Source organism: Orbicella faveolata, unplaced genomic scaffold, assembly GCF_042242905.1.
Source record: "Orbicella faveolata isolate gen_17 unplaced genomic scaffold, um_ofav_v1 contig_24, whole genome shotgun sequence".
Taxonomy (NCBI): Eukaryota; Metazoa; Cnidaria; class Anthozoa; order Scleractinia; family Merulinidae; genus Orbicella; species Orbicella faveolata.
Window position 1 is genome coordinate 9,698,551 of NW_028301552.1, and position 143,354 is coordinate 9,841,904.

The 143,354-nt window shown below is 38.4% G+C and overlaps 6 protein-coding genes, 10 long non-coding RNA genes and 1 pseudogene across 18 annotated transcripts in view; 8 read left to right on the plus strand and 9 right to left on the minus strand.

Annotated features, from left to right (window-relative positions):
* LOC110061001 (ubiquitin carboxyl-terminal hydrolase 34-like) overlaps positions 1-12,279 on the minus strand; it is a 48,711-nt gene extending 36,432 nt beyond the window's left edge. The window contains exons 1-16 of the mRNA XM_089291658.1: positions 12,115-12,279; positions 11,911-11,986; positions 11,528-11,810; positions 11,076-11,117; positions 9,254-9,403; positions 8,619-8,686; positions 7,103-7,216; positions 6,284-6,362; positions 5,712-5,776; positions 4,872-4,950; positions 4,278-4,370; positions 3,354-3,600; positions 2,533-2,701; positions 1,999-2,365; positions 1,376-1,503; positions 306-580 (exon numbers count right to left, since the gene is read on the minus strand). Of these exons, the coding sequence (XP_089147784.1) occupies positions 306-580; positions 1,376-1,503; positions 1,999-2,365; positions 2,533-2,701; positions 3,354-3,600; positions 4,278-4,370; positions 4,872-4,950; positions 5,712-5,776; positions 6,284-6,362; positions 7,103-7,216; positions 8,619-8,686; positions 9,254-9,403; positions 11,076-11,117; positions 11,528-11,810; positions 11,911-11,986; positions 12,115-12,157 (2,278 nt within the window). The 5' untranslated portion in view covers positions 12,158-12,279. The remainder of the gene's footprint in view (positions 1-305; positions 581-1,375; positions 1,504-1,998; positions 2,366-2,532; positions 2,702-3,353; positions 3,601-4,277; positions 4,371-4,871; positions 4,951-5,711; positions 5,777-6,283; positions 6,363-7,102; positions 7,217-8,618; positions 8,687-9,253; positions 9,404-11,075; positions 11,118-11,527; positions 11,811-11,910; positions 11,987-12,114) is intronic.
* Positions 12,280-14,951: 2,672 nt separating this feature from the next.
* Positions 14,952-16,154, minus strand: LOC110061095 (bublin coiled-coil protein-like). Its single transcript, XM_020767925.2, has 2 exons — positions 16,017-16,154; positions 14,952-15,565 (listed from the first exon to the last, which is right to left on the minus strand). Exons 1-2 carry the CDS (start codon positions 16,108-16,110, stop codon positions 15,372-15,374), a joined length of 288 nt encoding a protein of 95 aa, XP_020623584.1. The 5' UTR covers positions 16,111-16,154; the 3' UTR covers positions 14,952-15,371.
* A 35-nt stretch (positions 16,155-16,189) lies between these two features.
* On the plus strand, positions 16,190-25,222 carry LOC110061101 (activator of 90 kDa heat shock protein ATPase homolog 1-like). The gene is made up of 11 exons (XM_020767930.2): positions 16,190-16,394; positions 16,560-16,639; positions 17,491-17,542; positions 18,968-19,026; positions 19,644-19,729; positions 19,853-19,973; positions 21,270-21,395; positions 22,087-22,193; positions 22,583-22,684; positions 22,992-23,043; positions 24,334-25,222. The coding sequence occupies exons 1-11, from the start codon at positions 16,315-16,317 to the stop codon at positions 24,504-24,506; spliced, it is 1,038 nt and encodes a 345-aa protein (XP_020623589.1). The 5' UTR covers positions 16,190-16,314; the 3' UTR covers positions 24,507-25,222.
* Positions 25,223-26,408: 1,186 nt separating this feature from the next.
* On the minus strand, positions 26,409-28,550 carry LOC110061102 (tetratricopeptide repeat protein 9C-like). The gene is made up of 4 exons (XM_020767931.2): positions 28,230-28,550; positions 27,997-28,049; positions 27,132-27,255; positions 26,409-26,673 (listed from the first exon to the last, which is right to left on the minus strand). Exons 1-4 carry the CDS (start codon positions 28,519-28,521, stop codon positions 26,561-26,563), a joined length of 582 nt encoding a protein of 193 aa, XP_020623590.1. The 5' UTR covers positions 28,522-28,550; the 3' UTR covers positions 26,409-26,560.
* Positions 28,551-34,124: 5,574 nt separating this feature from the next.
* LOC110061128 (uncharacterized) lies at positions 34,125-36,478 on the plus strand. The gene is made up of 3 exons (XR_002297930.2): positions 34,125-34,220; positions 34,296-34,436; positions 36,146-36,478. It is a non-coding gene; the product is annotated as an uncharacterized LOC110061128 (long non-coding RNA).
* Positions 36,479-40,996: 4,518 nt separating this feature from the next.
* Positions 40,997-43,319, plus strand: LOC149110311 (uncharacterized). Its single transcript, XR_016207887.1, has 2 exons — positions 40,997-41,448; positions 42,787-43,319. It is a non-coding gene; the product is annotated as an uncharacterized LOC149110311 (long non-coding RNA).
* A 12,836-nt stretch (positions 43,320-56,155) lies between these two features.
* On the plus strand, positions 56,156-58,915 carry LOC149110312 (uncharacterized). The gene is made up of 2 exons (XR_016207873.1): positions 56,156-56,441; positions 58,610-58,915. It is a non-coding gene; the product is annotated as an uncharacterized LOC149110312 (long non-coding RNA).
* Positions 58,916-61,326: 2,411 nt separating this feature from the next.
* On the plus strand, positions 61,327-63,380 carry LOC149110313 (uncharacterized). Its single transcript, XR_016207874.1, has 2 exons — positions 61,327-61,613; positions 63,144-63,380. It is a non-coding gene; the product is annotated as an uncharacterized LOC149110313 (long non-coding RNA).
* Positions 63,381-68,325: 4,945 nt separating this feature from the next.
* LOC149110314 (uncharacterized) lies at positions 68,326-69,858 on the minus strand. Its single transcript, XR_016207875.1, has 2 exons — positions 69,565-69,858; positions 68,326-68,548 (listed from the first exon to the last, which is right to left on the minus strand). It is a non-coding gene; the product is annotated as an uncharacterized LOC149110314 (long non-coding RNA).
* A 10,319-nt stretch (positions 69,859-80,177) lies between these two features.
* Positions 80,178-81,221, plus strand: LOC149110315 (uncharacterized; annotated as a pseudogene).
* A 3,938-nt stretch (positions 81,222-85,159) lies between these two features.
* Positions 85,160-97,049, plus strand: LOC110060923 (uncharacterized). Its single transcript, XR_002297920.2, has 2 exons — positions 85,160-85,419; positions 96,858-97,049. It is a non-coding gene; the product is annotated as an uncharacterized LOC110060923 (long non-coding RNA).
* Positions 91,182-94,718, minus strand: LOC149110316 (uncharacterized). The gene is made up of 2 exons (XM_089291706.1): positions 93,179-94,718; positions 91,182-91,827 (listed from the first exon to the last, which is right to left on the minus strand). Exons 1-2 carry the CDS (start codon positions 94,674-94,676, stop codon positions 91,685-91,687), a joined length of 1,641 nt encoding a protein of 546 aa, XP_089147832.1. The 5' UTR covers positions 94,677-94,718; the 3' UTR covers positions 91,182-91,684.
* Positions 97,050-97,809: 760 nt separating the features above from the next.
* On the minus strand, positions 97,810-106,476 carry LOC110060921 (uncharacterized). 2 transcript variants are annotated; one of them, XR_016207876.1, is made up of 3 exons: positions 106,167-106,476; positions 104,754-105,930; positions 97,810-98,161 (listed from the first exon to the last, which is right to left on the minus strand). It is a non-coding gene; the product is annotated as an uncharacterized LOC110060921 (long non-coding RNA). The 2 variants fall into 2 exon arrangements; XR_002297918.2 differs by lacking the exon at positions 97,810-98,161 and having other exon boundaries at positions 105,750-105,930; positions 106,167-106,408.
* A 2,492-nt stretch (positions 106,477-108,968) lies between these two features.
* On the minus strand, positions 108,969-111,114 carry LOC110060936 (uncharacterized). Its single transcript, XR_002297923.2, has 2 exons — positions 109,755-111,114; positions 108,969-109,243 (listed from the first exon to the last, which is right to left on the minus strand). It is a non-coding gene; the product is annotated as an uncharacterized LOC110060936 (long non-coding RNA).
* A 4,245-nt stretch (positions 111,115-115,359) lies between these two features.
* LOC110061093 (uncharacterized) lies at positions 115,360-127,117 on the minus strand. Of its 2 annotated transcripts, XM_089291687.1 has the most exons (7): positions 125,444-127,117; positions 122,636-124,179; positions 121,729-121,931; positions 120,141-120,302; positions 119,287-119,497; positions 118,022-118,217; positions 115,360-117,204 (listed from the first exon to the last, which is right to left on the minus strand). In XM_089291687.1, the coding sequence occupies exons 2-7, from the start codon at positions 122,640-122,642 to the stop codon at positions 116,994-116,996; spliced, it is 990 nt and encodes a 329-aa protein (XP_089147813.1). In that variant the 5' UTR covers positions 122,643-124,179; positions 125,444-127,117; the 3' UTR covers positions 115,360-116,993. The 2 variants fall into 2 exon arrangements, with proteins under 2 accessions (XP_089147813.1, XP_020623580.1); XM_020767921.2 differs by lacking the exon at positions 122,636-124,179 and having other exon boundaries at positions 125,444-127,115.
* A 171-nt stretch (positions 127,118-127,288) lies between these two features.
* Positions 127,289-131,231, plus strand: LOC149110317 (uncharacterized). The gene is made up of 2 exons (XR_016207888.1): positions 127,289-127,631; positions 130,416-131,231. It is a non-coding gene; the product is annotated as an uncharacterized LOC149110317 (long non-coding RNA).
* Positions 128,348-129,032, minus strand: LOC110043292 (uncharacterized). The gene is made up of 2 exons (XR_002295987.2): positions 128,811-129,032; positions 128,348-128,534 (listed from the first exon to the last, which is right to left on the minus strand). It is a non-coding gene; the product is annotated as an uncharacterized LOC110043292 (long non-coding RNA).
* Positions 131,232-143,354: the final 12,123 nt, after the last annotated feature.

Here is a 143,354-nt window from a genome sequence, read left to right on the forward strand (position 1 = left end):
AAGACACGTACATGTAATCTCACTGTGTTATACAGTATACATGACTCGACAAAAACGTGAATTCCAGATTGCCTTTCAGACAAGCAACTCTCAAATTTTGCTGGCCCTAGGCAAGCCTCAGTATACTAATGTTTTTGGATTTAGGTGGCAAACGACTTGCATTCAAGCCCTTGTCATCAAGCGAGTGAAAATGAAAACTAACTTGCCCGGTAGGACAATTTCCTTGTCCAGGACAACTGGATGGCATTTTTTTCCAAGCAAGGCATACACAGCATCACATTAAGTGTATAATACAATGTACTTACTGAAATCTTGTTGTGAGAGCTCACATGAAAACACAGAGGACAGAAACTGCAGTCTAGCCTGCACTTCTTCTATAGGGCTGTACAGGGAACTGCCAGTAACATCCCCCTGAGCCACAGTTTCCACACAGTGGGTAATGTTGTTAAAGAACAGCTCCATCATGTTCAACTCTCGACTGGCCCATGCTGTCACCCAGTGAGGGCCCTGATCACCAGAAACAAACTGCTGGAATGAGCTGAACAGTTTGGGCAGCAGCTGAATTGACATCACCACAGACCTAAAGAACCCAAAAAATCACAGTTGTTTTCCCCAAGCAGATACACACACTGTTCCTCTCTTGAACAACAACTACATTTGTGTTGTGGAGTCTCTCTGTTTTTGTAAACAATAAGTGTTAGAACTTTATATAACAAGAAATCTAGAGAGGAGGCCCCCGTTGTTTGAAAGGTGGATAACGCTATCCACCGAATAAGTCATTATCCATCGGGTAGCGTGGTTTGTTTTGTGAACACTTATCCACTGGATAGCGATTTATCTGGTGGATAGTGTTATCCAGCCTTCTCAAACTCATTATTAATTCATAAAATTTATACAAAGGAAACCATGACCATGGCAGTGTTTGGATATCTGATCTTAATCAGCATAGATTTTTATGTTTTTATTTCTCCGTTTTCTCCTTAGTTTCAGTTTCGATTGAGAACAGCTATCAAACACTCAAGATCGTGCTTGACCACATTTCCAATCACCACAAAGTTCATCAAAAATACTCTGCTGTGCGTTGTATTTTCAACTCTCCTCTCGGTCTTTGGAAATGTGGTCAAACATGGTCTTTCATGTTTCATATAGCCTTCAAACAACTGGAGCCTGGAATGAGGATAAAGGTTTAAAAAAAATAATACAATATCATTACTTAAGAAACTGACAGAAGAAAACAAACAGTCTGACCTCCTAAAACACCCATGTTTTTTTTACATCTTGCACAATACATCCTACAATAACAGCAGCCAAGCTGGCTGAGTTCTGCAAGAAGCTAACTTATAGGTCCAACTAATTATTTACATAATGTTTGTACCTGTTGGCAGCCAAGTTAGCTACACATCCCTCAATGAACTTCATTCTGATCTTCTTCTCTCCAGTGTAACAAATCAACTGACAAAGTAGCTTTTCCGCTTCTTGAACCAGGCCATCAGCAAGGTGGATCTTGAGAAAAGAAACATCAAATAAAACATCATAACAAAAATCTTATTCAATGATATGTCGTCTTAGGAAACCTTAAAAACAACTGAAAACACCATCTTCCTCCTTTGCAATTCTTTACTATGAAAATCACCGAACCATGAAATGGACTCAAATGTTTGTATCGACCACTCCCACTTTCTTTGCTGGCCTGCCCACATTCCTTCATGTTGTTGTACTTGACTGCAAGCAAAACTTAAAGTAAAGGCTGGCAAAGGGAAAGAAGCAAATGTGTAAAAATAATATTCTCATTTACTTTTTAACACACTTATCCACTTCTTTCCTTTCCCCCACCTATAATAGTTTAAACCTCACTTACAATCAACTCGCAACAACACAAAGGAACCTGGGCAGGTCAGCAATAGAAAATAGGAGTAGTCGCTGTACAAAAATTGAGTCCATTCCATGGTTTGGTGATTTTCATAATGCTGACAATGAAAGAATCTGACAAGGACTTACAGCTTTATCATCTTGAATCAGATCCCAGAGTAGAGTCTTTCCTTCCTCGCACACTGTGTTCAAATCAAACCCCAGGCTTCTCTCTCGTTCATCTCCTTCATCCTGCATGACACGCAGTGCTGCCACTGTCTTGAGCTGTGTCAGCTCATCTTGCACACCCTCAGCATCAAACTCATCCAGGTCATGCCTGTCAGACAGAGAGCTGCCACGACTGTTGGTGCAGCTGGTGCTGTCAATGTCTGCATCTTCTCCACCTGTTTTTTCTTGGCTGGAGTAATCTTCTGCTTGGCCAGGGTAGGGCTGTCTGAGGTCAGGGGGGTGAGGGATCTCCTCTGTGTCCATGTCAGCACTCCCCTGTGAGGAAAGACTGTACAAGAACATTTTGGGGTGTGATTAATCTTTTCAACCATGACCTCATCCTAAAAATTTATCCTTACTACGACTGTAAAGTGCTATTAAATGCAGTATTACTTCTCAGTGGCAACTTTTCTGTAAATTGAACCAAGCAAACTATACATGAAGCTATACACATACTGAGTATATTTTTGCTGACGATGTGTTGGTGATTCATCCATATCAAGCTGTTCACCGTCGCAACTGATGTCACTCACACTTCCACTCCTGCTGCTGCTTTGGCTGAGACTTGCAGTGCGACTGAATTTCCGCTGCATAGCCGAGGCTACCATTGCGGCATTTGCAGTACCTGGAGATTTTCCCATAAAGGACAAGATGATTGAAATTTATAAACATAGCATGGACGTGCATGTATCTAGGGCAACCCTTAAAGTAGCAATGTATCAAGCACCAGCACAATATGGGAATCAGAGGAAATGTAGCCCAAACACTGTAAAGGGTAGGGGGGCAAGAGGGCGGGGGCGAAGAAGGGGGATGTTTTAAAGTAGGCATTGCGCAGACCATAATCAATTGTATGCATGCACATGCAGCACACAATAATCACCTGTCTGTACACAGCTGGTCCAAAATAAAACGTAGTACAAAGACCCTAAAAGACCATTTTAGGCATACCCACTCTGCATTTCCAATGCAGAGCCACTGGCCAGGACTGGTTTGAGTTTGACTTAGTTAAATTCCAATTAAAAAAACTTTGTGAACAATAATATTACACTAACAAATGTTAGTACTAATTATAATTTTACAATTGTTGTCAGTAACATGTCTTACATTTATTTAACAAACTGGCTTTTAGGAATTACAACAAGTGGCATTCAGCACCAATGTTTTTGAGGCAGAATATTTTTATCAATATTATCTATCTAACTAATAATAATAATATTGTAATACACTTATTAATTTTCTACCATGGTTAGAGAAAGTGTAACTTGTTTATCACTTACCAGAAGTCATTGGTCCATGAACAGGGCTGTTTGTATGCGCAGACGGACCAGACTCAACAGCAGCAGAGGATAATCCTGCCCTCCAGACAATTCTGATCAGAACAGAGGCAAGGTAAAGAGTCTGTCGTGTGTGCGCCATTGGAGGCAGCTTGGAAACCAGGTCCAACAGGTACAGAATAGAGGGCATGTCCATGTGCTTTGTGAGCACTGTCAGCAGGTCATGAACATAACGGCTTACATGTTTGAGCTAGAAATGAAACAGAGGACAAGTTTGAATATTTAACACAGCAAAAAGCAAAAAGGGTGCTTCATTCTAATTTTACAATGGGGTGATAAACTCAGAGAAATGTTGGTGGGTTTGACATCCACGAAAGCAGATTCTAAAGCTCTTAACTACAATCATAATCAGTTCTTCTAACCAATGTGATTTTCAGTGTCAGGTCTCTACCATCTATCTAAAGCTGGTCAGGAGCAGTCTCGTGCCACCTCTCAGATTACACTGTACTCAGGGCATGTTCACTGATATACTTAGCTCTTTCTTCTTCTGCTGGCCTCACTGTCTTTTACCCTTTGGTGTCCAGAAAAAACTTAACATTCCAACAAAAAATCCTTCATCTTATCCCAAATTTGAACTAATCGCCCTGGGTGCTAATTCAATGATTTTCAGTATAATTATTATAATTCACAAAATTACTGTAAGTTCCACCCTGAAAATATTTGACAACGTGAGAATTAGGTCGTCCTTAGTGCCAGAGCTACATTTGATTCCTAACTCATCTTTTATTATCTGCGCAAATGTTTAGGTGATGGGAATGAATAACCTGATCGTCTCATTAAAACCCAGATTTAGAACCAGATTCTCTCAAGAGACATCAAAGTAATATATGGAGAAGAGTAATTAGATTTCCAAGTTGTGAGTAATACCTGTGCTGCAAGCCAGATGCAGTCCAAGTGAGAGGTCGTGAGGCAAGTTTCCCGCGCCAGATAGTTCAATATGATCTGAGACTGTTTAAGAAGCTACAAATATGCGAAAGAATCGTCAGGGTCAAAAGACACAAATAAAAGTACCAGAGACCATCCACATGTCTAGGTTACATCAATAACAGTCTCTTAAAATGCATTTAGCTGTGTTGTTTAAATTGTCATGAACATAGTAAGGAGCTACATCAAATGTGAGATACCCTACAACATGCTTTCTAGTTTGTCAATAATTTCTAAACAAAATTATTTAATAAAACTATTAACTTGTTAATACTTTACTTGTTAATAAATTTGTTTCAGTCCCAACTAGACGCAACCATACTTGTTCCAATTTAGTTTATTATCACTTTGATGTTTTCTACAGGTCTGGACAAATTTAATTAAATGTATTATTTTGAGATTTCTTTCAATTTTTTACATCGCAAAAATGTAATAATTTATAATTACTGTGACCTGGCAATCCAAAGGTTTCATGGTAACAAATAATTAATATCAGTAATTTAGTTAATCAATAACAATACTTAAGTAAAGAGTCACCTCAACGTGCAGATTTGGACCAAACAAATGCTCCACAAGTTTGTTCTCTATCAACCATTGAGAAAGTTCTGTACACAAGCTGTAGTACAAACAAAATCAAGATTAGTATTACTTTTACTACTAATAATTATCATTAAACTCATCACAAATAGATGAGCTTGGGAACTGGTGCCTTACAGGTTAGCGGGGTGCCAAAGCCATAAGCCGCTAGGAGGTATCCATGGCAACCCTGGAAAGCAGGAACCACCCAATGAGCATCCGCTAACCAGCACCGTCACACTGAAGGAAATTTAGTGGAAACTACTTACCTGAAGAATACTTACCCTGACCAAGAACAAAACGGGAGGGAGGAGAGGGTGCAAGAATCCACAATGATTAGCGAGCAAAGCAGTGCAACTGATCCACAATAATCAGCAGAATACACTACAACAATTATGCAATGAACCATAAACCCCTGCAAAACCCCTGAAGGCCACCCCACAGGTCACGTACTCCCAAACGGGGAAACCGCTGGCTGCATAAGCTCATATTTAACTTGCCCAAATGATCTTAGCTGGATGGGCATGCTAGCTGGCTGCATTAGCTCGAGTTTAACCTTGCCTAAATGATATTTAGCCACATTTAAAATTATTCTATTATTACCACAAGCTATAGAACCTTACAAATTATGTATTAATTTAACAACACAGTAATTATAATGACATCAATGTTTGCCATAGGTGCATCTTTGTAGTCATGTACACTGTAGGTCTGGGACAAAAACCTTTAGTAAGTTTAATTTTTTTTCCAGGATGTGATAAATACAGGATTTACATGAACAAAACAGAACACATTTTATACCATTGCCTGTCTATTTCAGCAGCTGGGTCTGTCTGGAAGAGGTCCATAAACATGTGAACCTGGTTCTGAGGAAAACAAGTTGTAAGCAAGTCAGTCTATACCCGAGATTCATCACCAAGACAATTCTTAAGGGTGATAACAATATTACAGGAGCACTCTGTTTGAGGAACTGTTGTATATTTATCAGATTGACATCAGTTTTTCATGTGTTTGTCTTCTTATTGATCATGAATTTTGTCATAACATTGCCAAAGTAGCTGTGAATCCACGAGGCGATAGCCGAGTGGATCTGCAGACTACTTTGACAATGTCATGGCAAAATTCATTGTTGATAACAGGACAGATGCATGAAAAACTAACGTCAGTTTGTTTTTTACGATAAAAAATTGTCAAATTGTCTGCTCTTGCTCATTGAGGCATCGCATAAATTATAAATTCATGTGTCTGCCTGCTTATTGACAATGAAAATTAGCCAATCAGTGAACCCGAATTTTCTGCAGTTATCGTAAAATAACAAACCTACTGCTAAAGTTTGCATGTAGCACTACAGCGACAAAAGAAGAATAACTTACTGTTATTTGATTCAAGCCAGCAAGTCTCACTGTCAAAGTGGATGACGTGAAATATTTAAAGGCCAGATCCAAGCTATCCCTGCAGAGAAAATTGACTATCACAAAAATACAATGTAATGGTCTCTGATTTTAATGAGAACTTGGAATGCTTCTTTTAAACTACTGATATTGCACGTAGATAGCAAAATTTTGTTGCTTGGGACAACAACATATACAACTTGTTCATACTGAAAAATATCATAGGATTTTCAAACATGCTTTAAATTCCTATGACAGTCATAGCATTATCTAGACAATGTATATGATGAAAGTTGCCTATGATTTGTCAAGACAGAAGCCTTACAAACTATAAAAGTTACAAACAACAATATTGTCTCGTCTAATTACAAATCAGTCTTTGTATACATTCAGGCCCCATCCAAACTACGCTGTAAGAATTTGAAAGGGGAGGTTTCACTTTTAAATCGCATCAAATGTTTTCCCTCCACATTATGCCAGACGAATTTAAAATCTCAACAATCACCAGACATGTTGGATTTGTGTCTGGAAAAAACTCAAGCAGGGAAATCACACGATTATTGTGAGACCATCCTATCAAAAAGTTCTGTTAACTTTTCAAAATGTTTCCTGTCCACACGAAAACAAAAAGCTACTGTTTTCAAAGAGCGTTTTCAAAAAGCTCCGTTTTCTCAATGGATTAGTGTGGATGGAAGGCCTCAACGTAGAAATAAGGCTGCCTTTTAAAATTCCTCCAGCAAAGTGAGGATGGGGCCTCACTTTACATGGGAACCTACAATTACACAGTTGTCATTTTCATACTTATCACAGATGGGCCCAGATTCAACAGGTCCCTTAACAGCACTCCACATGGAGTCCACCATGATACGACCATCTGGCTGCCGCAGATCTTTATCAGTTAGTTTGCAGAGGTATCTGCATACACAAGATATCAATACAAATATACAAATATTTCATATACATTGGGTTTTTAAATTAACATTATTTTTTTTTTAACCCTGGTGTCTCGCCACATGAATAGGCAATTACAATCAAACTCAGAAAACCGTGAACACCTAAAATATGTCTGGAATGTTTATTGTGTTATAACCAATCACGAGCAAGATCTTCAACCACAGAAACCACAGAGAACAGATGAGTATCTATCGGTTACAGACCAAATTGGTTTTGTTTCAAAAGGTCTCAAAATAAATCCACTATTTCGGTTATACAAGAATTTAGATAATTGCTGTTGCAGGCTTTTTAAACTCTAGTGAAGAGGGTTTGGGATAAGGAAAAAAAACTATTTTTCATGAGCCAATGCAATGTGCCAGGCCGATGCAACTGGTTGCTGTTGAATCACTCAAGCACGAACAATCCAAATCATAGCTTTTATTATGTGTATTTAATTTTGTGATTTTGATAACAACGAAAAGCAATGAATAATATTGATGAAAATATAAGTCTTCCACTATGTTTTTGTAATATGCTAATCAAGTGTAAATTTCTTTGGGAATGAACAGTGGAAAATTGAGGTGTTTACTTTTAGCCACAACTAATTCCAAAATTAGCAAACGTTTGAATTTATCGTCGTCAATCTTTCTATTTATAGCCGTGTCAAATTAGTCATGGCTTCGCTTGAGTAACTGTAAGCGATGGCGGGATTCTTGTTTCCCAATTTAATTCCTCAAACTAAGTCTTGCATGTGGCTCTATATAAAAAAACAACTGGATAGCAAATATTTATACTTTCATCTATAAAAACGGAGGGTTTATCTTGGGACAAAGTAAAAACCTAAAACTAAATTTATCATTCTGTGACTGATGGAATACATCCGTTTCCTGTGGTTGAAGATCTCGTTCGCAATAGGTCCTAACACATTCAATAAACATTCCAGGCATATTTTAGGCGTTCAAGGTTTCCTGAATTTGATTGAAAAGCATGAATGCCTGTAAGAATTCAACAGAGACTCTTCCGATCCCCTCTCCCTCCTCCTTTCTATGCCCAAGAATTTCCTCAGGACATCAGAAAAATATTATTTATCAGCATGTATTTACCTGTACAATATTAGCACACCTGTAGAGGGGGGCAGTTATTTTGAGCAAGAGTAAAAGGTCTGGGTCCAAAAACACATATCAAAACAGCATATGCCCAAGCATTAGCTGTATGCTGAACAGACATCTACATGTAGCACTGGAATGCTAAACACTAGACATGTTATGCAGCCTCTCATTAACCGATTGCCTCTCTATGTGGAGGCTGGGTGTCTAAGCCACCCACAAAAGTACAAAAAATATTATTTAATATTTCTCATAGCAGTTCATTATTGATGACTGACCTTATGACTGGTCTTCGAAGTGGAATAATATACTGCATGATTGCTTGGATGCTAAACCATAAACGAAGCTAACAAAAGAAAAGAATCATCTCTAAACTCTACATAAATGCATACTGAACAGCTAGTAGCTGAGACCACACTGATTACCTACAAGTTGTACGAGGAGCAAGACGCAAGACCAAAAACAGGAATGTAGCTAAGAGAATTCAAATTAAGCAAACTGGTTGGCAATCCCAGCATGCTTTTCTGACCTGTACACCTTCATATGTACATGTAAGTATCTGCTGTGTGACATTTGCAGATTGTAGGCTGAAGACTACTGTATTTAGGCCTAAAGAGCACTCTGGTTAGCCTGAATATCACTCAGCTTAGCTTGAATAGCACTCAGGTTAGCCTGTTTGTAATTAGCTCTTGGTAATTGAAATGGGAGTACAATATTAGTCAAAAAGTCTGCTTTCAGTTCTGCAGCTGTCTGCAAATGTCAACCACAGCACATCAAAAAGTATCCCAAGTCTTTGTTTTCTAGTGGCATTTCAGCTAGTGAAAAGCTGATGAAGTTACATTTTTTAGCTACAGCCAGTAGACAAATATAGACTACAGAAGAATCAAGAGCTTTAAAACAAGGGACATTTTACCTGAGTTACAATGTTGATAAGATGATGAGCAAGAGGAAATGGCAAAGACGTAGGATCGGCATCTTGGAAGGCTTCTCTTATGGCAGACAGGCCACCATTGTCACAGAAGTAGGCAACATTGATCAGAAGGGCTTCTGGTACTTCACCATCCTGTGACGGCAAAAGCATAAAACAGTTAAGGTGGCCGAACACAGTTTTTGCACGCACTTTTGCTGATGTGATTCAGCACGGGCACAAGGATTGCAAAAAAACAAACATGCTGTCAATAGGGCGATCACTTTATTTGCCCAATGCCCGCATTATCTGTGCTATTTTTCTCTTTAATTGAATGCAGTGTATTGATCGTTTTAATCTTTTATTGCAAAGATATGTTAGAAAAGGTAACGATGCAAAGAACCAAGCAATTTTCAGCTTTTTCGTCGCTACCGAAAGAACCCAGTTAAATGCAGCGCATGTGTAGTAAGTAAAAAAACTGCGATTGAATGAAAAATTGCTTTCTGGGAAATACACCTTTTTCTCGAGAACAACTCATTAGAATTTCACGAAATTTGGCACAAAAATGCTTTAGGAAATAAGTAACTGGAGTATTGAAAAAAATTGAACTTTAACAAAGGAAATTCTGGATATTCCAGTGAACCTTCAACAAGGGATAATTAAAGATCTCTCTGTTAAATCATTATCAAGATGGTGTTAACTTGTAAGTATCGTTACAAGCTTGCTGCATGCAAATTATAAAGAAATTCTTATGACTAGATTTTCTACAAAATCGACAAAAGCGATTTTAAAGGCCTGTCTATATTTATTCATGTTGCCATGGCAACGGCACATATGTCAGCTAAACTATCAAAAAACCAAAGTTTGTGTTGTTAACTTGCTTGCTGCCAATTTTGGTGACCAAGGGATCAAGGGTTTTAGAGAAAAAGGTGAATGAAACACAGGTATCAAAAACTGTGTTCAGTCACCTTAAAGACATACACCTAGTCAGTAATAGCGGTTCAGCAATCAGGGTTGTCCAAAGTTTTTACGTAGACAGCTTCAGTGTTTTCCACAATGAGAGAACAGCACTTTGGAGTGGCTGGCCAAGATCATGAAGCAGCTGTTGATTTTTTTTCTGGCAGCTAGCCACTTTTGGCAACCCTGAAGAAGTCTAGATGGCTATAGAACGCCACCATTCAATAACTCTCGCTTATTACACGACTAAGCTAGTTCAGTGAGTCAATAACTAAAATCAACCAATCAGACTGCTTCATTACCAGTCCAATATTCTCTCAGTATTGGACCAAGCACTGTCCCAAAGGATTGGTTGTGTTATGGTTTACGTCTCCTAAAGAACTTACTTTAAACATACATGTAAAAGATTCTGAGCAACTGCAGACTACCCTTCCACTATTGTTTTCGAATGTACTTGTGCACATATTTTTAAAAGAATGAGAAATGTGCATGAATGAATTAACTCAGTTGGCAAGGTATTCTGCAGTTAAACAAAGGATTCCTTTTCTTTTTCTTCCAACTGTCTCTTCATTCTGGTTTATTTAACATCAGACATTAGTATTGGCTCTCTATCAGGATTGCATGTTTTTCCCAGCCCATGATGGTGGCATTCTTTCTAAAAATTTTAAGTTGAGTATTAAATAAAACTCTTATTAACCAAGCTTGCTCAGGACCATATTGGAAGAATATTGGCCCTAGCCCCAATTCTTTTTTATCTCGTGAAATAAATGGTGATTTCCCATGGCAGCCAGCTACTTTTCACAACTCTGTTTTATTTGACGTGACTTCAGTTATTTCCCAATAAAGTAACTTCATAATGAAATGTACTTACATTCACATCACAGTACTTTGAACAGTCTTTACTTGTTGTTTCCTAAAAAAAATTACAAAATGAATTTTGTAGATCACCTGGTCAGCTAGCTTTGAGACTTTAGACTTTTTACATGGCATTTGAAAAAAGACAAGTTACATAAGCCTTTGGACTAAGACACAAATATAGGCCACTTAAAAAAATTACTTCCTTGACATCCTCTATGTGAAACTTCCTTCAAGTCTTCGTGTATCCATTCAGCGCTTTACAGCTGAGATATATTGTTATATGAGTGTGTGAAGACAAAAGAAATACGTTGTTGTAACAAAAAAATCTTGAGGTCACCTGGTAAAAGCACATGATCAGCGACCATTCGGACACTAGAAGTACGGAACTGTACACACACTACCCATTTAAAATCGCGCTATAAAAATGATATAAGTTGTATCCAGATATAAACATTCGTTGCATACCTGCCGCAAAAGATGGATCTTTCGCACTTGATAAAAAGGAAAAGGAAGCTGAAAGATTTTTCCCACAGCGAGAAACAGCCTCTCCTTATCTGGTTGCGACCACTCGTTTGGGTCCACGTCGGTTTGATCACCACTGCATGTGGGTTCATTTCCCTTCTTCCCTTCTTCGACAGCAGGAACACGAAGCTCGCAAATGCGATCGACGGCACATTTTAAGAGACGCTGAAGCAGATCTTCAAGACGCGCCAAGTGCAGTTGATCTCTGAATATACACCTACACTGCCTGCAAAGAGAACGAGGACAGACATTTTGATGTTGCTTCGTCGATCGCAAATTAAAAACGGCTTCGTATATTTGATCAGATCTCTCAATAATCCACCTACCGCTGAGGCCAGGACAGGACAAAAGACACAACCTCCACAACATCATCCTTTCCAAATTCTGGATTTTCCGAGTTATCTGAATTGACAATAAATAATTTCACAGTTAGGTGATTTTCAAGATTGCCCGGCATTATCGAGAAGGACACGCACAGCAATAGACAACATTTTCCGTACAGAAAATGTCGCAAAACAGCCTAGTCTTACATTTATCAACGATTAGTAGCAACTCTTTACAGCAGTCTGCCATTTTCCCGTCAGGAGCGAGAAATTTGACGCAAAACACAAGTGTTTTAGCATTTCTTTGAAGTTTCAGTAGGGGAAATTTCGGAAGTGTTTTCACCACGTTCTCGCGCCATTTTGGTTTTTAGCCTCGAGCCCAGTCAAAATATGAAACGCGAGGACTTCTGGGTAATAGCGGAAAAGGTACCTGAAAGGGCACAAACTTTCAGGTCCTCCCTTCAGTGGAAAAAATATGGGACTGTTGACCCGTCACGTGTACGTCACCCGTTCCTGACGCGAAGAAAATGGCCGCGCAAAATCCTGGGGCGAGAAGTGCGGTTTTCTTTCTTGTCAGGCACGACGGACTAAGCAAAAGAGGGACTACTCATGTAGACTTTACTAACTAACTAGGAAGTTAAGAACATCAAGCCAGTAAAGTACTATACTACGTGAGAGTCATTCAAAGGGGAGGAAGAGGGGGTAAACGAGAAGCCAGGGAGGGGAACGTGGTGAAATTCTAAGTACATAATAAAAATAAGTAAAAGTTTAAGAAATTCATGGTGTTGAGATGGAGTGGCGTGAGTGCAGTTTCTGGCGTGATAACTGCTGAAGGTCTAGAATTTTCAAATCTTCAGTTTCAAATAAGAATTAAAAAGAGTGATAGAAAATTAAAGGTTTGTATGATTTGAACGAAATGAGTGTTAAGTAATAGTTGTTATGTATCCAAACGCAGAAACTTGTCCAAGTGGTCTCGATTCACGGGTCTTGTCTACTGTTCAGTCTCTACGTGAGTACGTGCGAAGATGAGGCCATTGCCCCTTAGTGGCTACCCTGTATAACGCAGGACAGCCACATTGTACACCGGACACCAACACAAAATTAGATTTGCGTTCTCCTTCGTTCGAACTTAACTAAATTGGGTTATATTATATGTGTCATTGCAAACATTCGTAGCGCCATGTTTCTGCTGGTAAACTTGAATTGATTTATTTTTTACTCGAAATGTGATAATCAATGAAACTGAACCAATTATATACTGTAAAGAGCAGTTGTTTTCATTGTAACAACTCGCGCCGGTTTTAAAGGTAAATCTCGAGGTATCTCGATCTCACTGAGATTGACTATATGATTTCACACGCAAAGTGGTGACTGACGCAAGCCAGTAACCAAAACAGAAAAGATTGATTTAAAACCCAATTAACTTACCACACACGGGTAATTTTATTGTTCCCCTGCACATTTGACAGCCTCTTCAACCATTCCGTCATCTTACGACTCAAGTTACTCAGACCAGCTCTTAAATTTTCTGTTCACTTCCGCAAGAAAGTGGCGACAAAAAGAAAACGCTTCTCATTTTAATTGGGCCGTGCGATTCACCCATGAAGTACAATGTATAGTCCCGTTCATTCCCGCGGGAGGACCCTGGGGACGAGGTGATTACTGTCACTTGACCGTCACGGGTAACTTACCTTGACGTCACGAGTTTTACCGACGTCCAAAAGCTAGTAATTTCCCATTTCACGGAAAAAAATAAGTCAGTTCATGACGAATACTGACAAAAACACCCTTTACAGTACCCTCTGAGAGTAGTCAATTTTCGCAGTTTCAGTATAAATTAACTGAGAGTAGGAGAAAAAAAAGATGTTGTTTACTTTGTTTCGGTAACGGTCAGATGCGTTTCGTCCGTCAGTAAGTCAATTCATTTGATAGCTTGTTCCTTTTTCTTTTTTTCGTTTCTTTTTTGCCTCTATTCATGGTAACGTCTGCCTCAGTTTCCCGATCATTTTGATCGCTGATTACTTGCCAGCCGGAGATGGTAGCAACAGTTACAAGTGCCGCGGCAAATCTCACAGTTCATTACACGGGATGGCGTCCAAACTGAAAGTCGTCGTAGAGAAGTTGTTTAAGTCGACTAAGTCATTGTTCGGCCGATTTCCGACATCAACTAAGATGACAGTTTGATTTTCTTTTCTCGCTTTTTCCCCCGTGATTCCTGCTTCGTAAAATCAACCAATTCCGTTCTTTTTCATAAGTTCTTTTTCTCGCCCCTCGTCTCCTTCAAAATCCTGAATCCCGGCCTTCAAATAAACCAAATCCCGGATCCCGAGAAACTAATTCACGAGGACTTTCGTATCGCGCTGAGTCACTGACCTGATATATCGCACAGGTACATAAGTACACGTATATAAGTGACAAAGTGATGCATTGATTAAAGATTTGGGGATTTTTTTAGGGTTTAAATTAAACTGATGGATCTTTTTTTGCATAGAAAGATTTCTGTAGGAATTATTTTGGGGTCACTTAAAGAGTACTGTAGGTATGTTAAAGGGCTACCAGATTCTGTCAAAGTTATTAAGGGTTACCTTTTCTGTCAAAAATGGCATATAAAAGGGTAAGAGTATATTTGGACCTCAGAGCAGAGCCTCCCCATATAAAACTATGTTGAGTACCACCCCCCTCCCCCCAGCCCCCCTTTCTCCTCTCCTAGTCACATTCTAGCCGTGATGGTCAGTTGTTCCCCAGGCTACATTCAATAGCTGTTAGGTTGTCAACAAAATCACCATGAAAATAATCCTTTATGGTGGAGAAAGGTGACAAAAGAGTAAAATTTACTTATGTATCTTCCCAAAAAATCACAAGGACTAATTCCCTCAGTTGGACACAGACTGACATTCTATCCAAAATCTGGTACATTGTCGTTGTTTTTTTTCGAACGAGTGACTTAAGGTTTGCTTGTTTTTTACAGTGGAGTAACTTTTCAATAAGACCTTGGTTTGTTGACTGCCTTTAGACATTATTGAAACAGGTGAAGTTAAAAAGAATTTTTCGGACAGAACAAAATTTTATTCTTGATATTCCCACCTATAAAAATCCACAGGTAATTAGGTCCAAATAGACTGAATGATTCATTTACTGGCTATAAAATTCTCAACTAAATTAAAATTATAAGTTCAACTGGCTTAAAAATGTTACATTTTGCATCTGGCAACAAGCAAAGTTCACTTTGTCATGTTCTAAATAGCTCCCAAGTCAGCAATGAACAACATTTTGATCATAGTGCTGAAATAATAAAGTTGTATATTAAATAAAATAATGGAAATATTCTATTTCAAGTGATAACATGTTAAACATTCATACTAGGCTATTTTAATTGAAACCATCTTTTCCAATTTCTAATCTCAAACAGTCAAATTATAATTCTAACAATGATAACAATCCCTTCCTAAAAGTAGTCGATTGAGCTAATTGGTATCTTGAGGTCTCTGTGTGTCTGTATCACTGCTATTCCCGTTAAACTGCAGTTGTCTCTCAACCCTTGTTTTCTGCATATTCTCTAGCATGTCTTTCATTCTAGACTGAAGCGAATCGTTCCAGTTTTCCAGCTTGTCCAGACAAGAATTTAGTTGATCCAACTCCAGATCAAGGGCCTCATACTCTGAAAAAGAAATAATACTAACAATAATCAAGCTTTTTACATTAACATTTTCGCAGGAGGACAACTGCTTTTTACTGGAGGGCAAAACCTTTTTCCCTGAACTTCTTTTAAAGAAAACATTTCTCTAGGTGGTCAAACCAAGCGGGCAAAATCATCCTCGCAGCTGGTCAATTTGCCTGGTGCCTGGCCTAGCTTAATGAAACCCCTGCAATAAGTGCATATAAGTGCATTATTATTGTTATAAACATTTCATGTCGAGCACCCCAAACACGCCAGTCTAACGTCGTTCATAACAAGTAAAGTAAGCTTAATCATGTCATGTAAAAAACATTGGCAGATTTCCAAATGTGAAAGTGATAGATAAGCAGTTTAATTACATTTCACTCATGAAGCTTGTCCTTGTTTCACCGTATCACAAATGAAATAATTCAACATTAGTAATGCAAATTACCTTTCTCATCTTCATCGGTTTCTCCGTTCTCTAAAGCATGTTCTTCCACTTCCGCTTTTCCGTTCACATCATCAAACCCGTTTTCGTCTGCCATGATGGATTCTACTAACAAACCACCACATGACTGTTACACCACGCACTTACCTATGCTTTGTACGAGGACAACTGGGTACGATTGTTCCGTGATGCAATTCGCGCTTCATTCTTGCCTCCTCGTCGCAACTTCGACAAGAACTGAAAACTTTACTCGTCGATCTACCGGCTCTGTGAGTTTAAGTGGTTTTTAACTGTCATCGACATGGCTAAATGGGGCGAAGGTGATCCGAGGTGGATCGTAGAAGAGAGAGCTGATGCTAAAAATGTGAATAATTGGCACTGGTAAGTGATCGACCGTTCCTAAAACTTGCTGCACGTGGCTAGTGAGCTTATAACTCTTGACATATTTGAACCGTATTAAAGTGTAAACTTCCCTGTCTCAAAACGTTGTTTAGGATGTCATGATCACATTTAAACCACAATATTTCCTTGTGTGTTTTATAACAGGACAGAGAAAAATGCAACTCCTTGGTCCAAGGAAAGATTGAAGACACTTTTAAAGGATTTAGAAATCGAAACAGATAAAGGTACATTTGTAGATTTACAAAATAAGCTTCATTATTAGCTTTATTTCAGTTTTGTAGGTAATAATATAACCTCTGGATCTCCCTGACTTTTAACTAGATTCACGTGAAACGAATCGTGGGGTGACTTATATATTAGTACGCATTGTGATGTGATGGTTTCTAACAGAAAATATTATTTGTAAATAGTGCATGTATGCGTGCTTTGATTAACAATGTTATTTATACTCGACTAAATTTAAATAACTATTCTTAATTCTTAGTTTCTCTTACCACTTATCCTTCTCCCTACATGTAAATACGAAAAATTGAAGAATTAATTTTGTAGGTAAATATAGTTAAATAAAGGTAAGAGCACCTTTAACATGCATTTTAATTTATGACTAGTCTGACCTACCAACTGCCAATCCTTATAGGTCGGCACACATGAGGGGACTGGTCCCTGCGACTAATCCCTGCAACTAGTCCCCTGAAGAGTTTATATGATTGGACTGGTCGCAGGAACTTGTCCCAAGAACAGTTCACGCGAAGCGTTTTGAGGAACAAGTTGCAGCGACTTGTCCCAAAAATTCAAACCAGTTTGATTTCATGGGAGAAGTTGCAGGGACCAAAATGTTAGTCCCTGCAACTAGATTTTGAAGGAAAAATGGCTAGTTCACACGATAGGACTTGGTCCCTGCGACTTGTTGCAGGGACTAGTGGCAGGGACTAGTGCCCTCGTGTGTGCTGACCTTAACTAGTTAGCGCGTCCTGTATGTGATCCAAATTTATTTTGATTTATGTACACATACTTGCCTACTCAAGGAAAGAGAGCATTTAAACTGACTACGCTTAATTCTTTTAAAAAATTGTAGGAAAAGTCAAGATAACTGATGTTCGAAAAATTGATGGTGAAGCTTATGCCAAGTAAGTGCAGCCTCCTGTCTCTGACCACCAGTAGTTCCCAGGTCGATCAAAATTGAATGGCTTTTAGAAAAAAAATCACTGTGTACCTTATGATATCGACCAGCTGCTCTGCTGGGCTTTTCTTCACTGAAATAAAAATGAAAAATAGAAAAAGAAAATACAGCTACCTACTTCAAAACTTTGTTGGAACACTGATTTCTGTAAAAAGATGAAATTTATTGCTGTATTTGACAATCTTTGTCGAAGGTCTTTTCAAATTTTCATGATTTAACCTGAAAAAAATAGTGTTATGGATTATTGTAAAGTAGTTTCTAGAAATTTCTAGAAAGCATGTTCCAGACCTTTCTAGAACATTTCTACTGCATTGTGATGATTATGATGTAATGCTATACAAATAGTACTGAACATTGTGCTGTAAGCTGTCAGAACAGTTTTGAATACTTTGTAATAAGGACTCAGGAACATGTAGCTAGTAGTAGTGGTTGTTTTGTCAGCAGTGTTAAGAGAAGTTTGAGAAGAGAAGTTTAAGTCAGTTGTGGGCTAAAGTTAGTTTGATAAGTAACTTAGATGTTTACTTGCGTATTTCATTTAAACGTTGCTCCCTTATAACTAATATATTATAACTTTTTTTAATTTTTTTTATTTTTTTATTTTTTTTTTTTTATTTACCAATGACATACATTACTTACATTAAAGTTACTTACAGAAGAATAAAATATCTACAATTAACTTACAATCAAAAATAAATATATAATTAGCTTACGATAACAACTCTACAATATACAATGATGAGGAACACACTTATATATTAACTAACAGTACCGAGATTATTTACTAATAGATTATTCACATGAAATATACAAACGCGATTACATTGCTCACAAAAATTAATACTGACAATACTACAAAGCTTGAAAATTAAGAGATACAACAGAAGGGAGAATATTTTAATTAGCTTTGTGCTTTTAACAAAGCAAAAAGAAGAAAGAAAAAGAGAGAAAAAAAAAACAGTTGCAGTTGTCACATATTACATATTGGTCAGGAGTGTTTGTTGGTGCATCTTACAGTAAATATTGTATTATAGCGTAACATAACATACATGCGCATGCAAGTGCCAGGAAGTGCGCGACATTCTCGTGGCAACATGGAGCATCAACCCTGAGGACAAATGTGTCATGTGTTGCCTAGAAAATCTATAATTAATTTTAGTTGACTAGTAGAAGCTTAATTCATTCAATTCTAGGTGTTTGGACATTTCCAGATTTATGGTTCCCTAATTAATATACGTACATGTATGTACACTCTAGTTACTTAGGTTGTGATTAATTGGAAACCGTTGTTAGTAACTCCTGTAACTGTACACTATATCATTCTGTAACATTTCTCTTTACATAAACATGTACTCTCTAAATCTTTCTTTTTCAGCAACAGAAAAGCAAAATTGATATTTTTCTATGAATGGGTAATAACATTAGATTGGTCAGGTGAGTATCACTGTTTTTTTATAATTCATAGTTATGTTTCAAGAGTTCTTGTATAAGTCATCAATTCTGGCAAACATTAAATAAATTTATTTTTTGTGAATCTTTTTTACATTCAATTAGTTTGTATTTTAGTCTAGCAGATAATGATTTTAAGTACAGTAAGCCTGTGCAAAAAGTTGACAGTGTTTCAGTGTAAGTGTCTGTATAATTACAATTGTAAGCAGGGTTGACTGTCTATCATATTGGTCCAATTTCTCCCAAAGTGTTTGTACAAGTGCAAATATTATATGTTGCTAGAAACATGTGTTACAAAATGAAACAGTTGTCTTTTTAAGTGAGTGAATTATTTTTGTACTGAAAAGGCTGGACATGATCTTAATAGTCCTTGTACTCATAGTACTCTGTTAGTCAACTCTGCCGAGATTAAACAATCTTCAATTCCCAATTCTCTCTGAGATGTGCCTTCAGGAACCAGTGGTTTTATTCATCATCTTGAACTGGATATTTGTTCTGATGAATGCAACTACCATGATTCCCTGTAGGCAAGTTTCATAGTCATGATGATGGAGAGAATTGGCCATTCCAAGCAAATTGGGTTTCTGTTTAATTTTCAACAGGGACCATAACAGATAGTGACAAAGTATGGAAAGGAAATATTGAGATTCCAAATCTTAGTGAAGAACACGATGTAGGGGAAGTAAATGTGAGTTTCATTTCATTTCATTGTCCCCAATAAGCTTCTATAGATATCTCATGTATATCAACTTTATCTCAGAATGGTTTTGACTTTACAATTGTTGTTGTTTTTCTTATAATGGAATCACAGGTGCTGGTTACAACTGAAAAGAGCTCAGATGAAAGTTATCAGTTGAAAGAAATGGTTAGATCAGTTGGCCCAGAATTGATAAGGGAAAAGCTGTCACAATATATCAAAGAACTCAGGCAAGGTAACAAAGTTGTTTACAATTTACAGTCTGTTGGATAAATACATGTGTGCAACATGATAGACAGCAGATATACTGTATATAGCTTGTTGGTAAAAGAATTGTAAGTTGTTATTTCATCTTGATGTAGTGTCTTGGATCCAGCCACATAGAGACTTAATTACGCAATGAGTACGAGTGTACACCGGTTTTAATTGTGATACACTTGTACCAGGCTAGGGTACTAACTAAAGGTAAGTTTTCTGGGTTGCATGTACATAGCATTTATCCTGCCGTAGCTATGCCAGCCTTACACCTATCACCACTGGTATCTGTTCGAGGATCACTTGCAGGATAGTGTGCTCTTTCCAGCTAAAGACTTCTGCAGTTGTGAGTCAAAGAATCACTCAAGACTTGTTATTAATTAACTATAAAAAAGTTTTTTATTAATTTAATAATATACATGAGAAAATTACTCGATTCTGATTGGCTGAGAGCAGTGCAGTTTAAGTGTAACACCAGTGCAAATTACACATCGTAATTCTGAGCTACGATTGGCTGAGAGACAAAAGGAAATTTTCTAAGCCAATGATATCACATGAAATGAAGATGAAAATTTTTTGCAGAAACTTTGAAAAAAGTTTTCTCGAATGAGAAAAATGGCTTTAAGAAAGATCTTCCAGCATTTCCTCCACGCAAATTTTTTCATGTTTATATTATTAATAAGTAATCATACAGTTTTTCTCATTCAATTTGGAATGAATTTGCACTTGTGAGGTTTTCAAAAAGCTGAAATTGCACTCGCCGAAGCAGCTCGTGCAATTTCAACTTTTTGAAAAACTCACTCGTGCAAATTCATTCCAAATTGAACTCAAAACCGTATGATTACCTATACAAATAATAAATTTAATGTGCACAGTAAAACCCTTTGTTTGTCAATTAGTACAGTAATCATATGAATCCAAGACAAGTGCAGTAAGGATTGACACTATGCGTGATGTCTGTAAATTCTCTCAAAATTGCACAAGCCTCTAGGCAAGTGCAATTTGAAAGAATTTTCAAATATCAAGAGTAGTGTAAATTCTTAATTCCTGGAGCCTTCTTATTATATAACTGTGAAAATCACGAAAGCATGGGTGTTAATTTGCACTGCAGTGCAAATTAAAAATTAACGATAAATTGGCCTGTTCTCAGCCAATCTCAGTGAAGTAATTTTCTCAATTATCTACATGTAATCAAGTTTAAAATTAGGGTTTTGTTGTTTGATAAGCTGGCAACAGATATCTTATGGATTTTGGTTCTTTTTTGTTGATGTTCTAGAATTCAGTCAAGGGATGATTCTCCCATCTAAAGACAGCCCAGTTCTCCAGAGATCCTCTTCTGAGGCACTCAAGGCTGCAGTTGTTAATGCTTCTGCTGACTCAGGAGATGCAAATAAAAACAAAAGTAAGTGGCTGGATATAATTATGGCATGTAGAAATAAACCTCTCAAACAGACATGTACTGAGTAGTAATTGATAAATTTTGACTTGTTTTTATGCACAATAATTTGTAAAACTAATTATTTCAATCGAAACTTTGATTGCTTGTAATAATCTCACATGTCAATATCACCTTGATATCATTTTCAAGACAAAGCGTAGTGAAATTAATAAACAACGTTTCGACATAGCTAATTTTTTTGTTGAAAATATTCCCTCAAGCCTTACTTATTTGAGATCATTTTCAAGGCAAGAAATTAAATATTAATTAAATTAAATGATATCGCAACATGTGATTTTGTTAGTTTTTATTCTTATCTGTTTCTCTAAAACTACATTTGTAAACTGATTATACTAATCTCATCTCACTCACTCACTCATCCTCATCGGGCCCATGAGGACTCTTGAGGCCGGAATCTCATCTATATTGTACTTAACTGTGTTTGAAAATTTTAAATTTATATTTTGTTACTAACAGTTTTGCAATGTTTCACTTTCTGTTTTGTCACTGTACTAAGGGATACTTTACATGGCTGCTGTCAAACTAGTACCGGGCTACGAGTTTCATTGCAGTCACCACCTTGTTTGTGTATATTTTGCTAGTCAGGCAGTCATGTAATCCATGTTAATCAAAGGTGTTTTATTTGCTCATTTAGCTGATACAGCTCAAGTGGGCTGCCCAATCTCCACAAAAAAGCTAACCATGACACAAGAATTTCTTACAACTGCAGAAGAACTTTATGCAGCTTTAACAGAACAACAGGTAAAAGTAATTTAAGCATTCTGAAATTTAGTTACAATTACAGAGCTTGCAATTTTTATGAAACAGAAATAGCAGAGTAAATGCTGAGGGTAAATTATATATCCAATTCAGTAACAGGGCTAAGGATTAAAATGCAAAAAATATTTTTGCCTAATTGAACCAAAATCAGGCTTAACAAAGGCCTGAAAAATTACAGTAAAGGCAAACAAAATGGTACTTTCAAAGCTCAACTTTGGTATATAATGTAAATTTAAAGTAATTAAGGCCTTATTGTATTATAATTACTTAAAGGTGGGTTTTTTTTTGTTAATATACATGTATATGGGTGGAGAGCCACTGACCATCAAACTTTTCATTTCATCTCAAATTCTATTGTCTACTTATTTTAGAGAATCGAAGCTTTCACTCAAAGCTCAGCAAAAGTGGATGCAAGTCGTGGAGGAACATTTGTCCTGTTTAATGGCAATGTTACAGGAAAATTCCAAGAATTGGTAAGGCAAAAAATACAAAAATGATAAACAATTTTTTCCTAAAATATGGGTTCACTATCATGATAGTTGAACTTGGTAACTTCTTATTTTAAACTGAAACCAATTTCCCTTGAATATGCCCTTGATTTCAACGTGGTTTACAATTGGCTAAATCAAACTTGGTTTCTCCAACTCCCGGTTATTTTGAAATGATTTTTGTTTTGTTTCCCCAAAGTCAACCTGTTGTATTGTGACCTCTTCTGGTAGAGTTGTTAAGTGTCAACCTCATGTGTTATTAAAACTAATTCTTGCTTTTTTTCACTTCAAGGTTTCTGAGGAGAAGATTGTTATGCAATGGAGGTACAAAAGTTGGCCTGAAGGTGCAAAATTTACTTAATTTCAGTTAGTGTACAAGACCAGTATATATACAGTATTTCTGCTTTAGTTGTTATAAATTATTAATTGACACTCCTTAAAGGATTGCAATGAACGAATTTAAAGAACTAGCTAAAGTTGCTATGGTTCAGAATAAATTTAAGGCACATTATTTTAAAAAGTCATGAACAGCAATAATAATAACTCATGTTTGGCTAGACTGGATTAAAAATATATATCTTAACCCATTGACTCCCGTGCCGACCGTAAACGCCTGTGACAAGCCTTGGCCTTTGTTCCACTTCTGACGTCATCAACTTTGACCAAAATTGGCATCATCTATACTCAACTTCTGCAGGAGGACCAGACCCAGGACCCAGATCAGAGTGATCGGCTCAATGGAGCCTGAAATATGCATGAAAATGCTCAGAAATTTGAGTGAAAAACTCAGAGCAAAATTTCCTGTAACTACACATGGCTACTCCAGGGTAAAAATTGCCCGTCTTGATGATGCTTTCTCAGACTTTTTTGAACTGGAAGCAAGCCCAGTAGAAGGTTAATCACTGCAGCAAAAAGATAAGAAAAAGAGAAAAAGGAAAGGTAAAAAAAACATTTGCCCAAGCAAACATGTTGTAGAATGCGATGCTAGGGGAAAGAAAAGGATGCTTTCATGTTGCATATGCCTTTTTGAGTAGATTGGAGCTAATTTAACCCATATCCAGCCTGAAAATCTGCAAAATGTCCAAAAAATGCATTTTTGGCAAAAAGTTCTGGGAGTCAATGGGTTAAGCCATTTTGTTCTAAAAATCAGTCTTTAGAGGCTCTGTCCGCCCTACACTGTAGAAATCTGAAAACTCTGAAAATGCATCAAAATTAATGTTTTCTTTCTACCAGAGAAATTTCAAAATTGCAACAATCATCGGTCATTTTGGATTTGTGTTTGGGGAAAACTTGGTAAGGGAACTTGGAAATCACATGATTAGCACCACATCATCCTTTTTGAAAAGCTCCATTTTCAAAAAGTCACTCCATTTTCGGAAAGCTAGCACTTTCAAATTTCTCCAGTTTGAAGAGAAACCCACGAAAAGCACTGAACATTTTCAGGATCGATTAGTGTTGACTGTAGGCTCAAGTGTAGAAATAAAGCTGCGTTTTCTAATTTCCCTGGCGTAGTGTGGAGGAGGCCTAAAAGTTTAAAATATGTTTTCCTTAGACATGCTTACAGAGGCCTTCATCATTCGCATTACGCCTGTTAAGATGTCGTTGTTACATGTACTTTTTATTTCACCATCTAGGTCACCACTCAAAGGTAACGATCTCTTTGGATCAGAAAGATGACCGCACTGAGTTAAAGCTGATACAGACTGGAATTCCCGAAGAAGACTTTGAACGTACAAAGGAGGGATGGAAGCAGTTCTACTGGGGGAACATGAAACAAACATTTTGCTGGGGAATGCGATACTTCTGACTAGAACTTCTGTATGATTTGGCATTGTTTTACTTTGAACATGTTATCGTTACATGAGAATGCTGATAGACAATACATGAAATTATTTTATTCTCATAGTTTGACTTGAATAGCTTGCAAGCTTGGTATGGCATCTTATCATTCAAGTTCTGGCCAGCTTTGAGAATTTTAGTATTGTCCATTCATTTTTTGAAGTATTTCTATGTCTTTTCATGCAGAAAGAATTAATTTTTGTAGGATTCAACAAGTCATGCATTTAATACAGTTACTATAAATATTAATTTGGGATGTTAGCTGTGTGATTTCATTGTATGCTGTTAATCAATATTTTTTTGTGAAAATCTCAGCTAACTCTAACTGTATACTGTAGCTCTAGAAGAAAGGTTCTGATTTTGTGTTTTGAATGGTTTGCAAAAGTAGGAACACCATTGAAAACTTACATTTAGTATAATTATTTTTTCTTCCAAACACTGTCAACTGTATGTTAAACCTTCACAAACCTCTCTTTTAATGCTGCAGTAAAGGGCTTTGACAGAAAATAATTAACATTTTTAATTTCTAAATATTAATGTACTTAGTTGTGCAAGTGTTGTACGAGATAGTTATGTGAAAAAGTGTAGCATTACAAAAATCCCTGCATGCCAGTTTTATCTGCTAAGCTGCATAGCATTGAGTCACAATAAAGCATACATGTAAAAGTGTTCTGTCAACAAAAATGTTGTCTCTTCAGAATGTTTAACTCATTAGTGTGCATTATTCATTCACTGTGCTCACTCATGAGATCTTTACTTGCTTGTGACAGAAGGATTTGTCACAAAATAAACACAAGGTGCTCTAGTTTCAAAGTGTCTCTCTTCATCTATTACCCAGTTCTTCAAAGGGTAGGTAATGCTGTCCACTACACAAATTGCTATCCAGTGGAGTGTTGACAAAACAAACTACACTATTCACTGAATAGTGATTTAGGTGGATATTGTTATCCACACTTCAAACAACAGGGGCCTGGTTTATAAACAAGTACCGACGAATTAGACGTTGGGAGTAACCCTGTGATGGACTGTCATTTGCATCCCATCCAAGGTTGGGCCGTAGCCGGGAAAAAAAAAAAATTAGACTGAGGCAATGTCCATGGTTTAACTCTCTTTCTAGGTGATTAGAATGCTTATTTGTTTGCTAGCAGTGTTTTACTTTACCCTTCAAAAACAAAACAACAAAAACGGGCAGGGGGCTGTAGAAATACTCCTAGTTGCTTCATTCTATGGAAACTGTCATAAGTTCGGCTATATGGACCACTTGGAATGACAAAGACTTTACCTACCTTACATATTAATAAACACTACTGATTTCATCATCATTTACGACTTTAAAAAACCCTGACACTGCTTGTTCGAAGGCTGGATAACGCTATAGACCAGATAAATCGTTATCCATTGGATACTAGTGTTGACAAAACAAACTATGCTATCCAGTGGATAGTGATTTATCCGGTGAATAGTGTCATCCACCTTTCAAACAACCCAAGCCAGAATTCTGGAACCAAAATACTGCAATGAGTTCTTAGGAGCATTCCTGACCCTTTCTCTGCTCTCAGAGTAGTTTTTAGTCCCCATATTCCTCTGCCAAATTATTCTTGAAAGATGGTGACTCTATGATCAAATGTGACGGCACTATGATCTAAGCACAAAACAGAAGTCGAGAACTGTTCATCAAAAAAAAGATAAAACATATTTATGAGGTTGGGTTCAAGAAAAGTTCGGATAGTTTGAATTAAATTTGATGAAGTTTTGCTGACAATTGCAGAAATTTTGTTACCATTTTAAATAATGTTGACATTCTTCAAAATATCTAACCCTGGACAGCTCCAAAGTATTGGAAATAGGAGATTCATCAAAACAATACCAATTTTGACAAACTATTGAAAACATTTTAATGGCATATACTGTATGTGTATAATGTACAAATGAATGTAGGTTGCTTTACAAAATAATGTTTCAAATAATTTATGATGCTCTGAATTGTCTAAAACTTACATGTATTTACAATCATGTAAAATGTTATTCTTTTTTGGCATGCCTATCAAACATTCCAGCATAAATCTTTTTTTCCTTTTCTCGGACTTTCCTCAGCTCTACCTCAAGCAATCCCAACATTTTCTTGATACTTGAATCTGTGAAAATATAGCAAATCAGTAATTAGTTAACTAGAAGTTGTAATCACACCAAGATTATGTGAGACCCCACAATATAATATATAGATTTACCCAGAACTTCTAAAAGCGGAGCTCCTGATTACATCAAGTTGACCTGGCTTGAACCTGCGATCCAATCGAAAACCCGTATCTGGGCAGCAGTTGACTTCAAAACACGTGACCTCAATGAGCTCTAAACCTGAGCTGGTGATATGCAGGCTCACATGATACTGGCCAGCAGATACCGTGTTTTGACTGGTGTCAATTGAGCACAACATGGATGTCCAATATAAAAGATACATGCTGTAAACCAAGGCTGTGTGCCTTGGTCGACCTCTAAGCTGGAGTAGGACCGCCACGTTGGGCGATGTCTATGTGACAAATAGAGTATTCTGTACTATTTTTCTTTGTCATTTCAACAAATTAAACTTGCATACCTTTTGGCTCCAATTCCTCTGCAGCTTTTAAGTCTCTTTCTGCCTTTTCAAAATCCTTCATGTGAAAGTAGGATTGCCCTCTTCTAAATAAGGCTTTGGCATTTTGTGGTTGAAGTTTTAAGGCCTACAAGACAAAAGACAGAATATTGCTGACTTTCTGGTTGACCTCCAACACTTGACAAAGAAGTATAAGGTATTACCTATGGAAATCTCAAGTTGGAAGTTTGGAAGAACGAGAAATGCTACAGGCAAACACAAGCCGTGGGCAACTGCAAGGGTTTCCACAGTTTTTCTGAGTATTCCAAAACTTTTGCGAATTTTTCTATAAATCTAAAGAAACACAGAGACAATGTTCTCTATTTCTTTAAGGAAACACCTCAAAAAAGGAAAGGAAAGTCGCGCGAATATTCTGATTACCAAACTATAGAGGAGAGAGATGTATGTACAAAAGATGGACCCAGGTCAATGGACCACCCCTGCAGACCTGGCTCATACACCAACCCATGTGCTGTGGTCAACCAGTCAGCTGTTACAGTCAAACCAAGTGAAGCGTACCCCTCAAGATTACATTGATGAAATGATTATTTGAATATTGAACCCGCTAATCGTTTCGAGAATGCAATAATGAATTGATCAGATTTGAATATTGAACTCGCTAGTCATTTCAAAAATCAATATTAAATTGAGTTTTTTCAACATTAAACCCATTAGCCGTATTCTTGGAACAACTAGTGGGTTCAATTTCCCAATAATCAATTCATTATTGCATTCTTATAACGATTAGCGGGTTCAATATTCAAATAATCAATCCATTAATGTAATCTTGAGGGGTACGCTTCGCTTGGTTTGACTGTAGGTCTCCTACCTCGTTACAGTAAAACTCCGTCCGATCCCAACGACTGTCTTTCATCAAACAAGCTAGAAATATTGAAATTGAAATTGAAAAGACTAAGTTTAGGTGAAAAGTTTACGTTATGCATGCTTGATATTATTTTCACGTCCTCAAATATTTATAAAATAATGTCACTAGTGCCACCCTTTTACGGCACTTATTACGATATTCCGCGTAAATGAAAAAAAAAAAACCCTTGAGTTTACCAGCCAGATTGTTGTAGCAACTAAACTGAACTTGGTAAATCTCTTCTTTGTCCTCGTCCGAAATCTCCTTTTCGAAAGAGTCCATGCCGGTCATTCCGGTAAATGTCGGCTGGTCAACGAGTCCTCTTACGTGCAGTAATGCTTTATGATAACACTTCATCGCATTCCGATACTCCTTTTTCTTAAAATACTCGTTTCCTTCAGCTTTCAGAGCAGCTCCTTGCTGGATTCTCTCCTTAGCACCAACTTTTGACGGACCAGCCACAGGTTCATCATCCTCTACAGCCGCCATCTTTGTGAAACTACGTAACCGCGCTGTTTCGGTACTCACACGTGATTGGCTACTTCGCGCGAGTAAACTCTGAACGCGCCTTTTTCAGCGCGCGCTGTGCTCGCGAGTTTCCGATTTCACATTTAGACCTAAATAGCGCTTCGGCTGGCCTGAATATTCTACTACGCTAATAGGGATGTGCCGCTGGATGGGGTCGCATTTGACTATGATGGGGTTACATCTTTAATAATACACATGAAAAAATTACTCGATGCTGATTGGCTAAGAGCAGTGCAGTTCAAATGTAACACCAGTGCAAAAAGTGTAACACCAGTGCAAAAAGTGTAACACCAGTGCAAATTACACATCGAAATTCTGGATTATGATTGACTGTAAGAAAATAGCAACTTTTCTAAGAAAATGATATCATGTAAAATGATGATGAAAATTTTGTGCTGAAACTTTGAAAAAAGTTTTCTCGAATGAGAAAAAATGGCTTCGAGAAAGATCTTCCGGCACTTCCTCCGCGCGAATTTTTTCATGTTTATATTATTAATAAGTAATCATACGGTTTTTCTCGTTCAATTTGGAGTTAATTTGCACTTGTGAGTTTTTCAAAAAGCTGAAATTTCAGCTTTTTGAAAAACTCACAAGTGCAAATTAATTCCAAATTGAACTCGAAACTGTATGATTACCTATACGAATAGAGTAACTAGAATGAGGTCGCACATTTTGGCATTTTGGCGGTAAGATCAGTCCTGGCATCATTATGAAAATCCCTGTGTACCAGTTTTATCTGCTAAGCTGCATAGCATCGCACACCGTAGGGTTTGAGATCACCGGAACACCGCAAGTTGAGATTTTATTCACCGCATCACCGCATTAAAAAAAACATTAACACCGCAACCCCGCAAATCCCCATGTCCTCCTCAGTTACTTTATAACAAAGATTGAACCCAAAACCACATTGTGGGAAAAGCTAGGGAACGCTCATCCTTCACCTAGTTTTCTTCCTGAACTCTCCCTTTCCCACCCTATATTAAATCCAGGCGGGAGAAAAGAGAGATAACTTGCCAGCGCATGCTCAGAGCAAACTTAGTAACGAGTTTCCCATCGTTCATTACACGATTTAAACAAGTCAGCTAATTAATGATTACTGTTTTGGCCGGTAGTTCATAGCAAGAGCAACCTTTCCGAAGGTTGTTTTGGTGTTCCTTCTGTAATTAAGACATGCTGATAGGCCCGCGCGCACTTCCACAGGTTTATCCGGCTCCCGATTTGGGGGGAAAAAAAAGCGGCGTTCTGAGCATATGCAAGCAAGTTATCCTGGACTCTTACTTCTCCCGCCTGAGTTCAACCCCTATATGGAGCGCCCTGGATGAGTTCAGGGACTGGACTACTCCACACGCTGAAAGCAGCTGCCGTAGCGTCAATGGCCAATTCCCTCTATGAGACTCGCCCGCAGGGAATCATGGTAGTTGTATTCATCAAAACAAATATCCAGTTCAAGATGATGAATACACTACAATGATTCCCTGCAGGCACATCTCATTGAGGGAAAGAGTTCCGAAATGTAAATATCCCAAAATCCACAATTTAAAATTTTGGTGCTCAAGTCAAGTCCTGACCTAGACCAAGAGAAAATGAGGGACTGACTGACAGATTTGTAAGAGACAACTACGCAAACTCAATTTGCATTGGTAATCATACCCTGGGGATTATGCAAATGACAGTATAAAAGAATTTACACTTGTTCCACCCTATCACTCCACTCGAGGCGGCGAAAGCGAAGAGGCTAGCGACCCATCCTCACACCTAACGAATAAGTCGGGCTTGCCTGGCTGTCCGTTTCTATTTTCGCCTGGTCTTAGGCTTGTGCCAGGCTAGAGCGATTCACTATAACGTATTACATGTACCATGCTATGATTAACAATACCCAGGGTAGAATATTACACTTTGTTATGTAGCTGGCGTTTTTTCCCACTACAGCGCGCCCATTCATTGGCTAGTTCATGGGCACATGACATCTAACAATGAAACTGTTTCCCGCCAAATGCCATGAGCGGCAACATTGCGAAAACTATGACGTCAAACGGGAAACAGTTCACTGTTACCCGCGAAATGTTGACCGCTGTTGCACGTCATTTGTCAATAAAGCGATTGTTTGTTTTCCGCCGGTTTGACCCATTTGTTTTACTATATAACAAATCACTTAATGACTGGTCCCTTGGCGAACAGTGAATTTTGTTTCCCTCGAATCTCAATGTTTCCCTCGTCTTCGTCTCGGGAAACATTGATATTCTCGGGAAACAAAATTCACTGTTCCCCAAGGGACCAGTCATTAAGTGATAAAAACATATCCTAGAAACCTACCCATAATCCCCCTTACGCGGACCCAGTCCTCTGGTCCATGACGTCAAAATGACTATTTCTGCGCGCCCGTTTCGCGATGCTACACTGCCAGAAAATACCAGTAATGAAGTTTACATTCTTTGTGTAATTTTCATGACCGGACGGTGAAAGTACCTCTGACGAGGTTTCAAAATGGGAGCCCAGTCTTATGTCTGTTCTTGATTTGTGTAAACACTCAAAGGCCTACTGACAACTGAATATCGATTTCTTACCGTTCGTGCCCTTTTCAAATTATTCACTTCACTTAATGTCGTTTTGTCTATTCGACTCACTGAATTTCTGAATTGCGATGCGAGCAGTATAAATTGTGTGCGCAAAGATAACCTTTCATTTAGCGTGGAAAAACACTGACCAGTTTTGCGCCTCTAGGATAATTTCAAGTTCACCTTCAAAACTATGAAATTGTGCTTTGTCTATTGTTCATTTCTTTCTTAAGAATTATAGTTTTCTTCCTATCCCGCTAAATTTTCCCTATACAAGTCTTCCCTTTTTGATGTAAATTTCCGTTTTCTATTCCAAGTTTTAGCTCCCCACCTTGCTTACCTACTGCTCCATTTATATGTAGTATTTTAAACCGAGTTATTTACCTTAGCATGGGCGCACAGTGATTTGAGAAGACAACTTCTTTTCTGGCGTGTGTGACTCGAAGAGGCGGCTAACATTCAGGCTATTTCAAGAGATTCTTTGCAGAAAGTGGCTAAAATTGCACGCAAAATTCGAATTCAAATCAGACTCCTTGTGTAAGCAAAAATAAAAATGTTGTGCTATTTCTTATCGCAAAATCCGACTTTTCACGCAAAAAATTTAAGGCTAGGCACACTCAAAAGAACTTGGCCTTCGTTGCTGGAATCGTTTATCCCTCTAATTTCTACAGAAATATCAAATACGCGTTGCTGATAAATGATATTATAATTTGTGATTGACTTTCTGAATCAGCGTAATATATGTATGCTTCGTCGAGAGAGGATGTTGGTCTCGTTTTAACTGAAAACTGTTATCGTTTTTTTCCCCCGTCTGATTCAAGTTTAACCTCCAACTCCTTCAAAAATTAATAATAATGGCACGTTGTATGGGATTTGTTTAGTCTTAGGAAACAAGGCGACGAGGATGCCTTTTTTAAAATGCGTTTATTTCAGTCCTCGTAAGAATACTCTTGGATTTGACCATCAAAGCCAAAAAGACCGCAAAGAAATTTTACCACTCTTCTGAGGTAGATTGCAACACTTCGACTGCTTTTAAAACCTTGTCTTTCCTTCATGTCATATCCAGGCTACAGGTAGTTAGCTTTGTTTACTACTTCCTGGAATCACGAAAAAGTCAGTCAAGAAGTTATTTCTCAGTTTCGCTTTTCTCCGTGCTTCATTTTCGTATCCGCAATCACTATACCTTAAATTGGAAATCGTTAGGGGCAGGTGGAAAATCAACACAAAAGGCAAGAATTGAGTTGTAATTGCGCCAACTCAAGCTCGTTTACAAATATGATGCAAACCGCTTTTAACAGGAAGGATTTTGGCCAAAAATTATTGTCTGACGCCGGTAGTTTTACACTTAGCGGTAATACGTGATCATATTGTATGGTTTTCTTTCTAGATTCATTAAAAGGAAATCTGACGAAGTAAGCACCTGCAACTGCGACACAAGAATCGTAAAGGGAAAAAAAGGAGTTAAAAAGTAAGCCGTTTGAGGTATCCGTTTCTTAATCTGGATAATTCTGTCTTCGAAATATAACGAAAATATGGAAATGTGGACAACACCTCGAACGTGCGCAATTCTTGTGTGACCATATTAAAACCTTGATCTATTTTAGAAAGAGAAAGGTATTTACTTTTTTTTTGCAGTCAATGAATCAGTCAATCGATCATTTGCATTAGAAAAAGTCATCGCATTTAATAAAACTGTGTTAACTATTTACAACGGGAAAACATATTGGGTTGATGCCAGACTAGACTTGAACATCATCTGATGAGAAGAAAATTGTTCAGGTCCTGAGATTCACTTCAGTCGGCGGAACTGAAGTGGTGGTGAAGTTAATCACCTATAGTATTAGAATGCTAATTTTCTCAAAAGCAATTCCAGTTTTATCAAAGAGACTAAGAGGCGTTGAGGCGACTCAATTGAATTCCCTGCGCCCATGTACATGTCCACAAAAAACTCAAAGAACTGAATGGATTGCAGCAAATCCATTGAAAATCCCCTTGATGAATATTCCACTATTTTACCGCTGTTTTGTTGTTGTTTTCCTTGATTTCAATGCGATCTTTATCAGGACAATTGCGACCTTTCAACAATACTTGGTTTATCATGAGTCAACCAAGAAAGCCGCTTGGACAAAAGCTCACTCACAAGAAACTCATTTTAAGTCCTCTAATTACTTCTGAATAAAATGAAACTTGAAACGTTAACTTGGCCAAACGTTTCGCTAAGAAAGTCTAGATTTCGTGGAAGCTGGGTCCCTTGTTGTTATGACTTGTAAAGAGATTTGAAGTTGTTCTCCAGCTGAAAACAAATTACGGGAAAAACGCTTGCTGGTGCGTCGCACTCCCATTATTTTCATTTCCATCACAATTCATTCAAGTTGAAGTTGTTCATTAACAAATTTACGATTGGTTCATTTAAAACGCGAAAATCATCTGCACGAAAGAGAAATCACGTCCTTTACGAGTGCAGAATTCATTTCGATTTGTTGACGGATTGAGCCAGAATAATCTTGAAACTCGGCGTAGTAAAAAACGCCCTGACGTTTCAAAGATGTTTACTTGCAAACCATCATGTCAGGTTGAGCGGGCACGCTTGTTTCAAACAAAAAAGGCTCTCGGCGGGCCTTCTGCTTTCCAACATTGGCCATAGTAGGCCCAACAATTCATTACTCACTTTAGGAGTCCAAAAATTGTGGAATTAAGCATTCTAAATGTTACCGAGTCATATACGCAGTTTTATCGTATTTTAGTTTCAAGTTTTGTCCGCGCTTCTTTGAAAATCGGCGTTGACTAATAAATCTGTTTGACCTCCAAGTTCAGCGTGGAGTAAATGTTGACAGTTTATTTGGCTTTGTTCTTTATTTGCTTTCCTCGTCGTTCAATAACAATTAGTACACGTACGAATGAACATAATGATAATTGGCGGGGATATTTTACTTGGCACTTTCTAAACGCTTTTGAGGGTGACTGATTGACCTATGATTATTCCTCTTTTCTTTGTAGACCAAATATAAATAAGGAAATTCTAACGGCCTGAGACACAAGGTTTCAGGAACGAGCGGTGTTGGCAGGCACAAGTGCACCTTTGTTCTCCTTCGCACAAAAAAAGTTGTAAGTCACAAGTCAGTTATAAAGATTCCCATATGATAGATTGTGATGTTAATGCTTACACGCTTTGTTTTTCAGATCCCCACAGAATCAAAGAAAATGGACCGAAAACTGATTTGTTTCGTTTTTGTGGCGTTGCTTGTTGCCTCAGTGGTTGACGCGGCGGCGTCGGCACAAGCGCAGCAACGGCAACGGCGCTGGGGGAAACGAAATTCTCAGGTTTGTTTATGGAGGTCGCATTTGGGTTAGGCCCCTTCCACACGCCGAATAAAAAACGGAGCTTTCTTTCTGAGAATGCATCAAATGTTTTCCGTCCACACTACGCCGGAGGAATTTAAAAACCCTACAATCACCGGTCAGTATGGATTTGTGTTTGAGGAAGACTCGCTCAGGGAAATCACATGATTATCGTGACGCGGCCATCGTTTTCGAAAAGCTCCGTTTTCAAAATGCTTTCTGCTCACACGTTAAAACGAAAAGCCAGCGTTTTCACATTTTTCCGTTTTCGTGACAGATTAATGTAGACGGTAGTAAGTAGGTATACGAACCAAGTGGCCCACCAGGCCGGAGTTTAACCCAGTTTCCGTAGTATGAAGCGACTAGGAGTATTTCTACTCCCCCATCGCAGGGTTACCCCCAGCATTAAGTTCACCGGTACCCATTTATACACCTGGGTAGAGAGAGGCACTGTGAGAGTAAAGTGTCTTGCCCAAGCAAAGTACACAACACAATGTCCCCGGCCAGGGCTTGAACCCGGACCGCTCGATCCGGAGACGAGCGCCCTAGCCATGAGGCCACCGGGCCTCCCGTGGACGGTAGTACCGTGAAAAAAAAAAGCTCCGTTTTCAAATTTCACTGGCCTTAGTGTGGACGTTGCCATAGTTTCCGTTCGCTTAAGAAATAACGTATTACATGATCGTGCTCTGAGTGTGAATGAAAAACATTCCTATCTCTAATCTGAAGGGAATCAAAGTGGTATAATTTTTGGTCTGGGGTGATCGGGGTTTTTGGGCAAGACAATTTACTCCCCTGAAGTCACCGAACTCTTGGGGAAAAGTGGCACCGTAAATGCTGTCGGGGCGGGGAGGGAAGGGGAGGGGAGTCTAGTTGCACCGGACTACCTTCCCACCCAGGAGGGTAGCGATTGTAGCAGTCACCTCATAGTTGGTTTTGTTTTGGGAATCAGAATTGAGTTGTGTCTCGTTGTTAGCCATCTTCTGGCTTTTGCCTGTTATAACTTAGCACACTGGACCAATTTTAAGTTTAAAAAAGTATTAAGTTCATAACTAATTTTTTGTCTATAATCCTATTTGCATTTTTTATAAAACAATATGTGAACGAGTTTACGTGCCTAAGATTTTCTGCTGTCATTTTCGCAGTATCTAATTCATAAAAGGGAGTTTGGTTAGAAACCACGCCGAGGAGAACATCGATTAAAAATGTTTTTACATTATATTTTGCCTGCGAATCTCGCGGTACTCTTAAATCATTTACTTTGTGAAAACTATCACGAAACTGAATCTGGGACACAGCAATAAATTGCAAATAAAAATTTAAAAAATCAGCCGTCGTGGTTCACGTGCTCCAGACAATGCAGAATTTGGTCATTTCAGGACGGCAAAGAAATGTCCCAAGAATTATAACGCACTTACACTGTCAATGTTCTCAGCTCATTAAAACTTTTGTTTAGCGACGTTCCCGTTCCCGTTGCCGTCGTGCTTTTCTTAAACTCTCTGCATGATTCTCTACGCGTGAAACAGTCACGACAAGCAGTTCGTCATTTGACCGGGAGAAAACGTTCTGGCCGTTGTGGGGAGATCTCCACTATACGGAGAGATTGTTCATTGGTGCGGTTTCAATTGAGTTACACATTGGGGCAAGGTTTCTGTTAAAAGAAATTATCTCTGTGCCCTCTTTCAACATTTCAGATTGGGTTAAAGAAGAGGGAGTATTGTGCACGAGCTGAGATGATCTGCAGTCCTGAAGCAAACGGTTTTTACGGCGAAGCCGACGACATGGACCTCAATGTCGAGGAAAAATGATAAAAAGATAGACTGACCTTAAACATTTCTATACACCAGGAACAAATATCTCATGTTTTATTTTTAACGCAAGATTAATTTAACATGTCTTTCAACAATGCATACTTAAATTAAATTGTTGATGCAAATCGTTTTCATAATTTGCCTTGATGATAAATGAACAAACAAATGAATAGATTTGTAAAGTAAACCCAGTAATAAATATACTTCTTCAAATTATTATTTTTTTGTGTGCTATTTTTCGATTGGCTTGAAAAACCCTTGCCACTTTGTCATCCAATCAGAAGCAAAACCAAAACCAATCATGGCTTGCTCACACGCGTTTTCCCGCGCTTTCTGTTAGCTACATGTATTTGCCAGTAGCTTTGATTGGTTCAACGGATTGAATGTGCGCTTTGTTATTGGCCAGAGTGATTACTTTGGTTTTGGTTTACTATACTCGAAATCCGCGCTAAATCGAGTGTTCGTACGGCGTAAACCAAAATCTTCCTTGATGTTCTATAGCTTTGATGTGCTTACAGCTTTTACGTTTTGGCAAAATACAGGCCAGGGCAGCGATTTTTTGAATGCTCAAAACTCTGTAACGTGTTACATGCACGACGTTCATTTGTAAGTTGTGTTTTAATCGATAAAACAGCCGCTAGCGAAAGTTGTTTCCTGGTTCTGCGTAAACTAACAAGCTGTTGATAATGACTTCTAAAATTCTGTGAAAATACCCCTCTTATTTACCTGCAAGGTTAGATATCTTGCCCAAAGGAAAATAAAAACGGGACAACAAGTAAATTAATTTGACGAGTGAAAATTTCAATTTTGGAAAATTTTTATGTTCTTTAAGCCACCGAAAAGAAACCATTTACGTTGTAAAGGTACTTTCTACATACAGACACTGGATACAATTCAACTTTAACAACTTTATTTTCTTTGCATTTTACATTTGCGTGAGGCGTACTTTGTTACCAACAAATACTTAATTATGGACGAAAACCTTGCTGCAGACTGATCGATTACTCGACTTCGTAAAAGTGTTCGGTACGGTTTACTATACATTGTGACAACACTGTTACAGCCAGTTGTAGATGCTTTGACAATTTAAGTCACCGTTTTTTTCTTGTTTAAGGAACGTCCAAATCTCGGCCACTCATGGTGAATTCCCCCAAGCGTAGCGAAAGGAAGTTTGGAAAAATCTATATTTCCTAAAAAAGAAAGAGAACGGAACATTACTGAATCTGTTCTTTTTAACTTTCGCTTTAGTAAGTGTAATCCTTTCATACTCATGGGGAAAGGTTGCAAAACGAGAGAAAGCTCTATATGAAAACATACAATTTAAGTGGAGCAGCAAAGTTGTGTTATGGCGGTTACAGCCTCGAGTGGAATGCGGGGCTCTGTAAATCGTATAAAATTCGAAAAGTAAAGTTTTTTTTTATGAGTTGTCTGCAAGAATGTTTACACACTTGACGTCGCGTTGCTTTGTTGTTCTTTGCCACTTATTTTGGTTGTAAAATTCAAAGCCAGCCTTTATTGTAAAAAAAATTAGAGCTAATTCGGCATTCGATTCTTTGATTCTTTATACTATGCATTAGTTTCTTTCAGTATTTCTACCGATTTCCAAACCAAACTGAAAAGAAAAGATTTAAATTAAGTATAACATCTTAAATTTGAGAGCTGGCCGTAGATGTTGAAAACTCTAATCGAAGAATTTCACAGGCTTGGAAGATTTCTTCGAGTTACTCTTTGAGAACCTTGCTATTGCTTGTTCTTCCGATACTGTAAATACTAAGTCGAATGAAGAATTTAAGTCGATGTTTCACCAGCCCAGATCACAGCTTCACCACCCTTCCCCCACAAAAAAACAGCGGTCAAAAAAGAAAATCTAATTTTAAATGACGTACACATACGCGGCTCAAAGCATGTAAAGTTGTAAGTTGTATATTGTTATTAAATAAAATCGCCGCCAATTGTTTTATATGTTAACACGAAATGGTCATATTAGTTCCGATGGTTTTAATGCAGTGAATTTTATTTTCGGTCACCTTAAGTCGCGCAAAAGATCGCTAAATTTTTGAACGATACATTGTGTGGAGGCAAACAAATAGTTGACTACGCGATATCGATGTGATGTGTGCATTTTCACACAGCGAAGATATTTCTTCAAGGTAAACCTGTGAGACGTACGTGCGAATGAAGAGCGGCTATACAAAAGAGTTGTGATGTCTTGGCGGAAAGATATCCGATAAAGTTGATGAAGATATATAATTTACTTATGGACCGCGGTGGAGGGCCGGACCGGATATGCGGATATGCGGATATGCTCGAGGTTATGATGCGCAGCCGCGAGGTCCATATAGAATGATAGAAAGTCACTGTGTATTTTGCTTTTTTTGCCGTGGTCGACCAACTCATTCGATAAGATTTTCGTGTCATGGCCTCTTGTTGACTTTTTAGTGACAAGTTCAAAACAAAACGCATGTTGACTATAGCACAAGAGTTTTGAAGTTCTCTTATGCAAGAGCAATATTGACCGCCGTACGAGTGGGTTTCATAACCTCCTAGCATGGCATGAAAGCCGCCATTTTTCTCGTGATAAAATTTGACGGCGGCAAAATATTATGCACCCTCACTGGGTTCTCCGGAACACGCCGACCGAAAATCTTACTGAAACCTGCCGAGTAAGTCATTGCTGCCGTCCTTATCTTATGTAAACGGAAGATTTAATCTGCGGCTCCTGAGGGCGTTATTATTTCTTTGTTGGAAAAAAGAAATATAAAAAAAAAATAAAATAAAATAAAGGAAAAAGAAAACCAACACTATGCTAATTTAGTAGGTTTTCTGAAACTTTCAGAACCTCTCACGCTTACATTTAAAATAAATAAAGTAAATCTTGTTTTTCTGAGGTGAAAATGTTCTTAAAACGTAATGTTTCGGGCAGTTTTACTGCCCTTCCAGTCAGACACCGTAGTCTGCCATATTGAACCACTGTGCCCAGAGAAGAGCTGTAAAACTGCCTGAAACGTCGTGTTTTAAGATCATTTTCGAAAGTCCTGTTTAGAACAAAACTACTTTATCTATTTTACTGATTTAGTAATTTGCAATATTCCCCCTCCTTTACCCCCAAATTCTGGTCTTTCATTGACGATGACGGTGACTGAAAACATTTTCGTATCCATATGGCGGATGCATATTTTGAGACGAACAAAACAAGTCGAATTTCTGTCTCTCAGCACCTCCTTACGAGTATGTCTAAATGTGCGTACTATCAATTTGTCAGAAAGTAGCCTTAAATGTTACATAATCATTAAGCAGAACCAAATGACAGTCTCGAGCTTGTCTTGTAGACTGTTGTAAAGGGTTGTTTCCGATTTCAAATTGAACGAAATTGACCGAATGTTATGGTGGGTAACAGGACTTGGTAACTAACTGACAATCCCTGTCGGAGCTTTTTGTTTCGGAATCGGTTATTGTATTTGGGATTGAGAGGGTCGCAATTCGCTCTCTCATCTTATCCCAGTTTCGCCAGGCCTTCTATAACAATTAATTGTTATCAGCTTCAAAAACACCAATCCCGGCTCAATCAAAAAGCAAATCAAAATAAAGCGAAACGAAACAAAAGGAAGCAAAGACAAAACAAACAAACAAACAAACAAAAAACGAAAAAAGACAAGGAATAAATAGAACAAAACAAAATCAAAAAACACAACGCGAAACATCAGGCGAGAAGTTCAGGAGAAACGTACTTCATGATTATAAAAGCTTCCTCCACGCCAGAGGAAGCCGTATCCCACTCACTTAAAAAAAAGCAAAAAAAAAAAAAAAACTGTTCTTCCTTTATTATTTACTAACTCAACTACTGTATTTATGGAATCAACCTAATTGCCGTTTTTTTCCCGCTAACTTTATATGCAAAAAAAGCATCAGACCGTTTTGGGAGCTTAATTGGTATCAAGGTTGGGTTTTATAAATTAAAATCTCTTGATACTCCAGAGATTTGTAGGATTACGTTCAGGCACGGTGCTGTGAAAGTAACCCTTGAATCAATCAGCTGATTTTAATTAACGGGGTTTTCAGTCCTATTGATTAAATTAATACGTATAATTTTGTGCGAAAAATGTTGCTAATTGTACTAACGAAATGGGATCGTTAGACGGTTTCTTCAGTTGTGGTCTCTCCCCCAAAATTCACACATAATTCTGAAACAATGAGTTCTAATTTTTCAGTAGATAGAGTTTTTGTCAATAGATAGGGAGTATCAAGATGCTTATATGCAATAACCAAGCAGAATGAAATGAAAATCAAAGTAAATTAGCTAGTTTTAAAATGAAAAGTTTTAAGGAATTCTGATTTCGTTAATTTTTAAACCAGCCCTAATTTTACGTACCTCATTTTAAAAGTGTTTTCTGCACAAGGGAGTACAAGAACTTTTTAATTTTCATTTCTTCACAAAAACAAAGAAAACGAGTAAAAAACTATTCGACTTCGCCATTCGTAAGATGTAAACAACCCCCTCTCCTAAAACCCAACGAGCTAAACAAATAAATAACCAAGAAAAGGAACAATTTAATAAACAGAAAGTTCTGCGAGAGTTAATATAAGGGATCAAACATGGACTAGAGCGCACAAATATTCCTTGAAATCATTCCCTATCAAACGAGCGAAACTTTCAATCGTTGCTCATAAAACTTTGCCACACAGTCGGTGCGAACCCTTGAGAATCAACTGGTGAGTAAATCGCATGCAGATAGTTTAGTCTGTAAAGTTTAGCGAAAGAGCTGCAAATTACAAAACCTCAGCGGAATTCAGTGAATGAAAAACTTAAGGTACGCTTGATCAATTTGCTTGCTTATGCTTGACTGAAAATATTAATGAGGCTAGATAGCAAAGCAAGTGGGCGGAGGGCTGGATTCAAGCTGCCAGTTCAATCAATATAATTAAATTAAATATTTCTTATCACACAGCCCCCCGTTTTGAGTCTAAAGCCCGCGGCGAACTAGCAAGAGGTTTAAGAGGGAGTGGGTTTTTCAAACATCGCATACCCGAGCACTTTCGGCGAGTTGGGAAAGGAATCTTGGTACCGACGGTTATTTTAAAACATGGGCACAAAATGTCTAGCCTTGATTTTCCTTCTCCTGCTTTCAACGTCAGCGATGGCCTTTCTGGGATCCTGGGGTCACGGTAAACGTGACTTGGGGCAAAAGGTAGATACATTAGCTTAACTTATAGTGAAAAATCTCATTTTGATATCAAACTAGGGAGCTTAAGCAAACCACGAAGGCAACGGCAACGAAAACGTCACCAAACAGAACAATGGCCATTCACGTGCGTTATAAATAACGTCTCCTGAAAGTCAGGAGCGACGAGGGCTAATTTGTTTGCATATCCTTTTGAAACTGAACACTGTCGTTACACACTTACCTTGAGTAAGTTTCAAGACCGAGAGACATGCTGAACAGATCTAGAAAATTGCGAAGTTCGAAGGCAAAAATAGAAATTCGTTTTTTTACGAGGCGTCGTCTTTGCTGTCGTCACCACTTAAGATCCCTAATATTCTGGTCACTGTTTGTGTACCTTGTACTTTATCATTGTTGATTTTATTTACTAATTTCTACATGTGAAATGTATAAAATACATATGTATTTATTAGGAATCAGTGATATGTTAGGGCTTTTAAACAAAATGTACATCGGGGAATGGCGGTCGGTTGGACATGGTAAATTAAATTATTTATTTTGAGCCTAAAAAAATGCCTTGAAAGGCGCCGAAGTATATGATTACCAAAAATATTCTCGTTTATGCTATTATAATCGACTTTAAATCATTCATTTTTTGATACTCTCTATCGAATTAACTGGAGACATTTTGCTTAACAAAATACGCCCATGCAATGTGCTTTTCGCTGGATGGCGAGGATAAACAATTCTCTAAAAGTTTTTTGTAATCTTATCAGATACGAAAACTAAGCAATCCTACCTGGCGGAAACGCGGAAAAAAATTAATGGGGTTTACTTTGCATTTATTTTATTGATTTTCAAAAAGCTACCAGAAAAAAAATGTTATATTCACGTTACTTGGGATTATGACTTAATCCTATTAATTCTTTCAATGGCGCGCTTACATGATTTTCTTGGATAATGATTTTCATACCATATTAGTTAATGTACTTGATTCCTTCTCTTGAAAATAATTGATTCTGTTTGTCAAACAACTTCTGTGTAAAATTATGGACAACATCGCAATCGAAAGCAAGAAATATGTATACGCGTAAGCTCTGGAGCAATTGGTAGGGCGACTATCACAAACCAGATCTTGTGCTCTATGAAAATATTGAGAAAAGTACAAATCTTGAGGAGTAATTATGAATTGAACATAAATGAGCGTTTATTTAAGAGAAAAAATTCAAATTAGTTTCATACCGTTTAACTGAAGAAAATAACGCTATAAGTAGTTGGGAATTATCATATAACGGTTGAACGCGAACGCGGTGAATGTGTAATCACTAGCCTTCTCTATACTGTCCTTCTTTTTTTCTCTGCCAGAGAATTACAGAAGAATCTTTGAGGCAATTTTGTCAGCTGGCGGAAGAGCGGTGCAAGACAAAGACTGACTATACAGCTTTGGCGAATAAAGAAGACAGGAAAAAAGACCAGCTTGACAGACAATCTAACAGAAAATATATGATATAGATCAACTGCAAGCAACTTCACAAGAACTGCAGGACTTGGCATCAATGACCTCTGCACGGAACCCTACAAAATTTTGACCGCATTATCTACTTAAAAGTACCCTAGTTTAAAGTATTCGTGTTATTCATGTGAAATATTAGAAAAAGAACTTTATTTTCTTGGAAAGGAAAGGAGTTTGAATAAAGCAAGCTTAGTTTGGGATTATCGCGAAGAAAAATAAGCGACTTAGAAGGTGCAATTCTCATAAACTGACTTTGAATCTTATTTGAACTTGCCATTGTATTCCTCCACTACAGTCTGTATGCTGGTGAAGTATCATTACAATACCTCGGCCCACTCATCTACAAAAGTCAAATAAAGCTAAATTCGTTTTTGAATGTTCTTGATTTGATTGCAGTGATTGAAGTAGAAGTTAATTTGACTGTATTTCATGAGAGAGTAAATTTTCCAACTTTCATAGCTTGCAATACAGATTTTGTTTAGTCAACAATTATTCCACGAGTGCGCTTTGGACATGAGATGGTAGATAGTCAACGAGGCGCGTAGCGCCCAGTTAGCTATAAACATCTCATATCCAACAAGCGCGAGTGGAATAATTGCTTTATTAGAAACGCGTCCAAAATATAGAAAACTAACGCGCTCGATTACCATATTTGTAGAGCATGGTTTAACGCCTCATATACAATGATGGTTAATTAAGCCACGTGATAACCACCTCTCCACGTTCGTTGGATGTAATTCTGGCGAAAACATATAATGAAATTAAATTACTATCGGATATTTTTCTTAACAAAAATGAGTGGATTCTCACTGACTTCCTCGACGAATGGAAATAATTCGTTAAATCAAAGTGACATACTCCAAATTTACGCCAATCATTAAAACCGAAACGAAAAAAAAAAAAGTGGCTTGCCAATTGCCCATATTTCAGTATAAAAACCTCGTTTATCCAGATAAAAAAGTGCAATTGGCCTCCAATGACTAACTCTCATTTGAACTTGCCATTGTATTTCTCCAGTAATGACTAACCGACAAAATCATTACTGATTGACCAATCAACGGACTAAATAAATCTCTGATTGACTGACTGACGGACTGACTGACGGCTGACTGACTGACAGACTGACGGAGGACTGGCTGACTGCCTGACCACTGACTGACTGACTGACTGACTGGCTGGCTGACTGACTGACTGAATGGCTGACCCAATGACTGACTGGCTATCTGACGGACTAACGGACTGACTGGCTGAATGATTGACTGACTGACTAACTAACTAGCTAACTAACTGACCAATCGTACCAATAATCAGATCTCACGGGTGTTGATTTCTGGTGGTGTGGATCGGTTCCGTGCAAATCGAGTCGAGTCGTCAGGTACCTCAGACAAACCGACTAAGTTTGCTGTCACGTTTCAAGAACGAGGCAGGCTCGTATTATTATTTTCTCTTGGGTCTTGGTGTCACGTGGTGCGGATCGACTCCGTGCAAATCGAGTCAAGCCGGTCGTCAAGTACTTCAGACGAATCGACTTAAGTTTGTTTTCATGTTTTAAGAACGAGGCAGGTTCTTATTTCATTCAGGTCTTGACTTCCGGTGGTACGGATCGACGTCGTGCGGATTGAGTCGAATCGTCAAATACCTCAGACAAGTGGACTCAGTTTGGGAGTATTGGACATGGATGTCAACTTGACCGAGCAAGCTTGGTCAATAAAGGATTTATGATATGGAAAAACAGCGCTATTTTTTGGGGGGGAAGACCCGGGCGGGTAAGATAACGCCACCTTGCTCGCTCGGCGGCTAGGGGGACCAATCACAACACAGGATTCGGTTCATTTTGCCCGCTCACGGAGCTAGCCATATAATAAATGGGTTTCTTGGTTAAAACTGTCAAAAACGAATCACTGGAGTCTAAAATAAGACCGGAATTCAATGACAATAGGGGAGAAAAAAGAGAAATTGGGTGGGAAAGTGATATATCTAAAGAAAATAAGGGTCACAGAGCAACTCAGAGCGTCCAATATCGAAGTTCAGTCCGTGCAAAGTTATAGCGGCAGCCAAATGCGCACGGGCTGATGCGAGGAGCGGGATGATATCTCACAGCGATTGATTGCACAACGTTAACTGTTTCCACTATGAACATTTGTGTCAATCATACATACATACATGACTTTATTTTGTCTCGAATTTATCTAGTATCCAAGAAGCTTATCTTGTCTCAGGCAGTTTATTTAAAATAAGGAATCTAGAATTCTGTGTAAACTGGCCTAATTGCTCAGATATCACATTTTTATACTTTTAAATATACTTAATTCTTTGTTTTTGTTTTGATCATCTGTGCAATTGAATTTGAGTAAATAACTAAATAAATAAATAAATAAGCTAATATCTTCGAGACAAATAACATTGTAAATATAAAAAGACGAGTACTATGTTTACTACAAAATAAAGAAATCTAACCAGTGTCGGTAGTTAATAGCAATCTCACCTGAAAGGAGAATGTTCACGAGGCGTTTAAAACCAGTTAAAGTAGGTTCAGTTTCCAATGTCCTCAGCTAGAGAGTTCCAAGCTTTGTAAGCAAAATACTTAAAAGAGTGAAGACTATAAGAAGGAAGTAGACCCGAACGCAAAGTTAATAAACCCTAAGATAATTAGGGTAGAAATCAGAATTGGCAGAAGTTAATGTAGTTTCGTTGGGAAGCCTTAAGTGAGTTGGACATCACAGAAGACGAAATATCACGATCAATATCACATGCATAGTTTTGAAAGACTGACAAAATTTGCACATTAGTAAGCTACTTTTTCAATGCAAAGCACGCCTGGACTTGTCCTTTGTCTTCTTCGAGCGGAAGATCATACCACATTATCAAAAAACCGCAACTGATTATTCACGAATCATGAATAAGTAGATATACACTTCTGCTACCAAACTTACGATCAGTAGATGAAGCCCGCGAGATTAACAAATAATTAGTTACGTTTATGCTGATCATCGCAGTTAAATACACAACTTAAGCAGTTGTCCTATTGTAAGAGCATGCATGATAGCAAGCAAATGGATCGGAGTATGGGCTGATCACACGTTTGGTACTCAGGATATGATAATTGATATTGATTGATTTGATACCTTTAAAAATGTATCTCATTGATCGTTCAAGTGCTCCCCGAAGGCTCATTTTGATTTACGCATCAATCTGTTTTCTAAACAAGCAAAACAGGCCATGTGTGCTTTCGATAAGTATTGAATTTGTACATTCCCTGGCTAGTTTATACTGCGGGAACGACTTGAATCAGTAACTGCGCCATGCTTGTGAACCTCCATGTATTGTCAATTTATTATCTCTTTTCAGAGATATACGTCCCTCAAGCCTGAAGAGATCGCACATCATAACAAGTATCACCTCACCAAACCACCCCCCTAATGTTTCATGAAGGCTATATTTGCTTGGTTTATATATTTCTGAACCAAGTTTGGCAGATGAGCTTTCTTTTTTCTCCAGTTTATTTTAATTTGGAAGTTGCGACAAAATGTCAGATTATGACGTCGTAATTGATCACGTCACCAAAACGTGCTATAATTTTTTGTAAAATCTGATAAAAAGATTATGTCATTGAAAAGGCCTTGACTTAAGGAGTAAAATGCCGGAAACCGTTTTTTTGCTATGATGATTATTTTTTTGAGATATGATAAGTTAAATATTTGTTTGTTTCCCCCCCCCCCCCGGAATTTGCTTAACCATACTGTCCTTCTTAAGTCAGTCTCTCTGGTTTATTTTTTTCAGTTTTATTCTAGGAAGGCTAATAATCTAGAAAAATAGAAAGCTTGATGTTGTCAAAAATCGTATGGTTTTAGAAATTTGATTTTTGGCTTTGATAGGATGGTATTAACAGTAGAAAAACGGGTGACGTCACAGGTTATGACGTAACAAAACTAATTTTAGCGCAATAACACTAGAGGGATAATTTTTTATTCCGATTTTCTTCTTTATTTTTGCTTTAGTCATCTGGCACATCACATGTGCAACATAGCTGCATTTGCTGGAACAAAATTACGGCTCCAATTTGGGGATTTTTCTCAAGGGGGGGACCCCATATTTTGCAGAGTTATTTTTCATGTTTAAAAATGCCATATTTCATTTAATTTTTGTGATATGGACACAATTTTTTCAGGTTTCAACTCCCTTTGATGTGCTCTTTCGAACACACTGTAACAAATATGCATATTAAAAACTTCAAAAGTGGCAAAAAACGTGACGTCATCACTGTGACGTCACAACTTTGACATTTACTGACATTTTTCACGTAAATATAATTGGCAATAGTTCTCCTGCTCATCTGCCAAGTTTGGTGTAGACAGAGTCAATACTTTTTAAGTAATGCGAAATAATGTGAAATACCCAAGAACTGACGAAACATTTGGGGGGTGGTTTGGCCCCTACGCGCCTTTGGTAACATCAGATCACTACAAACCCACATCGATTGTTTGGAGATTCAGTACCAGTAACTAAAAACAACTATTTTGATGCAAGCGAAAGTATCTGTTATTCTCTTAGATCTAACAACGACCAAGGAAGACCATAGAACCTAAGTACGTACATGTATTGTCATCTTTGAGCGGAACATGACACCGCATCATCAAACAGCTAGCCGCAAAATTATTCGCTTGAAACACGAAACGTCGATAAAGGGGTGTTGGTAAAACGCGGACTTGGGGCCGGAGCCGGGGCCAGGGCCCTGGCCGGGGCCGGGAATACTAATATATACAGGTGTCAAGGGCTAAAACTCATGAATGTGAGGTTTAATAGAGGAGAGGTGAAATTCGAACGAGGTGCTATCGATTTTTTGTTATAGAAAATACCGTAACAAGGAAAAAATAAATTATTGGACAACAGAGTGGATGCCCAGAGTTCCTCTGGAGGATGGCTATCAGAGTCAGGATTTTGTATTGGACATCACGTAGGACTAGACGCAATTCGATTGGTGTGCAGTCAGACTGTTTTAGCTCTGGTTACCGTGCAGTTAAGGTGGCTGAACACAGTTTTTGATACCTGTGTTTCATTCACCTTTTTCTCTAAAACCCTTGATCTCTCGGTCACCAAAAATGGCAGCAAGCAAGTTAATAACACAAACTTTGGTTTTTTGATGGTTAAGCTGACGTATGTGCCGTCGCCATGGCAACATGAATAAAAAAAATATAAAAGAAAAAGCTTAGAATTGCTGGGTTCTTTGCATCGTTACCTTTTCTAACATATCTTTGCGATAAAAGACTAAAGCCATCAATACACTGCGTTCAATAACAGAGAAAAATAGCACAGATACTACGGGTGTTGAGTAAATAAAATGATCGCTCTATTGACGGCATGTTTGTTTTTTTGCAATCCTTGTGCGCACGCTGAATTGCATCAGCAAAAGGGCGCGCGAAAACTGTGTTCGGCCACCTTAAATTTTGCTGCCGAGTTCGACCGTCATATTATTCCTGGCCGCAGTTTTTTTCACAATGACAGACATAAACCACATAAACTTTTCCTTCTTCTTCTTCTGCTACTGCTGCTGTGGCTGCGGCTGCTGTTATTACTACTACTACCACGACCGCTACCGCTACCCCTACGACTAACGCTACAGCCAAGGCCGCTGCCTTTAACACTACCGCTACCGCCACGACCCCTTCCCTTTCCCCTGCTACCATCTGCCGCTGCTGCTACTGCTACTACTACTAAATCACTCATTATAATTACAGTTCTATTTCTTTTTAAAAATTTTATTATTTTGAGCACTACGCTAATACTACGATACCTTATTTATTCCAAATATATTACTTTTAAACTGAAAATACTCTAATTACATCAAGACTTATAATAATATAATGTATATGTTACATTACATAACTTAGACTAGACTACTTACAGTACACTTCTTTTGACTCACAAAAGTTACAATATTCACAATATATCTATCGATACTTACACGATACTTAAAATACCGATCATACTTACATTATGATTAGCAAATATAAAAAGACTTACAATAATACTGGCAATACTTGCACTTCTTACACACTTACAAAAACATAATCACACATACTAATAATACTTTAAACATATATTTTGGCGAACTCTTTGTTCAAGATCAGAGCTTTTTCCACATTCGTATGGGTGGGAAAAGTGTGATTCTCCTCTTCACTATATAGAGCTCAGTTTGGGACATCAAAAGTTCTCTCCTTGACAAAAAGTATTCTCTTGGGTACACGCATTTAAACAGAAGAGTTTAAGTTTTACTGATCGTTGTACTCTGTCAGTGAACTTTCTATTTGTTAATTAACAAGCTGAATTCACTTTTTTAAATCGACTTCTCGTTGTCACTGACACTGAAAAGGGAGTCTGTAAAACTTATTCGTATTGACAGTAAAAGGTCACAATAAATTATTATAAACATAGATACATGCTGCTTTGACATTGTTGTGACGTACTTAGTGCTAATCTCAAAGAGAACGGACGCATAAATGAATGTTGTCAATATGTTTTGGCGATTACAAAAGACGAAAACCGATGATCAAGAGCTGACGTCACACCTTCTGGTTTGTAATGTGCTTCTTCTTTTCCCACTTCCCCCGTCGCTCCATCTCCCCTTCCTATCCTCAAGCCCGAAATTTCGCATGCTGGTTCTATGTAAAACAGGAAGTTAAGTCAGCCTGTCAACCAGTTTGGTCTGGTATTTTTCCTAGGTAGAGATTACCAAATACTACAAGGCCTTCCTCTTACTATATCGTGTGTTTATACTGGGCACGACAGAACAAGGGTTTCAGTTTTTATTATTTTGAATTTATTCTGCAAACTGAAAGAGTACTTGTTGGCTATATATAAATACAAATGTATTTTCGTGGCTCGCGACAAAAATGTTTCCGTAAAGTTTTTTCCTACCTGTTTGACAAGTGGTTCAATTGAAATTTAAACTTCGCTAAAAGTCCATTAGGGTAGGTCTGCATGTGGCTGTCTTAAAAATAACTTGTTTCTTGTTGCCCTTTACGCCTTGTCCTCCGATTTCTCCAAATTTTCTAAACCTTGCAATCTATTTCAAAGTAAAATTTAGTTGATTGAGTGGCCACTGATTCGTGTTGTATATACGTGTGAGTATTAATTTTAAATCTGATGATTGTCCACGAACTGACAGAACATAATATTTGATTGCTTGGATTTTGAATGAGGTTTTGAATCAATCGGAAAACGTATTTGTGGTGCACATAAATTGAAAACATGAGGGATACGAGTTGTCACAAACCTCTAGTTCTTTGCGGTTCTTTATTGCCGTCGATCGGCCCATTACAAACAACCGGCCACCGCAACAGTTAAACTCGAAAATACTACAAAAATAACTCGAAAAGAGGAAGAGAAAAGAGAGCTTTCTTTTGCGAAAATTATAGTCATTATAGAAGGGGGAAAATGAGAAAATATCAACGTAGCAACAAAACAAATGCCCTCCACTCCCACGAAGATCTCCAAAAGAGGAAATGAATAGAAGGAGTAGGATTGCATTAATTTCCTCAGGTTCTGTTGTATCGAGTCTGGAAAAAAACCTAATAGATCACGCGACCGAAAGAAACAATGAAATACATTAAAATAATTATTCTCGGTGGGAAAGGCAATTTTAAAACTTCCGTCACAAAAAAAAAAAAAAAATGGCTGAACGATTCTAAAGAGGATTTAGTGCGGGTTACTAAATTGAGTGTCAAGTATTGTCAAGAGACTGTTTTCCGGTCGCATTGGGTCTCTTTCTCCTCTTTCTTTGTGTATTGTAATTGTGTCCATTTACACTCATTCACTTGTGTTGAAAATATTAAACAATTTGTTGTTTTTAAAACCGTTGATTTTGAACTGAAGCAGTGACTACGTGATCATTTGTTATTACAGTGTAGTTAAAATAGATCCATTCCATTAAAGACCAAAATAGCCGGCCATATAACAGAAAACCACCAGTCAATCCATTAGCAGTTGAAAATGAAGCTTATATTACACTTGAAAAGTAGACTAGTAAAAAGGACTAAATCTTCCCTATTCTCCAAAAGTTTCAACCTCCATCATCGTTGACTGGTTGTTAATCCGTTAAAGGTTTCGTGAACATCAAGAACACGGAACATTGCGGAACATCTCCGAACTTTTGGGAAAACTGGAAAACTATGAAATAAAATGAATGAATGCGATTAAATCTGAAAGAAATCTTACCCCCATGGAGGATATTATCTATTGAACAACAGGGTGTGTTTATATTAGCTAAGAAGCATTCCAGTTTGCTTCTCAGAGGTCAGTTCTTCTCCGGTTTGCTTGCAGTTAGCTCTACTCTTGTTTGCTTGCGGTTAGGGTGTACTCTAGGTTTCTTGTGGTTAGCTTTTACCTGTGAGAAAGGGAAGTACCTTATGTGTTTATACTTATATTCAATATATGTGGCTAAATATTGCTGAGTGTTCTGTGTTCCTGTTTTTTTTTTTCCGAAATGCGTCGTGACATGGCAAATACAATACCTTCAGAGCAAGGGAAGTCTGCTAAAACAACTCCGTTGCAAGACATGATTGAAGTCTTTTATTTTAAGACGTATGGATACTTTTTAAGTCGGCTATGTTTTGGTAGAAGTGTTCAAATAAAGCATCAACCAAATCTCATTGGGGTAAAAACACAACTTAAAACAGAAATCTACGCGAATTGCGGTGCACTTGCATGCATTACTTTTTTTCCGTGAGGAGTTCAATAATATTGGATACTTGAGCCGTGAGTATAATTTTTTGGTTTTACAAAACTCTCAGCCAATCGTCAAACAACCACGAACTGAGCACGTGCAGTTTGACTATCGGCACGAAGGTACATTGCATGTTCATACAGTGAGGCTTTCTCTATAGAATGTTTTCAGTCGTGCAAATTCATGGGAACAAAACTGGGGAAGGCGTTTACATTCCACAGGATTGGTTTCCGCCACCAATATGGCTGCCGCTGTTCATTGTTTTGGAACACCAATACGGTTGCCATGACGTAATGTGAAAAAAATTCCAAAGCTAACTGAACTGGAACACGAGTTTCTATTTGCAGAATCAACATGTCAGCATGAATCACGTTTGTTTTAACTTCCTCATGCACTGTGTGAATGACACCATTTGGCTCAATCTTCTTACAGTGATACGATATTTTTAAATCGCGCGATTCGTAGTTTGAAAGTTAAATAGAGCGATTAAATACAAGTTTCCTTCAGGCGAACCCGGCTATCGGGTACCAAGGCGCTAAAAAAAGGAGCCATGAATTTATTATTTTATTTTCAATTTAAATTTTATTGACGTATTTTCAATTACATTAAAATTGAAAATAGGTCACCATTTGACCAGAGACGAAAAGGAGAGTCAATTTTACATTCTCCATTTCTCTTTTCCGGTTAATTCTAGCATCAAAAGTTCGTCTCTCCGAGCTAAAGGTATTTTCTTGGGTACACGCATTAGACAGAAGAGTTTAAGTTTCACTGATTGTGATACTTTCTCAGTGAGGTTTTTATTGGTTAACTAACAAGCTGAAGTCACTTTTTTTTACGTCGCCTTCTTATAGACATTGGATTTCGTCATAATATTGTCAATGGAATCTGTAGATCTAATTGGTATTGACAGTAAAGGTCACTATAAATGATTATAAGCGTTGATACCAGCGACTTTGACATTGTTATGAAGTACTTAGTGATAATATCAAAGAGTACAGACGCATAAATAAATGTTGTCAATGTGTTTTTTTGCAGCATCAAAAAGCCGAAACCGACGATTTGTTTGTCGACCTCGCCGCGCCCCTCCCTCTATTCCGCCTCCCCGTCCCCTACCCCGGGCCGCAATTCAGCCTGCTGGTTCTCTTAAAAACAGGAAGTCAGGTCAAGCTGTCAGCGAAATTGGTCTTGTATTTCCTGGGTAGAGACTGCCAAATATTACTAAGTTTTCCTCTTATCATATCGTGTGTTTCTATTAAGCACGACAGAACAAGTGTTTCAGTTGAAATTCTACAACGTACAGTGAATTTACCCTGCAAACGAAAATACTACTTGTTGGCTATGTATAAAGCCAAATGCATTTTCGTCGCTCGCGACCAAACGTTTCCGCCAGGTTTATTCCCACCTGTTTTGCAAGTGGTTCAATTGAAATTTAAACTTCGCAAAAACAAAGTCCATTAGGGTAGGTTTGCTTGTGGCTGTCTTAAAAATAACTTGCTTGGTGTTGTAAATATAAAAATATAGTTGTTATATGAAAAGAGGATTTAACAGCTGGTTACTAAATTGAGCTTCAAGTATTGTCAAGAAACTGCTTTCTAGTTGGGTCTCTTTCTCTTCTTGGTGTGTTGTGGTCACTGCATCAGTTCTAAATCAACAGTTATAAAAAGAAAGAATTGTTTAGAATTTTAGACCCAAGTGAACGAGTGTAAATGGACACAAGTTTGTGTCCATTTACACTCGTTCACTTGGGTCTAAAATTCTAAACAATTCTTTCTTTTTATAACCGTTGATTTAGAACTGATGCAGTGACTCCGTGATTATTTGTTTTTTTTTTGTTTGTTTTTTTTCCCGTGATTATTTGTTACTTCAGTGTAGCTAAAGTGATTCCATTCTTTTGACGACCAAAACAGACGGCCACGTAACAGAAAACCACCATTAAATTCATTAGCAGTTGAAAACTATAGTGTAGTCTAACTTGAGAAGTGTAACAAAATAAAACAAAACTAAATCTTCCCTACACTTCAAAAGTTTCAACCTCTATCATCGTTGACACACGTTAATGCATTAAAGGCTCCTTGAACATCAAGAACACGGAACATTGCGGAACATTCCGAACATCAGAGAATTCAGTGGAAAACAGCGAATTAAGAATATATATATTTTTGCATTTAACAAGGTTAAAACTAAACGTTTTCTTTATCCCATGGCGGATATTATCTATTGAACAACAGTCTGTGTGTATATATACATTATTAGCTAAGAAGCGTTCCAGTTTGCTTGTGGTTAGTTTTTCTCCGGTTTCTCGCAATTAGCTCCACTCCTCTTTGATTGCGGTTAGCTCTACTCTTGTTTGCTTTGAGAGTCTACTTTAGGTTCCTTGCGGTTGGCTTTTATTTGTAAGAAAGGGTAGTACTTTATGGGGCTATACCTCTGCTTAATTTACGTAGCTAAATATTGCTTAGTCTTCCGGAATGTTCTGTGTTCCTGGTGTTGTTTGACGTGTGTCGTGACATGGCAAATATAATACCTCGTTCTCAAAGTAACGGAAGTCTGCCAAAGCAACCGTCCGTTGCAAGATATGATTGAAATCATTTATTGAAGAAAATATGAATCCCTTTTGTATCAGTCATATTTTGGTAGAAGTGTTTAAGTAAAGAATCAGACGAATTGCATTTGGCATAAAACGACCACCAAAACACTGTCCAAACGGGAAATGTTTGGCGATCAAACACACTCAAACATTGTTTTGTGACCAAATATTTTCCCGTTTGGACACCATGTTAGATCGAGTTGAATCGTGTTGAATCATGTTTGATAAAATTCGATCGGCGACAAACATTTTGATCAAACATTGTAAAACATTTTTCCGTTTGGACAGCTTTGTCAAACATGTTTTGTGCGCGCATGCGTTCTGGGCTCACTCATAGATATCCCGCGAGCTTTTCGCGTGAACTTATCGCGTGTCTATGGCGTGTTGATTTTCAACCATCCTTGCTTACGCTTGTCCTATTGCGCAAAAAGAACTTATTTCGTCGTCCTTAAAGCTGCCTGTGAAACCAGCAATTCATGGCGACAATCTCTAAGGAGTTTACGATGGAACAGCGTCCTTTGCTTGCTAAATCATTTCTGGAACACAACACGACGGCGTTCTCGACCCAGTTCCTTATATATGGATAGTTCTTACTGTTGGTCAAACATGTTTGCATGATACAATGTTTGATCATGTTTGATCACCAAACATTTCCCGTTTGGACAGGGCAGAAATGTCCGCGATTTGTGGGACACTTCAAGGAATTAATTACTATATGGAGTACTTGAGTTGAGCGCTTTTCGTTTGGTTTTTTCGAAACTCTAAGCTAGTCAGTCTCAAACGTCTAAAACTTTACTCTTGGCGCGTAGCTACATTGCGTGTTCAAACAGCGAGGCTTTCTCTAGCTAAACATAAGTTTCTATTTGTGTAAAAACAACGTTCCAGCAAATGTCACGAAGCCGCAAACGTCTGTCTTGGGCTGAAGGAATGGCAACATTTGGCCCAATTTTCTAACTGTGATAAACTATCCTCAATTCATGAATTAAACTTGGATAGAAGGTTAAATGTATTTTATAGAGACACAATGCGCGCAAGAGACACGAATTTGATTATTATTTTATTTTTTACTATGTTATTTGATGCATTTTCAATTAAAATTGAAAATACGTCACCATGGATGTGACAGGAAACGAAACCGGAAGTCAGGCCTCGATTTCATATTTTCGATTTTTCTTTTCGTTTTGGTAGTTACAAATTCGTCTTCTTCTGAAAAAAAAAGAAAAAAAGAAAAAAGAAAAAAAAAACACATCTGGTATTTTCTTGGGAAGATGAATTTAAATGGATGAGTTTAAATTTTAGGATTGTGGTAATTTCTTACTATACCGTTGATTGGTTAATTAGCAAGCTGAAGTCACTCTTTTTTACGTCTTCCTTTCATTAACATTGAATTTCCTCATAAAATTGGAAAGGGAGTCTGTAGATCTAATCGGTATTGACTCTGAAGGTCACAATAAGTGATTATAGGCGTAGAAACATGCCACTTTGTCATTGTTATGACTTACTTAGAGTCAATATGAACGAGGACGCATAAATAAATGTTGTCAATATGTTTTTATTTTGCAATAATCGACGAAATTGACGATCAAGAGTCGACTTTTTACGTAAGAAAACACTTGGTAAAATTACTTTAGGAAAAATTATCCCGAAAATGTGGGAAGATAATTTCCGAGTTCACTTTACCCACCGCAGGATCGCTTCAGTACTTTGAACACGGAATAATAAACAGATTACAGCTTTCATCGATTTCCACGTCATACTTTGACAATTACGAATTTTCCGTTTCAGGATTAAGACAGTTAGACGATTTTTAGTGATTTAACGCGAAAACTATGCGAAACTGTAAAGATGTGGTCCGTTATCTTACTAAACTGTTGTACTTCCGGAACTATAAATAACACTTTAATTGAAAAGTTCCGCAACTTATGAATAAGTACTGTTGCATAACGAACACGTTAGAGTTAACAAGCCGGAATAACTATCGAACGAGACAGGAGAACTGAAGGATGGATTCAAAACTCCTCGTTAAATTTTTGTGCCTTTGGTTGGTGTTCAACTGCATTCTGTTTGACCAGGTCCAGTCATTTACTGTCAGGGCAGCAAGAAGACGAAGGAACAGGGGCTTGACTGAAAGAAGGAGAGATGGAAGGAAAAGAGATTCAGTTTTCAAAAGGGAACAAGCAAGGGTGTCCTCGGTCTGGGTAGGTTGCTTTGTCATTTGAAATTAAGGGAGGCTTTTTTTTACAAAAACCATACGCAATGAAATTCTGTAATTCGCTACAAATTGGCTTTTCCAAAATGGTTTTGGTTAGTTTTGTTGCTAACATGCCACGTCGTTGTTAAAACAATAGCTAACGTCAACAGAAATTTGAATGGTATCAATTGTTGTGAAGTGGAAAGAGCTGAAGCACTCCAAGTTGTGGAAATCAGCGTTTGTATCTGTCTTCTTATAAGATAAGGGAAAAAAAAAAAAAAAGAAAAAAAAGAAAACGGACGGATGACAAATTCCTTCGAGGGTATCAAATATCTCTAAATGCGGCACTAGGCGGTAATTTCATGGTCGCTTTAACATTTCTTGCCCGTGGCCATAAAATAGTCGTCCCGCAATTAAGACAAACGCTCGCTAGCTAGTAATTAACAAGCGAATAGCGTTGTAAACATTATAGGCAGTAATTATAAAGATATACTTATAGACGGTGGCGATCTCATTGTGTGCAAAGACTTCAAAGTTATTTGATGTCGTATCCGTCAGCGCCACGACTGTCTCTTATATTCGTGCTGAAAGTGTTAAACACTCGGTCAGTAAACTGCCTTAGGCGATGGTCTTTACTGTTTTACAATGCGCTGAGACGGGAATGATGATCAGGGTTCTAAATAGTGTTCGAGGATTTAAAACAGTTTTCATATTGTATGACATCGTTTTGTTACCTACAGATTACATAGCTAAATATTTTTGTGTGCTATACTCAAAATAACTGTTGACAACGAGTCACAGCAGGACGTGAAACAGACTGACATCATACTCGCATCAAGGAAAATGGAATATTACATTTTTATTACACGTCGACTAGAACAGCTGGGAAGGTCAATAACCAGAATCAGCCAATCAGCTTGCTTGATTTTCTTAGTACTTGGAGTAAATATCGACCTTATTGCCTTTTCTGTAAGGACACTGCTTTGTCAAGACCTAGGACTAATCGTTCTACGTACGGATAAATCTTCGATAACTGGCGAATCCGACAGAAGATGAATTACAGTAAATTTTGTATGAAGTACGAAAATGTGGAAAACTTTTATCATTATCAAACTGTTAAGTACAACTCACAATGAAAGCAATATCTCTGTAGCTACTCGTAATTTTACAAGTTGAACTTTGTTGTTGGCTGAAACTGCCGGCATGGAGTACCTCTGCTCGTTGGGCTATTGTAGTTTTCCCCCGAAAAAGGCGCTTTATATTTAATACCGACGTTGCACTATTACACCCGCATCTGAGAAAATAACAAAGAATAATACTTTTTATTACATCAGAATCAGCCAATCAGCGTGCTTGGTTGGCGGTATAGTATTTTCTTAGGATTGGAAGTAAATATCGACCTTAGGCACGTCAGTTCTTTTCCGTGCGGACCTTGTTTTGTCAAGACCTATCTCTGCTCTTCGCCCAGTAAAAAGGTTGCGGCTAAGTGTAATTCAACCGACCAACAAATCTTCGACAACTGGAGAATGTTCCAGCTAGCTTAATTTACATACGAAATGATAGCCAAAAATTTGCTTTCTCATTACCTTATGGCTACAGAGAAGAGGTGCGGTGGGCTCATAAGTAATGCGCTCGTCTCCGGATCGAGCGGTCCGGGACAATGTTGTGTTCTTAAGAGAGCCACTTTACTCTCACAGTGCTTCTCTCCACCCAGGTGTATAAATGGGTACTTGAGGATAACTGGGAGAACTTTTACCTATGCTTATCTCCACTTGATTTCTAGAAGAATTTCAAATATTCCAAATCTTAGATAATCTTGTATTGTAGTAATTTGTAGGACACATTTTAAATTATTTGTACAATTTCTACACATTTACTTATTTATTTTCACATTTATAATTCCTTTATGTTGTGTCCCCAATTAGCAGCAAAGCTAAATTCCCCCAGACACTTTAACAAAGGTTTTGTTGTTGTTGGCGAATTTAATGCTGGGGGTAACCCTGCGATGGACTAGGATCCCATCCAGGGGGGAGTAGAAATACTACAGGTCGCTTCCTGCTAAAGAAGCCGGGATAAGCTCCGGCCTCATGGGCCACTTAGCTCGTATGCAGACTTTACCTACAGAGATAAAGAGCAGAATCTAACATCATTTGGTTTTGGTATTTCCTTCGTTAGGATGACACTGAATATCCCGACAGTGCCTCGAAGAGGATCAAGTATCACGACTGAAGAGCAGCGAAGATCGAAGAGTGCTTTTGAAATAACGCAAAGAGTTTAAGTGCATGCAAGATAATGATATGAACTTATTTAAACGATGCACGAGGAGCAGCGAAAATTAGAAAAGTTGCAAACACAATTAACTCCAAGCATCCAAGAATATTTGTAATACTAATACAAGCATATTTGACAGAGAAACTTTGGTTTAGTAGCATTTCAGTAATAGAGTGAAAAGAAAAAAATAAACTAAACAAAAAGGTTAAAGAGCCTGTGGATCTATTAGTTGGCTCATACATGATGTTACTTTTACATCAAAATATAAAGAGAAATACATTGACCATTTTGGAATACATTGAAGTGCAAAAATGACATAAGCCGAAAAAATGACTTAAATCGATATAGATCGGTTTCAATTTGTGTGGCTAAAAACAGTAATATTTCCGTGAGACGCCTGGAAGTTTAGCGCACACTTCAGCGCGAGGCATCACCCGATCACCCGAGGGGTCACGAGATTGCGACATAGAGCCACCTTAAGTGTCGTAAAACCAATACCAAAGTTATTCAAAATTCCCTTCCATAAGCTGTGATCACTCCGTCAGTTTGATTCTGTTTCAATTCAAAGAACTTCAGACTGGCATTAATTCTTGTTTGTTGTTAGCGTGAAGCCGGGACTGGAAGTATTGTTGTTCCCACACTTATGATATGCCATGCCATCGCAGTTTAATAGGCCATATTCGTAACTCATGTGGGGGAATATCAATCAATCAACCAATCAATCAATCAATCAATCAATCAATCAATTAATAAGTCAGTCAGTCAGTCAGTCAGTCAGTCAGTTAATCAATCAATCAACTTTATTTAAGTGTCTAAAACTTCTAGTCGGCCCAGAGGCTGACTAATCGGGGACACTCCCAATAAAATTGAACAGAGATTAATGTCATTTGCAATATTAAATAGAGATTTAAATAGTCATTTAAATAGAGATTAATTTCATTTGCATTTGAAAAGACTCCCGGCGTTAGCTTCAGTTGCAAGCTAGTTCCAGTCCAATACCGAGAAGACGAATATGGCCTATTAAATCTCACATGCTATTACGCTAACCCTCTCCCCACTCAGTGAGAGCTGCTTCGAGAAAGCTAGCTTATCCTATAAAAGTGTACGCGATAATGCCAAAAGGTGTTATGGGGAGTGGTCGCTCACCTTAATCGAGGTCCACAGTGTCTAATCACGAAGTAAGGAGACTCGTGACTTTTCCTTCTATCCTACTGAAACGCTAGTAACTTCGATCAAACAGGGTAAGCTAACGCTATTCATAATTATCAATTATTGGACGAGGTTGAACAAAATATCGTGATTTGTCAGTAACGAGCGATATAATTATTGTATCTTTCGATCACCAAGTTTGTTTTCAGATTTAATTCACTCTCTGACAGCTCGGGGAAGCAATCTTCCATCTTTCGTACGATAGCGTGTTTACAATGAGCAGAATATTACTTGTGACGAATCACATTAACACGGTACTGCGCATGAGCAGACTATTGTTTATAGGTAGTTATTTGCAGGTCACGTTGTGGGCTCTCGGCCAATGAAAAGGAAGAAACAAATGCATCGAATGATAACACGCTTCGGTGTTGTCGCGTACGTTTTGACGCTTTTGTAGGACTACCTTTCTCGAAACGTACGTGCCTTGAGAAAGAATACAGCACAATGACCCTGGTATTATATTCAGATCAAGGCTAATGCAGCCCATTTATTTAACAAATAAAGAAGCCTAAGTCGTGTCTTACACTGTGATAAAACACGACGGGGCATTTGAGAACACTAGGGAAACGTAGAAAACACGAACCGCAGGCGAGTGTTTTCTACATTTCTCGAGTGTCCGGAGTGTTTTATCACAGTGTAACACACGGCTTAGGCTTCTTCATTTGCTTTATGATATGGAGGTAATGTGGCGAAAAACAATAAACACGCCCTTTCTATGTTTTATACTCTTATAAAACATGGGTTTTTGACCAATCATAGCGCGCGCAGGGTCCTATCTATATTATAACTCGTGATAAAAAAATAAATAAATAAATAAATAAATAAATAAAATAAAATAACGTGAAAAAAGAGCAAATACTTCTCAAACTTATGCATTTTTGGCACATCACTATAATAAGGAAACGACGTAATTAACCTAAAATACAGCAGATAGTGAAATAAATATCTTCTGAAACACCTTTAACCTAGATCTAAAAAAAACACCGCTGTAACGAAAATACCCAGCCAATCAAAATACCAGAAACCGCAAATACAATGACATGTGGCTATTTTGACAAATCTCCGCCCAGACTCGCTAACTTTGGTCTCCAATAAGCACTGAATAGAAAACTCGCGTAAAGATGACCAAATATGGAAAAAAAGTGTCAAAAATACAATTCAAAATCAGTCATTGACAGAAAATGGCTGAGGATTGCTTAGGTACGTTTATGCTAAGTAGTTTTGTTCATTTATTTTTTTTAATTCAGTTACTTTATTTTTAGTTGCCGACAGATTTAAAGTGAATTCTTAATGACTCAAAAGCTCCATTGAATTAGTCTTGAGAGTGCGTAACCTAATCAGCGTAAATGTCGCCACCGGTGCCCTTCCAAAACTACTTCCTTAACAAGTAACAAAGCAATTTTGTTCCTCAGGCTATTGAATTCATTAGTCACTGTTCATTGGCGAACGCGTCGAGAGTCGAGAAGACCGTCAGGCAAAGCGCTTAACAAGGAAGAACCGCGGAAGTATGGATGCAAAACTACTCCTTATTGTTTTGTGCGTTTGGCTGGTTTTGAGTGAGGTTCTGATAGACCCAGCGGAGTCCTTTAACATAAGAAGGCAGAAAAGAAGAAGGCGGAGGAGAAGAAGGGCCGGAAAAAAGAGAGACTTCATCTCTCCTGATGTCAAAGAGAAACGAGCAATTGCTTCTGTTGTTTGGGTATGTTGTTTGACAGTTTCAAAGTTGAGTTAAATGCAATGTATATAGTTCATGAGTACTGCTAATATACCATGTTATTGCTGACTAATTTCAAGTGTAAACGATAGTATCAGCTTATTTTTGCATAAATAGCAAATTAAGAGTTGTTAGATTGTAAAACGGAACTGTTACAGTCCGAAGTATTTTTTTCCTGGAATCAGCGTTATGATAAACTGAATTCATAAAAGGAGGTATTTTTTTGAAAAAAAACAACACTTGTTATTAAATTTGCATTTCTGAATCTGCGCTTGTTGCAAATTTCACGGTCGATAAACTCAATACGGTGGAAGTTTTGCCCGGGGAAAGACAAATTCAGGAACCACATGTATAAGTATTGCCACTTGAAGCTTGAAAAAAGGTAAAGAAAAGAAAAAAAAAAATTGCTCTCAAGATTTAGCTACCTTAACAATACTCCCGGCCACTGTTACTTCTTTGTAAGTGTGACGTGGCCTTATTTTAGCCATTTCCGAGAACGAGATAAGCCATGTGTAACGCGCAAAATTGCTTGTTTGATCTGAGGTTCCTTCGGTCAAATAATTGTTCAGCGAAGGTCTGTTTGTGCGGCTATTGAATAAGATCCACCGTATCTTCAACCTCTAAGCGCGATATGATCGTAAGGCCATTTGTGAAATAATTAATTCCTCACTTAGATTCAAGATTCGGCGTAACAACAAAAGAGACTAGCAAATCAGAGAATCGAATGAACGTCTGTTCTTTACATTACGCGAGGTACACAAAATTCCCCCAAGGATCGGCTTCGGCAGAACGTTCATTGATAAACTTGGAAAAAACACCGCTCAAACGAGACCGGCTAGTACTACGAGCAACAATAGAAGTATCGAAACTAGCAATGAGCGACACTTGACTGGTTAGGAACTTTACACGAGTCTTGCAGCCAATGACGTGACGGCAAAACTGGAGATTACTTCCGCAAACGTTGTCAAAACATTTGTCACCAGCAACAGTTCTTTTGAGGGTGAGCTTTACCAGGACTCTAGCACTAGATGAACAAAAAAAGACAATAAATAAAATAAAATAGTAAATAACTTTATTTAAGTGCTGAATGTATTTAGCACTGTTGTGCTAATTGGGGACACCGTAAATAAATAAAGAAATATAGCGAATAGAACATAAACTATTGAGAATCCTAACTGGTGGGAAGCTGACCAGTTGGTTATGTACACAACGCGGTAGAGGAGTTAAACAACGCACCAGAAAGCTTTCCGATGAATGAGTCAATAATATATCTTTGCTTGTTTCTTTTAAAATGATGTTGTAAAACGGACTGAAGGTTGTTCTCTCGACTGCTTTCGAGGTCAAATTTAGTTCTTTGGATCAGTCATCTATCAGCTTTTTCTGAATAAAGACATGGTTTAATTTTAATGTGCAATGCAAGTGACTTTTAATTACTAGAAAGGATTGGTCATTAATTTGAGAAGAACTGAAAAGCCTTAATTGCAAGAGTTAATTTTGGCATTTTCCTCCTTTTAGCAGGCAAATGAAGAACATAACAGTACCCCTCAGGGGATGAAGCTTCATGGATGATGAACCACCACACTCGGACAATAAAGAAGCGCTCTTTTGAAATAACGTTTAAAGTGTGAGATTTCATCTAAAATTCACGTGCAAGAAGACCTCTTTTGTTTATGGTGAAATGTAAATTTAAATCTTAACTATGTAAGGCAGAGTTCAAGAAAATAAAATAAATGTGAATTCGGTTTATTGAAATGGTTTTAGGTTTGTCTGCGTCAATCAATTAACTTTGCCTCGGCAAATGAGTTTAGTTTCACCCAAGGTCACCCGGAGCCGCATTAATTATTCGACACGATGCGGAGAGTCCAATGGACTACAACTACACGTAACAAACTCCGAGCTGAGGATAAATTATGTGTAATATATTTCATATTTTGTGCACCGAAGTAATGAGAGCAGTGTTATCATGCATGCGTCATGCATGTATAATATTTTGATGTTAAACTGAAAAATTTCGCACCGGTTTTTAAATAATCCTGTAGCCGTGTGGAGATTGCTGAACACTCAGTATATTACAATTTGCTTTTCCCCCAGCAAGTAACTTTAAAATGTCTTCGATTCCTATTTGTGTTCTAGGGGCATTTCGTGAATTAGCCTGCGAACAGGCCCCAGGCGAGCGCGAAAACAAGAATTCGGTGAACGAAGCGAGGCTCCCCCGCTCCGCGCCGATCGCCGGGAGCCTTTTCGCAGGATATTCGTGCATCAGCAGAGGTGGTTCACAGATTGTAGCTCCGTTAGTCTTTTGACCAAAAATGCAGCAAATTCACCATCTCACCATACCTAAATTTTCAATTAGCCAATCAGAAGCCGTGTATGCTGCCATGATATCCTGCGAGTCACTGACCAGATATGGCTACTGTATCATAGTCACTTGACCGAATTTGGTTTCGGCAGGAACCATAATCGGGGACGGAGACCGTAAGTCTCGGGATTCGCGCGCACCTATGATATGGGACAATTTTTCTATTTTTAGAACAAATTGCGCCATCCTGACGTCATATATCCGCGCGGATTTACGCACACGTCAGGGGCTCTCGCGTGGATGTTGTCACGTTGCGTGATCAAATGGTGAGAGTTGAGAGATTCTCTTGCGTATTTTTCACAGCGATGGCAGGGAATAAGGCAGGGAATATGAACCAGGGCTCTTATATGTAGTTTTATGCTCTGAACTAATGGAAAAGGTGGGTTTTTCAGGGTCGAAAACAAGACCAATTTCGCGCTGGGAATTAATAATAAGATCTGCTCACACTAGTCGTAAGCTTACGCGTATGTTTTTCCGTTTGTTCTGACTTAAGAATATAGCAAGAAAACTCTCTACTCTGGTATCGAGTTAATTTGTGAGTTTCTCAGACAATGGTTAATCATAACCAAAACCTGTTTTGATAGTGTCTTATTGTTTCTACTTGTTTGGTGAATGTGCAAAAGTTTTTGAAAGGAAAGTCTGACGCGTACAATTAGCTCATTTGCATAGTGCAGCTCGTGCACTTTCAAGTCCGAGTCGGTGTTTTCAATTGTCAACAAATCTTGACAAAAATTTCTTTCGTTATCTTTTGTGCTGAGATGCTGCAACAAATTTCACGAACGCAAAAAAGGCTACTAACATCATGTGTGTTTCTTCAACATAAGCATAGTGAAGTCAGTTTTACACTGCGAAAATGAAAATAGACAAGGAGTTTTGATAACTCGATCAACAAAATCGAAATCGTTATTCCAAGTTGATGAAAGAAAGCGTCATCGTAACTTCGCTGATTATTTCTGCTTTATTCACATATTTTCAGCTTAGCTTTTAATATGTTCTCAAACATCTATCAATCTTAAACATATTTAAAAACTATAGAGCTATTGTTTGAGTTCGATGTACGCTTTCACACGAAAGTGCGGTGGAACTTCGGTGCAATTTGTCATATTCACTGACTGTACAAAACACCCATCGGCGGGCGCTCTCATTCATCGACAACAGAGAATTTACTGGATTTTAACACGAATAAAACTGAGCAGTATCTACGGACATAAAGTTATTAAGCCTTGATGAAACATCAAGCGTTTTTTACAATTCAAGCGACACTCAAACTAGCAATTATTTTGTTTTACTTTTCGGTCGCGATAGACTGACAAATTCCTCGCAAGCGTGTGGCAAGAGAAGCTAGGAAACTATGAAGTCCTGAAACTCTGCTATATCTAAATATATCCAGCTAGTTTTTTGCTGTGTAATGGAAAAGCTGTTAATCTTCAACATATTTGAAATTTAAAGTGGAGTAATGTACAGCTCATGTAAAAGAAGCATCCGTCGGAACACAACTTGGTCAGCGATATATGCAATAAGCTTACAGCGGAACATACCTAAATTCGACACTGTCTTACTTGACTCAAACTGGAGCAGCTTACGACGAAAATACTTAAGCAAAATTCCAACAGACGTAAACGCGTTGAGTTGTGGGCCAAAAACATGAAAAATTTCGGGAATTTCGGACGCCATTTACCCCGCGCGACGTCCCCTACTTCATGATAATTACACGAATTTTCTTCCAATGAGTCTGCAATCACAGATACTACAAGTAAAATTGGCTAAGTGGCAAGGAAACCGCACATGTACGACCCTCGTTGCTATTTTTTGTGTTTGGTATATTTTTCGTTTTTGTCTTGGTTTACTTCAGCTGGCTAACTGGTATTCATTTGTTTATTTCATCTTTCTAATCTCAGGTTTTCCTTGTTTCGTAATGGGGATGTGGCGATATATCGAGTGTATAACAGACAGTGTGTTTCTGCCCTTTGGCCTTACAGCCCTGATGCAAGCGGGGTTTTCTCTGAGTTCAAGTCTTGCTTTGTTGTCCGTCTATACCACTTCCCGACCGGACTTCGTGTGGGGTACGTTCTTTTTTTTTGTTTTGTTTTTTCACAAAGTTATGTCAATGACCCGAGAGCCGAACATTTCGGTCGTGTGAAGAGTGTGTTCATTGTCACGCAATAAAAAATAAAATCAAAAACCATTCAGTGGATAAAGTCAAGAAATGGTGATATTATAGACGATAAATAAAGAAAACAGTTCTCCAAGTTCAAGGTGTGTGCGTTGTCCCAAAGTTGAGATATTCGTCGAAATGTTCCGCGCAAAATTATAGAGCCTAGTATGGAGCCGCCATGTTAGTGGACCTCCTTAGTCCTCCAATATGGCGGCCGGAAAATAGTGCAAACATCTGGAACTTACTTTGGCTCAGTAGTCAACTGATTATCTGAACCGAACTAAAAAAATTTACCCAAGCACTTTTCCTTATACTTTAACTCCTAAAATGACTAAAAATCTCCAGGTTAGTGTATATTTTTCAACAAACACGATCTTAGCTTTATGTCACGCACGTACATACCTCCAAGCAATTCATTCTTTACTTTTACGATTAATTCACTTCAACATTAACTGTAACGAAAGCATACAAAGAAGTAATTCCTCTATATTTTATCATAACGTATATAAATGCAATATTGTAACACTTCTTGGTGAGAAACGGATTAATTCGAATCAAGAAAATGAATAGCTTGAGCCGGTCCTACACGTTTGTTCAACATTTTTTTGTTGAACGAATGACTGTAAATTTCTCAAACATTAGTTAATAACAACACATTGCTCCTCGTCGGTACATTTAGCCAAATAAACTGTTCCAAAAGTTCCACTTCCTATTTCTTCCTTTAGGCTTATAGAATTCCACCTAAACTCTGGCAAAGAAGACTGCCGTCTTCGCTTTTTGAAAGAAAGAGATGGAAGCTTGAAAACCGCCATCTCGATCTCGAGCGCACCATGTAAACTTTCGCGCGCGGCCAGAATTTAAATTATGCAAGATTTTATTGTTCAAAGGTCAAAACATTCACTCCAGCTTTCTGTTTATGGATACATTTAATTGACAGCAGCGCCAAGCTGTCAACAGTGCCAATACTCAGACGAAAAGAAGTATCCCCGACGCCCGACAAAAACCTTGGTAGCCAGGGTCACGGTAGCAATAGTTAAAAGCAAAGATTTACGGAATTAAATAACAGTTGATTTTGTTAGCCGCTTGTACAAACTTCTGGCTAATTATATTGTAGGATAACATCCGGTTTTCTTTCAATACTGTTACGCCCTTGCCGCTTTTATTGCACGGTTTCCGATTTGATCTGCGCGAAAAAAACAAACAAACAAACAAACAAACAAACAAACAAAAAATCCGTGCTTTTCTCGTCGCACGCTTTAATTTTAAATTATCTCTTTTTACAAATCCATGTTTTACACTGAATTCACCTTTTACAAATCCCCCTTTTACAAATCCACCTTTTACAAATCCATGTTTTACAAATCCACCTTATAAAAATCCATGTTTTGCAAACCCACGTTTTACAAATCCACCTTTTACAAATCCATGTTTTACAAATCCACCTTTTACAAATCCATGTTTTACAAATCCACTCCATGTTTTACAAATCCAGTCCACTCCACTCCAGTCCACTCCAGTCCATATTTTACAATATGCCTTCTCAGGCTAGTCCTGATAGGGCTACAACGCGTGTCACACTATAAAGACAATAATGACGCTGCAGTCAGGTGAAATATGATGCGCAAAGAAAGTCCTAAGGCCCCGCCCACGTTACACCAGAAACGCAGGTTTCACTTCGAAAACGCAGCAAATGTTTTCCGCCCTCACTGCGCATGCGCTGGAGGAATTGAGGAAAACTCGGCCAGGGAAGTCACACGATTCTCGTGACGTCATCGTTTTCGAAAAGCTCCGTTTTTAAATTTTTTTCCGTTTTCACAAAAACCAAAAGCCGGCGTCAATTTCTTAAATATATATTCATATCGACTGCATAGCCATGCAATCAAATGCTTGTCACTCTCTAGTATATCAGGGGCACCCGACGGATCGATCTTTAAATTATCTCAGTGTTCGGAAGCTTTTAATCCCCTCCAATCTTCTTAAGAGAATTGTCACCTGGAGGTTTCGCGATAAGGGAAATTAAATACCCGTTGTTTTCGGTTTGATAGAGATGTCGTTTTGCATTGGGTACCAAAAAAGTTGAGCTGTGGTTTTCGGAAAGGCAATAAGACTTAAGGTTTTCGAAGTAGGGAAAGGGCAGCCTTTAAGTTTCACTTTACACAATAAAAATTCGCACACTTTCTAGCTGCGGTTGCTATCATTATTCATTCGTTTATAATTAATATGCCAGCATAGTAGTTTATTTAAGTCTTATTTTCTTAATTTACAATCATTGTTCACTATGGATGACATCTCGTTTGATTCCTCAGGACACAGACTGCCTTTTGGTCATGTTAGGAGGTGTTTGAGTTAAGCCATGTTGTCTTCTTCATGGAGTAGACTTGGTTCCAAAATACTTCTTTCATTCAGCTATAAATCAAAAGAAATGGGTAACACCAGATCATAATCTCTTGATAACACAAATGATAACAAATATGAAGACTATTTTATAGAAGCTTTCGTAAGGCAAATATAAACTTGACAACCGAAACTTAAAAAAAAAAAACGTTCAAGTGTTTATCGTAAAAGCGAGTGTTTGAAAAAGTCAGGCCTCTGTATTAAACTGCGTGGTTCTCTTCTTTTTGAAGCCTTTTTGCGAAAATTTATCTGTTTACATAACTTTAATAATTACATAACGTAATAATTTTTCTCAGTTTCGTTAGAACAAAAAGAGTAGTTTTGTTAATATAATAGCGCGTCCACACTACGCCGGAGAAATTTGAAAACGAAGTTTTCACTCACTCTTAAAACACGTGAAATGTTTCACGTCCACACTACGCCGGCAACAATCATCGGTCATTTTGAGTTTGTGTTTGAGGAGAAAATCACATGACTATCGTGACCTTATCCTTTTCGAAAAGCTCCGTTCTCAAAAAGATTTTTGTTCACACTACAAGGCAAAGCCAGCGTTTTCAAAATCCTCCGATTTGAAGAACTTTTTTTCGAAAAGCCTCGTTACGTTTTTGTGACGGATTAGTGTGGACGGTAGGCCTAGCTGTAGAAATAATGCTACGTTTTCAAATTTCTCCGGCGTGTTGTGGACCGGGCCGAAATTGCGAGCGTAGCTTGTTAACTTAGGACAGTTGGTTGCGGATTTGTTTCATATTCGGTCGCGTATTTACACCGCTGTCAATCCTCATATTTTTCAAAACGAAACTTTATCCTTAATCCTGTTGCGTTTACTTTTGTCTTTAAATGCTCTAAAGAATGAATTAATAACCCTTCTTTCAATACAATGAAATTAAGGCTGTGAACTTTTGGGGTCATGTACAGAAAAAAAAAAACATGAATTAATGTAAGAAAATAATGGGATTAAATAAAAGTCGAGTGACTGAGAAACTTTTGATTTCTTTAGCAACATATTTACGGGTTGACTGTTATCGTACCTTCAGATTTTCTCCACTTTGTTGAGGTTTTTCAATAGGATGGAAGGCACGCTTTCTCGTCAGCCTGCTTCCTCTTCTCCTGCGATCTCTAATGTAAAAGGAATACACCTCTCTCTGAAGAAATGTTCCAACAAAAATAAAAATACCCGCAAGGACCAACAGCCTTCGATATTCCATTTTCTCCCTCAGGTTGGAGAGTGACACTGCAGTTGAATATATGAACGTGTTTTGATGGTTGCGTGTTCGTGTTATCTATTTCTATTCCCAATTAAAAATTGAAAACAGCTGGAGGTCTCTTAATTCTATGTATTTTAGACAACCAAACCCCGCGAATAAGTATGGCATAATGGTCAAGCTTTCCTTCCGGCGCACAACGGTCTTCTGTCATTACGCTGTTTTGTTTTGGATATTGGGTCTAGATAAGGTCATTTGCATCCCAATTTCCAAATGTAACAAAAGAATCTCGGTTCCTTGTTTTGGTGGTATTCGAGAGTTCACAGTAATCTCGGCCGAAAAAAGGGGGGAAGGTAGACAGAGCCGGCTATCGATGTTAACCAGTATAACGCTGTTTGACTCTGTAAAAATTCTTTTTCCGGCAACATTGGACTCATCAGCCATTATTACAGAACGCGGCAAACTGAGGAACGGTTTGTTCTTAATGGCTCAAACTGGAAAAAAACTTGGCAAGAAACCTCCTTTTTTCCTTAGTAGGGAATGGGGACATGTGTTAAGATAGTACCAAATACGTTTTGTTATTAACTTATAAGGAAGTACTAACCTAAATGCATTTTTAATGTTATTATTGTTCCTCCTCTGCACTACTCGAACTTCCTTCACCGGTAAAGCAGATGAATTGCTATCTATCCTTATAATGCTATCAAACGGATAAACATCCTGTTTTTTTTTTTAAGAAGGCAGAACACTTGTGTCCGTAAATCTTTCCCAATCACAGACTCGCATTGATGACCCATTCAACCTTTACCGACACTATTTAATCGACAACCAAAATTTATTTAAATAGTAAAGTTTTACGTAAGAAAATAGTGTTTATTAATTGAAATGGTCGTTTAATCGTTCACTGTTGCAATAGTTTTACTAGTTTTTCTTTTATATATAGAAGATAAATGTGTTGTCAAATCTTCTAGTTACAGCGTGGTCGCACGTACGTATACCAGCTGACAAAAAATCAAAAACACGGCGTGGGTTGATGTCATTTCGAAATACGTTATTCTGTTGTCCACTCGGTAGAGTGACAAATCACAAATAATCAATTCCTAAATATGTTGTATGTTTTACTTGCCTTTTGTAAACCTTAGAGTGTACAAAATTCATATTCTAAAAAATAGAGGAGTAACTATTCTCAGGATTACATGGTTAAGAATTTGATAAATTCGGGTTTCAGTCTTGAACCTTTCAAAACTATAATGGAAAACCGCAAATATAAGCGAAAGGAAGGTGTAAATAAATGTTGAACGATAGAAATAAGGAGCAAAAGAATAGATTCGCAGTGTATCATGATTCTAAATTTTTATACCGAACTCGAGTTTAAATTTTAATTCTTTGTCAGTTACACTGGCATTAGTTGGATCGACGATGCGTGGGCAGAAATATTAGAATCTTTTTTGTATTTTTTTTACATTCCGAGTGCCTTATTTTCTTCTCATGGAAAACACCTTCCAGTCTCGCTAATAATGCTCCAAGGACATCAGCCGGCACAAGGAATTCTATAGACCAGATTAGTCTGGAGATCAATTGGTAGCCTTAACGTTGGAGGAGAGAATTCTTGTAGCAAGCCTTGGTAAGGTTTAGTGACAACATTGACTTGGTTCATTGACGAATGAGCAGATCGGTGACACCGCCGATCAGAATCATAATTCATATACCTTTGTTGGACATTTGTAATTTTATGTTGCTCTGTAAGGGTTCTGAATTATTTTGGCTATTTTACAAGTCTGCCTACCTCACGCGTTTGCCAGACTGATAAACACACAGTGGGACCCAACATTTTCAAAGACATTTGTCATTCAATAGTTTGTAGACTTTTAAAACTACGCTCTTGTAAGGCCAGACTGACATTAAGGGGACCACAAAGCAATTAAAAATTTTAACATAATTTAATATGGAGTAAAAATATCGTCGTTGGACAGCAGAGAAGCTAAGGATCACCGAACGATTTATGGCAAATGACAAATTGCAAACGCAAAAGGCAAAACGATTACCTCTGTTTTTGAGTACCTTTTTAAACCCGGAGATAAATCACACAAAAATAGAAAAAGTCTCCCACTGTTCATCGCAAACGGAAATATTTTTACCCTACTGAATAAACAGCCGAAGACAGACGTATTATTTTTGAAGATGTATTATTTTTGACGTTTGCCGTAAATTAACAGAGACCTTTAGATCCAATTGCAAGTTCACCGCAAAGTCAGTTCTAGCTGCCGTTTTAGGTTTAAGTAGACATTTGCCGTTCGTCGTTTTGGAGAAAATTGGAGCGAATATAGAAAGCATTGGAACTTGTTACATGTAAAATTACGACAATTTTGAACAAAAGTATGTTTTCCAGCATCTGCAGCTTACTAAAGAATAAAGCATCATGAAAAAAACACATTCAACTCAAGCCGCCGGATCTCCACTGAGGATCAGTGTATTTCTACGAACGGCAACTGGCTAGGTACTTTAAACTCTTTCGAACATAAGGACCCTCGTTACTTTAGCATGAGTAGTAGCAAGGGAAGGAAAGCAACAGAAAGTAGCAGTCTTTGGGGCTCGTTATCCTTTCAGGTAGGAAAAACGTTATAATATATAGATTTAGGCCAGCCTAAAAGCGTGGCTCCTGGGCCGGGTTGTTCAAAGCCTGATTAAGCTAACCCAGAAAAAGGTAGAATTTTGATTTAAGTTTTGTAACTTTGCGGTGAGGTTTCTGTATATTGTTTGGCCTTCTGTTTTGAGCTTTAAAAATTACTATATACACAAAACAAAACAGCAAAAAACATTTTTATAGAAGAAAAAGTTATAATTCGATTAACTTTTAATCCTGGGTTAGCGTAAACCGGCTTCTGAACAATCCTGCCCTGTTTCCCACAAGCTAACCCAATATGAGCCCGCGATCCAATGGATAACCAGCACTTGGTCAGCGGGCAACTTCAAAAAACACGTGACTTCGAGGAGCTGTCAACTTGAGCCCGCTATATGGTCACGTCATACTGGTCAGCGGATACCTTGTTTTGACATGTGTCAATTGATCATAACATGGACGTCCAATATCAAGGAAGTACACGGTAAACCAAGGCTACATGTCTCTGTCAATCTATTATTTGGAGTATGGCCGCCATGTTGGGCAACTCCGACGTCGCCGTCGTCGCCGTGCGTACGCGCCCACGAGCAATACCGCTAGCCATGATAACCATGAGAAAATCAACTCATGGGTTTCCTTTTCTTTCCTATATGAGTATGGGGCTCCGCTTGGCGGCCCTTGGGGCCGCCGGAGCTCCGCTATAAAGTTGGTACGACTGGCTCTTCAGTTTATGAAATAAAAGACGGAAATTCGTAAAAAGCAGTTCTTAAAACATGAGATACAATTCTTCGTTACGCTTTAAATTTATGTTGCTGCCCCAGGGGTGAGCTCTTCATGTCTAAACCGTATTGTCAGTGGTCGGCAGGAAAGCTAGTCAGGCACCGTATTAAAACTGTTTGTACTTCACGACACAATGCTATGTTGGTCTGCTCCCGATGCGCTGGTAGAGTTTTCAATTTCAATTTAAAGAGACGTTCCATTTATTACGCTCTTAGGCCTGTTGAAATTGATGGAGTTTTCCACTTTAATTTGAAGAGAAGGTCCTGTCGATGCGTTCCTGTTACTTGGTGAACATTCTGCGGGTGTTGTTCTAACACGGCTCAACATGAACATATGAAGCTCGAATTGACAATTCTTGGTGTAAGCGATACCCTCCCTTGTTGTAGAGCGCCTTAAATCAAGCTACCATACCTAACTTTTACCTGACTATTGATGGAAAAATAAATATACTATTGAACCGTGGCGTCACTATTTCGTGGGGTCACGGGGTTGGGGCCAGGCTCACTACTTTCGGAGAGCACCCTACTTTCGGGAGGTCGCCCATCTCCGGATTTATTAGCGGTCACAATGTTTTGAGGTTACTTTTCTGGAGGTGGCTACTTCTCGCGGGGAGGGGTGGCGGGGGGGGGGGGGGGGTGAGGAATTCCTTACTATCGGAAGTTTACGGTAATTGCTTATTCGGTTAGAAAATTGTAATCAATTTTTAGAAAAAGGACAACTTTATATGATTTCAGCATTTCTCCGCGGTACAAAACAAAATACAAGGCAATAAAGCTTGGGTTTAATGACGTCGATCCGTGAAAACCTACCTCTTGACGTTCCAACCGTCAGTCAAAAACTTCAAATGTGACGAGGGTGGCAAAGGCGGGGTACCAATCACGCATCACGCTGAATTTTTCCATTAAATCACGCATCACGGAGAATTTTTTTCACCGATCACTCGTCACATAAAAAGAAGTAATTACCTCGCAAATTTTACTTTCTCAACCCTAAAAGAGTCGTTAAAAAAAGAACTCTGCCGATTCAACCTGAAAAATGCATCGGCAAATATGTGACCTCTCACGCGAAAACGTTCCTTACGGTATCCGTGCGAACGGCTGAACGCACGGCAAGTGAACGGACAATTTGAACAACGATAGTTTGTTTATTTGTTCCAAGATATCTTAAGACCACTTGGTTTTAACTGAGTTGATACCCACTGAATATAATGAGAAATGACTCCAGAAACGATTTAATGAAATGCAAACTGTGAAGGTAAATGTGAGGGACTCATGAGATGTGGGCTGTGTAGGTATATCGTGGTATATGTGGGGGATTGATGAGATGTAAGCTGTGTAAGTATCTGAACGGGATTAATGAGATGTAGGCTGTGTAGGTAGATGTAGGGAATTAAAGAGATGTATGGTGTGTAGGTATATGTGGGGGATTAATGATATGTATGCTGTGTAGGTATATGTAGGGGAATGATGAGATGTAGGCTGTAGGTATATCTGGGGGATTAATGAGATGTAGGTTGTGTATATATATGTAAGGGATTAATGGGATGTAGGCTGTGTAGGTATATGTAGGGGGTAATGAGATGTAGGCTGTGTAGGTATATGTAAGGGATTAATGAGATATATGCTGTGTAGGTATATGTGAGGGATAAATGAGATGTAGGCTGTGTAGGTATATGTGGGGGATTAATGAGATGTAGGCTGTGTAAGTATATGTAGGGGACTAATGAGCTGTAGGCTATGTAGGTACATGTGGGGGACTAATGAGATGTAAGCTGTATAGGTATATGTGGGGAATAATGAGATGAAGGCTATGTAGGTATATGTAGGGGATTAATGAGAAGTAGGCTGTGTAAGTATATGTGGGGGATTTAATGAGATGTACGCAGTATAGGTAAATGTGAGGGATTAATGAGATGTAGGCTGTGTAGGTATATGTAGAGGATTAATGAGCTGTAGGCTGTGTAGGTATTTGTCGGGGACTAATGAGATGTAAGCTGTTGTGTAGGTATACGTGGGGATTAATGAGATGAAGGCTGTGTAGGTATATAAGGGGGATTGATGAGATGTAGGCTATGTAGGTATATGTGGGGGATTGATGAGATGTGGGTTGTGTTGGTATATGTGGGGGATTAATGAGATGTGGGTTGTGTTGGTATATGTGGGGGATTAATGAGATGTAGTGTGTGTAAGTATATGCGAAGGATTAATAAGATCTATTGCTGTGTAGGTAAATGTGGGGGATTAATGAGATGTAGGCTGTGTAGGTATGTAGCGGATTAATGAGATGTAGGATGTGTAGGTTTATGTAGGGGATTAATGAGATGTGGGATGTGTAGATACATGTAGAGGATTAAAAAGATGTAAGGTGTGTAGGTATATGTGGGGGATTAATGAGATGTAGTCTATGTGGATATATTACTATGTGGGTATGTGGGTATTATACTTCATTATATATGTAGGAGGTATTGTCTTTCGGGAGATTAAGAGTATATTGCGGTGGAGTTAACTGGCCGCCCGACCATCCGGGTAGTGTCGCACTTATAAAGCGAAAGAACAAAAGGCTTGGCTCTGAGCCAATGAGAAACCACTGACGTCATTGGCCAAACTGGTCAGAGGAGTTTCTGACACCGGCTGGATTTGATTATTCAAAATGGCGGACATACCTTAATTTAAGGCTAAATATGCTAATTTGCCAAACATTCTTTATATGCACGCTTATGTTCTGTAACGGCTTTGTAATTTATGCTATACATACAGTTATATATTAAAATACGCGTTCACCTTGTGTATCTTGAGTTACAGTAGCCAGATTAAGCCTTGATTGATAACGTTCGTTTAAGGCTCTCTCTGCCATCTACTGTATTTCATGTTGCAGCGAAAGGGTAGTTCAAATTCGTCGACAACGTCTACCGTCTACGAATGCCTACGAGCGAAAACAACTTCCGATTCCTCGTTGCCTAACGCATCACAAATTGCAATGTTATTCCACCAGATATCATTGCCTCCGCAACATTTACATTTGAGGTCAATTAAGTAGCGAGATCCCCGAGAACTGGAAGCTATGGAAAGAGAAATGCTGTAATAATTACTTGTTTTGGAGCGGGAAAGCCCCGAGTATCAAGTCACTATGTTCAAGGACGTTATTGATGACGATAGCCTTTAAGTGTTCAAAGCGTTAAGCTATACTGAAGAAGAAGATTCAAACGATTGCCGTGTAGTAATAGGGAAGATGAAAAGGTATTGCATCGGCGAAGTAACGTAAACGAGGTTGTTTCAGCAGGAGGGAAAAACTTCCTACCGAAAGGCTCGGCAACTTTATCGCTGAATTAAAAAGAACCTTGACAAAGAGCTGCAATTTATGTGATTTTTTACGCTTTTTACACGATACTCTCACCTGCGTTCGATTGGTCTTGGGATAAAACATGAGCAAAGAGGATGATAGACCCCACCTTAAACAAATGTATCGACCTTCCAGCATCCGAGATGCAAATATAGGGATCTTTACAATGACAACGGCGACGCCAAGGACAACGCCTTGTAAAACTGAATTGGCCCAGGATGCCTATGGCTCTAAAAGCTCGCTCAGGCTTAAAATGTAATTCTAAATGGAGATACGAAAACTGATTAGCAGTTCGACTCATCGTTCGCGTTGGCGGTCATTTTGCGTTGTTGTTTTGCAGAGGACGGCTGATGAAATGTACAAAGGTTTACTGAACACAGTTGTGCAGCCTTTGTTTTGCACATTAAACCTTTTGTTTGGTGATGCTGATTGACGTCGTGGTTTGCTCCAGACTCAGTCCACGTTACGCCGGAGGAATTTAAAAACGCATACAGCTTTATTTCTACAGTTAGGCCTACGGTCCAGAATAATCCATCACGAAAACGGAGCTTTTCGAAAACGCTCTTCACACCAGAGGAATTTGAAAACGCCGGCTTTGAATTTTCGGACGGAAAACATTTTAAAACGGACCTTTTCGAGCACGATAGGATCAGGAAAGCAAGGTGATTTCCCTGGCCGAGATTTCCTCAAACAAAGATATAAAACGACCGGTGATTGTTGCGTTTTGAAATTGCTCCGGTGTAGTGTGGACGATCGGGCCTAAGCTTCCTAGGCTCCCAATGAAGTCAATAATTAGACGGCGTTCTTCAACGAGTCCAAAGAGAAAAAAATCGGAGGGGGTCCCGCGCAAAGGAGAAATGCACCATAAATAAACACCGTAAACAAAATAAATATTCAGGAGTGGAACTCGTTAAGGACCTTGATCAAGTGAAGTATATATGAAATAATTCATATTTGAACTGCGGTAGTAGATGAAAGTGAAGTATGATCATCGCAGTAAATTTTCCAATTTAAGCAACTGGAAAGAAGAAGCCTGAAAAAAATCAGGGCTTCAACGGGATTCGAACCCGTGACCTCCGCGATAAAGGTGCGATGCTCTACCAACTGAGCTATGAAGCCACACATTGGGAGCGAGGTCAATTAATTGAGTTCATATCTTCCCGTGAGTGAAATGATGTGAAGTATATATGAAATAATTCATATTTGAACTGCGGTAGTAGATGAAAGTGAAGTATGATCATCTCTTGAATGAGCTAATAATGATAACGCATCTCATTAAATCGGTTCTGCAACCATTTCTCGATAAACCAGTTGTTAACAGTTCATGTGGGACAAGCGAGCTATTCACCTGATACATACTACTTCCGCGACGGTCGCCACATGTAACATGCAATATTCGTTAGATTTAGAACAATTAAGATTACAGAAAATGGATATCGGAGGATGTGCTCTAGTGATGGTTATAGCTTATTTCTTCTGTAATCTTTGGAGATCAGGTGCTTTTCCCTTGGCTACTCTCAGAGAGTTCACACGTATTTTATCGCGCTCCACTATTTTGTATTGTAGTCGGTTTTCAATCGTTAAAAATGGCTCTTGCAAACGAGAATTCAGCATAAATTGCAGCTAGTCGACTCAACTACTTGGACACGAAGAATCAATTCAAGTGGTATGGGGCCAGATTTTAAAGATTTTATTTGTCTGGTCAAGATATTATTCCAGTTTAAGGAAGATGGCTAAATCTCAGAAGATCCAGGCGATAAAATGTTTTCATTCAAGGTGGGTGATATCATAGTGAAGTGGTATTCTTCAACTCATACCTTCCAAACCCGAGGATCTGGTTACGCTATCTTGCGAGAAAAACTAGGCAACCTCTCTTCATCTTCAATCGAACTATGACACTCAGCAATGCCCGCTCGCGGTCTCAAACGAGTTAACTGCGGTGGATTGTTCCTTCAACTCTTCGCAGAACCTGCAGTCTGTAACCCAGTTGCTAAGTGCGCAAAATATAAGTTACAGCCGGCAAATCTCATAAATACATGCATTTCATACAGGGATTACTCGAAATTTGATACTCCCAAATTCCGTAATGATTTAGCCAACTCTGAAGCAGTACGATGATCCTGAAAATTTGTGGAATACCTGGGAAAATATGGTTCTTTCTGTAGCTGACCAAGACGCTCCGCCAAAGACAAAGCGCGTTCGTCCGAGAAGGCTTCTCCTTGGCTCACTCGTGACATCACGGAACTTATGTCAAGAGAGACAGAGCTAAATTAAACGCTCAAAAACGTAATGATTCCTGAAACTTTGGTCAGAGTACAAGTCGCTGTCGTGAAGACAGAGTTACAATGAAGAAATACCAAGGAGTCGACAAAGTGTCATTCAACTATGTATATTCAGAAAATAAGTGTTTCACAAGGCGGCCATGAAAGCATACAGAAAACCATGTGTTTCTCGCGTGTGTTACACGAACCATATCACGTAAACAGAAACCGCTGACCGCAACTCGCTTGATTACAAATAACAATAAAATAGCGTAAGAAAATGTACTTAGAATGTTCACTTATTATAGTCTCTAAGTCTCTACGACAATCGCTTAGAAACCAAGTTAACAGAGAGATTAAAAAAACGCTTCTACAACGCTAAATTCTCTGAAAACTCAAGTAATCCCAAAGAAGTTTGGAAAACAATTAATTCAATACAGGTAGATCACAAAAGGACTCTATTATCAACGAAATTAATGTCGATGAAGCACATTGTATCAACAATCAAGGCATTCTCGTCCCCAGAGGCCGCGCTTCTTTTTGGTCAGCACCAAGAATCGCGACCTCTGGCTAAGTCCAACAGCGGAAGTCCGCGATTCACGGACTTCGCGTCACTCTTCGCACGCTCAGAGTCAAGTCTGACAAGTCTGATTGGTTCCGGTCTCATTCTATAGTATTTGCAAACTGAAACCAATCAGAACCGGATTCTCACTGGACCTATCCAGAGGTCGCGATTCTTGGTGCTGACCAAAAGGAGTGTGGCCTCTGGGGACGAGAATGCAATCAAGACGAAATTGCTGATTTCCTAAATTACCGCTTCACGAATATCGGGCCTCATCTAGCTTCAAGACTTCCAAGCACTACCAAGGCTCTTAATCTTCTCATAACCCCAGCTTCATCCGTTTTTCAATTAACCTTTATTAATTCGAGTGATGTGTTGAATCTCCTCAAAAACTCGGTCGCTAATAAATCTGCCGGTCTCGTTCGCATTCCAAACAAATTACTCAAGGTCGCCGCGAATATTATTGCCGAGCCCCTTTGTTTACTTTTTAACAATTCTATCGCTAGTGGTTATATTCCTAGTGATTGGAAAATTGCGAGGGTTTTTTCACTCCACAAGGGCAACAGTGAAACAAATCCTAACAGTTATCGTCCAATTTCACTGAATTCTCTCTTCAATGTCTAAAATTATAGAAAGGCTTGTTTACAGCCAACTCTGTTTATACCTTTTGGATAACAAATTGCTATACAAATATCAATCAGGCTTTCGATCATTACATTAACCGCCACAGCTTTGTTTGACGCTACCAATCAATGGTACTTCAACATCGATAATGGTCTTGTCACATCCGTTGTTTTTCTCGACTTAGCTAAAACTTTTGACATCATTGATCACAATATTAATTATTCCAATAATTTTTTCTAACTGAGCAACTAATAACCAATTGTTCCAGTTCGATGGCAAGCTTTATGAACAGACTGACGGAGTGGCAATGGGCTCACCTTTGGGACCCCTTATGGCAAACGCATTTCTCTGCTCCATCGAAGAGAAATTAAAACATGACAACAAGCTCCCAGAGTTTTATAGGCGGTACGTCGATGGCACGCTTGCCACGATGAAGGATGTGCCAGCAGCAGAAGCCATAAATTTCACAACGGAACTAGCTTCTGACAACAAGCTACCATTTATTGGTACGGAAATACTTAAGAAAGGTCACAAACTGGAAACCAGTGTTTACCGGAAGCCAACAAATACCGGCCTACTACTCCATCACCAAAGCCATGTGGACAAAAGGTACAAGAAATCGCTCATTAAAACCATGGTAAACCGTGCTTTTCACCTGTCATCCACATGGGAGTCTTTCGTGACTGAATGTGATCGCCTGAAGCTGATGTTTACGAACCTCAAGTACCCTGAAAGCCTAATTAACTCCATCATTTCTCACTTTGTCACCTCAATGATGACCAAAGATCCTCTCGTGCCACCTCAACTACCCGTCAACGAAGTTACTGTTCACCGAGTGGTATTGCCATTTAAAGATCAAACGTCGGCCGATGAAGTGAAAAAACAACTATCTGACCTGAGCAAGAAAATCGATCACACTCTTCAACCAGTATTCAAGAGTCGCAAAATCTGTGAAGATCTCAAGATGCGTGAACCAAAACCACCTCTAATTAATCCGCCAACAATGCGTAGTATACAATTACCAATGTGATCTGTGCGATGCAGAGTATCTCGGGTATACCAGCCGGCATTTGCACCAACGTATTGATGAATACAGGTTCTCCGCAATCGGAAAGCATTTAAAGAACCATCACGGCCTTTATAACATCGACGACCTTGCCAATAATTTTTCCGTCCTAAAGAAATGCAACGGAAAACTGGATTGTTTGATTTACGAAATGCTGTTTATTAGAAAGAAGAAACCTAGCCTGAACATGCAATCGGATTCCATCCGCGCGAAACTATTTGTTTAAACGGATTCGTTAATGAACAATCACACCTCTCACCGCATGTATAACCCTGTTGAACTGTTATTTTCTTGTCACTTGATAATGATGTCATGACGACATCGAAACGTTGTGTAAAATTTCTATCGCTCATTTTTATTTTGAAATAATTTTCCCCCCGGAAATAAAAGTGGTGACCCTTACGGGAGACCGGGAGATTCGGTCTGTGTCCATGAGGCTCCTGGATAATCTGGGAGAGTTTTCACCGTCTGTGGACAGGCACCCGACAAGCGCGAAAAAAATAAAATGGGACGAGCGAAGCGAGCCTGGCGTGGTGGGATTTTTCCCTCTCCAGACCACTCTCGGCTATCTCTGCCCGCCTGTTTTTTTCATTCCCCTACAACACAATCGGAAGCCTGTTCACAGGCTAAGTTGGCAGAGATCTTGTATACGAATTGAGAAGAAGTCTACGCCACCTTTGCCATGCTCTAATATACAGGCAATATTTGTGTCAAAGCTTTGCACCTGCAATTCCTTTTCTGTGCGGCAACGTTTTTGTCTGTAAAGGATATAACGTGGCTTTTGAATTCAGTTAGGTCTTTATGGCGACCTTCATTAAGTGGCACACAAACGTTTTCCTTGTGTAGTCTCTCGTTGCTTACACAACTGCCTTCTCGAGCGGTATGAAATGACGCAAAACTCTAACGCGTACGTGTGCTATCGTTTCAGCCCTTTTGGACGACATTCGCTCAGACCTTTTATACGATAGCCAGATTCGAATATTCTCTTGGTCTGATGTACTGCCAAAAATGATCGGTCGACAAAATGAACAAAAATAACACCGAAGCTCATAGTCCTTTCGCAGAGTTTAACTATTTTCAATTGACTTATTCCCATAATTTGTATCACAGTTGTTCGGACCTATAATACCATGAAGATCCACGAAGATCAAAGACATCATAGGTTAAGAAAAGGACGAAAAGAACCAGAAAATGGTGTCACGTTTGCCGCGATTTGATGATCTTTTTTAAGACTCTATTTACTATTTACTTTGAATGAATGCTATCCTTCTAGTTCAAAGAATGTCTACTTATCACTGAAATTTAATTGGTAAATCATCCATCTCGTGCTTGTGAAATAGCAAATCACGCATTACGTTATGATCGCCTGTCCCACGTCACGCGGCTAATTTGGTCTCAATTACGCATCACGCTGCTAATTTTGGGGCGATCAAGCGTCACGCGAAAACCCTTTGTCACCCTCTGTGAGGTCTGGCTCTGGTCACGTGACCTCTTGCGGTTGGTGATGTTCGCAGGAAACTTCGTTTATGGCAAACGGCAAACGCGGGACATGACCATGTGACGATTTTTTCAACACGACGAGGAGAAGTTTTACGAGAAATAAAAAACGCCGGGAAAATTTGCCTAAGAACTGCATTTTTGTAGTACAATAGCAATTGTATATACTTCATTCGAGATACGCTGTTTTAGTTCATTTTGTGGGTAAAACATGTTGACTTCAATTTTAAAGGAATTCGTGAGAAACTGAGCGCCTGTCGAAAATGCCGGGCTCCGTTGAAAAGTTTGCTGGGCTTCGCTTCATTCGTCGTGTGCGTAGAACAAGGCAGAGGAGAAGAATGAACAGCAATTGGTAAACCGCAAATCAGTCGTTTTCTGTTTGCCTTAAATATCATTATTAACTTATCTAATCTTACTCGTTTTGCGGGTTACACTCTTCTTAGTGGATACAGAGTGCTCGGCACTGGACCAGTTTTCACTTAAGAGTCAACATTAATCTGCTTTTAGTTTCGCGTTACTACATTTAGTAATTGGTTTGAAAAACTCACGCTTCATTCTCAAACAAAGAGAAGTTACACCAATACCACTTTTGAGTTGCTCATTCACGTTTTCCAGCGCTTCGCACCAGTTACATTTATTTACCTTAAGTTCTTGTCTTTTTTTTTTTTTTTTTGCTGCTTGAACGCAAGTTTTTCTTGAAAAGACATCTTTCTTAACAGTCTCAAGATTGGCAGTCTCGCTAATCTCATAGCACCCTTCCCATTTCTTTGGTAGTTTTTTTCACAATTTGCGTAAGAGGTAGGACACGTGAACCCCAGCTGTCGACAAATCATGACTTGTTCAGTTGCGCAACATGCATGAATTTACATTCTGAAAGTCGTTCGCTTATTGTTCAGTAGGGTCGGACTAAGTCGGGCTTCGGCTCTCTATCTCGCCCTTTTCGCACTCAAGTTTTGAGCGTCTAACTTTAAGCTGCCTTTCCGTTTGGCCTCGCTAAAATTTCATGCCGAAACCTGAGATGCACTTTTCCATAGGAAAGAGCCTTTAAATTAAATTTTTATTTGAATATATTATGTTGAACACGTAGCAAAGTTTATGTGACTGAAGGGCACACTTAATTAGTCAGATGAAAATGTTCTTTCTTAATGGTTCCAATGCGTTGTATAAACTAACATCTTAACTAATGGAGCACTTGGCTAAATGGTTATGAATAGACGCAATTGAAAACCATGGACATTTAAACGCACGATTTTTACGTGATACCACATGATCACGGAAAATGAGTAACTGACGTCGTGATATGAAAATCAAGACGCGTAGTGGCCATTTTAAATTTCTGCAATTTTAATTTACGTGTCCATAATATTCGCCTGGGGCTTACAGCTATATGCTTAAAAGTGTAAAAAATAATAATAATTAAAAAAAAGGCGTTTTCGACGTTGTGTCATCGTCAGGGGAAGAAGATAAGTGAAACATGTCCTTTTAGCCTTGTGAAAATGAGTTTTTTAAATTTAAGTGCTAACCACATAAAGGAAATATAACTAAGCTTTTAGACTAAAAGTTTAAAGGTTATTTTCCTCACTCCGTCGGTGAAAACGCCAAGCCCATTTGAAAGTTATTAAAGTTGCTTTTGACGCAGCTCGGCCTATTAGATAGCACAAGGTGTTCTAACTCATTTTACTTTGTGGATCTAACTCCAGTGTATGACCATTCAAATGAATGCGGTTAAAAAATATTGTGATGTAGTACTGTTTATTATGCTCTACAAGTTATGGGTCCAGTTTCACTGATGGCTAAGAATTTGCCATAATTGTCACTGTCAGTTAGGAAATAACGCGTTTTTTTCAAAATGATTCCTAAAGATTGAGGTCTGCAAAATTCTCTCACCTGATAGTTGAGGAATTGGCTAAAATTTTAACTGTCCGAATTTCCGTTTATAGAAAGCTTGCAGAAGTCTACTTAGGCAGAATTCAGCTAATTGCTGATTCAGCTGAATGGACCGCCGATGCAAAACTGCAAAACGACGAAAACATGAACTACGACTACCAAGTCAGTTGTTAATTCATCTTTCGAAATTAACTCTGTATTCCATGTTCATTTTCAAGACAGTTTTGACAATTTTAAACAAACTAAGTGACTTTAGAGTATCGCAAGATCCGTAGGTAAACTATAAATTTATTTCCTAATCGACGTTATCCTTGGCGTTGCCGTCGTAGTTGCTTAAATTCGCTAAAGTGTGCATCATATGGTGTTCCGCCATTTGAAACAGCTGCAAATAGAAATTAACGGACGGAGCGCCAAAAAAAAGGTCAGGCAGAATTAATATATACGATATTCCTACGGTGTAAAAAGATGTTTTTGCATTAAGAACTATTGAAGGTTTAAGTAATGATCCTGCAAGTTAAATAGAAATACAGGTTGCTTCCTTTAAGACCTGCTAAATTGTCAATAAAGACTTCGGCTTGATAATAATAAAAAAGTTATCTAGGGAGAAAGTTCAAAATTTTATTTGTTTGGCGCCCCAGTTCTTTTCACTACCATTTTTCTCAGTTTGCTTTTTTCTTTTGGCTAATTTAAAACCCCATTAACAAAAATCCACCTTTTAATTGAAGCCTTGTTCCGCTGCAGTAAGGGGTTCTTAATTAAACTCTCTTTCAAATCAAGCGCAGTGTTTATCTATAAGAAATGATTGGCATGCCCGGCAAGGTGTATTCTTTTCAACGAAGTCAACCAGTGGAGCATTCAACAACGTTCTCTTCTAATCTGATCTGTTTCGTTTATCGTTATGAAGAAGTTCTCATCTTCGTTGGTTTTCCTGTGCCTCACTGTCTCCGTTTTGCTGTTGGCTTGTTCTCATGATGGCGAAGCACTTGCTCCCCTTCCCCCGGGAACGGTAAACGGTGTTAAAAGAAGACAAATGGGAAAGACCGAGGTAACTGAACAGTTCCATTTAGACCCAATCCACACGACGCTGGACAAATTTGAAAACAAAGGATTCACTCTGAAAACGCATCAAATGTTTTCTGTCCAAACTACGCCGGAGGAATTTTAAAACACAAAATTACCGGTCATTTTGGTCATTGTATTCAAAAACTCGGGAACGGAAAGTCACATGATTTATTATCGTCAGGTCGTCGTTTTCAAAATACTCCGTTTTCAAACTGTTTGCCGTCCACACGAAAACGAAAAACCGGCGTTTTCAAATTCATCCGGTTTGAAAGCTGCGTGTTGGTGACGGATTAGTGTGGACGGTAGGCCTAACCGAAGAAATAAAGCTGCGTTTTCGAGTTTGTCCGGCGTAGATAGAAAATACTTCCAGTAATAAATCAAACCATAGCTATGATCAAACACAAAAGACCGTGTTTGACCAAATTTCTAAACAAAGAGACGAGAGTTGAAAATACGATGCGTAGTGGGTTTTTTATTTTTAAAAATTTTTTTTTTAACGAACTTCAATTCAAAATGTTTGGAAACGCGGTCAAGCACAGTCTAGGGTGCTTGATACATCTTCTCTATCGAAACTAAAACTAAAGAGAAAACGGAGAAATGAAATTGTGAAAATCTTTGCTAATCTAGGCCACATATCCAAACATCGTCGCGATCATGATTTCCTTGGTTTAAGTTTGAGAAGCTATTAGTGAGCTTGAGAAATTTACTTCCTTACCCAGCAGTAAATAAAGGACAAGGAAATAATGTTCAATAGCGATATTTTGAATTGTCGCACACCAGGGTTTGACTCCTACTGATTGCATGATATCACGCGCCTCAAATTAATACGACTTCCTCTTTGCACAAAACCTCTCTTTCTCATCAGTAGACGCAGACGTTGTTTCTGAACACAAACATACGCCAAATTCCTGCTGTGTTATCTTATCTGTATTTAACAATCGACTAAGATCCTCTAAGAACTTGCCATTAATTCTCAACGGGTTTAGCCCGAGCCTGTTTACCATAATAAGCAATTTTTAAACTTTATCTCTTTAGGACCTCATAGTTTTTTACGTCGCAAACGGTGTAAAATGCTCCATCGATATCCCTTACAATTTGTATTACTCTGTCTTTTACCATTATGTGCCTTCGATTTGCATATTTTCGCGAGTTGAATAAAGGAAACAAAATATAATTGCACATCATTTTCGAAAAGTGCTACAGAACGTTTCAGAGGAATGATAGAATCGGAGAAAATTAACCAAATTTGAATTTATTAAAAAATTTGAATTTGAAAGAAGCATTAAGACGACTGAACTCCCCCGAAAGGTTTTAATAATTCATCGTGGTTATTTTAAATTATAATCTTTCTCAATAACGTCATTTACTCTCATTACCCTTTTTACAGGTTTTGAAAGTAAGAAACAACAAAAAACTCAGGAATAATTAGTTATGTCTGAGTTGTGTTCCAAATGTTGGCAAGACGTTCAGATTTTCTACATGTTGTTGGAATGTAACGATTTTGATGAAACCGTGCTACAGAAAATAGCCTTAAGGACGTTCGCGCCCAAACTTTTCCCACGAATATACATTTTTAATACTTATCATGAGGTAAGGTAATGATCAACTTTTGCCAAAAAGCCGAAAAAAAAAAATAAAAAAATAAAAAAATAAAAAAACATAAAGTGGGGGGGTCACCGTGCTCGTTTTCGACGTAAGACGCGTTGAGGACCATGCGTTTTTATCGGAAAAAAAGCTACATTAGTGAAATTTCGATCAGGTGAGCATGCTTAAATCAACACAACTGAGTATAGTTAGTACACTTTTGAAGCTGATGGCGTTCCTTGAGATTGAATAGGCCTAGAAAAAGAAAAAAATATTAGCCTTGCCCGTCCACATTCGAAGAAAACTCCGCTTACCCGAGAGCGGAAAAAAGCGGAAAATTGGTAACTTTTGACGAATAGATTTTTCCTGTTTTTTTTTTTCTGTTAAAATGGATAAAATGGGCCAAGGATTTCATATACGGAAAGAAATATAGGGCTCAACGAGCATTGAACAGAGTAAATTGCAGAAGAAGCTAGTACACCCGGGCCAGAAACTGTATTTGCGTATATTTCTTCCTTAGAGCGCTGGCTTGATGTATGACGTGCCGTGACGTTGCGACATGAATTTCGTGCGCAGAAAGGATGCACAGTAACAATGGGCGAGATACTCCAAAAGCTATTTAGCTTTGCTTCCCGACTCTTAGTTTTTAAGTCTCAAAATTCTGAACTTCTGAACTTAATTAGTAGTAGTTTACTCCTCAAAACTTTGTGTAAGCTTATTTTCAGTTCATATATGCCAAATCGGCATATAGGAAGTGAAAACCCTTTGCAATAGAAACACACCACGCGTTTAGTCTGTTAATGTCTTTTCAGAAAACAGGATTTTTCTCTCGGCCCCAAATGGGAACCCCTCCCTAAAACTTTTGAACTAAGTCAAACGATAAAACCAGTTCGGCAACATTGGATTTATCAGCTGTCATAACAGAACGCGGCAAACTGGGGAACGGTTAAAGTGGCTCCCTATAGTTTTACGATTGCACGCGCACTGAGGACGAAATCTCAAGTAATCTGCGCGTACTCAAAGGAAACGTCAGTGTTTTTTGATATTTTATGACGTCAACATGAGCACAAAAAGCAAAACTGACAGTGAATTTTCTCGAGCTTCCTTCGGTGAAACTCCGTAAAATTTGGCAGGGTGGCGAATAAGTGTTTTACTTTAATATACGGTATTCCTACAGCGTAAAAAGTTGTTTTTGCATTAAGAGCTATTGGAGTTTTAATGATCCTGCAAGTTAGATAGAAATACAGTTTGTTTCCTTGAAAGACCTGCTAAATTGTCAATAAAAACTTTGACTTGATAATCAAAATCAAAACATGATTTAAGGAGAAAGCTCAAAATTGTATTTGTTCGGCGGCTTGTTTTTTTCACTGCCATTTTTCTAAGTTTGTCGTTTTTTTTTTCAGTTAATTTAAAACCCATCAGCAAAAATCCACCTTTTAATTAAACCCTTGTTTCGCTTCAATAAGGAGCTCTTAATAAAACGCTCTTTAAAAATCTCAATATTTTTCTGCAAGAAGTGATTGGCATGCCCGGCAAAGTGTATTCGTCTCAACGAAGTCAACCAGAGGAGCATTCAACAATGTTCTCTTCTGCTCTGTTTTGTTTATCGTTATCGAGAAGTTCTCATCTTCGTTGGCTTTACTGTGCCTCGCTGTCTCCGTTTTGCTGTTGGCTTGTCCTCATGATGGCGAAGCATTTGCTCCCTTCCCGAGGGATCGATAAACGCTGCTGAAAGAAGAGAAATGAAAACGTCCGAGGTAACTGAACAGTTCTATTTAGACCCTGTCAACATGAGCACAAAAAGCAAAACTGACAGTGAATTTCCTCGAGCTTCCTTCGGTGAAACTCCGTAAAATTTGGTAGACTGGCGAATAAGTGTTTTACTTTAGTTGGAGCTCGTTTTTCAGGGAAATCTATCGGACCAGTCTTTCCTCAGCTTTAAGAGACATAAATTTGCAAAATAATAATAAAAAAAACTGCCTGTACAAACCCTTCCTTTTTTCGTGTTTAAAATTCGTATCCCGCCGGATTTGATGTGTTGTAAAAAGTTTGGAAAATTTTACCGAAGGAAATATAAGAAAAGCTCAAATAAGGCCACATACAAGGTAAAAAAACCCATTGTTTGGGCATTTATAATTCAAGACTAAAAGCCAAAATTTTAACCGCGATTCATAATTACATTTTTATTGCTGTTATCGTTCCTCCTCTGCACTACACTTCCTTCACCGGTAAAGCAGATGAATTCCTATCAAGCCTTAGAATGCTATCAAACGGATAAATATCCTGTCTCCTTTTAATGAAGGCAGGACAATTGTATTCGTAAATATACCTCTATCACAACCTCGCACTGATGATCCATTCAAAACTTCACCGATACTATTAAATTGACAATCAAATCTCATTTAAATAGAATGGTTTTGGACCATGCATGGGCGAATCCAATTTAATCCCTATTTTGCATGTTTTTACATTCTGGATGTGTTTCCTTTCCTCTTGGAAAAAAACCTTCCATTCTCGCCAAAATAGTTCTCAGGAGAATCGGCAAAAGGAATTTTATATGCCACATTTGTGTGGAGATTAATGGGTAGCCTGAACTTTGGAAGAGGGAATTCTTGTAGCAGGTATTGTAAGGTTTGGTGACAAGATTTATTTCGTTCTTTCGAAGAAGACGTATGTGCGGATCGCTGACACCACGACTAGCTGACAAGGTGTCACATACATGCGTCGCCATTCTTCTCTGTCTGTTGCTGCTCTAGCTTGCTCTACGTACTTCGGTCCAGGCTTCGTTCTACTTTTTCTCTAGCGTTGGCTTCCAGGTGGCTCTCCTTTTTCTACCTTCGGGTGTCTAGGTCATTGGTATGTTGCAGACGTTTCTGTAATCCGGCCGCAGTATATAGCCAATCATCTTCCATCTTCTCCATTTTATTTATTTGCTCATTGGTTTCATGTCGACTCTTTCTCGAAGCTCTTCCATGCTGACATGATCTTGCCAATTAACTCGGAGGATTCTTCGTAGTTAGGTATTTTGGAACATATCGACGGTTTTGTTTTGTCATTTGTTCATTTTCCACGTTTCGCATTCGTTACCATTCTTGTCACCGGAGACATGAACGCCATAGTAAGAGACTTCCCTGTCCTATCCAGTGTGTTTCACTAATCCCATGATGCCAACGCCTGTACTAGTCATTTCTCTTCTGGTCTGTACAATGTTCTTACTTCTGTACAGTGTTGTTACGTTCCAGTTTCGAATCTTCATGATGTTTTTGGGGTGCACTATTTGGTTTAAGGGCTTCCTCTCGGCTTTGGCCCTCATGCGTCGTGATCTCTCCGTTGAAAAAAGTACGTGGAAGGCATATTGCATTCAAGACTCGAATTAGCTCTGTTTGTGGTTTTTGTCATAGGTTTTTTTTTTACTGCCAAACTCCAATCGGGAGGGCCAGTTTATTTTTTCTGTCGGGATTTCATTCCCTTACACGACTGAAGGGTCACCTTGCTGTACACCACGCGCACATAAACGAGATCAGTGGTAAATCCATTGCTCAAAACGCAACTTTTATCGTTTTGAAATTTCCGCACACCGAGGGTGAGGGTGGGGCTCGTTGCACTGATAACTGAAAATTTACCAAAATTGTCACTGTCAGATAAGTAATAACGAGGTTTTTTTTTTTTTTTTTTAAAATAATCCCTAAAATTGAGTTCTGCAAAATAGTCAATTGACTCACCCACAGGGAATCCTGGTAGCTGTATTCATCAAAACAAACATCCAATCCAAAATGATGAATACAACTACCGTGGTTCCCTGCAGGCGCGTATCATAGAGGAAACTGGCCATTCACTCACCGGATAGCCGAGGAATGGAGTAAAATTTTAACTGTCCAAATTCTCGTTCATTGAAAGCTCGTAATGCAGTCTGCGCAGGTAGAATTCAGCTTATTGCTGATTCAGCTAAATGGACCGTCCATTCAAAACAGCAAAACAACATTGTGAAACTGGAACAATTCTGTGTTGTCTCGAGAACGTGAATCACGACGGCTATTAATTAAATTTTGGTTAATTAATCTTTCGAATTAACGCTGTGTTCCACGTTTATTTTAAACAAACTAAATGACTTTAAAGTATCGCGAGATTCATAAGTAAAACACATATTTATTTCCTTTGTTTGTCGTTCGGTAACACATTCAAAACTGAATTTATTAAGTTGCTGCAAGTAATAAATACATGCTATCTGGATACGTGCGTGACAATGTTGTATAGTGCAATTAAGGTGCAAGTGCATATGATTAAAACATACAAAGGTGCAAGCGAATGTGCATAGTGTAACACCTTTCCCCTTTTGGAAGATAAAATCAATAATAGAATGTCCATTATATAGTGGACCTAAACATAATTTCTCTGAACTGTTCATGAGTAAACAAAGTCCTTACATCTCCGCAAGAAAGTCATTAAACTAAGGTGTTCATGTAAACAAAGTCTTTACATCTCCGCAAGAAAGTCATTAAAGTGTTCATTCCATAAGGAAGTCGTTGAATCGTGAGGGAAGTCTACGTTCTCTTGTTGAACGGCGAGGTGGCGGTGTAGGCTCTTGGTCCAACGGCTGATCCGTTTCCTCTGTTTGTCCACTTTCAGATGGTAGGGATGCAGTTTCCAATCGGTCCAATTTTTCATCATAGTTGCCCACTGCAGGTTCTGCCTTTGCCTCCCTGATTTGTGCGTGGTTTCGCCGGACTGGTCCCATTGCTGTGCTCACGAGGCAGGACCTTGGTGCGGGTCTTCCAATTACCTCCCCATAGATCCAGGGTTGGTGTTTGTTCGTAGGCCTAGGTTTCACATACACTTTTTCTCCTTTTGAGAACTCGGTTAGCGGCGCCGACACCCGCTTGTCGTACTGAGCCTTAGATCTCCGTCTTCTTTCCGCAATTTTTTCTTGTACTAGACTTGGGGACACTGTCTGTGGAACAAGTTGACGCGGAGCTGTGGGAATGATGTCCTGCAGTCTTCTAGACATTAGGCGTTGTGCTGGCGAGTAATTGTATCCCTGCTGGGGTGTGTTTCGGTATGCTAGGAGGGCCAGATAGGGGTCCTCATGGCGAGACTTTTTCAGAATGTTCTTTGCAATTTTGACTGCGGACTCCGCCTTTCCGTTCCCTCGGCTGTGGTATGGTGATGATTTGCGTATGATGAAACCGTATTCTCGAGCAAAACGTGAATATTCATGGCTTTCAAACTGTGGGCAGTTATCGGTTATGCACTCGTCTGGAATTCCATGTCGAGCAAATTGTCTTTTCATGGCTCGAATAACTGTGTTAGCTGATGTGTTCCCGCTGAGGGGGTCTAGTTCAAAGAAGTCGCTGTAATGGTCGACCATAACGAGGTAGTTGCTTCCATCCAGCTGAAAAAGGTCGGCACTTATTTTGGACCACGGTCTAGTGGGTATCTCATGGGATTTCATTGGTTCTTGTGGTCGCTCAGTTAGGTATTGGGCACAAAGTCCACATGATAAACATTTCTCTCTGATTGCTGCTTGCATTCCTGGCCAGGACAGGGACTCGCGTGCCCGTCTTATACTGCTGTCAGCTCCCTGGTGTGCTTTGTGTATTTTCTGTAACATCTCGTCTCGTAAAGTGGCTGGAACAATAACTTGATGGGACCTGTAGAGGCGATCCCAAATGGCATGCGAGTGTAGCAGTAGCGACCATTTGGTCCCTGGAACGTTGTTAGTAAAGAAGACTCTTCATCCATCACGATGGTGTGAAAAGCTTCAGATACATCAACAATTGTGAACACTTGAGCCTTAGTCAGTTGTGGAAGCTTCTCTTCAATCGTCGGTATTGTGTACTTGGGTCTTCTGATGGCCTTGTTAATGGTTTGATTTGGATCAATGCATATTCGAAGTTTGCCGTTCGGTTTCTCTTTTACCAGGATGTTTGAGAGCCAGTCTGTAGGCTGTGTGACCGGCCTTATGATGCCTTCATCGCATAGTCTCTTTAACTCGTCATTTACTCTGTCCAACTTTGCCACGGAAACTCGACGCGTTGAGGCGTGTACTGGAGTAACATTAGGATCAAGTTCGATGTGCAAGGGGGTTCCAAGAGGATTTCCCCGGCCTGGCTTAAATACGTTTGAGTAGTGGTGAAGCACGTCTTCCTTTGTCAGTTTTCCTAGTGGTGGAGGTGACTGCATATTGCGCGGAATTTCTTCTTCAACTGCGTTTGCTTCATCAGCATACATCTTCAAATAACCCAGGGCTTGTGCATCTCTTCCGCTGAGAAGTGGTGGTTTCTCATTAGGCACGTTGACCACAAGAAAATCTATGGTGTGAATCTTGCCCCTTCTGTCACAACACAAAGTTACTTGGCCTTCAGGGTGCATAGTTTCGCTTCCATACGTGTTAATCCTGCTTCTGGTCCGCGAAATCTTTACGTCAGGAAACACCTCGCTGAGTAGACTGATGGGTATGGTGTTACACGTGGATGCCGAGTCGATTTGTACTTTCACTACTTTTGTTTTTTCTCCATGTATGAGATGTAAATGGGCAAAGAATTTCCATGCAGGTTGTGAGGGTGTCTCGCAATCCACCACAAATGCTTCTTCACCGTTGTCTTCATCGACAAAATTTGATTGCTGCTGTCGTCCTTGTCGCCTTGCTCCACCTCTACAGACGCGCGCGAAATGACCAGAGATCCCACACTTTCCACATCTTTTGCCAAATGCTGGGCAGTGCTGTTGACGAGGCTGTTGATGGTTGCCGCCACACCAGAAACACTGTGACAATTGCTGTACCGGCTTCAGATTTTGCCGCGGATTTGCAAATGCTGATTTGCTCGTAAAATTCACTTGTTCCTGTTGTGTGTTCCTGGCAGTTTTCATGAGCTGATTCGCGAACACAGTCGCTTCGAACGTTTTGGTAACTTCGACAACTTCTCGTAGCGTAACCTTTGTTTGGGCGGTGTTTTTATGTTTATGCCCTTTCCCGATAAGTTTCACTCGAAGAGTATCAGACGTTAAACCGGCGATAAATTGGTCCCTCATAAGCTCGTCAGCGAAGTCTTCATATTCACACTGTGCTGCTTGATTACGCACTCGCGTCTCCCAGGAAGCAATCGATTCGTTTTCGTTTTGCAGCAAACGAAGAAACTTTTGCCGTTCCCCTGACACTCCAACGCTAGCGCCATAATACTCTCTCAATGCGGCGACAACACAATGAGGCTTCTTTTGGTCGGCTTCATCCAAACCCAAGCTGTATTTATAAACCGTTCTCGCTGCCGGAGATAGAGATGCCCGGAGACATGCCATGGCTTTATCAGGCTTGGTCCATTTCAGTGCGTCAGTTTCTTTCGATGGATCGAACCAATTTTGCATGATGCAGTAATCTGTCAAATCTTCTATGTATGTTTCCAGGTCGTGCTTGTCATCTCCTGTTGTCTTAAACTCGGGAAACGGGGTGTTCGAAGCCATATCGCTGTAGACTGAAGAATAGTTGAGTCGGTAAGGCGCTAGATCCGTTAGATTACTAAAAACATCCCACCGCTGCCACCATGTTTGTCGTTCGGTAACACATTCAAAACTGAATTTATTAAGTTGCTGCAAGTAATAAACACATGCTATCTGGATACGTGCGTGACAATGTTGTATAGTGCAATTAAGGTGCAAGTGCATATGATTAAAACATACAAAGGTGCAAGCGAATGTGCATAGTGTAACACCTTAATAGACGTTATCTTTGTTGTCGTCGTCCTGGTTGCTTGAATTCGCTAAAATGTGTATCAGATGGTGTTTCAGCATTTAAAAAACAGCTGCAAATAAAGGAAAACGGAAGGACAGTCAAATGAAAGGCTAAGCAGAATTAATATACGGTAACCCCACAATGTGCAAAATTTTGGTTGTGTTAAAGAATTATCGGAGCTTTAAAGTTTGCTTTTCCTGACAATTAAAAGCCCATTAACTAAGTTTGCCTTGTAATCGAACCCTTGTTTCGTTTCAATAAGGCGCTCTTAATTAAACCCTCTTTTAAAATCTCAATGTTTATCTGTAAGAAGTGATTGGCATGCCTGGCAAGGGGTATTCTATTTGAACGAAGGCAACCAGGGGAGCATTCAACAACGTTCTTTTCTGCTCTGTTTTGTTTATCGTTATGAAGAAGTTCTCATCTTCGTTGGTTTTCCTGTGCCTCGTTGTTTCCATTTTGCTGTTGGCTTGTTCTCATGATGGCGAAGCATTTGCTCCCCTTCCCGTCGGATCAATGAACGCTGCCAATAGAAAAGAAATAAAAACGTCCGAGGTAACTGAACAGTTCCATTTAGTTTCAAAATTCTTACTATTTACCTCTTTACCCAAGCAATAAATAAAAAACTTTGTAATAATTAGTTTTCTGAGAAGTGGTCTCAGAGGGGTAGAGTGAGTTGGTGGGTTAAACGATTTTGATGCAATCTTGCTCCAGAAGTCGGCCTTATTTATGAAAAAGTCCAAAAGTCATTTTGGTTTTGTTTTCTGACTCTTAGTTCTAATGTCTAAGAAATATTGACTTCATGAATTAGTTAAGTTTGGGTGGTAGTTTTCTCCTTCAAATTTGGCTAAAACTTGTTTCAATACTTTCTTGGCCAAATAGGCATATATGAACTGAAAACCCCTTTCAGTAGAAAAACGCCCCACGCAAATAGTTTGTTTTGTTTGTTTTTGTGCTGGGCTAAACTTTCCCGTTTAGAAATAGGTTCTTCCAGTCCCAAATGGAACGCCTCCCTGTTTTCATCAATGACACCTACATGTTAACTGTTTTATCTTAATAACAGATTTGACTCCTTTAATTTAGTTCTATTGCGTTCAAGGACGTTAAGGGAACTAAAGACGCTTAGGATTTAAGATGGATACAACATGAATGACTGTCTCCACGGAAACATTTTGACTGCCACTTAACATATCAGCTTAGTTTGAGCTGACAATTTTGAATTGCTTTCTTGGCAATATGGCAGTTGACCGTTTTCTAGATGTCGGCTATTAACGAAAACAGATTGAAGTGCTGTGTAATTTATTTTCCCGGTTTTGATCGACTAGGTGATCCAATGGATTTGTGCCTTTATACCCTTTACCATGCCCGTAAATGGCCGCCGGAGAGCATCGTTTATGCGACAAAGACAGGCTGATAATGGAAAAAAAAACCTTGACAAAATACAATATTTTGCATTCAAATGTTCAAATGTTGTTGTTTCTTATGGTCCATGCGCTTAGCTATACCTAGCTGGTTCAGAGGCATGCCACTTAAACTTAAAAAAAAAAAAACAAAAACAAACAAAAACAAAAAAACAAATATATCAACTGAACACGACAGGCTTAAAAGTCCCAAGTGGCGGAGGGAAGACCAGCCTGGGTTGGCAATTTACAAGCATAACCGAGAGGTTGAACTAGGGGCTACCGAGATACAACTCCAACTAAGTGGTCAGACTGGGACTTGAACCCGCCATGTGATCGCATTTAATCAGACACGTCTCCACGCTTGGTGCATACGAAATAGTTGCCAAACTGTTTTCTCGTGTACCCCGCGCGCTCGTGAAATTATTTGTAAAAAGAAAATTTTGTTTGCAAGGGAGTAATTGTGCGGTACCAGCTGTGAAACTTCGCGGTATATAAAAATTAGCATAGAGGCTGGAAAACGCGCGAAAGTTTTCATTTCAGTCTCAGCCGCTTGCAAATATTCTTCTTTCATGTCTCAATTTGCCGCCGGTCTCTTCAGAAGCGACAAGCAATGTGCATTTAATAAAGGATGTAATTAACAAGGGATAGAGATTTCAGAGGGTTAAAGAATTTCGATTCATTGATATACTCATTAGACTTTTCTGTTTTCAGTTGTTTCGTTCCCGAAGGAGCATCTGTGAGGCCGCGCGAGCTCTGAATTGCGACTCCAGAGCGGAAGACGAACAAGTCTAGAGTGAAACACCTGACAGCAGAAACCGACGCAAGTTATGGAAAACGACCGCACTAAACCAACTTAAAACTAACTAACTTGGCTTGAAATGTCAATAAATAGATGGAAATTAATCGACTTGTCTATGTTTAAATGCTAACCGTCGGTCTTATATGCCACCTGTTCCTGTTTTTGTCGTTGTACGTTAGTTTGAAAGCTACTTTCCTATAACGGCTTCCTCTCTAGAACGACTAGATTACGGCTAACCCTCGGTTAAGGCAACGGAAAAATTCTTTTCTGAGATTGGAACGAGAATGTGTGGCAAAACGCTGCTCATAAGCAAATGTCCAAAGTGCGCGAATTAGAATTTCCCTGTTCCACCCAACAGGCCCTTACACGGCTTCTGGTACTTTCCAAAGACGATCACGCGTCGCATAACCAGCACGCTACTCAAATTAAATTACAACATTTGAGTTTGGTTTATTTTGCGGGGCGTTTACGAACGATTTGTGCCATCGCTTACGCCATTTCCTCACGTCAAACGCGATCGTTGAACTGCGCTTTGTCAGTTTCGAGTAAGAATTTTAATGTGAGGTGGAAAGTGTACTGAGGGGGAAAAGAAAGTTTACAGTGAATTTCACTAACCGCTTTGATGGGTAAAGAGAAGAGGAGGCTCTATGCTGGATAAATTAAGTGTGCCGTTGACAAAATGTTTTTTTTTTCTTTGGAGTATGAATATTAACTTAAAGTTTAATTTCCTTGCGTTGTCTGCGGATTTGAATTGGTTAGAACATTCCCGAGGAATAATTTCCATCGCGCGGGGGTTCCAGGAACAAAACCCAACTGCTCGAAGGCTACATGTCTCACTAAGCGAAAACAGTTACAAACTTAACATTATTAAAGTTTTCTTCAGTTGCTTAATCACTTTATTAACAATAAAGCCATGCCAACATTAAGTTGCTCTAAAACTTTGACCGCTAGTCTATATTACGGGTCTTTTTCAGAGCAAAAGACTTTACCCTACGCAGGTGCCATTTCACGAAACGAATATTCATAGTTTCACAAAGAAGCGCCCAAAGACAACGTCTTAGAATATTGCTTCTTTCACAGCCAAAGTCTTAAGATAAATGGTTGTAGCACGAGTTTATATTTTATTTGAGCATCTTTAAGGAGTTTATATGATGCTTTAAGGTTAGCGCCGAGCAGCGCGGCAGATTCCTCTCTTAAACCTCTTCCCGTTACAGGCCTGTAAAAAGAAAAGATATGAATCGTTAGAAGAAGGACGAAACTCTACTAGTAAGCTCGCTGTGGTAAATTATAACCAAGAATTTTCTAGCAATGAAGCGCTTTGATCGCTCTCTACAAGCAACATAGATTTTAATTAGCTTTCTTTTTAACCTCAAGGTTACGCCCTTAATATTTCAAGCGCATAGATGATTTTGTAAAACAAGATCAAGCTCCAAAATAATTACAGCACTCACAGGGATTGGACCAGGGCAACTAAGAGCCAGCCCAGAACTTTCTTCTATCATAAGGAACACGACGCAAAAGAGGAAAAGAAAACCAATCGCCATTACTTTGTCCATCTTGGTCACCTTCAGTAAGCTGAACGATTCAGTTTGACGCTTTGTAGAAGTGCAAGCCGCTTCTTAAACATTATGTTGCACTGATGCTTTTGAGACTCAGCTCAACAGCTTGAGGACTAGTTGACACCTTTAGATAGAGTAGTGTTTCAAATTAACATGTTAAACGGGTTTCTGATTAAACCTTTATTGCATCTGTCTCTTTGTCATGGCGTGTCTACTTTGGGAAGTCCTACATATACCGCTTATACGCTCTCCTGCTTTTATAAGCGCCCTACCCGCCAATTATAGCCCCATCTATCCGTGAGCAAAATAAGCCTCGCTCCAGTTTAACCTGGAATGAGTTGGATTTATTAAGATATTTTAAATTTTAATTAAGAGCCAGTGTTTGGAAAACGTATTTTTTTTAACAATGACGGATGCAGGTCATTTGTTTTATTGCGCTTATATAAGCCTTCCAGATATAAGCCTCTCCGTTTATAAGCCCATTCCCTGAATACCCCTCACGAAGTTTTATACGCCCGGGGTTTATAAGCGGCAGTTTAAGGTAGGTGCAAAAGATCCTACGGCGTGCTCCTGTTGAAAAAAAGGCTCGATTGTAGAGCGGTGAAAGGCTGGTCACCAAAGTGCTTGTCTTTAAAAAAAATACACGTTAGTTTCTGATTTAATTCAAAAGAAATGAAAGAAGTCGACGATGCCAATTTGAAACATTTAGTGCTGAGCCAATGCCAGTTATATTTCGACATTCATAACGAGTAAAAACAGACTTGATGTTCATGTACGTTAGGTGAGGAGCGGTACTGTAATCAGTTATCAAAATGTACCTCGGTGGTTCATTTCTTGGCCTAGTTCTTGGGTGCTTTCCATTAAAACAAAGAATCTGCAACTTTCGATCGGTACCAACTCGAGAAAAAAAATTGTGGTGCAAAATGAACTGAAACGAAAATTACCTGGCAAGAAATGTTTATAAAAAAATTGAATATACTACACACAAGGACGTCACTGTCACGCGAAAACTCGGGAAAATGTATTTTTATTCGCTTCGCCCCTTGAAATGTCCGGAAATTTAATTCTTCGTTAAATAGAAAGCGCCCCTTGGGAAAAACACGTTACTCTCGGAGTACCTCAAAGTTGGGTACTATTGAATTGTTTTGTTGAGGGTAACGCTGCAATAGAGTAGCAATTCATAAAGGGAGGCGGTGGGGTGGCGGAAAGGGCCAGAGACTATGAAGCCTATGAGACTATGAGGCTAGATAATATGAAGCTCTAAGAGAGCTTTCCATATGACTAAAATGTTTCTGTCTCAAAATGGGACAAAAATTTCATGAGGTAGTTTCTGAAAAAACAAAACAAGACAAAACAAAACAGCATCAAAACGAACAAACAAACAAACAAACAAAAAACTGAGAGTTGTTGAATTTTTCGAAGTGTGAAGAGATGTACCGATGAGTTTAAGAGCAACCTGCCCCGCAATCACAATGGGTGTCAATTTGAAAAAGACAAAATTCTTCGTCTGAGGGCACCGTGAGGGAAACAACGGCAAGGTTTCGAACAGAAGTAACCTAACGGCTTATTCATCCAAGTATTTTTAAAGAGGGTCCCCCGAGCGAAAAGGCTAAAAACATTGCTCTAGTGTTGGCACAAACATTTGTTATCTTTCCTAGGTATGTGAAAAGGATACTCTTTTCTATAGAAGGTATGTAAATGGGTTGCCTTTCCTGGCAAAGATGGTATATGAAAGGGTAAGGGTTTGGACACCGGGGAGGACTTTTTTGACCATCCTACCCCCCCCCCCCCCCGCCCTCAACCAAGCCATGAGGGAAGCAACGGAGAGGCCGTTAAGCATTGTTTGCCCTTCAGTTTCAGGGATTTTAGGATATTTGTGCTACTTCTTCGGCTGCTGAAGTTTGACACAATGTTTTAGCCCACACTGAAAGAATTTTTCTGCTATGCATGAATAATCATGTTATACACCAGGTTTTAATAATGGTGATGCCTTTACTCGCCTCCATTCGACCTAAAAGGAGAAAAGTAAGGTAAATATGAGACAATTATTTTAATCACGTATTAATTTTTCAAGTATTTTCCGTGTCGTGGCTGGCCCTACCACCGCATCGGATAGTTATATAAGAATCATTCCTACCTGAGAATCGACCCCCCCCCCCCCCTGGCAAATGATTTTATGTTCATTCTTAAGGGGTTGAGGAATAGATTTTCTTCCCAAGTAGAGCGTTAACCAAACGTTAACAACGTAATTCAAACAAAACATCCCCTTTGGGCGGAGGTTGACGAGATCGGAGACCGAAACGTCTCTATAGCAATCAGAGGGGAAAAAAAATCGATGTCTAGATTATAACGCGTAACACAAACAAATAGAAGATAGACCCACTTCGATAAGATGCTGGAATATCGCGGGTTTACCACCAGGAATTTCTAAGTAATTACAATTACTATTGACCATGTAGTTTTTAAGGTCCAATCCTTTTGACTGATCACGAATGGATGTGATCTTTATCACGCGTTGCGTTGTATGAAGTTACTTGGGGCCTCATTTCAGTCGTTTATGTGAATAATAATAATAACGAACTTTATGAGCATCAACTTTATCTAGCACTAACGTACTAAATGGGGACACTGTTAAGCACAAATGAAATGAAATCATATCATATTAAATTAAATCAAATCAAATCAAATCAAATCAGATCAGCTCAGATCAGACCAGATCAGATCAGATCAAATAAAATAAAATAAAATCAAATCAAATCAAATCAAATGTTGGTTTTTGTGGAGAGAGTGGAATCGAAAACGGGAGAAAAACTCCTCGGAGCAGGGTAGAGAACCAACAAACTCAGCCCACATTTGACGCCGAGTCCGGGAATCGAACCCGGGCCACATTAGTGGAAGGCGAGCGCTCTCATCACTGCGCCAACCTGCTTCCCGAATAGGTCATAAGCCTCAGCCTCTACCCTATGATCTCCTAGCTTAAAAGTTTTCCATGATTAGATATTACTCCAAACGGTGAGTTTATTTTAAAGAAATGATTCTAAGAGCGCGGGTTGGATATCGGGTGATACCCAATGATGTGCGTAGCGCCGAGTCGGTTACCTCGTATCCAACAAGCGTGTAAAGAATAATTGTTTTATTAAATACTCAGCCTCGAGTTTTGTTGATTTCTTAGGAGGACTTTTTAGGAGACAGCGTGCCCGAATGATTAGGGAACCGGACTTGTATGCGGTGGCTCTGGGCTTAAATCCCGCTCTGACCAATAGTTGGATTTGTTTCGTGGTCGCCCCATGTTGCAAATCCTCGGTTCTGCTTGCAAATAGCCGGCTGGTGTGCCTTCCGCTAGCTGGGATTCTGAGCCTTGTTTAGCTAGTTGTGTTTGTTGTAACATTGACTCTAAAAAGCCCCGAGGGGACGAGCCAAGAAAGTATGCATGTATGTATTTCTGTTTACAATCTTCTAGAAAAAAGCTACAGAAGACGCGTACATTTTACTTTTAAGATTCAGCTCGGGAAATGACCTGATAACCATTGAGTAGCGAGCCAATTAGAAAGCTCGAAATGCGATAACCGAGGCTCAGTATTTGCTAAAATGTCTACAGTAATCTATAAAACATAACCTGACCGTTATATATGCAGAGGAGAGAGTGACATGTGGATGTTCATTATCTTCTTGCCTCATACCAACAACATCAGCGGGACCAGGCTCAGAGATCCTTGTCTGACAGTGGAAGTTTTTGACTCAACCACTTTTCAAGCGCTTGTAAACGTGGTTTTGGCATCGCTTCTGGGCCATAGCCAAACTATGATGAGAGCAGGCGAGATAAGCAATGATTACTTCTGGCAGTAACAATCTGAAAATTGAACGATTTCGCTACTGCATGCAAATTCGGTTAAGGAGAGAGGCATGGTTACTTAATGTTAGATAGTCTTCCACTGTTAGTTCAGAACTGCCCACTACAAATCCAGTCTCTGTTAAGGCCCCATCGTTGCAATAGAGACCTTTAGATCCACGTTTATCGTTAACTGCAAACCACTGGCAGTCACGTGACTCTTGCTCGCGGTCACTTTCGAGATTATTTTTTGACTTTCTAGAAGGCAGAAGTTAGGTTTTCGCGTTTTTTCATCAATGACACCTACATGTTAATTGTTTTATCTTAATAACAGATTTGACTACTTTAATTTAGTTCTATTGCGTCTAAGGACGTTAAGGGAACTAAAGACGCCTAGGATTTAAGATGGATACAACATGAATGACTGTCTCCACGGAAACATATTGACTGCCACCTAACATATCAGCTTAGTTTGAGCTGACAATTTTATTTTACTTTCTAGGCAATATCGCAGTTGACCCTTCTCTAGATGTCGGCTATTAACAAAAACAGATTGAAGTGTTGGGTAATTCATTTTCCCGGTTTTGATCGACTAGGCGATCCAATGGATCTGTGCCTTTATACCCTTTACCATGCCCGTCAATGGCCGCCGGAGAGCATCGTTTATGCGACAAAACAGGCTGAAGATGGAAAAAAACCTTTGACAAAATCGAATATTTTACATTCAAATGTTCAAATGTTGTTGTTTCTAATGGTCCATGCGCTTAGCTATACCTAGCTAGTTCAGAGGCATGCCACTTAAACTTAAAAAAAAACAAGTTTATCAACTGAACATAACAGGCTTAAAAATCCCAAGTGGCGGAGGGAAGACCAGTTGGCAATTTACAAGCATAACCGAGAGGTTGAACTAGAGTCTACCGAGATACAACTCCAACTAAGTGGTCAGACCGGGGCTTGAACCCGCTATGAGATCGCATTTAATCAGACACGTCTCCACGCTTGGTGCATACGAAATAGTTGCCAAACTGTCTTCTCGTGTACCCTGCGCGCTCGTGAAATTATTTGTAAAAAGAAAATTTTGTTTGCAAGGGAGTAATTGTGCGGTACCAGCTGTGAAACTTCGCGGTATATAAAAATTAGCATAGACGCTGGAAAGCGCGCGAAGGTTTTCATTTCAGTCTCAGCCGCTTTCAGCAGTGTGCAAATATTCTTCTTTCATGTCTCAATTTGCCGCCGGTCTCTTCAGAAGCGACAAGCAAGGCGCATTTAATAAAGGATGTAATTAACAAGGGATAGAGATTTCAGAGGGTTAAAATAATTTCGATTCATTGATATACTCATTGGACTTTTCTGTTTTCAGTTGTTTCGTTCCCGAAGGAGCATCTGTGAGGCCGCGCGAGCTCTGAATTGCGACTCCAGAGCGGAAGACGAACAAGTCTAGAGTGAAACACCTGACAGCAGAAACCGACGCAAGTTATGGAAAACGACCGCACTAAACCAAATTAAAACTGACTAACGTGGCTTGAAATGTCAATAAATAGATGGAAATTAATCGACTTGTCTATGTTTAAATGCTAACCTTCGGTCTGATATGCCACCTGTTCCTGTTTTTGTCGCTGTACGTTAGTTTGAAAGCTACTTTCCTATAACGGCTTCCTATATAGGGCGACTAGGTTACGACTAACCCTCGGTTAAAGCAACGGAAAAATTCTTTTCTGCGATTGGAACGAGAATATGTTGCAAAACGCTGCTCATAAGTAAATGTCCAAAGTGCGCGAATTAGAATTTCCCTGTTCCACCCAAAAGGCCCTTACACGGCTTCTGGTACTTTCCAAAGACGATCACGCGTCGCATAACCAGCACGCTACTCAAATTAAATTACAACATTTGAGTTTGGTTTATTTTGCGGGGCGTTTACGAACGATTTGTGCCATCGCTTACGCCATTTCCTCGCGTCAAACGCGATCGTTTGACTGCGCTTTGTCAGTTTCGAGTAAGAATTTTAATGTGAGGTGGAAAGTGTACTGAGGGGGAAAGGAAAGTTTACAGTGAATTTCACTATCCGCGTTGATGGGTAAAGAGAAGAGGAGGCTCTATGCTGGATAAATTAAGTGTGCCGTTAACAAAATGTTTTTTATTTCTTTGGGGTGTGAATATTAGAATTTTAAATTGTCTAATAAAATTGTCATAGGAAAGTGATTGGTCTTACTAAAAATGACGGTAGGGCAGGGTTTTTCCCTGGAAAAAACGAGGAGTGTGAGCACGGAGCGCAATGAACATGTTTTCCGCAGATATTGGATTGCACTATGTGGTTTTGTAATTATCCTTAAGGTTAAATCTTGAATATCTCAAAAAAAAATCAAGTGCATAGATGATTTTGTAAAACAAGATCAAGCTCTAAAATTAATAACTACACTCACAGGCACTGCATTCGGGTAACTAGAGCAAGCCTGACCCAGCCCAGAACTTCCTTCTATCATAAGGAATGCGACGCAAAAGAGGAAAAGAAAACCAAACGTCATTGCTTTGTCCATCTTGGTCACCTTCAGTAAACTGAACGAATCAGTTTGACACTTTGTAGAAGTGCAACCCGCTTTTAAAGGAAATGTTCTACAGCGTCAGCCTCGAAAACAAAGTCAGATAACTTATGAAGTTTTTGATATCCAATTAATCATTAAGGGGATTGATAAATAGCGAAATTCTTCTAACTAGTAACACAGCAAATGTATGAACACCAGCGGGAGAAGATATATTTACAAGTATATCAGGGTAAAATACCTGACATGTGCCTCTTTGTTGTGCTTGTTCACCTGTTGGCGGTCAATATTAAAATGTGACAGACTTCGCAAAACTATGCTTGATGTGGTTTTCTAGAGGTTTTCTACTCTTGGCGTTAGTTTAAAATTTACAGTACGTAATAAAGTTTGATAACAAAACAACAACAACAACAACAAAAAAGCAAAAAAAAAAAAAAAAAACAAACAAACAAACAAACAAACAAAAATACTCATGATACAAGAAGATCAGTTATCGATTAATATTAGCCCGAAAATATCGGTCTGTGTCAATGAAAAACGGAAAGAAAAGAACAATTTTAATATGGGGTAGTTTGCAACGAATTTTTCTATAAAAACGAAATGATTAAATTGCGCTTATGAAATATCATTTTCACCACTTCTGCATAACACCAGTGACACGTAAAGCGATAAACAATTAGAAGCATTGAACATTTTGTCTTTCAGTCACCTATTTTTTTTTGAACATTAACTTCCTCTAAAACTTTTCAGAGAGAGACGAATCGCAACCATAGTCTGGTGCCAATTTTACAAATCGACCAATAACATGCAGTTTTGAGAAGGAGTGCCCAGAGACAAATATTGCTTATTTTCCAGTCAAAGTCATAAAAGCGCAGGAGGTAACACGAATTTACATTTTATTTGAGGCTCCTTGAGGTTAGATGATGCTTAGAAGTTAGTATTGTGGAGCGGTTTGCTGAACTCTTGGGTTCACGTTCTCGTCTTGCAGGAGTTGGTCGCAGTTGAATCGTCGAGCAGCGCGGCAGATTCCTCTCTTAAACCATTTCCGTTTGTTACAGGCCTGTCAAAAGAGAAGATATGAATCGTTAAGGAGACGGAAGAAACTCTACTCGTAAGCTCGCTGAGTTAAATTATAACCAAGAATTTTCTGACAATGAAGCGCTTTGATCGCTCTCTACAAGCAACATAGATTTTAATTAGCTTCCTTCTTAACCTCAAGGTTAAGCCCTTATTATTTCAAGTGCATAGATGATTTTGTAAAAGAAGTTCGAGCTCTAAAATAATTACAGCACTCACAGGCATTGGACCAGGGCAATGAACAGCCCCAGAACTTTCTTCTATCATAAGGAAAACGACGCAAAAGAGGAAAAGAAAACCAATCGCCATTACTTTGTCCATCTTGGTCACCTTCAGTAAGCTGAACGAGTCAGTTTGACACTTTGTAGAAGTGCAAGCCGCTCCTTAAGGAACTGTTTTATAACGTCAGCTTTGAAAACAAAGTGGAATAACTTATGTTGTTCAAACTGATCATTAAGGGAATTGATGTATAAGGAAATTCTTCTAACTGGTAACAAAAGAAATGTATGGACTCCAGAGGGAGGAATATACACACATGTATGCCAGAAAATGAATACACGCTTTATGAAACAAACATGTGCCTCATTGTTGTGCTTGTTCACCTATTGGCGCTCGATGTCATAATATGACAAGTTTTGAAAAACAATACCTAATTTGGTTCCCCAGATATGGATTAAAAAAAGACCGGCTGTAATATACGTCTAGAGGCTGGGCTCAGTTGTGCGAGTTTCCTCTACTAGATGTCGGTAAAAAACAACAACATGACACCAAGAAGATGAGTTCTTTTACTAATAGTAGCCCAAAAACATCTCCCTGATACCTTTGAGAAAGATGAGAATAATTAGAGAGGCGAGAACAATTTTAATATCGTGAAACAGGTTTGTTTTCCTGTTGCTTAAATCTTCCTGTTTTTTTTTCTCCTAGTCAAAACACAAGGAGAGTTTTTTCCCTAGTGAAAACACAAGGAGGGTCTTAATGGTTTGTTGACTTTTACAGTTAACGGTGAATAATTTGGTATTTTAACGGCTGACGCTTAAAATTATTTTTCACAGTTAACAGAAATCTTAGAAACCAATTAGTCCCAGTCTGAGAGTAAATTTCGACATATTCCTTGTCTGGCAGGGATTAGAATTCGTCGACACAGATGGAGGCGAAGACGCGGGTAAATTTAAACGAGTTCCCATTCCGTCCCGTAATGACACATGTCACGGACAAGAAACTTATCTTAGGAACAATTCACTACTGTTAATTCTGTCAGCAACGTTGTTGGTGTGCATGAACTTCATTCTTTCTATTATATTGTTTCATTGCTTAGTGAGTTTTCATAATTCAAAGGTCCTGAATAGCACGTAAAGAGCAAGCTTAACGACAGACATTTTTCCCACAGGCAGTAACGCGTAAAACAGTTAAGGAGAGGCGTTTGCTGTGTGAACTGTTTTGACATATAACACAACAACTGCCGAGCTGTTGTGTTTGTTCAGCTGTCCTCTATGACACTGTTTGACAGGGATAACAATAAGCTTGGTTGATAAGACTTGGCAAGAGAGCATGTCGCACATCGAGCTTTCTTCTACAAGAATGAAAAGTCGATCTACAGCTCTACCATACGCCGGAAACGATGCCCAGATAAAAATCACCAATTTTCAGACTGGTAGTTTTAAAACCGAGGCGGCCAATATTACGCAACCGCTCAGTGTTTTGTCTAAAATAAAAAAACTAATTTTTTGTCTACAGCTACAACAGATGACAATATTTCTGTTTACAAAGAGTTAAACACAGGTTTTTTCGGCTCTAATTGAGCATCAACGCAAAATAAGATATCAGATGGCACGTGCTGCTTGACCATTTTGACTTGTCCTACATCGGAATTGATGGATAAGATAGTACCTCTTCGTCGTCATTTTACGTTTTAATCAAGGGATTATTTAAGAGTCGAACCTGCATGTTCCAAGCTTTAAAAATTATTCTCTCTTTGCTCTCTCTTTGTTTTGAGAATTTGTTAAGTGATCAATCCAACATTCCTCAATGCAACAATTTGCGGGTTTATTTTCTCTTCTTATGATTGCTTGATACTCGTATTGGAGAAAGGAATTGGGTCGTGAGCACTCGTCAATAAAGAATGGTTGAGCTAGCTTCTGTACTGATCCAAAAATCTCTTATAATTTAAAATAAAATAGAAAAATAATATGCAATCTTTGCAGTGACGCTTATATAGTTCCGTGTAGTTCCATATTTTCTTCTGTTAATTATTTATTAAAGAGAAAAAACTACCGGTCACCAACTGACTTTGCCCAAAAATCGTTATAGTCTGTCGAATTATATAATACCTAATTTAAATTTTACTGGAAGTCTTTTCGTCGATACTGTAATTTAAATTTCATCAAATGAATTATAGCAATTTCAACCACTCTTTTCGATATTTCACAATAAGCCTGACTGGCTTTGCCGCTATGAGGGGAATTAAAAGTAATTTGGGTTTTTCCTTCCCTGTGTGTAGGTTCATTCCGCATATATTAGGTGAAACTCGTAGAATGACAGCGAATATTTGTTTTCAGGAGGCAGTAAATATCGATATCTTCTCGAATCAGATCCGATATATACCAGCTCACGATATTGCATTTAGTTTTATAAACCTCGAACCTTTAATATTTCTTTTAAACCTGCAACTTTTAATATGTATTTTATCAATTGAAATAAAGAAATAAAGAGACCTTCTTTTATTGTGTGAATTGGTTAAAAAGTGCAGCAATTTTCGCTATTGTCTTAACTGCTCATATCGGGCAGTTAAACGTTAATTTTTCTCATGCCTTCCATTGTACCAGAGGCAATAACCCTTTATACGATATTTCGCTAACGATAGGGTGATGACAATGAAACATGTTAAAATTGTCTTAATTCTAAATCTTCTTTTGATGTCCTCATGCAGCGCTTGTCCTTTCGCGAGGCAAGTGTTTGCGAGACCGAATACGCTCTCAACAGCCCCCTTCCCTCACACAAAAAAATGCACAGTGCACACACCAGTGAAGTTATAAAAACAAACTGAAACTTTAATTTCTAATTGATTAACAATTTGTTCTTGAGATTTGTAATGAGTCAATTATATCATCCCACTTTATTTCAGGCTACAGGATGTTTCCAGAACGTTACAGAGTGTTTTCAAGTTGTTATTTGGGAGCGGTTTGCTGAACTCTTGGGTGCATGATCACGTTCTCGTCGTGCAGGAATTGGTCGCAGTTCAATCGTCGAGCGGCGACACAGATTCGTCTCTTGAAATTTTTCAATCCACTTTTACAGTTCTGTAAAAAGAAAAGAAATTAATCGTTAGGAAGACGGATGAAATTCCACTAGATGTGCGTGTGATCAATTAAAACTCGAGAATTTTTTAACGATGAAGGTGCTGTTTTTTAGTGTTTTTTTGCAGATCCGTCTCGTGCGTTTTGAAGTTTTGAAATTCCTGTTAAAAAGACTGGGATGAATCTAAGGTGACGATAAAAATTGAAGTGATAAAGACGTTCTGAGATCGACTGATAAGTAACGCTGAAATTTCAAATTATCTAATAAAACTGTCATAGGAAAGCTGCAGAAGGAAAACCGAGGAATAGGATAAATGGAACTCAATAAACAAAAGTGGCGCTGTGGTTAAAATATACCGAAAGTGTTGCTCTTTGAAATATTCTTTGGTGGATTGGAATAAGTATAAATTGAAAGCCGTGCTTAATACAGATTAATTCCAATTTTCTACTAGGTCTTTTTAATAGTAGCAAATAAAGATGGAATAACATTCACCAGTTAAATTATAGAATTTACCGGACGGTTATCAACGGGAGAGCAACTCATAGTCCCATTGCCTTCTTTTATCGTGAGAAATGTGATGCAAAAGAGAAGAAGTCCAAACACCATTGTTTTGTGCATCTTGCGGAACTTCACGGGAAGTTGAGGGAGTTAGTTTGGCACCTAGCGAGTTTTCAGGCACCTTTTATCTTCTGATCTTGCAACATCTGTTTTTTCAATTTTTCTATGACGCCTGTCGTTCGTTCGTGACGCCCTAACACAGACCAGCATGTACGTTCTCCTTAGAATATCGGTACAAATTCAAACATGCAGGTAATGAGTACAAATATATTGATCAGAAAAAAGAAATTCTATTAATTTCGGTAGAACCCCGTTCTCACGGCTACTTTGTGGGCCAAGGACATCGGTAAGTTCATTATTGTCTATTTATTTAAGAATACCTTGAATTCGACAACTCATTTAATACGAACACGATTTAATTTTATTGCCAATATGAAGTCGTACGAAATAAAATTACACTTAAATTGTACGTTAATTTATTCAGAGTGTTGAATGCATTTGATATATTGACATTATGGTTGATAAGCACATTGCGAAGCCGCTGCCTTATGTTTATAAACACTATAAGGGAAACGTCTGCGTAGCTTCGTATTTTTAGGTTTTTCTTTTCCCCATTCTCGTTTCCAGAAGCCACGATTCCTTTGGTAAAGTAGTAAGAAAACTACCTTGTGTCTAAACAAAAATAGGCATCCACCTAGGGTGCTGAAATCCTTTTTTTTTGGACAAAACACTCACACTCATAGGGTAGCCCGGAGTTCAAATCCTTGGCCAAGCTTGTAAATAGCCAACTAGTTTGCCTCCGGCCAGTTGGGATTCTTAGCAATGTCATGTTTAATTTGAATTATCTACTTCAGCTGTTTGCTCGGCCCCACTAGCCTTTGTGTTATAAACACTTCCCAGGGTAAAAAATGGTATATAAACATCAGTTAATTGCTTTGGCGCTAAACCATCCGTTTCATTGTCTTGTTCAGTAACAAACGTCACTAGGTTATTTTTATTAGTTTTGACTCTTTTTTGCTAAAATGAGTCTTATTTGAGACGAATTCCAATTTTTATGGCGGTGGATCTTCACGAATTTCTCGTTTTCTGGTCGCTTTTTACAGACACCATCTGCACAATCAAGCCAAAACTAAATGTTGTCCACTCGTAGAAAAAAAAAAAAAAAAAAAAATAAGGAGAGGAAAGGAGTTGAACCTGAAATGATATGAACGCGCAACAATTTTCAGTGATACCGGAAGAGAGACTGAAAATTCCCGTAATTGGAATCGCAATCGGTTTCCAAAATTGACTCAAAATCGATTATTTCACCTGTTTACTTTCCTAGCCCGCTGTAAAATGACCTGAATTGTACTTTTTTCACGTCCTACAAACACTGTGTTTAATTATTTTAACGGAAACCAGCAATAATTTGTTAGAAGCGCAGGCGAAAGACTTTTTACAAACTGAGGCAAAGTAATTAATTGCTCGCAGCCAGTTTACAAAATTGACTTCGGACATCGGTAATTCATGCATGGCCAACAGCTTTATGCAGTTAACGTTTGACATCGAAATGCAATATTCGTTTGTCTCAGCCATACTGTATTGTTTCAGTTCTCATTGATTTTTAGATTCCACTCATATGTTTCAGAAATATTTTTTCCTAGTAATTTTCTCTTGAAAGCGACCAAAACTTTCCTTTACACCTCACCATTATATTAAACACAATGCTTGCACTGATGCTTTTGAGACTCAGCTCAACAGCTTGAGCATTAGTTGACGCCTTTAGATAGAGTAGTGTTTCAAATTAACATGTTAAACGAGTTTTTGATTAAACCTTTGTTGCATCTGTCTCTTTGTCATGGCGTGTCGACTTTGGGAAGTTCTACAAATACCGCTTATACGCTCTCCCGCTTTTATAAGAGCCCTCCCGCCACTTTATACCCCCATATACCTGTGAGCAAAATAACAAGCCTCGCTCTAGTTTAACCTGGAATGAGTTGGATTTATTAAGATGTTTTGAATTTCAATTAAGAACCAGTATTTGAAAACGTATTTTGATCAACAACAACGGATGCAGCTCATTTGTTTTATTGCGCTTATATAAACCTCCCAGATATAAGCCCCTCCGTTTGTAAGCCCATCCCCTGAATAGCCCTCACGAAGTTTTATAAGCCCAGGGTTTATAAGCGGCAGTTTAGGGTAGGTGCAAAAGATCCTACGGCGTGCTCCTGTTGAAAAAAAGTTCACTTGTATAGGATTGAAAGGCTGATCACCAAAGTGCTTGTCTTTAAAAAAATACAGATGTTAGTTTCTGATTTAATTGAACATTTAGTGTTGAGCTAATGCTGGTTATATTTTGATATTCATAAAAAGCAAAAACAGACTTGATGTTTATGTACGTTAGGTGAGGAGCGGTGGTGTAATCAGTTATCAAGATGGACCTCGGTGGTTCATTTCTTGGCTTATTTCTTGGGTGCTTTCCATTAGACCAAAGAATCTGGAACTTTCGATCGGTGCCAACTCGAGAAAAAAAAAAATTGGGGTGCAAAATCAACTGAAACGAAAATTACCTGGCAAGAAATGTTTAAAAAAAAATGGATATACTACACGCAACGATGTCACTGTCTCGGGAAAACTAGGGAAAATGGGTGGGGTGAGGTGGGAGGGGGGGGGGGGGGGGTTTGAGGGCCTATGAGACTATGAGGCGAGAAACTATGAAGCTCTAAGAGGACTTTCCATATGACCAAAATATTTCTGTCCCAAAATGGGATAAAAGTTTCATGTGGTAGTTTCTGAAAAAACAAAACAAAACAAAACAAAACAGCATCAAAACAAACAAACAAACAAACAAACAAAAAACTGAGAGTTGTTGAATTTTTTGAGGCGTGAACCATTCAACGGAAAATTCCATAAAATTTCGCGAAAGAAATTAACTGGAAATTTAGGTAAACCTAGCGAGGTTGTCCTTGAATAAAAAATATATTTACCGTCACTGTACCAGAAAATTGGGTAGAAGCGAATGCAGTGTGTCCGTAGTACGTGCGGATGATAGGTACATTGGGATGATAGGTATTGGGTGTACCATGACCATATTACGGCAGTGCAGTGTTAGCATGCCTGTGTTGAATAATAAGAAACTATTTACCCGAGGTTATGTGGGCATTAAAGGCACGGTCAATCTCTTGGCATTGCAGCTGGGCAGGGCAGGGCAGGGCAGGGCTGTTATCAAATGACCCGAAAAAATAGTCAAACTTTGGAAATGGTGTTAACAAAAACAAAATTTTCTATTCAATTGAGACGCGAGTTTCAGGTTGTCTCATAACGCTAGCCCATGAAGCTGGCGGATTTCTTCACTCTGGGTTAAACAGTAGCGTTGTGTTCACTCGTGGGCTGGGTAAGCACTGATACTCGAAAACGACTTCTCTTCATTCCCCTCGGGGCTCTAGCTACGCTGTCCACGCGACGATGTAAGCGAATAACTAACTAAATAAATCAATTATACCTGGATAAATAAGTAAATAAACAGTTATAAGAATACAAAAATGAGTAGAAGATTAATGAGCAAACGAACGCACAAATAAATGAAAAATTTCATGATAATGGAACAGATAGATTTAAAAATGCCATTAAACCTGGCTTTTCAAACGGGGCTAGTTGGGTTTCACGGTAAACGAAAGCAAACTGTTTGTCGTTATGACAGTAGACCCTTTTAACCTGTGGGTTGCAGATTTTCCAATGCCCTACGACTGCTCCAATGCACTGTTTTCCACCACTCTTGCTGAACACAAAAATTCATCAATCGGCATGCATTTTCATGGAGCGCATGGCAGGAGCGATCTTTTGAATGAGAGCCCTTTCAAGATTCTGAGAAAGTGCCAAGGCAAGTTTGATTGTTTAGTGTTTGAAATGCTTTACATCAAGAAATTCAAACCTAATTTGAACGTCCAAACGGACTCCAAACGTACGAAACTTTTTGTTTAACTAGTAAATTATTTTCATCACTTATGGTTCGTCTTAGTATTTATAGAACCTAGTTTTTATACATTTTTGACTTGATAATGACGTTACGGTAACGTCGAAACGTCGTCGATTTTAATTCAGCTTTTTAGCTTTTTAAATCTTGGAACATTTTAAGAAATATTCTGTCGCAATTTTTTATTGTCAGATGTTTTTCTAGGTCACTTCTTTTCCGAGTTGCATAAACCTAAGTTAACGTCGGGCGTAATTGCTAAGGTCAGACGTTGGTGAGTTTGACTGGGCCGAACGACCGACCTTGGCAGTTACGCCCGACGTTAAGTTTTATGCAATTCGCCCAAGGTGTTCCGCTTCTCTGGCAGCACTCCCTCGGATTGACTTCGTAGGATTTCCTCTGAGCTTATGTTTGTCTCAATTTGATTAGTTTCTAATGGTTGTGGAGCCTCAAAGGTAGTGTCAACCTTAATTCTAATTTTTCTGGAATCTGCAGATATTGACGGAAACTGAAGAGAAGTGAGAAATTTTCCGGAAATTTAGGAAAACGTCAAGGAACAAATTAGACAGGGTAACCTTGATGTTAGGAGCGATAGTATCTTCGCCCTCCAAATTTAATCAGAAAGGCGTTTCTAGTTTTCGGGACAAAAGTGGGGCCTCTGACGTAAGGCTCAAACAGAGTTTAAGTTATCACCCCCCGTACGTGAGATCAATAACTGGTATCTCATCAGAGCCCGGGGGCATTGGAATGGGCGCCGGATTTGTATGCGCTGATCCCGGGTTCAAGTCCTGCTCTGTCCGCTAGCTGGACTTGTTTCGTGGCAGCCCAAGCTGCAAATCTCCGGTTGCGCTTGTAAATAGCCGGCTGGTGTGTTTCTATGCACGGTCTCATAAGCTTCTAGCTTAATTACTACCGCGTATAAGTAACGGTTCTTTACTTGTTTACTTCCATTTCTACTAATAAATAATAATAATAATAAATGTTTTTTAACCAGGGTGACCTCTTCAGCAAAAAAGCTGATATCAATAAGGGTCTTGCAAAAATAAAAGAACTTAAAAAAGAGCCTAAAAAGCTTCATACAGCCACTAACTTTAACAGCAATTTAAAAGCTTGTGATCTATAAAATTCTAAAATACGAGTTTTAAAAATCATGACTGAATTAAGATCCTTCATTTTATTTGGAATATTATTAAAAAGTTTTGATCCATTAAAATAAAAAGACTTCCCTAGGCTTACAGTTTCAGTTCTGACTTCGGGCAGCATTAAGTTCTTCCCACTTCCCCTCGTGTTGTGCGTAGTTCTAAAAGCCTCAAAATAATCCTTAGAAGACATTGGAGGGGATCCCTTTAAGCAATTCAAGGTTAAACTAATTGTATGCATGTCACTCCTCATAGACAAGGGAAACTCAAGTTAGTTAATAGACCGAGACCAAAGGAAAGGCGAAACCTTTTCTTTGTGTCAAGGCCATAGGTCAATCATCCTCCCGTTCAGGTGAATGGATTATGACGAAGTTCAGCTACATAGAGTCTCGTGTTGAAGTTTAAATGATCTCACTCGAAGACACCAAGTGGACGAAAAAGGTTCAATCACACCCACGCAAGGCAAACGATGTGACAAGCTGTGAAAGCTTTATTGAAACTTGTGACTTAAAAGTAATATCATGAATTTTGGCATTCAGCACTTAAAAGTCGTTTCTCCTTACAAATGCTCTTTTCCAAAAGTCTTATGACTTGCTTTTTGCCCAAACATTGTATTTCCAGATCGGGATGAGGATGAGAATGTGTCAGACTTAATATTAGTAAGAGCCCGAAACGCGCCTTTTTCACTCGTGAAGAGTGCTGAGCCGTGATTTTGCATGCCAAGCATCCCCGAAATGCCAACTGACAATTTAATATAATGGATTCGTGAACATGTTAAATTGGGATGTCGTGAAATGACTGCTTCATTTGGGAGCTTACACATAGACGATGGGAACGCCCACGGAAACCTAGCTTGCGGATGAACCGCGCTTAGTATTTCTTTACCCATTTACCAGTGCTTGGGATGCATTCAGTTGGCTCTCTTTGGCAAGAAATGGCTCGTAACCAAATAGGTAGAACTACTCTCAAAGCTTTAAACGAAAATTGACAAATTTGCCTTCCAGGTTCACGCAGCGTTCGGGTTTTTTTTCCACGCGTCGTAGTTTTGCTGTGGACGGCTACGAAATAATAATAATAAAAAAAGTAAAACGCACGTGAAGGGCTCATTAAACTGGCGAGAAAAGCGACCGTCAAAAACCAAAAAGGTTTTAATTAGCAGTACGATGGTGCTGTACGTGCGTTTTACATTTTTGTACATTTCGTAGCCGCACAAAGTGCACAAAAACTGCGACCTTAAAAGCAACCGAGTTCCAGTAAGAACGTGAACCTCGCCGGCGAATTTTTCAATTTTCGTTTTAGGCTTCATGAGTAGCTCTCTAACTATATTCCGTTACCAGCTATTTCCACCAAACAGGGAAAACTGCTGTGTCAAGGGCTGTCAAATGGGTAAAGAAATTTCAAATTCGGTTTTCAAGCGGCACTCTCCTCGGCGAACCCTTAGTCGTTGCTTGATCTCCGTATTTCCCGTTACACGCGACCTGGATTTTCATTTACCACCACCAACTTTTTAGAGTTTGAAGAAAAACCATCTACGTGTGGAAAAATTTGAGTCCCCAAAGCACGAGTACGTATTAATAAATACTTGAATAAAAGGATCACAAAATATGTTCCAACCGTGACGATTCAGTGGTGCGTTCAAAATAACTTCGTTCGCGAAATTATAAAATAAAATACTGCGGTGCAAGATACCATCAGGTTGGGAAAATTGTTTGGCGTGTGGATCGTTTGGTAGCGATGTCGGTGGACTAAACAACTGAAATTTTTGCAAAGTTTTCGCATAAAAATAGTTTGATTCCTAAAGAAATGGAACAGTTTTGCTTTTACCCACCAACATGAATGCCTTGACGTCAAAGCATTGTTTCCAACGCAGACTGATACCTGAAAACTACGTTACAGCCTTCACGTTGACTGTCCACTGATTTCATGTTTTACATACATTGTTGAATACTACCTACTTTCAGCAAATCTAGTTTCTAAGCACATGCCTAAATAATCTATCATACTGTATATCCACATTCCTATAATGTTCAGTCATCTTTGCCATATTCGAGCTAGGAACGACTGGAACATCCCATAAATTCGCTGCAGTCCAAACTTTCGCGCAGTTCAGACGTTTTCCTGAGGGTTCCGCTCCACTGGAGGTGATCCTTCTGTTTTGATAACGATTCTCTCAGACTCATCATCATCGAGATAGTTATAAAATGGGCATTCACAGCAGAACAGGCACTTGAGTGGTGCTGGGATGGCACCGAAGCAGGCAGGGGGGAGTGGTATGAGGGGGCTTGTCGTAGCTTTGTAGGTGAGGTAGTTTTCATTCCTGTGAAACATAAAATAATGGATTCATAAGTTTACAATGAACATGTTTGTGGGTTTCAATAGCTTTTGAAGACAGCGCCACCAGAGCTCAACCTAATGCAGCTACCTTAGCTTGCCCAGTTTGGCCATATTTGTCTGAAATTTTGTCCTGGCATATTAATGCGAATAGGTTCCACTAAAAAGGGAACAGCTTCCTTTTCCAAATTCAAGTTGTTCTACTTTCTTCAGCTTCTTAGAACCATTCTAACTTTTACTACATTTTCTTGGAAATTTCTCTGCAAGTCACTAATAGAACAGGATCCTGTAAAATTAAGCCTAGGAATGGGTCCATCAAACCATGCATCCTAGGCTAAGATCTTTGTCAAGTATTGTAACATTGTAAGAGGAAAGTCCATTGCTGCCAGACAACACTTAGGACGTATAAATGCTTATGTAGGCTTTGGGAACCTGTCCCCAGGTCTTTATCAGTATTTAGCATCTTTGTGGTCAGCATACCGGTACATGTACATGTAGCAAATGTCCGATTGCTCAAAGAGGCCCTGCCGGTGGGGTTGGGTAGGGTCCCAATGTCACTTGTCAGATTTTAAAAATGTCAAGAACTGCGTAGATGTTTTGTCAAGACTTCACATTACTGTAACAAACTGAAGGGCAGTTGAGAGGTTAGTTGTCATTTGTTGCAAAGTCATTTCATGAGTTGACAATACTTCCTAGGCCATATCACTCGTCAGGATTTAACCTCACTGACAAGGTCTTCTCAAAGAATCAATCAGCATGCAGTTTTTCACTTTGGATCAGTTCAGCTGTGCAATAGTACTTACTTCTTGTGCTTCTTATCTGAACTCTTCTCCAGCAGAGGAATGCCACTCAAGAAGAGCAAGATACTGATGGTGAAGATCGGGCTCAACACTGCTGTCCACTGGCCACCAGTTAGTACACTTGAGCTTATGATAAAGATACCTATCCACAATGTTATTTCTCCAAAGTAGTTTGGATGTCTGCTTACTTTCCATAAACCTGCCATTAAAAAAGGCCTCTCAAATGAAGGAATGATCGTTGCAGTTGAGAATACAATATTACTAAAAATACAGAAAAGCCTGAAAAAGTGTATCAAGGTTTCTACCGGATTTAAAACAATGGCCTTTGAGGTGCTGATGCAATGCCCTACCAACTGAGCTATGAAGCCTTGCTGGGAGCAGACCAATAAATTATTGTGAGTTCATGTATATACCCGTGAAAGGAAAAAAAAGGACAAGTGAGTACGAATCAAAACACCCAATGCAGAATTCAAATTCAATGTTAATTGTTAAAGCTTGTCATACATGATTTGTAGACTTTTTCATGCAGCTAATAGAGAAAAATGGTTTAGGAGCCCAAAAAACCTGAATGGGATGAAAAACAAGGCCCTAAATTCAGATATGTTACAGTCGTGACACTGCAGTTTAATCATTTTTCTGCCTATTTATTGACACTTTCATAAGGCAATAAATGCTGTTCTCTGGGCTTATATGGCACAGAATCAAAAAAGCCTTTGAGCACTGTAATAGTTGCAAATTGTGCTCGTGTAATACAATAAAATAAAGTAAAGCCACTTGTTAGCTTTTAATTCAGTTCCTTTTCAATTAAGTTTTCATCTTTCCTGCAATAATTTGAGTTGAAAGATCAGAAATGTGCAGGTGCAGGTGCAGGGATCTTTAATCCCTAACATCTGAAAGTACCAAAACCAAGTCAAACATCTTTACAATCATCATGCCAATCACCGGTTTACATGTGTAGCCCTCAAAGGGAGACATTTTTGAGGACAATATTTCGAATATTCCAAAATCAGAACGCCTCCATAAATGGGACATAATATGTAATTCTTTTCACTAATATTTCAGAAGTACATTATCCTTCCAAAATGTTAATGAAAAGAACTATACCTTCACTTTGGTTATTTCAATTGGCAGTTTTCATTACCAGGTAACAGATACAACATAGATTTGTTTAGGTAATACTATTTGTTTTTCAGAATACTCATAATACTTCCCAAAAACGTGCCCAAGGTTTGTCTCCAGGTCTAAAATGCTGCCACCTCCACACTAACCTGCATCACAGAATTTTCCTTTATTCGCAGGGTTATTTCTAAAATTGAACTTCTGGAAGTCAGCAAAAGTCTCCGAGAGCAGCCCAGTGGCAAACATTATAACTCCTATGATGTCCTGCGGTGTCCATTTATTATCTGGGTCCAGCTTAGTGGCACTGCTCGGGGCATTGATGAAAATAACAGGTAGACTGACTGTGAATACCCAGAATGCCTGAAGATATCAAAGAAAAGGGTTACATTTCTGACATGGAAAAGTGAAGAATTGCAGGAACAAAGAATTTTGATATAATTATTTCCTTATTTCTTTAGAAGAAATAGTATTTACCAGTAATTTCATTTACTTAAAATTTTGTAATTCAAGTAAATGCTGATGTCATAGGTGCTGACAACGCAAACCTCTATGTGCTGGTATTCATGAATATAAGTCAAGCCTTGTTAAAATTATTAACTCCCTCCGTCACCCTCAACAAGATCTCGCTCACAAACATTGCTAAGAGTAAATAGTTCTGACCCTCCCATACTCCATAAAGTATGCAGGCCCATAGGCTACTGGGGGCCATTATTCACACTGTATAGAGGGGTGGGTGTAGAGTTTGAAGTGCATTATACTGATCAGCCCAAACACTCAAAATTCCCTCTGAGAGCATGAAGCCTCTCCTTCCAAGGTCTTGAGCCTTTGAAAAATAGTCCCCAGAACATTGTTATCAAGAGGGAAATATTTCATACAGAATTAATTTGTCTTTGTATGGTCATGTTACATTGAAGAAAGCTTTCTGTAACAGCACCATTTAATTACTTCCTCAATCCTGGCTGTACGCAAAATTGTTTGTCCAGAACACTACTATACTACCTACCTGGAAAGTCCAAAATCCAGCAAATTTTGCACAATTTTCTCTCTTGTCATCAAATCTCTTGTCTTCTCCTATCTTGATGATACGGTAAAGTAGATAGCCAGACAATCTCAAGCCCCAAACAACCACAAACACAGTTACCAAGATCTGACGCCAGTTGTATGTCTATAAGAAACAGTGTAAGAGAAAGTTACCATAGATTCATGGTACTGAAATAGAGAATAAGACAAGTTCATAAACTGGACCAAAATGGCTTACGGTAAGTGCAAGTCTGCAAATTATATGATCATAATTCATTTATGCAGATTACAAAAGTAGTAATGATAATGATGACAATGATAAAAACAATGCCAATAAAAATAATAATATTGGAACCTAGCTTGAAGGAAAAAGAAATTGTGGAAGGTCAAAACCAGTATAAAAAAAAATTTATACCTGGTCATTACTGTGGCTTTATAGACAGAGGAATACTATTTTGGATTGAACACCAGACATTGACTCAAGAAAATTCTAGGATTCAAAGACTGTCCCTCTGAGAAGTAGTTTGGGTCATAAGAAAAGTTAAGGATGCAGTACTGATCTTGTCCAAGTCAAGTGACTCTAAGCCAACTTGGTGCTTATGATTTCCGTTGCAGGAAGCAAGCATAATGTTAATTAGTGCATTGTGGGTTTCCCTCCAGTATTGCCTGATTTCAAGCCAAAAAGGACTAGGTACGATTCTGTAAATTATGGGATAAACAACTATTGATCCACATAGTCAGAAAGAGATCACTGAGATTCACAAAATCCCCAGGTTTGGTGTTAATCAGGCTAGTTTTGACTGAGATACAGCCATTTAAAAACGTCAAAATTAACAAAGAAATGTTTGGTCATCCGGACACAGCGTCCGGATGGCCATACATTTCCTTGTAAATTTCGACATTTTCAAATGGCTGTGTCTTGCTTACATGTGCATGTACTATTACGTCTATTTGCACCAAACTTGGGGATCTTGTAAAGCTTGGTCTGCACTTTATGACTATGTGGATCAATAGTTGCTAATCCCATAATTTACAGACGCATACCTAGTCCTTTTTGGCTTGAAATCAGGCGATTACATTGAGTCAGGAGTGTATGACTAGGAGCCTCCACCTTGAGCTTCTTTACTGGGTTTGGTCAACTCCTTCTGGAGCAGATTTATCTCTAGAACAGCCAGTGGGCAGTCTCCACTTGCTCCTGGCTAAAGAACCCCCAAAAGGATCCACAATATCAAAGGGTCTTGGAATGATATGGTTTCCTCTTCAGCTGCCCTAATAATTTTCTTTTTGTGATCTCATGTTGATCTCTGCAGCAACAAGGTATTTTAGAAAGAAAAGCAGTTCTAGGAATAACCCTACTATACCAGGAAAGGTTTGACTCCTAGATTTAGTGGAGACACAGACTCCTAATTTTGGATTCACTGTCAAGTGTCATATACATGAAGCTGTATGTTAAATATCACAGTACCAGCTAACTAGAGTTTGGTTAAGAGTAACTAAGTAAGATGTTTGGTCATAAACAGTACATTTTGTTTTCCATTAAACAGTTTTCCTTTTCATCAACTCCTTATTACCTCTGCCAAGAAGAAGGTAAGAATGGCCAGAACAACAAAGTTGGTACCACCAGCAAAATCTGTGACTTTGTCAAACTTGCAGGAGCAAGCCACGAGAAAGAATGAGAACTGCATGGCCACTGTCACTATGGCACAAATGGCGAGATTATTTGTGTCTTCTGAGAACACCAGCATGGTGGAGGAATTGGTGCCTTTACTGATATCTGATATAAACAAAACTGCATGTTACTTACTCAAAGTTCGAAGGTATTGGCAGCAAATTTATCCCCAGCTCAATATTTTAAGCTAACAAGTGTTGTGGATGCTATTCCCATCGTGTGGAGACTTCTTATAAAACAGTCACAAACAAATCAACATTTCTATCCATCAATCCTCGGAGATAAAGTATATATTGAATTGGATGAAACTGAAATCGATTTGTCCAAAGTAACATCAAAATTACTGTATAACCAATTTAAAACTAAAAAACAAACTCCTCCCTCTGCTCAAAAAAAGATGAAAAGCAAATATCCCCAACTTGTGGTTGATTGGAAAAAAATCTATTCTTTACCGTTTACCATCACAATAGAGACAAAAATCAGAGAGTTCCAATAAAGAATACTGAACGATATTGTATACACGAATGATAAGTTGTTCCATTTTAAAATGATTGAATCGCCTTTGTGCATGTTTTGTCAGAAAGAAGATGACTCCCTTGAGCGTTTACTCTTTCATTGTAATATAACAAAAAACTTTTGGCTTGCATTCTCATCTTGGATTAGTAAACAAAAACATATCTATGGAGATGTTAACACTAATTAATATTCTGTTTGGCGTATTTAATGACAATGAAGATTTTGCTATTTTGAATCACTTAATACTCATTGCTAAATCTTTTATTTATACACGTAAACTGAACAAAACTAACCCAACATTAAGAAGTTTCTTTGAAAAGATCAAATTAGTTCATCATATAGAGAGGAAAATTGCCAAAAGAAATGACAGGCTCCATAAACACTACAAAAAATGGAAAAAATCATTGCCTCTTTCTTAACTAAGCATCAATTTAACGTTTTGTCAGCATGTGTTTTGTACTTTTATTCATTAATTTTATTTATTTTGTCCTTTTGTTTTTGGCATATTTATTTATTTATTTAGTTAGTTAGTTATTGTAATGTTTAACTATTATTGTATTTCTTATTTATTTATTTATTTATTTATTTATTTGTTTAGTGTTTTTTTTTAGTGTTAGTGTGTCTGGTAAATATGCTTGTAACTGTAATTGTCAATGTAAATAATAAGGAAATAAAAAAAAATTGTTAAATTAAAAAAAAAAAATGTTACTTACTCACTTATCAAAATAATGTGATCAGAGATCACATTTCAATAATAAACTATATTAATTTATTGCATCTTTACGACACTATGCACGCTGTCATTGGCTAATTTTGATGGCTAAAGCTTAACTGAAGGCATGAGGTGTAAAACAATATCATAAACATCTTACTAATCTTGTTTGGGCTATACTGTAAGTTAAGGCACAGTACATGTAATTGTTTTTTCCCTTTCATTCATGACCGTCATGTTTCGAACTTGGGCTTTACATGTAAATTAAAAGGAAAAAATGTGGGCTGTAACTTACAGCATAGGCCCTCACACTTGGTTGGTATTCAACCCTAATGATTGTCCTGGGGTACATTGTCTAAAAACAGTTTGAAGTGAGCAGGATGATAGCAATAGTTCTAAGTTTAAAAAAGAATAAAAAATAAAAATTTTTCATTCCACTTTCTTGCAGATAACTGAATTAATAAGCAGTTCAACCTAACAATAGTGCTATATCAATTAAAGCAATTCAGAAAACAGTCCTAAGAAAATATGCACGCTGATTGGTTAAAAATCGTGTTTCTATAACTCAATAGAAACACAGAACTAGCGTGAGCTGTTGACGTAATCATGGCCCAAGCAAAGAGAAGTTTCATTTTGTTAATCATAGTTAACAAGTTGTTTTCCTTTTTTCGTCACGGTGTTTTCTAAAAGAAATAGAAAACATGTTCTCTGTGTTACTATTGAGTAATAGAAACACTTGTGAAAGTTTGGGAGAACTCGAAAAAGCCGTGGAAACACTTGCCTGTGGCTCACATTCCCACAGCATTTCTCTTTCTCCCAAACTTCCACTCATGTTTCTATAACTCGAAAGAAACACGGTACATGTTTTCGATTTCTTAAGCTACTTAAACGGACGGATAAATAAATACATAAGTTTCCATTTAATAGCATCATTCCTCTCAAAATAGATTTGGATTGTATTGTCTGAGAATGTTTCCATTTGGCACAAGTACATGTAGCTTGCAAACTTTCTCAATTGTCCTGGATAGAATTTGAAGAGATCAATGCAACTGTGACTGTCCAATCATAAGCATGGTCCCTGTTGCCTAAGGAGGGTTTCTATGTGATCTTCTCAGTCGCTTGGACCTATTTTGAAATGACACAGATGATCATTATGATCAAATTGAAAACAGGTTTAAAAGGCACATACATATTACATCAGCATTCTAAGGCTACCTGTATATTAATTACAGCCTTTAGAATGCTGAAATCGAGAAAATAAAGATCTTTCATTTATTGTGTCTAGCTCCTCAGTAGTCATATTGAGACTCTGAGATCCTGCACATTTTTCACCGAATAAAAGGCACTTGGAGAGTTGTCACATATCTGATATTTCGTTTTTAAAATCCTGACCCATCTCCTGTCAGTATCTGCTTATAGCTGATATTACAGTTGAGCCTGCGGTCAAATATTCTTTTGTTCAATTAAAAGGCATATACAAACGAGGCGAATGGGGCAATACAAAGCAGAATTGATCCTTTCGCCTCGTTTGCACGTCAAACCGCTGATGACTGTAATAACAGCTATTGCAGCCATGCAAACCTTGCCGGTATTGATCTTTACAAAGATTTCCAACCTTTGCCTTGTGCTGACTGTCTCTACTACATATTAATGTTAGTTTTCTTAGGTCCCAATATATCTTGGATAAAAATATAAATACTCACAGCCGCATTCCTAGGTGATTGACTTATGACAAAGGTAGGGCTGGTGTTAGTCAACTAACAATCTTATTTTTTGGTTGATCAAATTACCTCTGCCCTTTTCAGGGCTTCAAATTGACTATTTGCAGCCAGTTGCAAGAGATGAAAATGGCAGGAACTTTCCATCACCGGTACATGTAAATAAGAGCGAAAAATAACCTCGGTGGGCTCGCATGGTACGGCATAGCGGCCATGACGTAACATCATGCAAACCACGAATGCACGATAAGCAATGGATATCCATCGCTTATCCTACATACGTGGTTTGCATGATGTTACGTCACACAAATCTATTCCCAAAATTGGAGAATTCACCCACATTTGCAATACCTTTTAAAAACTGTTCATTTTCTGGAAAACTCGACGTGCAGAGCCACGCACAAACAAGCCCAAGTCCGTGAAAAGTCTTTTTAAAAGCCAGTTACTAGCGATTCTTTCATCTTAATAAAATTCGATGTTTACGTAACGAAAAGTTCCGATACATAGTATTTTTCTCAAGGCGTCCATATTCGTGGCACGATTCGGAGTGCAGTTGATACAAAGGTATCACTGCTAGAGTCAAGCATACATGTAAAAAGTTCTGGAACCAAAATTAACGGATTCGTCACGAATACGGTAACACTCAAGTCGAATTGCAGATATTGTCTTACCTGAAATTTAGAGAAAACTGGAACAGTCTGTTATGGACTACAACCGTGCACAACAGTACGGGAAAACGCTCAAGAGCTTCTTCTGAGTAAGATCTCGTCGTTAGGCTGTCCAAGTCTTTATGATCGATGTCCAGCACTTTGATCGATATAAACACTCACTTTGTCAAGAGCTCTTCGCACGTAAGTATTCAGTTTTACGCCCAAACTTATTAACCGCGCGGCCATGGGCCGAGCGCGGTTCATGGTTTACCCGTGGTTTTTTTTTTTTCGACTTCGGTGCGAGCAGACCCAAGCTTCCACTCGGCCAAATTTTGAGTCACGCAACCTGTGATGTTTACTCGCCAAAAGCTGTTGAAACAATAAATCTCATCTTTCGCGGGAATAAATTAAAAACCCAGCGCTCGTCAAAAATTATATTTTTTCACCAGAAATTTAGCTCGGAACATATACATATTTATATTTGTTTGAATCGTCGATGAAATGACCTTTTCCGGATATTTTTTCCTTCGAGGTCAACCGAAACCTCAGATTACAAAATCACGCCGAACCCACATGTTGCAAAAAGAATCTCTTCAAAACCCTGACTTCGAAGCGATATAACACTTCAGCGTTAATAGCTACCACACATCGGCAGGCGGTAAATCTATTCCTTAACAATCCAACTTTATCGTGTTAAAATTTCAGCGAAATCGAACAAAACCAGAATTAATTAGAATTTTTTTGTGACCTCACTTCCCAGACTTGTCCTAACAAAGGAAGCAACGGTCGCTCATAGCAACCGAAAAACACGAACATAACAAAGCCGACGTTTCGGCCAAAAAACTCCACAATTATCGCCTGAGAGTTTAAACTGGAATGGGAACATCTTTTTCGAACGTTTTTCAACTGATTTAGACGAAAGACTGGCCTCGGCGGGCTACAAAAACGACAAAGAGAAAAAACAGAACAAGACAGCAGAACAAGCCGATAATATTTCATCGCGTGGCTTTCGACACGAAAACGAAAATACAGCTTACTTCTGGATAAATTCAGCCTTAGAAGCCAGCAACCGGTCCCAAATTACTTTCTGTATCCTTACAAATGTCCTGATTTCCATCTCCGAAAGATTTTGCCCCAATTTTGAGCAAATAAACATTTCGCCGGCGGCGACCGCCATTACGGTGGCTTGCATACTAAATTAGCTAACTTAACAAAATTCTCCCGAGCGGGGGGGGATACGACAAATTTGGTGAGAATCAAAAGTAACGCCAATTTTCTGTCACGTTTTCAATCTGTGGTCACTGGAGTGACCAAAATCGATACATCGGTCGGGATAGAGTTTTATTATTAAATTATATGACTTGTGTGACTACTTTGCTAGCCCTTTACTCGTGGAAAACACCAATTAAATTTAATCATGACTTTTAAGAAAGAAAGCTGTTGTTAATAGTGTTATTATTGTGTCGTTGATATCGTTCATGCCCATACATATCCCGAAGAAAGTTCTAGATTAAGACCATTAAGTCATCGGAGATTTGTCAAAGGCTACCACTGATGGTGCATTAATACAGTTTGTGTTGATCAAGTGATGTGATGTCTACAGTAAGAAAAGAATCATCAATGACTGCTTTGGAATGTGTACTGCGTTCCGACGGTAGTGCTAAGCGAACAGTTAAATTTTAAAAGCGCGGTTATAAGATCTAACAGATCTTCTTGTTATAACATAGCCTTAGCGAAGCGCGCGTTCTGATTGGCTAATACGCTCGACCCATTTGCCCGTAAATGTGTTTACAAAACTTGTTTTAGTTCCCAATCTTCCCGCGAGTATCACATCATTGATTCCCGTGATACTCACGTGCACGGAAACACCTGTTGTAGACATAAAATGGCCGTGACATTTATCAATCCTTCCTTGGATCCCCGGATCACCGTTTACTGTTCATACATGTATGTGGGCCAAGAGTTTTCCAAAAGAGTGCTTCTACAACCTTTCAAGAGGAGTCTACATGATTAAACCGGCTTCGGGGAAAACAATGGTCAGTAATACAAAGAACATCGAAGTATGTGACCGTCACGCTCGACACAGATGAGGAACGTATAAATGTACCTTGTATACAAACCTACAGCTGGAAGGAAAAGCTGGCAGTTTTAATGCTACCTAGGTTTCAAGGAACGCTACACAGGACTAAAACTATAATCTTGAGGCCAGGTAAGAAATTTACGTGAATTTATCGGAGCACTTTACGAAGGCGAGTATGTCAGTTACTCAATGGAATATTTTCAAAATTTCCTGCGCCTTTCTACTACCCCCTGAGGTCAAATATATTTGTACTAGGCATGGGTGGCCCAATCGTGAGACGAAAAAGAAAAAAGAAAACGCCGGCGAAAACTAGACTCGGCTTGCTGGCCCGAGTAATAATCAATTCATTAATGTAATCTTAAAGGATAGGCTTCACTTGGTTCGACTGCAATACAGTCAGTATAAGAAAGTTTGATAACAAAAAAGCCCATATTACTCATGATACAAGAAAATAAGTTATCTATTAATATTAGCCCGAAAACATCGGCCTGTGTCAATAAAAATGGGAAAGAAAAGAACGATTTTAACACAGGGGAATTTTCAGCGAAGTTTTCTATAAAATCGAAATGATTAAATTGCATATATAGAACATCATTTTCAGCACTTCTGTATAAGACCAGTGACACGCAAAGCGAAAAACAGATAGAAACATTTAACATTCTTTCTTTCAAACACCTATTTTTTTTTAAACATTAACTTCCTCTAAAATTTTTAGAGAGACGAATCGCAACCACGTGCAGGTGCAAATTTTACAAATTGACCAATCACATGCAGTTTTGAGAAGGAGTGCCCCCCCCCCCCAATTATTACTTATTTTCCATCCAAAGTCATAAAAGCGCGGTAGGTCACACGAGTTTACATTTTATTTGAGGCTCCTTGAGGTTACATGATGCTTAGAAGTTAGTATCGTGGAGCGGTTTGCTCATCTCTTGGGTTCGTGTTCTCGTCTTGCAGAAGTTGTTCGCAGTTCAATCGTCGAGCAGCGCGGCAGATTCCTCTCTTAAACCCGTTTACCTTTCCTTTGTTACAGGCCTGTAAAAAGAAAAGATAAGTATCGTTAAGAAGACGGGCGAAACTCTACTGGAAGCTTGCTGAGATAAATTAAAACCAAGAATTTTGTAACAATGAAGCGCTTTGATCGCTCTCTACAAGCAAAATAGCTTTTATTTGATTTTATTCTTAACCACAAGGCTAAGCCCTTAACAACACACACACACACACAAAAAAAACAACAATAACCCAAAAATCAAGTGCATAGATAATTTTGCAAAAGCAAGGTCAAGCTCTTAAATTAATAACTACACTCACAGGCAATGGGCTCTCGCCGAAACAGCTAGGAGCCACTCCAGAACTTTCTTCTATCATAAGAAAAACGACGCTAAAGAGGAAAAGAAAAGCAATGGCCATTACTTTGTCCATCTTGGTCACCTTCAGTAAGCTGAACGAGTCAGTTTGACGCTTTGTAAAAGTGCAAGCCGCTTCTTAAGGAACTGTTTTATAACGTCAGCTTTGAAAACAAATTAAGTCAAATAACTTATGTAGTTATTGTAACAAACTGATCATTAAGGGAATTGATGTATAAGGAAATTCTTCCAACTGATAACAAAAGAAATGTATGAACACCAGAAGGAGAAGATATACGCACTTGTATGCCAGAATATGAATAAGCCGACATGTGCCCCATTGTTGTGCTTGTTCACCTATTGGCGCTCAATATCAAAATATGCCGACAGGTTTTGAAAAACAATACCAAATTTGGTTCTCAGATATGGATTAAAAAAAGACCACCTGTAATATACGTCTAGAGGCTGGGCTCAGTTGTACGAGTTTCCTCTACTAGATATCGGTTAAAAAACAACATGACACCAAGAAGACGAGTTTTTTACTAATAGTAGCCCAAAAACATCTGCCTGATATCTTTGAGAAAAACGAGAGCAATTAGAGAGACGAGAACAATTTTAATATCGTGAAACAGTTTTGTTTTTTTATTGCTTAAATCTTCCTGTTTTTTTTTTTTTTCCAGTCAAAACACAAGGAGGTTCTCAATGGGGTGGTGCCTTTTACAGCAAACGGTGAATAATTTGGCATTTTAACGGCTGACGCTTAATTTACCTTCCTTACAGTTAACAGAATTCTTAAAAATTAACAACCACTATTTTACAAAGTCAACATTTTTTTTATTGTTTTAAAAAGTTGAAAATTTATTTTGATTACTGTAAAACGTGTTTAAGGCGGCCTAGGATGCCAAATTATTGACTGATATCTTACTACTATAGTAATAGATTTATATGCCTGTGAAGAAATAACAAACGTGCTGTATGGCCTTTGCTGCTTTAAATTGCAAAAAAAAAGAAAACAGTGTTTAGCCTACGACTGAATTTTTTGCCCGTTTAAAGGGTTAACCCCATCGCGACCGTCCAAAAGATAGCTATGTACAAAAAGGCCGGCTGCACAACACTAGTTGTATTCACATTACAGGACAAGAACGGTAACCTGTCCGATGAGTTTTGCGTCCTATTGGAAATTCGTGATGCAAAATACTCATTTAAACTTGCTCTAAAAATTTAAATAAGGACGGGTTAGAGGCGCCAAGTTGCAATAACAAAGTGCTTCGCTTTTGTCTGGAGCCCTGGTCTTAGTGTAAATTTCGACATGTTTCTGGTCTAGCAGGGACCAGAATTCGTCGACGCAGACGAATGCGAAGATGCAGGTAAATTTGAACGAGTTTCCCGCAAAACCCGTCCAGTCTGAGTTGTCATAAGCGAGAAACTGATCTTGGACAATTCACTACTATCATGATTCTCTCGGCAACGTTGTTGGCGTACATGTACTTTAGTCTTTCTAGTATATTGTTTCATTGGTTAGTGAATTTTTATAATTCAAAGGTCCTAACCACAAACATTTTACCCACAGGGTTTTTAAACTGGGACGTAACGCGTAAAACAGTCAAGGAGAGCCGTTTGCTGTGTCAACTGTTTTGACATATAACACAACAACTGCCGAGCTGTTGTGTTTGTTCACCTGTCTTGTATGACAGTGTTTGAGAGGGATAACAATAAGCCTGGTTGATAAGACTTGCAAGAGAGCATGTCGCACGTCGAACTTTCTTCTACGAGAATGTAAAGTCGATCTAAAATCTACCATGTGCCTCAAACGATGCCCAGATAAAAATGACCAATTTTTAGACTGGTAGTTTAAAAACAGAAGCGGCTAATATTACGCAACCGCAGTGTTTTGTCTAAGATGAAAAACTTCTTTTTTGTCTACAGCTACAACAGATGACAATATTTCTGTTTACAAAGAGTTAAACACAGGTTATTTTTCGGCTCTCTAGTAATTGAGCATCAACCTAAAATAAGATGTCAAATGGTACGTGCTACTTGACCATTTTTATTTTACGTTTTACTTATTATTATTATAATATTATATTGATTATGGTTAAGCTAGCTTTTGTAATGAAGGGATTATTTAACAATCGAACCTGCATGTTCCAAGCTTTAAAAATTATTCTGTCTTTGTTCTCTCTTTGTTTTGAGAATTTGTTAAGTGATCAATCCAATATTCCTCAATGCAACAATTTGCGGTTTTATTTTCTCTTCTTATGATTGCTTGATACTCGTATTGTAAAAGGGAATTGGGTCGTGAGCACTCGTCAGTAAAGAATGGTTAAGCTAGCTTCTGTACTGATCCAAAATCTCTTATAACTTAAAATAAAACAGAAAAATAATATGCAGTCTTTGCAGTGATGTTTATAGAGTTCCATGTGGTTCCATATTTTCTTTTGTTAATTCCTTATTTAAAAAAAAAAGAAAACAAAAAACTACCGGTCACCATCTGACTGCGCCCAAAAAAATCGTTATAGTCTGTCGAATTATATTACAGTATTTAAATTTTACCGCAGGTTTTTTTCGTCGGTACTAGAATTTAAATTTGCGTTATAACAATTTCACCCACTCTTCTCGATATTGCACAATAAGCCTGCCTAGCTTTGCCGCTATGAGGGAAATTTAAAAAAAAAAGGTAATTTGGGTTTTTCCTTGTTTTTCTTTGGTTTTTTCCTTGTTTTTCCATGCTTGTCGGTTCATTCTGCATATATTAAGTGAAACTCGCTCTGAATGACAACGAACATTTGTTTTCAGGAGGCAGTAAATAGCGATATCTCCTCGATTCAGATCCGATATATACCAGCTCATGATATTGCATTTAGTTTTATAAACCTGTAACCTTTAATACGTCTTTTAAACCTGTAACTTTGAATATGTATTTTATCAATTGAAAAAAGAAATAGAGACTTTTTTTATTGTGTGAATTGATGAAAAAGTGCAGCAATTTTCGCTAGTGTCTTAACTGCTCAAATCGGGCAGTTAAACTTTAATGTTTCTCATGCATTCTGTTGAACCAGAGGCAATAACCCTTTATACGATATTTCGCTAACGATAGGGTGGTGGCACTCCACAGTGCACACACAGTGGAGTTTTCAAAGCAAAATGAAACTTTTATTTCTAATTTATTAACAATTTGTTCTTGAGACTGGTAATAAGTCAATTTTATCGTCCCACTTTATTTGAGGCTACAGAATGTTTCCAGAACGTTATAGTGTTTTCAAGTTGTTACTTGGGAGCGGTTTGCTGAACTCTTGGGTGCACGATCACGTTCTCGTCTTGCAGGAGTTGTTCGCAGTTCAATCGTCGAGCGGCGACTCAGATTCGTCTCTTGAAATTCTTCATTTTTCCTTTACAAAACTGTAAAAAGAAAAGAAATTTTATTGATCGTTAAGAAGACGGATGAAATTCCACTTGATGTGCGTATGATCAATTAAAACTCGAGAATTTTCTAACGATGAAAGTGCTGTTTTTGGGGGGTGTTTTTGCAGATCCGTCTCGTGCGTTTTGAGCTTTTGAAATTCCTGTTAAAAGGACTGGGATGAATCTAAGGTGACGATAAAAATTGAAGTGATAAAGACGCTCTGAGATCGATTGACAAGTAACGCTGGAATTTCAAATTATCTAACAAAACTGTCATAGGAAAGCTGCAGAAGGAAAACCGAGGAATACGATAAATGGAATTACCTCAATAAATAAATTAAGAGTGGCGCTGTGGTTAAAATATACTGAAAGTGTTGCTCTTTGAAATATTCTTTGGTGGCTAGGAATAAGTATAAATTGAACGCCGTGCTCAGTACAAATTAGTTCCAATTTTCTACTAGCTCTTTTTCATAGTATCAAATAAAGATGGAATAACATTCTTCAGTTAAATTATGGAATTTACCGGACGTTTAACATCATCGTGAGGGCAAACAAACGTCCCATTGCCTTCTTTTATCGTGAGAAATGTGATACAAAAGACAAGAAGTCCAAACACCATTGTTTTGTGCATCTTGTGGAAATTCAGGAAGCAGCTGAGTGAGACAGTTTGGCGCCTAGCTAGTGTGAAAGCGCCTTTTAATCCCGTTCAAACGGCCAATAATGAGTAAGTCCATTATTTTCTTATCTCAAGAATATATTTAAAGTGACAAGCAATTCAATACCACTTAAATTGGGCGTAAAATGTTTTTAGAGAATGGATATATTGACAGTACGTCTGATAAGCACATTACGAGGCAGATGCCCTGTTGTTGTTGTTGTTTTTTTATAATAGAATATATAGATTTAGCCGAGCCTAAAAGCGGAACTCCTCAGTTATTTTTTCGGAATGCTGTTACTAATGAAAATAATCGAACATGTATGTGAGGTAAATTGCGAACTATTTAATAGTTTCAGCTGGAAATAGGATCACATCAGCAGATCGAGGTGTAAGATGGTGTGATTGTGAAATATAGAGCCATGACTTCAAGGATTTCTGGGAAGCCACTAAAAATCTTGATCACATAACAGAACTGTCTTCTGTGCTTTTTGGTGGCATTTCGTGTTCTTTCCTACCTTATTCAGAAAGACAAGACATTGTTATTAATCATTATATTCTTTCTTAGTTAACATGGGGACTCCCACACAAAAGAAGTTTAAACATTTTTTTGCTGTGGGGACTGATTGAAATGCAGTGGTTAAACTACTCAGTCCCTAAATCTCTACCAAATGAAATCTCGCAAAAATACCAAAATAGTATACATATGTGAAAAGTTGTAAAGTTTTGTTTTCTAACTTGTCCCCAAAGATACATTTAGCCATCTTCACTTTTGTCTGGAGTCTCCTCCTGCTGAAAGGGTTTGCAATAAGCAAAATCACTCTTGCATGAATGGTAATTATGATATTTTTTTTGCTGATCATGAATACTTGCATAGGCTTCTAATAATAATTTTATTATTCAATTTCAATGTAATTTGTTCTTCTTCTTGACTGAGATTGTGGACTACAGGAGCTGTTATTGGGTTCCATTAATTAATTTTGCTATGATTAAATTATAACAAGAATTATAAGCAAGCTAAGAGTAAGTTATATTATGTACATGTATTTTGTCTGCACTACACAACCAAATGCACTCAAAGGTTATGAGGCATAGGTACATTTGTCAGAAGAGCCCAGCATATCCAAGATATGTTTTGATTGACACATCAATTAAGATAACTTACAGCAAAATGGATAAACAATACATCAATATCCTACATGCACCAAACTGGACATAGGGGTTATGAGGCAATCATTTAAACAACAGATTGAAATAATTTATAAACAAGAGAACACTATTTGTACAACAGTAGGGAACAAATTAGCCTTATTGGACGTTGCAAATGGCAAGGCTGTCTGTCTCCATTTCGTGTTGGCAAAATATTAATTTATGCCATGTCCAATGCAGATTATCACAAAATTGATTTACAAACACGATAAATATCATTTTAACGCCTAAAAAGCAATTATTTAAATAAACCATGAGTAAATTATCTCTAAGAAAAACTGATTAATTTAACAGGCACCTTAAATAATTAGTTAATATATGTGTTTCTTAATAATGTAATACAGTGTATCTGTCACAATGTTGCAGCCATGATATTACAACACACAGGATGGGTTGCAGAACTCAACTTCTAAGTCAGTTTATTCAATGACCTTGGTACAGAAATTATAATCCCATCAAGTTGTCTGTAAATACAGAGAAACCAAACAAATCATTGCAATCTTAAGTAATAAATTATTGAACTCTTTTGCATGTATGTACGGTGTATGTTCCATTAACATTGGGGATCTCTCAGAAGCTGCATCCATCATAAATTAATTTGTTCCTGCATGCATTTGTTTATAGAACTTTTCACACTTTAATATCTCTGTCATACTTATAGTGATCTCTGTGTTCTACAACAATTAGTACACAAGAAAAATACACTCAGTAAGATATTGTTTACAATAAAAATCAATGCCTGTAAGCAATCATAAGGACTTTAAATTTATATTTCTTCAGAAATATCTCACCAGGCCATGGTTGCTTTGAAAATCTTTGATGTCTTAATACAGGCTGCCCATGTGTAAACTGTTCATATATTGAATGACAGGAACAGACATGTAATCATACTGTAGCTGCTACTTGAACACCACTGTTATTCAGATAAAAACACATCGATTATAATTTATTATAATCTTTACACACTAACAGATGACATTCCTTTCTTTGATATACAGTGTACTTCATTGTTAGTTGTTTACTGAGTGTTAGTGAATCAAATGCTAGGGGCTGGTACCCCCGGGGGGGCACAGCCATATATGGGCTATATAGGTATGTGCTGCTGTGAAGGGTATGGTTTTCAAGCAGTTTACTCTAGGATAGGGTATATAAATCAGAGCGTTTGGGTCTAGAATAGGATATCATTTTTCACAAAATTGACTAGTTGGTTGAAGATTTTATTTAGACTAAGGAAATCAGGAATTGCCACTCAAAAATATAAAAAAATCAAATCAGCAAGTTTAAATTTAGGCAAATCAGCCTCAACAGTGTCGATAGATGGGGGGATTTGGGGAGTTTACTCTAGTATAGGGTAGCAAAATTCAGCTGAACTAGCTCTGGTATAGGCTAAGGGTTCCAGGGTCCAAGCGGCACATCCCCACCCAGAAATTCCCAAAGTACCTCCCCTGGGCTGGTACCCCAACTTTCACAGTGGCAGGCTCTGCCCTGAGATGCAAAGAAAACTTAATAACTGAAATGAACTTGGCGACTTGCTTTTGAGATCAAATACAATTTGCTTTAAACAAGAAACTGGAACATTGCAAGTTACAACAATGTGCCCAGTCCCAATCAAAGGGCCATCCAGGCTGTTTGGTTGTACATATAACTGTACAACTGCATATGAGTTCAGCTTCCAAAAGAAAATCAGAGTTTGTCAGGATAAATACTGATGTTCTTGCTTACTACATGTAAATCTGAATGTGCAGTACCAGAAGATATTCACACCCAACACCCATTCATGGCCAGTCTTCAAAAATTCCAAATTAAAGTATCAGGAAGATAGAGCTCTAATAGAGAAAAAAACCTCCATGTGGGGTATGAATCTTTTCTTGAAGAAAACAATGTCTGAGAAATCATTAATTACAAAATAATGTTTAAGAAATATCTTACCTGGTAATTCCAACTTTCAGAATATTTTGTAATCTAGACTGTCTGGCCACTTCATATATTTGACAAGTTGACACTGGGCATGTTTGTCAATTTGTGGGCTTCAACATCACAATAGCAGCATTGGTCAACTAAAAACAGCATAATTTGGTTAATTAATATACACTGTACATTATTACGTTGAAATATTGGTGTAGATCGTTGCACACCAACAGATACAGAACCATCACAGATATGATATGATATTCTTAACCTCTCTGAAATTTCAGATTATTCAAGATTAACATGCACATACATCATTAAGGACAACCCTAAAAAACTGAATCCGGAAACCAGAATCCGGAACTGGAAACTAGAATCCTGAATCCAGATATTATGAATGATGATAGAAATAATTCACTTCAGCAATGTCTAATAAATAAATATGGGGAAAAACTATTTTGCTGTTATTTACTTTCTTGGCTTTACTTCAGCTACAAACTGTAATTGCTAAAACATTTTTGACTAGTTCTGAACAACCCTTAGCTATACATCTGGCCCAATTGTTCAAAAGCTGGATAAAGCTATCCATTGGGTAATCACTTTCCAGTCAGGGTTTGTGATTTTTCAGGTGGATAGTTACTCATAGCCTGCGAGCAGGCTCTACTCTCTGTCTCTAGTACCTGAGCAGGCTAAATAAGTGTCTAGTGTTTTTCTGCATGGGCATGTCAGCGAGTGCCTTCATGCAGCTTTACCGCTCATGTCCCTGGCCCAAACACAACAGCCTGCTCAAAGGCTTAGTTACACATCTTTTGTTCAACCTGGCTCTGGTGAGAGTGCAGTTCTTGTCTAGATCAAATTGCTATGAGAAGACTGGTGAGTGGCACAATAACAACAAGCTATTGTGGTGAGTTTCTGGCAGTCTTTAAGCATCTTTTAACAACATGTGGTCCGATCTGTTAGCAAGTGAGAAGCAGACGGAGGTAATTAAAGTGTGCAACATTTCTATGAATTGTTTTAATATGATGGCTGCCAAGAATATGAAATGCTGATTTGTCACAGTATCGGTGTGGAAATAGTGTTGATCCGGAACTAGTTTGGTATCTGTTGGACAAATCAAATATTATATTAAGATGAGCCAGGTTAGCCTTTGAACTTCGAAAGTGGGGGGCGTGACCGTCAATGTACAGGGGGCTGCCACTGACAGACATCCTGTTCTCTATGACATTTTCTATCTTGTTCAGTATCTACTAGACATAAAGGGTAAATTTATACCTCTGGTAAATTGCAGATCACTTATTAAACAAAATGGCAAGAAGATCTTTTAAATCTTATAACCGCGCTTTTAAAATTTAACTGTTTTGTTAATACTACAGTCACAATGCAGTGCACATTCCAAAGCAGTCCTTGATGATTCACTGATTACTGTAAACACATCACTTGATCAACACAAACTGTGTCATATCTTATAGCACCATCAGTCTTAGCCTTTGCGAAATCTATGATGATGTAATTGTCGTAATCTGGAAGTTCGCTCGGAACATGCCCATGAATGATACAAAATGCTTTTGATAATGCTTTTAATAAACAGCTTTCTTCCTGAAATGTCAAAATTTAATTTGCTTGCGCTTTGAAGTGGTCACGCAAGTCACACAATCAGGGGGGTTTACGTTATCCACGGCTAATTTTAGAACGGTTGTGTTTTTTCTCTTAGCACTGACTTAAACATTGCAAGTTCTGGCAAGCTCTTGTTTACCTCGGCAAATACTTAATTTTTCTTCAAATCTCTTAACTCACTGTGATGAAACAGCCAAAGAATTCACTTCATTTGCCGAAACCCACAAGAGATACTCACAAAATTGCACATAAATTAATGACCATCGCTTCTGGCAAAATAAACTTGCAAAGTAAACATGATCTTACAGTGCATTTGTCATGTACCGAAAATGACAGATGCAACGTCAGCGCATTCCATGGCTGACGTAATACCCTTTTTTAGCGTTGTTAGCGTATTTATTATTTCCCTTTGAATCCAACGCTTCGATAAAACCAGAAGAAATATATATATTATACACAAATAAAGAAAACAATATCCGTAACATTGTCCTTGTATTAACGTTTCAACAGCTTATGGCGAATAAACATCACAGGTTGCGTGATTCAAAATTTGGCTGAGAGGAAGTTTGGGTCTGGTCACTGACCACAAAAAAAAAAAGAAAAAAAAAAAAAAAAAAAAAAAAAACACTGGTAGAACATGAACTGCACTCGGCCCATGGCCGTGCAGTTAATTGCCAGCAAGCTTATTTTAGACGCTCTCAGGGTGCTTGGAATTGAATTATGACGCACTTTACTAAGATTCTCATAATTATAGCCCTCACTAGAAATAACGGTTGCACGAGTTTCAACAGATGGGGAATTTTTGTGTCAGTTTGAGGTCCTTTTTACTTGGCCGCTTACTTTGTACAGGCAAAAACCTAAGCAAAACAATTTTCGAGTATTTGAAGAACTTGTTTTCTTCGATTTGTGGATTCTGGTTTGCGGTTACTGGATTCCAGTTTTTCGTTCTGGATTCCAGCTTCCAGTTTCTGGGTTTTAGGGTTGCCCCACCTTTAACAGAGTGTTTGCTTTACATTCAGTTTACACATGGCTGTTATCCAGCATAGGCAGACTTATAAGTTTGCCTTCAAAAATAAACTGCAACAACTATTGCATCTTTCAACACCTATTCTTGTGATGAAATGGCACAAAATCCAAGTACAAGAAGTCAAAAGCATAAAACAAACTTACCCGGTATTATGCTTACAGTTCCTCTTACTGTCTGCATATGCCTTCCATAAACTGGTACTGCCTGGACATTGTACTCACTATTTTTGTGATCACACCTTAAAACATCACTGTTATATAATTTGTCCTGAAAAAGCAATGCATGAAATGTTATGCCTTTGGCACTCACCAAATACCTTTACATGATGTACAAAGTACACCACATCAACATTCACAATTCTCTTTACTTTCACTGTAACTTTTTTTGTGTCATTTTCCCTAACTTGAAGACAGAACTTCCACATTAGGTGATAATTTGCCTCTGAAATCTCTATGAATTCACAGGGAGTGATAACAATTAAATCGTGACTAATTTTAGCAAAGGAGGCATTCAAATGTCAGATTTTAATGTTAAGTTTATAACTTTACATTACTCTTCGTATATATATATATATATATATATATATATATATATATATATATATATATATATATATATAACCTCCCAATAATTGCACCTGTAGACAGAAGGTGTGCTGGGGGAAGAGATGTTCTAAACTTTCTGAACTTTTCCCCCTTACCTGTAATAGGATGACTATTATGAACTACGATTCGCAACCAACACCAACATCAGGTTATGTATACACATGTATATTTTGTTGTCTCCTGTAATCATAAAAAAATAAAAATTTAAACCCTCCATAAAGTTCATACCCAATAACACTGCCACATGTAGCGCTGTTACTGGGAATTAATTTAAGTGAAACTGTTGAAACAGCTCTGTCAAAATTGTTTCTAGCAGTTAAGGCAGGATAACAGAATATACACGTAGTACACAGCAAAGGCCAGAGATACACAAATGTTGGTTATTAGTTAGGATTTTGTGAGCTTCTGTGCTAGGTATGATGGAAAATAATGGACTATCAAAAATGAAGGTTCCTAAGACATTTTGACAGCAATGAGAGGAATGAATATATAAATTTACAAAAGAAAGAGAAGTTCTTGCCCTGTTCAGTTCTCTGTCATAAAAATATCATTTACATACATTTATTACATATGGTTTGTGTTTAAAGCTGACACAATGCACCTTCTGATTGGCTAATTCTAGTGCATTATTTACATTTACATGGTATACGTCGGTAAAATCATAAAACATCACATGTGACTAAAATAAAAAATAAAAACTAAAAAGAAATGCCTACATGTAATTCATAATAATTTAAAAATACTTAACACTAAAACAGATCTAATTCTTAACTTTATTCAAAATTTTGCCCATGGGTCAATTATGAGCATGCTAAAAGGTCCTAACACAAAGTAAAAGGAAATTAAGAAAACTATTGCTTTTTTCCTGAAAATTGTAGCGACTGAAAACAATGATTGAACACTCTGAGAGTGCATTCTATCACCCTAACAAGATAAAATTTAAGGAGAATAGAGAATTCACAAAGTTATATTACAAAGGAATAGGTACTGGACAGGACAAAGGAAACAGCCAGGAAGAAACTGAAACTTTCTTTGACGAGCAAAAAAAGTATGCATGCACAACAAAGAAAACAGTGAGTGACATTCAGTTAATGAGTTACAATGTAGTTAATAACAAAATTAGTGTGAAGAAAAGAGCAGAGAGAGAGTGTGTGTGTGTGTATGGAGAGAGGAGAGCGCTCTCACCAACTAAATTGTGTGTGTGTGTGTGTGTGTGTGTGTGTGTGTGTGTGTGTGTGTGTGTGTGTGTGTGTGTGTGTGTGTGTGTGTTTGTATGTATGTATGTATGTAAAACTTATTTCTATTACCAAGAAATGGTCAGGGCAAGAACTTCTACTCCCTAAATTTTTTCTAAGTATGTAAATGTCATTTGCACTGATCAGTTTACCGAGTAAAGCTCTTCGCATTTTTTTTTTTCCATTAGTACAATCTCACTTTTGAGGAACATTTCCATATTAAGTGTAAATACTGCATATTTGGGGAATAACCCATCTACCCCCAACCAAAAGCAGTGGCACTAATAAAATGAAATAGTAAATCAAAATGAAAGTAGAGCTTTATTTGCACACAGGATTTACATGCACAATCGTCTACTCGACATTTGGACTATATAAGCATTTCACCAAACCGAACTAATTGGACAGATAACAAAATAAAACGAGGAAATCTACATTATAAACACAATAATTATGCATATCACTTCATCTGAGTATCAAAAGCAAATCCTTCTCATTGAAAGGTAACCGAATGAAAGAGAGGATAAAGAAAATTCGTTTAACCTTGCAGTGTTAAAAGTTTAATAATTATTCACGCTTAAATCTGAATATTACAGTGTGCATTTTTGCCGACGGCTTAATTTAGCTTTGCAGTCATTTTATCGGCGGTAGCTTTGCCAGTCTTCAGCCAAATTAACCTGGGAATTCACCCGAGCATTTCGCCAAACCGAATAAACTGAACTAACAAAACGAGGAAATCTCCATACTTTGTAATCACAATATGCAAATCTTCAGATAGGAACGTTGAAAGTAAATTTAGCAAATCCTGTTTGTATACCTTTCTTGGTTTTCAACAACAGAAGAAGAAATTTTAGCAGTCTACGAGGCGGCTGTGCCAACTAACACAGAGAAAACTTCAAAACTCGCCCGGCCGTGTTTACAAATACGGTTTTGGTTAAGCTTATTTTTAGACGTGAGGTTATAAGCTTAGGTTGACGACGAAAATCGACAGAAAGCTTAATTTGTTTACAACTTACAACAACCTCCACAAAGCGATTCACTTGCTATTGTTTAGAGATGAGAGAAATTAAAACGATGCAATTTATAAATTGTCTCACAGCATGGCTTCAAATAAGGAAGACTTTCAAAGGATTCCAATTGAAAATAAGCTTATATCGCTGAGGCAACTTGTTAATTTTCATAGCAAACGCAACAACAAAAGTCACTTACCGCAAGTTGGCAACATCAGTTCGGCCAGTGTAAATCTTCCAGGCAGAAACTTGCAGCAAAAGTTGTGAAGACTGAACTGAACTAATCTTTTCGACAGATCAACGAATCAACCACTTTTTCGCGCAGTGTTTACTGTTTTGTAACACTCGGCATGTTTGATTTCTCTTGTTCATCACCTGACCAAATCATGTGACTTTTCTTGCACGGCTGCAAGCGTCACAACGCGCGAATTTTGAAAAACTTGGCACTGCGGTCTTCTGAGTACTTTCACATCCTATCTATGGCCCTCGTTAGCTTTGGTTAACGGCATTGTTCGGTATTATTTCACTTCCTTTCTCTAGCCCTTGACTCGCTATAATTCACGCCATTGTTCAGTACTGTTTCGCATCCTTCCCCAGCGCTGGCTCGCTCTTTTTCGCGATCTTCTTCGCTACTTCTTTGCCAGTTAATTCTTGCTTTCTTTTTAATTCCTTCAGTGCAACCCTATCTTAAAAACATTAGATCAACCTCCGCTATCGTTTGTCGACATAACAAATAGAAATGCGTTTTCTTTTCTTTAAAAATACCGCCAAGAAAAATGGCATTCTTCTGCTAGAGACCGAGGGTGCATGTCTCTGTCGACCTATTAATTGGAGTATGGCCGCCATGTTGGGCAACTCCGCCATCGCCGTCGTCGTCGTCGTCGTCGTGCGTACGCGCCCACGAGCAATACCGCTAGCCATGAAAACCATGAGAAAATTCATTCATGGATTTCTTTTCTTTCCCATATGAGTATGGGGCTCTGCTTGGCGGCCCTTCGGGCCGCCGGAGCTCCGCTATAAGAGACATTTCTTCGTAGCTTCCGTATCTTTTTTCGTTTTCCACCATTTTCGTTTTCCAGGATTCTTTTGGCAAAGTACTCAGAATAGGACCTTTATTTGGTGTAAGCGGAAGAACGCACGCACTTGGGTTGAGAATATTCTTTTCAGTGGACGAAAAACTTGCGCATTAAATACTTTGGCGCTAAACCAATCGTTTCATTCTTTTATTCGGTACCAAAGTCACTGGATTAGTATTATTAGCTTTGACTATTTTTTGCTAAAATAAGTTTTATTTTGAGACAAATTACAAATATGGCGGCTGATCTTCTCGAGTCGTTGGTTTTCCGGTTGCGTTTTAAGGACATCTAAATATGACGAAAATTGAATCATTGGAAAATGTTTCCGTTTTCAATTCTCATGGACTATAACAAGCAAGCTGTTGCACCACTCTTTGTTCATAAAAATGAGTTAATAACTCTTGACGGTTATCACTTGCAAATCAAGCGAAAAATGTTGTACACTCACGGCAAAAATATGAGGATTTTGCAGTTGAGTTGACTTTGAAATAATATGAACGCGCAATAATTTTTAGGGATACGAAAGTGAGACTGAAAACGTCCGTGATTAGAATCGCAATCGCTTTCCCAAGTTGACTCAAAGTCCATTATTTCACTTGCTTACTTTCCTAGCCTGTAAAATGACGTGAATTGTACTTTTTACACGTCCTACAAGCACTGTGTTTCATTCTTTTAAAGGAAACCAGCAATAATTTGTTAGAAGGGCAGACGAAAGACTTTTTACGAAATCGGTGTTCTAGTGGTCGGACGTGTTTTTCGTTGCTCCTC

What these genes read in the sequence shown, in the direction of transcription:
- LOC110061102 (XM_020767931.2), bottom strand. Translation starts at nt 28,521, where the DNA reads ATGGCGGCTGTAGAGGATGATGAACCTGTGGCTGGTCCGTCAAAAGTT. An exon ending in CGGAGTTTTACTGTAACGAG is followed by an intron (nt 27,256 to 27,996) that starts GTAGGAGACCTA and finishes TTTGTCTTGTAG; the next exon opens with GCCTTAAAACTTCAACCACA. An exon ending in AGAGGAATTGGAGCCAAAAG is followed by an intron (nt 26,674 to 27,131) that starts GTATGCAAGTTT and finishes ATATTTTCACAG; the next exon opens with ATTCAAGTATCAAGAAAATG.
- LOC110061101 (XM_020767930.2), top strand. Translation starts at nt 16,315, where the DNA reads ATGGCTAAATGGGGCGAAGGTGATCCGAGGTGGATCGTAGAAGAGAGA. An exon ending in AGAAATCGAAACAGATAAAG is followed by an intron (nt 16,640 to 17,490) that starts GTACATTTGTAG and finishes AAAAAATTGTAG; the next exon opens with GAAAAGTCAAGATAACTGAT. An exon ending in CAGGAAAATTCCAAGAATTG is followed by an intron (nt 22,685 to 22,991) that starts GTAAGGCAAAAA and finishes TTTCACTTCAAG; the next exon opens with GTTTCTGAGGAGAAGATTGT.
- LOC149110316 (XM_089291706.1), bottom strand. Translation starts at nt 94,676, where the DNA reads ATGCACTTGCACCTTAATTGCACTATACAACATTGTCACGCACGTATC. An exon ending in GCAGTCACCTCCACCACTAG is followed by an intron (nt 91,828 to 93,178) that starts GAAAACTGACAA and finishes AGGCCTACGAAC; the next exon opens with AAACACCAACCCTGGATCTA.
- LOC110061095 (XM_020767925.2), bottom strand. Translation starts at nt 16,110, where the DNA reads ATGGCAGACGAAAACGGGTTTGATGATGTGAACGGAAAAGCGGAAGTG. An exon ending in AACCGATGAAGATGAGAAAG is followed by an intron (nt 15,566 to 16,016) that starts GTAATTTGCATT and finishes TTTCTTTTTCAG; the next exon opens with AGTATGAGGCCCTTGATCTG.
- LOC110061093 (XM_089291687.1), bottom strand. An exon ending in TTACCTTCTTCTTGGCAGAG is followed by an intron (nt 120,303 to 121,728) that starts GTAATAAGGAGT and finishes TGTTTCTTATAG; the next exon opens with ACATACAACTGGCGTCAGAT. An exon ending in AGGAAAATTCTGTGATGCAG is followed by an intron (nt 118,218 to 119,286) that starts GTTAGTGTGGAG and finishes TTTTAATGGCAG; the next exon opens with GTTTATGGAAAGTAAGCAGA.